The sequence below is a fragment of the Sturnira hondurensis genome, unplaced genomic scaffold (genome assembly GCF_014824575.4).
Source record: "Sturnira hondurensis isolate 20B ecotype Veracruz unplaced genomic scaffold, ASM1482457v3 Scaffold0024822, whole genome shotgun sequence".
Taxonomy (NCBI): Eukaryota; Metazoa; Chordata; class Mammalia; order Chiroptera; family Phyllostomidae; genus Sturnira; species Sturnira hondurensis.
The window spans coordinates 7009306-7131201 of NW_028097453.1; the positions used below are offsets into that span (position 1 = coordinate 7009306).

General features: G+C 46.8%; 2 protein-coding genes across 3 annotated transcripts; both read left to right on the plus strand.

Annotated features, from left to right (window-relative positions):
- Window positions 1–72518: 72518 nt before the first annotated feature.
- On the plus strand, window positions 72519–94163 carry HAO2 (hydroxyacid oxidase 2). Of its 2 annotated transcripts, none has more exons than XM_037038829.1 (8): window positions 72519–72664; window positions 80364–80502; window positions 82213–82364; window positions 83997–84280; window positions 85432–85641; window positions 87238–87396; window positions 87720–87789; window positions 88640–88817. In XM_037038829.1, the coding sequence occupies exons 2-8, from the start codon at window positions 80372–80374 to the stop codon at window positions 88657–88659; spliced, it is 1026 nt and encodes a 341-aa protein (XP_036894724.1). In that variant the 5' UTR covers window positions 72519–72664; window positions 80364–80371; the 3' UTR covers window positions 88660–88817. The 2 variants fall into 2 exon arrangements, with proteins under 2 accessions (XP_036894724.1, XP_036894723.1); XM_037038828.1 differs by lacking the exon at window positions 88640–88817 and adding an exon at window positions 94056–94163 and having other exon boundaries at window positions 72520–72664.
- Window positions 94164–113955: 19792 nt separating this feature from the next.
- Window positions 113956–120770, plus strand: HSD3B2 (hydroxy-delta-5-steroid dehydrogenase, 3 beta- and steroid delta-isomerase 2). The gene is made up of 3 exons (XM_037038833.1): window positions 113956–114100; window positions 117449–117613; window positions 119827–120770. The coding sequence occupies exons 1-3, from the start codon at window positions 113956–113958 to the stop codon at window positions 120636–120638; spliced, it is 1122 nt and encodes a 373-aa protein (XP_036894728.1). The 3' UTR covers window positions 120639–120770.
- The last annotated feature ends 1126 nt before the right edge of the window (window positions 120771–121896 follow it).

Sequence of the window (121896 nt, forward strand, 5' to 3'; positions counted from 1 at the left end):
GATGATGTTAAAGAAAGATGGATATTTCACAGTTAGTTAATTTTGTGGTCTTGCAGCTAATAGAGACTTGATGAGAAAACTACAGATTGCTAGTCTATACGAGAATTTACACAGCAGAATTTCTTAGCTAAATACAACTTTTTACTCCCTAGTTTCACACTGATTTTTGGATATCTCTCGCTCACTTTCTCTCTTTCTCTCTCTTGCTTTCTCATCTTTTCACTTAACCATTACGCCTCCCTTTTCTTTCTCGTCTTTCCGTAAAGCTGTATATCTCTACAGAGTGTAACGTAAGACAAGGCTTTCCGACACCAGTGTAGAAGGGGAGCCCATGCCCTGCTCAAAGTGCCAGCAGGTGGCATTCTTTCAGGGGGACCCTTCAGTCCTCGCCCTGATTGAAGCTGATCAAACCAACCATCCATATCCAACAGAGGTCTGTGCCTTTGGAACTTCTAGTCAGAATGATCTAGACACCATGTGAGCAACCCGGCTGACTTTTCTTCCATTTCCAAAGAAGAGTCAGGTAGAGTGACCAGCTTGAAATCAGCCAGAAGTCTCATCTCCAGTTGTAGGGACACCTGGGTGGTTAGAAATTTCTCAGCCACGCATGACCCTTCATCTACGCATACTGCAAAATAAGACAGGATTTAAGTAGCTCCAGATTCCATAGTGTCCACGAGAGGGTACCCAAGGCGAGTGGCTGAGAAGGGGAAAAATCGGCACACACGTTACTTTGAGATACATCACCCTAAGAGTGGAGAGAACATTAGGGGATCCCTCTTCCCTTCTCGCTCCCGCCTCCACCCTCCCTCCTTCTCTCCTTTTCTCTCTCCGATATAATCGATCTCGAAGGCATCAACCCTGCAGAGACCACCCAGCTCTGCCCTGGTATTTAAAACAGGTACCTCTCCAGTTTGTCAGTGCAGGTTTTCAGTGGTGTCTCACCACCAGACCAAATAAAAACCCAGGTGGATGCAGTTCCCAAGATGTCATAACTCTAATAAAAACATATGTTAAAAACATATAGCTTGACTTCTTGCGAAGTAGGCTTCCATTGTGAAGTAGGCTAGATCCTCATGGATCAAGCTGAGCCAGAATCCAGTGGCATTTGATCTATATGTAATCTATAGGATTAAAATTTTATTTTATTTTTGTAGATAGCTTGGGGTTTTTTGTAGCTAGCTTTTTGTAGATAGCCACTTATTCAGAAACAGTGATGTTTGACTTGAGAATCTCACATTTTTCTGCAAGTACCAGGAATGCTTTCTGAGGTGTATCTAGTTCTTAACCTCGCGTGGTCATGGTGTGGAAAGAACAGTTGCTCCTTCGAAGGAGTGGCATCGATCGCTGGAAGATATTTCTTCAATATCTTCTCAACCTGTGAGACACCTTCCTTCCCCAGAAAACCACGAGGTCTGCTTGTTTCTTACGAAATCAGAGAGCTCTCACACACTGGCAGGAGCTTTGGGCTCCACACCTTCTTTCAGTTACTAACTTACTATTAGTTTTCAATAAGTGAATAAATCAAGTAGCATTTACACTACATTATTCATTTTAATAACTATAATTGCCTCCTATAGACCTGTGTTGCTGTGACTAATGACAAGTGAGCTGCAGATTTGGACATTAGTTCCAGAAATCTGGGTCATATCCAGCTAAATGTACTTAGACTAGGAGCCTCCTGGGTAGAGGACCAAAACCCAAAGAGAATTGTTAACAGTTTATTATTAAATAGAAAAACATTTCATTATTGGAGTTAGCAATCATCAATCAATAAACCAATTGCAGAGTACCGGCCCAGAACAACTACTTCCTTTTTCCTGTTATCCATTTATATCTTATGTGCTTATGTTCTAACACTAACAATAATTCCTTCTACTGTGGGAAAGCAAAGCCCCACATAGCATGTTAGATACACCTGGCTCAAAATTTCCTAAATTCTTTTTTTTATTTCATTTATTTTGTTTTTAGAGAGAGGGCATGGAAGGGAGAAAGAGAGGGAGAGAAACATCGATGTGAGAGAGAAACATCAATCTACTGCCTCTCACACACGCCCCAACAGAGAAGCAAACCCTCAACCCCAGCATGTCCCCTGACAGGGAATCCAACCTGAGACCTTTTACCTCAAGGAAAGACACCCAGCCAATGGAACCTCACTGCTCAGGCCTACCTGTTCTAAATCCTTTATTCTAATACCAGACTTATAACTAATGGATACCACTTTAGCTTAATGTATTTTGTAATAGCCCAGAAAACCATCCAGGTGGGAGTTACTGCCCTCATCCTCATCACCATCATTATCCTCAAAAGGCCATTTGAAGCTTTTGAAGCCTGGGCTGTATTTGCTCCATCTGGCCGCTGAAGGCAATGTTGATCATAATTAACAGACCTAATTAAGTACATTTAAGGCCTCAGGCTGCCAGTAGAGAAATATATTTTTATTCGCATAACAATGATTTGTTGAGTGTGTGCTTTGTGCCCAGCAATGTTGAAATGTAGTTTTAAATAAGACAGGCATAGTCCCTGCCTTCGAGGCACTCACATTCTAGTAGGAAGGCAAGCAACCAAGTAAATAACATTATTTCATTAAGACCGCTGGAGGAATAGCTGTCTGTGCTTTCGTTTCACTTGAATCAGAATTCCCAAAGACTCTCATCTCTGAGCATTATGTTGCAGACATCAATCGGACCATGGCCGAACGTTTACTTTTCTTCAGGAACTCACCATTCATTCATTCATTCATCCATTCATTCATTCCTGGAATAGTAGTGTCTTAAGCACAGAGCCCTTAACTGAGCAAGGAGGGCAAGCGGGAAGAGAGCAGCTGGTGTCTTGCTGTTGTTCTTGATGATGAGTAACGGGCAAATCAGGTATTTCAACAAATCACTTGCTTTCTCCAGGATTCAGTTGCCCGGTTGATAAACCTGACTCCTTTGTAAAGTGAGGCAGCAATACACGATATGATGCCTGGGATCACTACCACCACATTTCTCCACGTGTAAAGCAGGAAGGAAGGAATGAGGCGGGAAACTCCGGCCTGACCACGGGGGGCCCAAGGGTGAAGACTGTACTCCCGACAGACCCCCAGAGTGACCACCGGGAGGTGAGAACTGTGATTCTAACAGAGCCCACCTTGTAAACTTGGGCAGGTTGATGAACGATTGGTCTCGATTTGCTCTAAAGTGAGGAGAAATGGAAGTTACTAGAATCTTTCATATGATTTTTAGCAACACAAACTTCTCCTTTGTAAATTTAACACAAAATCAATAAAAGAGAAAACGTGGTAGGGACACAATGTTAAGGGGTTTGTAGGAAGATGGAGATAAGAGGGTGGGTTAGGGAAGTGGAGTTGCTGGCTCAGCCTGTCTTACTTCACCCTCTGTAGTGACTCCCAAAATATCTCTTTGGAACCCCTTGGGCGACCCACAGTTTGAGAAGCCCTAAGTCCCTTCCTTGCTAATACCACGTGGGTTAATATAGCCATGGGGCCAGACCTCCTAACCGTGACAAGTAGAATGGCACCATCACTGACTCAAGCCAGCCAGCTCCCAGTCAACAGAGCAAGACTGGAGAGAAGTATCGGGTCAAGGAGCTTGGAAACCTGTGCAAGAGACTGGAGTCTCCCCTCCAGCCACTCACTCCAGCCCCAAACTGCACCCGCCGTGTGGAAAACATCAAGTCCCACCACTAGGTGGAGCCAAGATCTTAGCCGAAGGACCAGCGTTGAGGTCCCTGGAAGCCTTTGCTCATTGCAGGAGAACTGAGTTCCTTATGAGGTTAAAAAAGACGGCATGGGGGACATGATATTAGTCTCTGCCCACAGAGATGGCTTGAACTGAATTGAGAAGTCACTTCTCCATCCTTTGTGAATTTAAAAGCAAAGGCTTAAGGATTTAAGCTACCGATTGGTCTCCATCACCACCTCTGGAGTTTGGGGAGGTCCCATTCAGAGGCTGCTTCAATAGGAACAAGTAATGTTCCACAGGAAGAATATATGAAGATGTCGCAACCTGGGATGTCATCAAAGCCAACCCTCTCAAAGTGGCCTTCTTCCCTTGGTTTGGACACCGAGTGCCAGGGAATGCCAGAACACTCGAGGGAAGCATCCTGTTTCCTTTCTGCCACTGTGATGTGCCAGGAAATTCTTTCCTTATATTGGACCAAAATGTGCTCCCTTATGGCTTCCATTTTTTTATTCTGAGTCTGGTCTCTACTGTTTCAGGGGATAAGCTAAATTATCTTCACGACAGTCCTTCAAGTGTTTGGAAAGAGCTACCCTGTTTCCTGGGTATCTCTGGCTTTCCGGACCCAAACCTCTTCTTTATTGCTTGATCCCTGAGACCCACTAGTCTTTCCACTGTGACACTCAGATGACCTTTCTAGCAACCGACTGATGTGACTAGTGGAATTTTGGTCTTAGGTGACAGCTGTAGCAGAAGTGAACACAGCCTTGCCCTAGCGGGATGGGTAAGTTGAGGCGACCGAATGGAAGAGGCGTGGTAAAGGCAGAAAGTGTGGGAGAGGGCGCCGGGAAGGGTGGGCCAGGCCAGGCTGGGAGAGGTCACGTCTTCCGCCTTGTCATCCATCTGTCAGCTGCCCATCTTTGACTCATTCTACCTACAAATACCACCTGAGGGGTGGGCACTGTACTCAGCCTTGAGAAGAATATAGTCCTTGCCCTTAAACACTGTGCATTNCTCCCTTATGGCTTCCATTTTTTTATTCTGATTCTAGTCTCTACTGTTTCAGGGGATAAGCTAAATTATCTTCACGACAGTCCTTCAAGTGTTTGGAAAGAGCTACCCTGTTTCTTGGGCGTCTCTGGCTTTCCGGACCCAAACCTCTTCTTTATTGCTTGATCCCTGAGCCCCACTAGTCTTTCCGCTGCGACACTTGGATCACCTTTCTAGCAACCGACTGATGTGACTAGTGGAATTTTGGTCTTAGGTGACAGCTGTAGCGGAAGTGAACACAGCCTTGCCCTAGCGGGATGAGTAAGTTGAGGCGACCGGAATGGAAGAGGCGTGGTAAAGGCAGAAAGTGTGGGAGAGGGCGCCGGGAAGGGTGGGCCAGGCCAGGCTGGGAGAGGTCACGTCTTCCGCCTTGTCATCCATCTGTCAGCTGCCCATCTTTGACTCATTCTACCTACAAATATCACCTGAGGGGTGGGCACTGTACTCAGCCTTGGGAAGAATATAGTCCTTGCCCTTAAACACTGTGCATTCTGGTGGGGAAAAGACAGCCATTAATCAATAAAATCATATAATATAAGTGGCAGCAAGTGTACGAAGGGGACTAGCCAGGCGGGAGAAGGAACAGTCAGAGAAGGCTTCCCTGGAGGGAGGACCAGCTCAATTGATACCTGAAGGTAAAGAAGTTGATGACTAGACAAAGAGAACGTGGGTGGAGGAGAGCGTTGCCAACAGGGGGAACAGCATGTACGAAGGTCCCGAGGCTCCTGGAGGACAGAGGTGAGGGTAAAGTGATGAGAAATAAAGCTTGGGGGGCAAGATTAGGGGGCCTTAAAGGCCAAACTAGCAGTTTAATCTTCATCCCATGCTCAGCTAGAAGCCTTTGAAGAAGTGTTACCACGAGGTTTTTGCAGTAAGAGACTGAGCTAGACCCGCGTTTAGGAAGGCATTGTGGCAGCAGGTGCAGGAGGCTGGATGAGGGCCATGCTTGGCACACGCTTGGCACACCGAGAGCCTGGGGGTGCGAGAGAAGACACAACTAGTTGTGAGATGGTGGGGGTGGAAACCACGACCGTGTTGGCGATGACCTCACAGTCCAGGATGTACCAGAGAGGAAGCCAAGCAGCTATTCTGTCTCATTGTACAACCAAAGCTCTGCAGGGGAAGGGATTTAAACGGCTTGGTCAAGGTCACACGGCTAGTTGGTAGCAGAGGGAGGCTGGGAAGTAGGATCCAAATTAAACAACAGTCTTTTAGTCATCCCGCTTTTTTTCCTGGAAAAGATCACTTGGGGCATATCAGGAATGGGCCATATCTAATGATGTGCTTCTCAGACAAGGTAACGCAGGGGCTGAAGCTCAACTATTCACCGAAACACTTGCTTCTTCAATAGGAACCAGGGTTTTCATGACGGTAAACCTTTCGTGGGAGACCTCTGCATTTGATTTGATTTCATTTCATTTCATTTCATTTCATTTTATTTCCACAAAGAAGAGAAACATTGAAACATAAAAGAGAGAGAAGCATGGATGTGAGAGAGAAACAGCGATCAGTTGCTCCCCTCAGGTGCCCTGAGTGGGGATGGAACCCAACACCAGGTGTGCGCTCTGACAGGGGGGTCAAACCCACAAGGTTCTGGTGCTTGGGGACGACACTCCAACCAACTGGGCAACTGGCCATGGCAGAGACCTCTGGATGTTAGGGTCGCTGTCCATTAACTTGCTTTGTCATTCTCTCTCTGTGCTGCTATGATTATAAAAATAGACGTTGGGTGTACAAGGGGTTTGGTCCAACATTTAGTGGGTGTTTTCAGCCATGTGCCACAGCTCAGCAGGGAAGCGCACACCCTTCAGAGATGAGTGGCTGCGATGTGCTGAGGCGTGGATTCTGTTTCTGCTAGACGTGAACTGCTTTTACAGCAATATTACCTCTGAGGATTCTTGGATATATGAGCTTCAATGAGCATGTTTTTGGCTTCAATAGGGTAAAATCATAGTTTGAGTCTCTCTTTCTTTTTAATATTTTATTTATTTTTAGAGAGAGGAAGAAAGAGGGGGAGAGAAACATCAATGTGTGGTTGCCTCTCATGCACCTTCTGCTGGGGACCTGGCTTACAACCCAGTGCCCTGACTGGGAATTGAACCAGTGATTCTTTGGTTCACAGGCCAGCACTCAATCCGCTGAGCTACCCCAGCCAGAGCTGGATCCTCTTTTTGATGGATGCTGCTGTGCTAAACTCTGGAGCCAAGAGTCTAGGACTCTAAGAAATGCATGGGCCCCTGTGTTTCTGCCCTTGATCTGCACGGTCCAACCTCCCACTCGGTCCTTTGCACTCTCCTCCACCACCCCTGCACCCCCACCCCCAACACCCCCACCCCATTGCCTCAGCCAGGGTCCCCTACTCTATGCTCTGCCCCCTCAGCCCTGACCTGATCCTGCCACCTCTGTCCAACCCCAGCAAAGTGTGCCAGGCCAGTTCCTGTGTCTTCAGAGGGTCGAGCATCAGCTCTCCATTGCTGCCACTTCACAGACAACGCAACCCTGAGTTGGGCCAACACCAGTCAGCATGACAAACCGAAAGATGACTTGCCTCTTCCGGCTGCCCTGTCTCACTGGGGAGGCCCTAGGCCCTCTTTTCTCATTCCTCAAACTGCCCCCTTCACCGAAAACCTGAGGAACAGAACGGAAGATTAACAATGGTGGAAAGTTTTTCATTCACCCTCTTGAATGATAAACAGGTCCATGGCCTACTTTGGCAGGCACAGGATAACAGTTGAGTGTGATTTCATCCTGGATTTGGGGCTGGCATTCTATCCCAGAGAACACCACACTCTAAGGCAGTGCTGACTGGCCTAGACGGGGGGTGAAAAGCCACAAGGCAGTTTGGGACAGCTTGGAGATTAATGTCTCTGGCAGGAGGGACAGACACACAGACCACAGGGGCCAGCTCATGGCGAGAATGTGCGCCCACACTAAGATGTTCAGACTGTACCCTCTGGTCACCAGGAGCTAAAATAGCTTTATAGTGACAAGGTCTGAAGTGCATGTTAAAAATGGTGCTTTGGGGCAGGACGCCACGGCTTAAGTTACTGCCTTTCCCGGGAGAGATTCATACTCTACTAACAGTCCAGACTCTAGCTAAATAAATGAAAATCTAACATTAGAATTCAGGCATCACAGTACAGGCAGGGGAGGGACTTGGGGAAGATGGAATGAGTCCTTCATCTGTGGAAGCCACACCAGGAGAATCACTCGAAGCTCCACCTCTCCATTCCCTACGCCCTGCCGGCCAGGCTGCCCCTTTTCCGGAGCTGGAAGAGCATTAACACCAGAAAGAAAAAAACGACGTCCCTGAGCCCCCGCCCCCAGCTCCCTCCTCCTTTTGTTAAAACGTTCCGTAGAAAGCAAGGACCGAGAGGATCAAAGCATCCACTTCCTTCCCTTTGATGTGTGGTCAGAGACAGGCTCTGATGTCAGAGGCCTGTTGCATTTCATTAGACCCCGATATGAAGCTTCCCAGAGGTCAGGGCGACCACACCGCTTTAACCTGGCTTCCACCGGGTTCCCTTTGCTGGGGGTGTCAGCGATCGCCAGCTCCCTTCAGACCCGTTAGGAAGTTACGCAGGTGAAGAAATGGGAGTGTAACTATCCTTTCTCGCTTCCTACTGCTCTGCATTACGGAGCCTCTCTTCAAACTTGCGTTTTGGCCCAAACAGCCCTGATTCTGCATTGTGCATTCATACGTCTTCCTCATGTCAAATTCTGGAGCTTTAGGCAGGTATGGAAAGGGGCAAGGTTTGGTACGAAGCACATCGTTTTTAGCTGAGGGCGCCCTCTCTTTCTCTAAAACATCGCCTGCAAGCTCCGCTGATTGCAAGCTCTGGGCTTCCCTTTGGCCGCGTTAGGGGACCTCTGGGCGATGGCCCTGGATTTGCTAGTGGTATTGGAAGAACCACAGTGCAAACTCCAATTAGCCCCCCTCCGGAGGAAACACATAACCATACATTTTCTCCCATTTACAAGACAAATGGTTTAAGCTGCACACGCAGCACTTATGCCCCAAAGGAACGGGTTTCTTGGCAGTTTTTGATTGCAGGCTGTGTACAGAAGTTGCTGTGGAAAAGTGCTTTTAGTGGAAAACTGAAACTTCCATGAGTCAGGTCAGCTCACTTTCCAGTCCAAGTCCAGGGTTCTGGCAAATCCCTGGATGTAGCACCCCCAACCCTCCTCCCTCTCCCCGCCCTCTGGCTTCCTCTCTACCCCAGCCCCCACCCCTGCCTCATGATTGAACTCATCTTGTCTGCAAAATGGGGAAGTAGTCCTTCATAGCGTCCAGTGGGTGTTGGACCCTGCCCCCAGATACTTTCTTAGGACATCTTTTTTTTCAAAACGAGAGTTGTTCTGCCCTGGCTGGGTGGCTCAGTTGGTTGGAGCACTCATCCCCCATACACCAAAAAGTTGCAGGTTTGATGCCCACTCAGGGCACATGCCTGGGTTTCAGGTTCCATCCCCAGTGGAGGGGCATATGGGCGGCAACCGATCGATGTTTCTCTCTCCCATTGATGTTTCTCCCTCCCTCCTTCTCCCTTCCCCCCCTCTCTAAAATCAATAAACATGTATTTGGGTGAGGATTAAACGTAACAATTTTTTAAAAAGAGAGTTGTCCTTCAGAAGGGAAAAGAAAGCAAGAACCCTGGTGGATTTCCTTTCAATTACTGCATGCTTTCATAATTCTTTTTCTTTTCCATGACTTGAGAATGATCCTCTTTTCAGTGCTCAGAGCTCCTTAGTCTTCCCCCAGAGCTGCGTGGGGTGGGACCTCGTTGTCTCTGAGAGTCTCAGGGCTGCGCCTGGGCCTTCCTCTCTAAGCTGCTCTGGCTCCTTGTTCCACTCAAGTCCTGTCCCTGTTTGTGGAGAGCAAGGCGGAGGCACCTGCACCATCGTGGGCCCCGCAGCCTTTCCTCGAAGGGCTTTTCTCCCTGCCTGTCCGTGGGAGAGAAAAGTGCAGGGAAAAACCAAATGTGGGGAATGGACTGCATCCTTTTCCCCGACGCTCATTGATGTCCGGGAGATAGGCAACCTGCGCGTATCTCCTGGCTCTGCCTTTCACGGCCTGGTGACTTGGCAGCCCCCTAACCGTTCTCAGCCCAGTGTCCTCCTTTATAAAACCTACTCAGAGCACTGTGTGGGGATTACGCGAACCAAGACAGCCTTCACCTCCCTTTGAAAAGAATCTCTTTCCTCTTCCTCTTTCTCCCTGTCCTCTCCATTCTAGCCACCACCAGCTGGTCATGGCCTACCCTCCTTGGGCTTCGGTCTGGGCCTTTCTCTGTGGCTAGAATGCCCTTTCCCTACCCCCTTGCTGTCCTGTCCTGTCCTGTCCTGCCCTGCCCTGTTTTTCTGTCCTGTCCTATCCTTACAGCTCTAGGAAGGCTTCTCTGAGAGTGGCTAACTCCGTCCTCTGTGACTTTCCAGTATTTCAGATATACATTCTGATGTGATAAGTACTGCAAGATCACCAGCCTGCTTCGACTAGACTTAAGAGCTCCTCCAGGCAGGGATCCGTCTTTTGTGTCTTTCTTCCTTTATACAGCACTTCTGCTAATAATAATAGTTTCCTTTAATTTCCTTTCTGCTCACTCACAAATGTCCATTGAGCACCTGTACTAGTCCGCAAAGCCCGTTTACAATGTTTACCATATGTCTATATCCATACATTCCGAAAGGTCTAATAGTTGCAGTTTCGAAAAACACGGGATGCTCGTGCCCATCTGCCCTCTGGGCTAGTTCCTGGGCCTTCATAGATTGGCAAGTGCCTTGATTCTTAGCCATCAAAACTGAGCAGGATCCATAAGGATAAAAAAGAAAACTCTCCCTCAAAGTCATTATAATGAAAATTAAGAGCATCAGTAACAGCTTCTAAGGAGAAAGGAAGACTGACTACAAAAGAACAAGAATCTAATTGGTATCAGACTTCTCAACACTGAAAACAAGAAACCGAAGAGGTAATTAACATCTTCCCAACGTGGCAGGAAGGAAAGAACTTTGAACCTGAAATCCTATCATCTGCCGTGACCTGAGGAGGGTGCATGAATTGAACAGTCTGATCATCGCATTTCTATTTCTCGGGGTTGAATGAGAGAGAACATGGACAGTGGACGCCTGAGTCGGGATTGCAGTTGAAGATACCAGGAAGAGAGAGAAGTCTTGTTCCCCCAGACACTCTGTTCCCAGGATGATGTACGTGCTCTCCACTCCCTGTCCCCCCTGAGCCAGCTGTGTCACCCACCAGGGTTGTGATGGTGGCAGCCAATCCCGCCCTTGATGGGCTACGTAGTCCCTCCAATCACTGACTTCCCTACTCGCTCCCTCCTTCCTGGTGGCTGGAGCAGGGATGGCGTCCCACATCCTGCACACCAGTGAGGGAGTGGCCAGGAAACATTTCTACTCACACTCACCAAGTCCTGGAGAAGCCATAAAGTTGGCCCGAAGGAACCTGGAGTGGCCAGGTTCCAGGTGTATTATGGGAGCTCCATTTCTGATTCCTCGTTCTTGGCTGTGCTCTGGTGGTCAGATGTAACAACAATAGAAATGAGGGCGGTGGTGGAGGGAGAGCTGGTCCTGGAGGCTCTAAGAATCGGCTTCCTTTCAGCTGAAGCGTAGAGTGTTCCTGTCGCGCCCAGCACTTTTTCAGTGATGAGTAATACATCTCTTCGTTTCAGATCATTGAAGTTGGTCCTTTTACTTTTGGCAAAACATAAAGAAGAAAACTGAACCCCCGCAGTCTGGAGAGTAGGGCACACATTAAACACAAACACCAAACCCAGGCGTTAGCAAACCATTAACCGGAGAGAGGCTTCGACCAGCTAGACAGAGTGCTGCGTCTCAGTGGTTAGGCACTGGGCCAGGTGCTGGGGAGCAAGACAGGCCTCGTCACCACAGTCGCAGTGCTAGGTAATTTCTGAAGACGGCTGCCACCATTTCCCCCCCTTCCCCCAAGTGCGTACCATTCCTTTATTGGTGCGTGCTTATTTCGCCTCCCCTTGAATTCATGACTCTTTTGACCAAGTGATATCCTGGGGCTTTTGAGCCAAGAATTTTAAGACTCGCTATTTCTACCTTCTTCCTCTTAGTAGCTGGCATCTATGCTGTGAGGAGTCCAAGTCCCATGGAGAGGCTGTGTGGAGGCACTCCAGCCAACTCCCAGCTGAGCTTCCAGCTGGGAGCCCGACCCAACCAGAGCTACGCATGGGTAAGCAGGCACACCAGCCTGGTCCAGACCCCAGGCGACTAAAACAACAGTAGACACTATTTACTCAGGAGAAACACCCAGGCAAGGCCAGTCCTCCTACAGAATCATAAGAAATTCCTTCCTTTAAGGCACCAAGTTTTGGGTGGTGTGTTATACTAGAGTAGGTAACTGAAACACAAAGCTCAGACAAGACAGGTATTCAGTAGGAGGTGATGGTAAAATGTGATGCGTGTGCAGGGTCCTATAGGGGTACAGAGCGTACCCCCAAGTGGAGAGCTCAGGATAAGTTAGAGTTAACTGAGAAGCTGGTACGAGTGCCTGAGGGAAAGGCATGTGCGAAGCCAAGAAAGAAAGCATGCAGGGCACGTCTAAGAAACATGAGTTTACTGCAACCTACTCTTGGCATGTGAGGAGTAAGACGAGAAGAGAGCAGCGGTATTTAAATTTTAGAAATAATTATAAATGCAATGGGGGGACTTTGAAGGATAGTAAGGCTGAAAAGTAATGTAAAATGATTTGTGATATTTCACCTTGACTGCTGTGTAATGTGTGTGAGTTCTAAAAAAATACATCCATTATTATTATTATTATTATTATTATTATTACTGGTGACTTGATGGGAGCACAGAGAATGTTTTGGGGTGTGAAGCCCCCATTGCACCCTTGGCTCTTTGGGGGCACATGGCACTTCTGCTCTTTGCCATAGCAGCTTTGGTCCCCAGGCTTGGCTTCCTCCAAGTTAGCTGATGGGTGGGACGGAGACGGATGGTTTCCATATGAGCCGCCTTTACAAGGCTCTTGGCGTGGGCTGGTACATCTCCATCTCCAGTGTTGAAAATTGTTGATCGGTCTATCGCAACTACCCACCAGAGACGCCTGCTGTCTTTCAGGAAATTCCATGCTCCCGGGGCCAAGCCCATTGTTTGAATGCCCCTGAACATCTCCCAAGGAGCTTGCCCTAAGCCCAGCCAGAGAGAAGAAAACAGATACAGACCCAAAGAGACTGGAAAATTTGGGCAGGAAGCTATAAAATGAGATGCAGCTTGGAAAAATACAGATTGTTACATCTGGGAGAGAAAATAATATATCATTAGCAATCCCTGCACCACCCCTCCCCCAGCAAATATACATTCAGGCACTACAGCAGAGGCAAATTACTGTCAGGCCAACAAGGTTTAAGCTTCAGTCCTTCAGTTGCCCAGGCCCGTTCCAAGTCTTTGGGAGAGGCTAGCAATGTGTTCTCCATACATTTTTGTAAATTTGTGAAGATAAGCTATTTTTGCATCTTTTCTTCATTAGGACCCCCCAGATTGTATAAGCTTCGTGCTACACAAAACTTGGATCTGCCCCTGGGCGGGCCGAAAATTGTCACCATCGTTTGGTGACAAGGTTGGTGGCCACTCTGCTATGGAAGAATCTCTCCTGCTAGCTCAGGAGACTTTGTGAGAACACATATGTAGTGAGTTAGGCTCAAACCCTTCCAGGGCACATCTCTGGGTAAGGCTGTGGCTGAATACTGAGTCAGGTGTGTGCAGGCATCGTGTGACTCAATGACTTCAGCAAAGTCATGAAATTCAGGAATTTGTTCTAACTCCACCAGCCTTTCTGACAGGGAGCCTCTCACGGAGTGTTCCTGTGTCCCTTTCACCAAGTCCTGCCTTTGTTAGCAGAGCCGGTGGGCTCTGCTCACACCAAAGTGGATAGTATGATAATCAACCACAGGCAGCTTAGGATGGAGGTGGCTGTGTTCATGTCACTGGGAACCAAAGCCTTAAAGAGCCATATTCCACTAGTAGAATTAATTTCAGGAAGGGCTAGTATGGACCCATAGGATTCCTGAGAAGCACCTCAAAGCCATGGTGAGTGTGATGGTTAAGCCGTCCCTTTGTGAGGGGTGACTCCCAGAGTCTGGGAGACACCACACTCCCAGGAAGGAAGCTTGGAATGGCTTTTTGAAATTTCATACATAGTTTTGATTATTTTCCACGCCAAAAAATGTTCTCAGTTATTTCCTATTGAGGAAAATTGCCCTTATGGGAGGATGCAGACGATTATCCTGTGGTGTCTGGCCCCACCCTGCCATCGGTCACCTGCCCCTGTGGGTCCGTGTACCCTGGTGGGAGAAGTACACTTTCGGTCATTCAGCATGAGGCTTGCAGGAGCGGCTCTGGCTCAAAAGAAAACTATCTCACAGCCCGGGACAAGAAGGGTCCTCCAGGACCTGGAAGGATTTCATGCTTCTTATTTCAAATTGCAGTCTGTCAGGGCTGGGCTCCTTAGCCAGTCCCCTACCAGACAGTTGGCAGAACCAGCACCCCGACATGGACAGGCTGGCTTTGCTCAAGGCGCCATGGAAACATGGGGAACAGTGTTTGTTGGCAGTGGAGGCCCGCCTGGCCTGGCTGAGCTTGGACTTGCTCTTTCAGAGCCCTGGGAGGGGTGCCTTAGCCAGGGAAGCGTTGCTCATCGCCAAAGCCTGGAATCTGCACCCTTCACAGCAATCACAGACCAGGCCTCCTGTCTGGCTCTGGACGTTCTTCTTCTCCGTGTACCTTTACCTGAAGTTTGATGGCACCATACTTACCAAACAGTAGTAACTTCCAATTAACAGAGGTGGCCCCTGGACTCCTCCCACTGAGCAAAAAGGTGACATGAGTGGGATTGGTCTTTGACCCTTTCTTGCTTATTTCCATCCCCCTCCACTTGTTATGTCCTTTGTCCCTGCCCATGGGGTTCCTTCTCCTCCAGGACACAGGGCTCTGGCGATTCAGACTTTGGGTCAGCTCTTCTACCCATGTGAGTGTACAGTGGGGGCCTGGGGCTTGGTGGCTCACCTCTCTTAGCAATAACCCAGATTTTAGCAAGATGCAAACCTAACACTGATGAATAACCTTTTCACGGTGAACTCTGCAGCATCTACAGAGGAATTTTGTCTTGTCTTGCAGTGGGCCTACCCGGCACCCCTCAAAGTATCGCTCTCCTTACGGAAAAGGCGAATCGCCCAGGACCGCCTCACTGGGCCTTAGGGCGGGGTGCGAGCCCAATCTTCCTGTGGCAAAGCTCGGGTGTCCACGCTGTCAGTGCTGCTCATGGAGCCTGGGCTGGTGTTTTGGGAGATGCAGATACCAATTTCCCAATCCCGGAGGAGACCCTCTGGGCCAAGCTATGCTCCTTCCAGGCGTAGTAACTGCTGTAATGTCGTCCCTGCCTAAAGCTTGTGAAGACCCCTGTGATTCTGCACAAGCTGCCTGCCCACTCCTCCCAGCTTCAGTGCTGGGTGAGGAGATCCCCAGCTAGACTGGCCTCTGGGACCTTGGTGACCAGTGCACTTGATCTCTTAGGAAGCCAGCCTCAGCGAGGGAGGTGCATGGAGTCCTAAGAAGCAGGACCCGGCCTCCTCTGAGACATTAGCTGGTCAGACATCTCGTAGGTCTGTTCCTTGACTTATAACTAGCCACCCAGAATCCGAGGCCACATTGTTCTCTGACTTCTCTCCACTTTTGCTCTAATGCTGCTCTTGTCCTCTCTACCCACACGCATGCTCCCAGCATCCTGTCCTTCCTCCCATCTGAGTCACATCTCAGACCTCCTGCTTTGCTCCCCAGGTGCTCCTTTCAGGAACAGTTCAACCAGGGGATGCGAACCCGGCCTTTGCGTGGCGTTCCATGCAGCCCTGCCCAGGAGTAGGCCAACCCCATCGGGTCTCCCTAACCAGGGCAGCAGTGGAAAGCCGGCCTCACGCAGTGGCTCCTACCTGGCCAAGGTCACTGGAGCAGATTGGAGGCGAGGAGAATTCCAGTAATTTTGGATGACTCCAAATTATGGGGGAAATGCCAGCTGTGACTTAAGATCAGATAAACAACAATGTCAAGGGAGAAAAGAAGGAGGGTGACTCTGAGTGTATTCACCTATTTCTATTCTTGTCATTTCTAACTTTGGCTAAATGAATGTGATCTGCGGCCCCCTTATTCTCATTGGTGAGTATGAGAAGCCAAGAATAGAACGGTTAATTTCCAAGTAAGCTTGGCTCTGAGGGCAGAGAGCCTCAGCGTCAGGGCTAGCCATGCTCGCTGGAACAGCCTCTGGCTGGAAACAAAAAGCCTTCATCCCGGCTGTTTTGCCTCGCCTTGAACTCCAGCCTGTTTGCGTGGGTCTGACTTGGTTGGCATATGTGTGAAGGCATCTGTCTGTTTCTCCCATTCTCCTTTGGGCTGAAAGTGATTTATTCCAAAATCTGTTATGTATTTAGGCTATGTCATGCCCTGAATACTGGGTTTCAATGCTCTTCCGGTAACTTGTACAATTAATTACCCTTTATATTCAGGCTATTAGGGGGTGAGCTGGCATGAAGCGGACATATTGGGCAAGAATAATATGCAGATGGCAGTTAACGATCAAGTAGTTTGCAAAGCACTTTCACGTGGATTACCGCCCTTGGGCCTCACGGTAACCCCCTTGAGGTAGGTAGCAGAGCAAAAAGAAAAAAATCATTGCTCCCACTTTACAAATGATAAATAGGGGACTCAGAGAATAAGTGACACAGTTAGAACTTGAGATTCCAAACTCCTCTCAAGAATTCATAAGCTGAAAAATATGCGACTTTAGCCCTTGGGGTTCTTTAGTTACTTGGCTTGAAATTCTCTGTCATTTGCCTACATTGACTTACTTAACATCTTTATCGAGGTGTAATTGACATACAGCAAACTGCACAGATTTAAAGTGCACAGCTTGATAAGTTTTGACATGTGTATATAACCACGACATCAGCACCGTAATTAAGATAATGAGCATATTCATCACCCCTGCTCCGAGAGTTTCCTTGGGCTTCTTTGCAGTCCCTCCCTCTCACTCCTCCCTTCCATCCCCAGGCAAACACGGATCTGCTTTCTGTCACAGTGTATTAGCTGGCATGCCTCAGAATTTACGTACATGAAATCGTACGGTGTATATTGGCTTCTCTCATTCAGCGTAATATTCATTCATGTCCTCACATGTATCAATAATTCGTTTCTTTTTTGTGGAATGATTTTCCATTCTATATTCCAATACCATCATGTGTGTATCCATCCGCCTGTGGATGAATATCTGGGTAGTTTTTAGTTTCGGGCTGTTACAAATAAAGCTCCTATGAACATCTATGTACATCTCCTTCTATGGACAAACGTCTGCATTTCCCCTGGGTTCATACGTAGGAGCGAAATGTTTGCATCATATACTGGGTATGTGTTTAACATTTTATGAAACTCCCAACAGTTTTTTGAAAGAACTCAGACCATATTACACCCACCAGTTCCTCCTGCCTTCCTTGTCAATACAAGGTACGAGCTGTCTTTTTATTTCAGCCAATCTGGTAGGTGTGTAGTAATATCTCACTGTAACTCTAATTTACATTTTCTTAATGACCAACAGTGTTGAGTGTTTTTTCACATGCTTATTTGCCATCTGTGTATATTTTTTGGCAAAGTGTTAACATCTTTTGCCCATTTTCTAATCATCTTGTTTATTTTCTTATTGGTGAGTTTTGAGTGTTCTTTCTAAATACTGGATACAATTCATTATGAAATATAAAAAAAATTTTAGTGAGTCCAATTTATCAATTTGTTCTTTTGGTATGGTATCTAAGAAATCTTTACCTAACCCGAATTAACAAAAGTTTTCTCCGAATGTCTCTTCTAGAAATTTTATAGTTTTAGGATTTACATTTATGTCTGTGATCCATTTTGATTTAATTTGTATATGGCAAGAGGTATGACTCAAAGTTCACTTTTTCTGCATATGGATATCCAATGGATCTACTATGTAGAAGATCATTTTTCACCACTGTCTCCCATTACATCTTTGTTGAAATCAGTTAACCATATGTGTGTACTTCTGTTGCCAGACTATTCTATTCCATCAATCCAATTGTTTGTCTTTATGCCAATACCGCATTGTCTCGACTACTGTGATGGTTAGTTTTACGTGCCAATTTGGCTAGGCTGCACTACCCAGTTATATAACCAAACCGCAGTATAGGTGTCACAGTGCAGTATTTTTGTAGATTTCGCATGTGTGCGTGTGCACGTGAAGGTATTTTGTAGATGGGTTAACATCTATAATCAGTTGACCTTAAGTAAAGGACATTACCCTCAGTCACGTGGGTAGGTCTCCTCCAATCATTTGAAAGACCCAAACAACAAAAACGGAGGTCTTCTGGAGAAGAAATTCTGCCTTAAGACGGCAACATTAACTCCTGCATGGGTTGCCAGCCTGCCCTGTACATTTCGTGCTTGCCAGCCCCCACCATCATGCGAGCCGCCCTCCCTCCACCATCAGCTCAGCCCTTGTCTCTGTGGTTTCCATCACAGCCAGCGCTTCTCTGTTCTCTGTCTGACAGCTCCAGGCTTAAATTACCTGTATAACTTGCAGCTGTATAACTTGTATTCCTTGTAGAAAGAAAGGTTATTTTCCCAGTAGTTTCAGTAAAATTCAAAAACTAAATCCCATACATGAGTCTCATTAGACTAAGTCGAGTTAGGTGTCCACACCAGGGCCGAACGCTGTGTTGTAGGATGCACTGGCTCGCTAGACCTGGCCAGCGGGAGCGCCCTCGGAGGCGAGAAATGCAAAGCGGAGGGGCGTGGAAGGCTCACGTCCTCCTCCACGCCCCCTCTCGGTGGCCAGTGTTTGCAACCTCAGCACTGGTTGCGGTCTTTTTCCATTTGCTATTAAGACTCTTCTGTTGACTTCTGTTTTCTACTTTTTTTTTTTTAATGTTTAAACTGCGTCTTTCCCCTGAAGAGCCAGCATCACACAGGCTGGCTCCACCACATTGTCTTGTCCCGGATTGTTAGCCAGTTCTCCGCAGAGTTCAAGTTTATTGCTGTCACCACTGGAGTCTGCAACAGCTTTCAATTTGGCTCCTTTGTGAATCTCATTAATATGCAGTTATCACCTCTCTCCAGATCATTAACAGACATTAACTGGAACCAAACCTGATAATGAAGTCTGAAGGTTCTGTGGCGGTTACTCTTTCAAAGGAATCAAAGGCGCTGGACAGAGGACCAACTTGGATAGGAAAATAGAAATGGCCTCCTCTCCTAAGACACGAAGTTTTCATCAAAAGGAGATTTTGGAAGGAAAGCAAAAGAGCCACAGTGTAAGAACAAGGAGATAGAAAAATACAACCTGGCTTCCGTGTCTGTAAATTTAGGGTAAACTTCACAGACACGAGGTTTGGAAGTCCAAGGGTTCATGCTACTGTCTATTTATTTATATTCTTTTTATTGAAGTATAATATTCAATAAATACATTATATTACCTTCAAGTATACAATAGTGACATTTATATATCTTATGATGTGATCACCACGCTAAGTCTAGTAATCATCTGTCACTGTGCAAAATTGTCACAATATTACCGTTTAAATGAGAGAAGTAGTTGACAAGAGAATTTAGTTGCAGGCTGTTCTCCTTCATGTTCTGAAATACTCACTTTTTGGTCATAGAGGTGTCTCAAATTGCTTTTTTTCTAGGTTGGTGCTTCAGTTTTAGCCTGAGTATCACTCAGAGTGTGATCTCCTCACCAGTGCCAAAAAATATAATCTTCACTGTCCACCCACAGTTGTGTTTGTTTTATGAGCTGGAGCTTGATCTTGACGGTTGTTCACAACCTTCAAACCCGTTGATTCATGCCCTTCACCATCTCTCACCCAGACGGCAACAGCAGCTCCCTGCGCATCACCTTGCTTTTCTCACAAACCAATGAACTGAAGTGCACAGAGCAGCAAGGTAGCTCGGCAGACGTTGTCACCAGCGCACCGCTTTGCGTGTATGGAGGTAAGGAAGTAAAAATCCACCGAACAAACTGAGATCATAACTCTTTCTACGTAGTGTGGCCACGTGCCTAGTTCTGTCCAATGAGTTGTGGGGGGAGCCATGCGAATTACCTCTAGGCTGGAGCATTTAACGGCCACCACGAGACCCTTCTGTGTTGGAAGTGTGGTGACAGAGACCCCACCAGCCTGGGTTCCAGTGGAGTTACGATGAGCAGAGCTTTCCTGCTGATCTGTATCAAAATACCGCGAGAGTAACCAATAAGCCTTTGTTGTTTTGAAGCGCTGAAATTCTAGGGTTGCTGTTTCCCAGAACATAGCCTGAACTTTTCTGACTGATAAACAGATGCTGGAGCTGGAAGAAGGGTGCTATTATAACAACAAGAAAAGCCACCCCAATGTGACCCCCCAAATAGGTGACATGGGCATACAGGCCTAGTGGTAGGTGGTAAGGAAACTGATATTGGACAATCCATGTTATTTAATGGGAAAATATTTGGTGAAACTGTCACCTTTCATCATTTTAGAGGCATATCATGCACCTACGGGTCAATAATTTACAGACCTATGAGAAGAGGCTGGAAAACAGAATTCTGTGGGGCGCACTCAGTTCAGTCGGCTCTATTTGGCAAAGTATGAAAAGAAAGAGATGCTCTCAGGAAAGACCTGGCTTCTTAATCCCGTCACCTTTTCCGCCAGCCTCCCAGCCCCCCTCCCATCTGGCACCCATCAGTTTCTGTATCTGTGAGTCTGGGAAGGCGGAGAGAGAGTTGAAGAAGTACAAATTGGCCGTTACAAAATAGTCACGGGGGTGTAGAGGGAAGATAGTCAACAATATTGTAATAACTATGTATGGTGCCAGGTGGGTACTGCACTAACCGGGGGGTCACTCTGTAAGGTACATTCATGTCTACCCACTATGCTATATGCCTGAATCTAATACAAAGTAATATTGAATGTCAACTCTGATTAAAAAAGAAAAAAAGTAGAAAGAAAAGAATTGGCTTGCTCACAAGCAAAAATGAAAGAGAATAGAGGATTAAAAAATTCAGGGGCTAGTGGGTTTGCAAGGCCAACTGCTTCCCAATTCTTACCTGAGCAGGTGAGAGTGAGAATGGCTGCCTCGGGAGGGATGGGATGGGGGATGGGGGTGGGGGGGAGGGACAAGAAGCAGGGAGAAATGGATAAGATTTGGAAAAGGCAATAACGCAAGTGAACTGCTCAACATTTCCATTTAGTCTTAGACAGAAATTATGAAAAAAACTATAAAGTTGAAATTTGGGATAAAAATTTTAGCCATTATACAATAGTCAAGAATACATTTAGATATTATAAGAATTTTGATACTTCACAGTTTCCTTGAAAATCTTTGATTCTTTGTTTCATTAATGTTATGTGTTTTAATAAAGTTTATTTTCCATCAGTGTAAAATAACTATAAATCTTGAAAGGAGATGGGTCTTACAGCTGTAGTGTCCAAGTCCAGATCTTGGTGAATTTTAATGAGACATGTTATTACTTTACTGGCCTCTGGTGGCCATACAGTTTAATTGCAGGAATATATATGGCAAGGAAAACAGAATGTGTTGATTTGTGTTAAAGCCTTAGGAATAGTTGCAGGTGGTTTTTAATTCCTTTATCACTCTATTTATTACTTTATTTTTGTCTTGTATATATAACCTATATACCCAAGATACCCAGCATATTTCTGTACGAAAAAGTGAGAGAAACCACTGAGCCTGCCAGGGACCTGTAGCTAGGATTTCAGAGCTTCCCAAACTCAGGTAGTACAAAATACGTGAGAATTCCCATTCATTCACTTATCCAATATTTACTGAGGTCTCCCTGTGTGCCAGACATGACATCAGGTACTGGGAATTCTGAGATGGAGACTTGTCCTTGAGAACCTTTCAGTCTTACAGGGAATAAAAAAATATGTTCAATGCAAGAGGATAGAGGTAATTATGGGTTACGCTGGAGCATCCCAGGTGCACCAACCCTAATCTTGCAGGCACTGTTAATTTAATCGCTTTCAGCTGAGCGTAAAGCTCTTTGGAACAGCCCATGCATATGTTATACAGGGACCCACATGAAACTTCCTCTTTCCTCTCATTTTTGGTGCACTCAGTATAGGGCTTAAAATAAATAAGCCATGCAAAAAAGCTCAGGCAAGTGCCTGGAGTTCAGGACGCGCTTGAAATGTTAGCTAATGCCATTCTTCCATTTGGGTTCTCACTCGCCTGTGTGCCAGGCACTGTGCCAAGCTCTGGAGATACTAAACTGGAGAGACAGCCCCTGATTTTAAGGAGTTTGTGAGACCAGTGGAGGACATAGAGAAGCCAACAAATCATTTCAATGTACTATGCTCATGACTAGGTTAGCAGATTACAACTAGGAGAGGGAGAACTGTGTTAATCTGGGGGACCCACATACAGCCAGCCTTTGAGCTGAACTGTCGAACATAAACTAGGTTTGGTCAAGGTATCAAGAAGAAGGGCATGCTGTGTAGAGGGCACATGTGAGCAAAAACAGGAGCTGTAAGATCACATGACCTATTCAAGGAACTACAAGTAATTCAGGATTCCTCATGTGTAACGTTCAAGGAGCGAGAAGATGGGACCAGAGTAGCTAGGTTACAAGATCCATATCAGCAAAGGCCTTGCAGGACATACCCAGGAAACTGGAGTTGATTTGGTAGATCAGCAGTGATTCACGCTGAGGGCCCGAGGGCTTCGTGGGTAAGAGGTGTTTTGCTCGGTTTGCACAGTTTTAGAAAGCAACATCTGTAGACAGGTCACAGTGCTGACAGCAGACTGTACCACCAACAGGCCTGGATGCGAGTTGGTGCTGCCTGTAGGTCTCTGTGTTGCAAGCCCAGTTCTACCCGGTGGGTGATAGAAACCCACTGGAGAGTTTGTTTCTGTTTGTTCGTTTTGAGAGAAACATCGATTTGTTGTTCCACTTTCTATATACGCATTCATTTGTTGATTCTTGTGTGTGTCCTTACCAGGAACCTGCATCCTTGGCCTCTGAGGATGACACTCTAGCCAGCTGATCTACCCGGCCAGGGTGCCGCCGGACAGTTTTGAGCAGGGGAAGAGCATGATTATATCTGTGTCTCCGTGGTGGTAACATGGTGTGTGAGATTAGAGAAGTAAGAATTGGTGACAGAGCCCTGGCTGGTGTAGCTCGGTGGATTGAGCACGGGCCTGCGAACCAGAGGATCGCGGTTCGATTCCCAGTCAGGGCACATGCCTGGGTTGCGGGCCAGTTCCCAGTGGGGGACTCACGAGAGGCAACCGTACATTGATACTTCTCTCCTTCTCTCCTTCCCTTCCCCTCTAAAGATAAATAAATAAAATCTAAAAAAAAAAGAATTGGTGACAGAGACAAAAGACTTTTAAACTAGTCCAGATGTGAGAGCCTGGGTGGGGGAACAGTAGAAGGACGTACATAAGATTGATTTAAGGATGAGAAGAGCTGCCAGGACCTGGTAAGCGGTTGTTTATGGGTCTTTGTTAGTTGGATTTTGGAGGTGTGGTGATGGGCAGAGGACAAGAGAGAGGGGTCAGAATGACGCCCAGGTTTTTAGCCTGGGCAGTGCAGTAGGTGGTAGATGGAGCCACCATTCCCTGGTAGAGTCCAACGGGACCCGAAGCCAGATTAGGGCGCAAGATGCTGTGTTAGGTTTGCATGGTAGAGTCTGAGGACTGTGATAGACGTTCAGGCAAGGGTGGTGGTTGGGAGGGGTCACAGGCGGTAACTAATTATGGAGTTGAAATTGGAATTGGAAAGGTTTTCAGGCACCAAGTCCGTATTTCCAACAACTCACCTCTGAGGAGGGGCCCACAAGCCTGCAGTCAGGATAAGAATGCACTAGCTGTCCCATGGCTGATCCAAGGAGTTATAAAAAAATAGTGATAATAGTCATAGCAGTAATACAACAGTCGTCTTTTAATATAATTCTAACTATGTGTGAGGGCCTGGATTGTTTCATTCATTGCTCATAATAGGCGTGCTTCTTGTCCCCATTTCACAGATGGGAAAACTGAGGTTTAGAGAAGTTAAATAGCTGGCCTGGCCACATCGTAGCCAGGGCTGGAGGCAGAACTCAGCTGCCTGCAGTTCCACACTGCTTACCACTCCATCGTTCTGACAGCTTAAGCAGGCAATGTAACATGAGGGATACCAGGGAGGCTGACTCCTTTCGCTGCAATATCCTTCCCTTCCCCCAGTCGGCACGTGTGTCTGAAATTTTAGTTTTAGGAATGTATTTCTTAGCATCTAGATGGTTTAGGAGGGAAACTTTCTCAAACCCCACTCTTAGGTCTGAACACCACCATGAATTGAAGACCTTGTCTGCATTTACAGAGGATCTCTGCCTGATCGCACTTTAGAATTACTGGTAGAGAGAGGCGGGGGCACGGGCCAGGGGTGGGACAAACTGCCAATGTGCTAATTGGTCTGGGGCCTTGGAAGGAGTTGATGACCGCTTTTTCTGTTGTAGGGAGGTAACCATAGTCCCCTGGAGACAAAAGCCAGAGCCTCTCTCCTTCCAGGAGAAGCTACTAAACAAGGTGAAGTTCAAGACATGGCCAGAAGGTGGCTCCACCCTCAGTCTCTCCCTTCACTCTTTCTGGGAGCCCTAAGGATCCAGGAGACACAGGGTGAAGCCCTGTGGGGAATGGGATTCAGGAGATCTGTGAGGCAGGAGATTAGGTTAAGCGGAATTTATATTTTCATAGCTTTTGAGGGAGAGGAAACAGGTACCACTTGCTGGAAAAGCTATGTGGAGGGAGGATGCTTCATCCCCAGAGAGCTAAATGGAACCAGATTGGGTCCTCCCCACGCCACTCAGGGGAGATGCCTTCCAAGGGAGTGAAATGTTTTATTGAAGAAACTCTAAGGAGGGAGGAACGAAGAGTGGGGCTGCCTGACAGGTCGGCAGATGGAAGCAGCCTCATGGTGCATGTGGCCCAAAGCTGGCAGCCAGTCCTTCGCAGGCACAGCAGGAGTCCGCGGGGCCGAGATGCCTTTCAGCCTTTCATCTGTCTCCCTGCAGTTTGGGATTGACGGAGCCCGAGCCCAGATCTGCACAGCGACCCCGTGAGAAGCAGAAAAGGGGCCCACAGTCAGTCTACTCAGCTGAGAGCAAAGGGGAGGGAGCCCTTGGGGCCTGCACTCTGGGGCCTTCTCTCCAGTTTTGCCAGTTCTGTGCAGTGAGGATAAGAGAGACCTCTTTTTTCTAAGTGGTCATAAAGATGAAGGAAAATTACGTCTCAGAATTGCCTGGCGTGTAACAGGTACTCAACAAATGTCTCTTCCATGTTCCACTTTCTCAGAATTGCCAAGTGCACTACAGCTGTGTGGTCAAAATATCATCAGCTACTCACTTTTAGGTCAGTTTTCTCAAGCGAAAAAATAAAAAGGAAATAATGACACCCTTTCCTCCTGGGGCAATAGGAAACCACAAGTGTGAGTTCCTAATTCAGTCCAAGGAATCTTATTAGTTAGCAGCACCTGCACGCTGGACAAGCTTCCCCAGTTCTGACACTGCCACTGCACAAGGGTATGGGTGAACCGTGAGGGACCATCTCTCTGTGCGTGACAGTTTACCCAGCTTACGGTCTGTTTTGATGACCACGGTCTGTACTTCCCCAGGTCTCCTCCTCTGCAATTAAAGAGTCATCCACTGAAAATTTATTAAGCATTTTAAATATTATTAGAAGGTAAAGATGGACTCCGTAACTGATTGCCACTGTTACTTTTGGAATCGGTTTAGGGGCTGGGACCTCCAGAGCATAGCCCTTTTCCACACAGCTCTAGAGTCTCCATGTTTTCTACAAGGAAAACATTCACTGCACAAAAGCACCTCTGTTGAAATGGTCTCCAGGCCCCTCTCCATCGCCAAATGTAGTCCTTTATCCTACCACTGTTCTGGCTACATTTGCCATCCTGGACCTCTTTGTAGACCCGTGGGCTCCCTTGGCTTGAGTGATGCTATTGGCTCCTGCTTTTATCTCGTTTAATGTCACATCTCGGTCTACTCTTCTTCCCCTGCCACTTTCAGAAGGCTTTATCCTTGACTGCTTTCTTGTCACTGGGTTCTATCTTCATTGATCCCATCCTTCTTCTCCTGGATTCACCCAGCTCCCTCATCCTTATGTGGCTGAGACAAAGGCACTCCCACCAATGACATTGGCTCCTTGGCATTTGCTAGCCCCTGCACCTGGGTGACAACTGCAGCAGTGAAGTGTGAGCAGATACGATGTACAAGGTCTGTCCCAAAGGTGTCCAGCCACGTAATACAAAAAACAGAGACAAGTATGGAAGAAGATACAAGAAACATTGTACATAGGACAACACCACCTCGGTTCTTTTCAAAGTAGGCACCTTGGGACCTCACACAGTTCTCCCAATTGCCATCAGCTGCCCTGTCGTATTTTCCTGAATTTTATCTATGGTCTGAAATCTCTTGCCTTTCAAAGGTGGTTTTAGATTTGGGAAAAGCCAGAATTCACGGGGTGTCAAATCTGGGCTGTAGAGGGGCTGAGTCACCTGGGTGATTGGATGTGTCACCAAAAAACTGCACAAGACATGATGCATGAGCAGGCGTGCTGTTGTGGGGAAGCTGCCAATCACCAGTTGCCTGTGGCTGCAGCCCTCTGAATCATCTGAATAGTTTCTGCAGAAAAATGTTCAAACTTCATGCAGAATTTGATGTAGATTCACTGTCCTACTCACTCAGTCATTTTGAATGTGACAGCCACACAGTACACATTCTCACCCAGCGGTGTCTACTGCTCCCACTGACAAGTACAGTGAAGTCGTCATTGTTTACACATTCGCATTCCAGTTCACTCTCCTTGGCTGCCAGGTTACACTGATGTCACACAAACTATTCTTGTTATAGTAACAACGGCTGGATTTGCCCAGACAGACCTCCTATGTCACTGACAGCGGGTGGGTAAAAGACCCACGTGGGATTCTTTAGCTTCTCTCCCCTCTTGCCAGAGGACTCAGGAGAACTCATATTCCAGATGCTGTAGTCACAAGATGAGGCAACCTTGTCAACTTAGGTCCCTGGATGACAGAGTGGAGCAGAGTCACTGAACAAAACATATTTGACTTGAGAAATACACTTTTGTGTTTGTCTTAAGCTGATAAAATTTATAGCTTGTTTGTTATTGCTACATAACCTGTCCCACCCTGACTTCCAAATCCAACACCTAGCCTAAGGTCAACATGCAGTAATTGATGAATTCTTTCTTTTTTTTTAAGATTTTATTTATTTATTTATTTTTAGAGGGGAAGGAGAGAGGGAGAGAAACATCAATGTATGGTTGCCTTTTGTGCGTCCCCTGCTGGGAGTTAGCCTGCAATGAACCGGCCTGCAACCCAGGCATGTGCCCTGACTGGGAATCGAACCGCGATCGCCTGGTTCGAAGGCCCGCACTCAATCCACTGAGCTATGCCAGCCAGGGCTGATGAATTATTTATTTAAAATATCAAATGGATAGCTGTAGAGTTTCACGCCCCCCCCCCCCCCGAAAACGGCTGCTGGACAAATCATTTTCTCAGAATTGCTCCTGTTCCGAACCTTCAGCAGCAGTTCAATCCCTCCAGTGATAACATCAAGAAATGTAGGTACCAACCGAGACACCTCCCAGTGCTGGCCTCGCCACCGCAATCCGATCTTAAATGCTTCCAAAGTACTTCCTAGGTACCTGCCCCGGCCCTTCAGCCACTGTATTGTGACTCCCTACCTAGGGAGCTCATAATCTCTGGTTTGGAGCAATGACCACTCCTCCTACCTCCCGCCCCGCGCTCTAGCCACCAAATGCACCCTCACTGCTCTAGTCTGAGTGAATACCTAAATTATAAATCTAAGCTGCCTTAAACCACTGTGGCTCTCTGTCACTTACAAAACAAAGCCTGAGCTTCTCGGCTCATCCCAGAGATTTCCTGACATGCGAGACCTGCACCCTCCCTGCACTTCCAGCCTCCTCTGCTCCCTCTCCCACGGGGCCTTTGGCATGGTAATCCTACCTGCTTACTCGTGGCTCCGCCCACAGGAGTGGTTTTGTGCCCCTTCTCCAGCTCTGCTGGACCCCATGAATTCTCAAAGACTCACCCAGATATCATTTGTGCTGGAAGGCCTTCCCAGCCCTCTCTTCACCCTCCTTAATATGCCCTCGGTGCTGGCATACATATACATATATATATATATATATATATATATATATATACATACATACACACACACAGGCACACATATGTATGTATGCATTTATACATGGATGTATAAATAAATCCTCACCCAAGAATATGTTTCTATTGATGTAACAGAGAAACTTTGATTGGTCGCCTCCCATACGTGCCCTGACCAGTGGATTAAACCAGAAACCTGGGTATGTGTCCTGACCAGAAATCAAACCTGCGACCTTTTGGTGTTTGCGATGATGCTCCGACCACCTGAGCCAGGGCACGGANTCACCCTCCTTAATATGCCCTCGGTGCTGGCATACATATACATATATATATATATATATATATATATACACACATACATACACACACACAGGCACACATATGTATGTATGCATTTATACATAGATGTATAAATAAATCCTCACCCGAGAATATGTTTCTATTGATGTAACAGAGAAACTTTGATTGGTTGCCTCCCACACGTGCCCTGACCAGTGGATTAAACCAGAAACCTGGGTATGTGTCCTGACCAGAAATCAAACCTGCGACCTTTTGGTGTTTGCGATGATGCTCCGACCACCTGAGCCAGGGCACGGATTTATCTTTTTATCACAGCAGTAGGGGCTCCACAGAGGTTCGCAGAGGTGAAGATGGACAAACTCTGCCTTAGGGCAAGGAGAGACCCGAAAGCTTTATCTGACTCCCTCGGAATGTGTCTCCTTCGGGAATTACTTGGTTCTCTCCGTCCAGTTGCCTTCCCCAGGCCTCAGAATGGTAGACCTGAGGAGCGCCTGGTGTACAGGGGTGCCCGGTGGTGGCCTTCCTCCTTTCCTCTTCTTTCCCCTCCTCCTCCTCTCCCTCCCTTGTTCCTTCAGGCTCTCTGGGCTCAGAAGGACTGTTCAATCCCAAACTCCACCACTTATGAGCTGTGTGACCCTAGAAAAGCTTCTTAACTTCTCTGAGCCGATTTTTCTCATTTGGAAAATGGGGACAGTCACATTCCCCATAAAGGTGATGTTCTCATTGGATTGTTTTAAGGAGTACATTTATGTACCTGCAAAATACTTAGAACAATGCCTGATACAAGAAACATTCAAAAAATGTTGGCTAATAGGGCGGAGATGGGAGGGGGTGGGGAGCACTGGTGGGGGGGCAGGGCTGGGAATACAAGAAAGAAAACTGTACTTGAACAAAAGTTAAATAAAAAAAAGAACGACAAGATTTACGACATAATGAACAAAAGATTAAATGTTCCCTACTTTAAGAAAAAAAAAATGTTGGCTAATGTTAGCAAAAAATTGGCTAATGTTAGTATTGACTTTCTTTGACTTACTCAATGAATAACTAAATAATAATCAATATTTAATAGACATTCCTAGCCCTGCGATCTAAGTTAAGCCGACTGGTATTTTGGGTTGGGGCCCAACCCCATCCACTTGCCCAAACCCCTCTGTCTAGGATGCTGCAACCGACATTCCGTACTGAGAGTCAGTCATTTGACTTAAGACTTTTCCCCCTTAAAGCACAAATACCATATAAAGTCTTATCAATCATTTATAATGCCCTCATTGAAGTAGCCCCAGACAACCCCAGCTGGAAATAATAATAACCCATATTTGTATGGCACTGTAAATTCACAAAGCATTCTCACATACTCTTGTTCTTTTGATCCCCAGAACAGGGCTGTGGGGTAGGAGGAGAGGCCTGATTAGGACTGTTACCATTTTAGAGAGGAGATCACTGAGACTCGCTGAGTTCGGGGACCCAGGTTCCCACAGCTGACCCTTGCTCACGTGACCTCTGAAGTTCTCGAGCTGCAATGCAGGACTTAGACACCTAGGTGCCTAACACCGAGTTGTGGAAACTGGCAACCTATCCTGTTATTAATGAGTTTAGAGACTTGGGGAACGTTGGAGTGAGATGGGACTTTAGTCTGTTCAAGATCGCAGGACCGGAATCAGATCTAGTGAGTTCATACCCAGCTCTGTCCCTGCTGATCAATCCTGAGAAAGGCATTTACTTTCCATGTGCTTTAATTATTCAACGTTTAAAACAGGGCTGATAGTAGTCATTCAGCAGGGTTTGGGGAGAGGGGGATGAAATGAAGGCATTCATTGACGGCACGCACTTAACAAATGCTAGCCACCAACAGTAACATGTTCAAGTCGTAGGTGGTAAGATTACTTATAAGTGGATTGCCCTTTGAAGATATAGAAGACTAGGAGGTCACCTGGAGCCACCCCCTCATTTTATAGGCAAGGACTCGGAGACCCTGTGAACCGCGGTGACGTGCATATCTTGGAAAAGCAGAGACTGGAACCAAGACCTCTGCATCCCTAACGGGGACCTTCACTATCTGCTGTGGGCTGCATCCTCTACTGGGTCGGCAGGATGACTTCTCAGTCATTCAACAGATACTACAAATATTTATGATCTATTTGGATTGGCAAGCGTTAAGTAATGGTAGCATTTAAATAAGAATGTAATTGGTAGAACAATTTGTATGAGGCCATTGGTGGACTGCATGAAGCATGTGGGAAAAAAAGGGTCCATTAATTAAGTAATTTAAGGCCCTGGCTGGCATAGCTCAGTGGATTGAGCGTGGGCCTGCGAACCACACAATCGCGGTTCGATTCCCAGTCAGGACACATGCCTGGGTTGCAGGCCAGTTCCCAGCAGGGGACTCATGAGAAGCAACCATACATTGATACTTCTCTCCTTCCCTTCCCTTCTTATCTAAAGATAAATAAATAAAATCTTTAAAAAATTAAGTAATTTAATGATTAACACGCATTTTATTGAGTGACTAATTGTGTCAGGCACTTTACTAGGCTTCAGAAACACGTGGGCTCTACTCCTAAGGACCTCACAATTTAGATAGGATGATATATGCATAAATAAATCATTTCAACACACTGTTTTTAAAAAAATGCCCCAGAAAGGTATTGACGAAGACTGTGAAAGCATAGATGGCTGTAAGGAGATTATTTCTAGGTTGGCCTTGGGATGCTCCTGTCCAGTGACATTGAAACTGGGTTCTGAAGGCCAAATAGGAGCTTGCTCATATGCGGTAGAGGAAGCCACATCCAGAGAGAAACAGGAAAAGGCTTTGCAAAGGCCTAGACAGAGAGCATGAGTCGTTGTGTAGGGTCGGGGAAGACTGCTGTGTGGCTGGGGTTGAGGTTCGAGCCCAGTTGTATCAGGCAGGGATGGGAGAGGCAGGGAGGGCCAGATCCTAGGCATCTCGACTCCTCAGTCTTGGAGTCTGGACCTTTAATGTGGAGGAAACGAGAACCTGTCACAAACGCTGAGTGGACAAATGACCAGGGAAGACTGGATCTTCTTCTTTATTCCTTTGGAATTTTCCAGTGTTTCTACAATCAACGTGGATTACTATGGTCATCAGAGGAAGCCTGTTTTTTCCAAAGAAAGCAGCATCACCCTGGTTTCAGTATGGGTGGTGGACACTCAAAATCAGGCCTGGAAACAGGAGACCTAGTGAGGAGGTTGCTGCCGCGCCTCAGATGAACTCGTTGAGGAAATGGACCCAGAAGGGAGATGGGGGAAGTGAAGGTATCTGAGAGAACGTGGAAGGGAGAGACTGGAGGGAGTTAGACGAGTGGATGGATGTTCTGTGGAGGGAGAGGAAGGGGTCCAGCATAACTAACTTCCAGAAGGTGCTGGTTTGAGACTTCAGACGAGCCTCCTATTGTGGTTTCTACAAGAATGTCCCTAGGACGAAGACTTCTGTGTCCTGGAGTCCCCTCCCCTGTCTTGGGCAGCCCTTTCCCTCTCTGTCTGTCAATGCTGATGAACTTGAAGGCTTGTGCGGGGCACTGGAATAAAATGGATCCTGCTTACAACTGTCAGGTAACAGACAGGATACCCCATTAAATCTGAACTTCCTATAAACTAGTAATTTTTTAAAGTATAAGTATGGTCCTATGCAATGTTTGGGACACACACACACACACATATATAATATATTATATATATATAATCATTTTTATAGGAAATTCAAATTTAACTGGGCACACTGTATTTTGATTTGGTAAGTCTGGCAGCTCTACTTCTGGTGTGTGCATACAGTACACAGCAGGAACAGAGAGCTGGAGGGAAGTATTGGAATATACAAAAGATCAAAGCAACCTTAAGGAGTCTTCATTCTCACAGAGGAGGGAAGGAAGGCACAGATACCGAAAACGGAGAGTCCCCATGAGCGAGACAATAGACAGGCCTCCGGAAGGTCACGGTTCCTCTTGTGCTCATTCCATCACTTAAAGCAACCATCTGATGATCTGCTTCCGATGTAACCTGCTCTCAGATAGAGGGTGTGCTGATCTGGGGACAAGCCCTTCTGACCCATGGGAACAGGAAGTAGGAGACATTGTTTACACGTGGGTTTTGTGTTCAGACACCGGCATTCAAATTTTAGCTCCCTGGCCTTGGTCACATCTCTTACCCTCTTCATCTATTTTCTTCATACATAAAATGAAAAGAATTTAACCTGCCTCGGAGAATTCCTTTAGGATTAAATGGATGTATATACAATGCCTAAAGCCTATTAACAAGGTACTATTATTATTACTATTATTATTCCTGAGAAAATATTAATGGTACCTTACCTTCAGAAACCACCTTTAGTGTTTCCATGTCTGCTTTTGAAAATTATATCCTCACAATAGCTTTGTGATATAAATAGCGCAGGACAAGTTTGTGCCCATAATACAGATTTTTAAAAAACCATTAACAAGCCTTGCCAAAGTCCCAGCAGGTGATTTGTTCGCACCTAAACCAGAGCTCCTAAACTGACATGATATTGGGACTGGGGGGGACATGGCCCAGCAGGTCTCCACTCTGCATTTGGAAACACAACGGCGTTTCTGACCATCTCATTGCCTGGAGGTTCTGCTGGCCGCTAATGTCCAGGGACCCAGGTGCACAACACTGTCTGATGGGACAGTCCCAGCCCCTGTTTCAACAGCTCCCCATTGAAAAGCACGGGCGGTCCTCTACCCACATTTTGCAATTAATGGCCCAGAGAGGTCACATGACAGGCTCTTTCAAAAACTGTTGAGTGCAGTATTAAAAAGGGAAGTGGCGCCCAACAGGGGACTTTTTCTTTTCTCTCCTCCACATGGTCCATGTGGTACCTGAACAGATAGGCGTGGCCACGGGATGAAAAGGCTGCTGGTGGGACCCAGAGAAGTTCCTGTAACCCCTGAAGGCTCAGGTTCTCAATGGGAGGCCTAGGGTCTCCCATCCAGTACCCTGGGTGCCCCCCACGTAGATGGGAGAGTACCTACAAGCCCTGCCATGCCTCTGAAGGAAGGTACTCAGCAGAAGCACCCAGACTTCCCCGGCCCGTGGCTCTGGGATCCTCGTGGTAAATGCCAGTATGCGAAGTGATCCGCTGCACCATTGGCTCTGGGTGCACAGCTTACAGCTTAAAGTGGCCTGAAAGTGCGTCTAGCCCCAAGCCAACATTTTACGGAAAAGGAAAATGATGAAAATGCAGCTATGGTCCTGTGCTAAGCACTTTGCACATTCCCTCACCTAACTGTGAGGAAGGGGCTTGCAGGCCGGTTTACCCATGAGGAAAGAGCACAGACCATCAGTAAATCTGCTGAAGCACAAAAGATGGCAGAGACGGGATTGGAATCAAAGTCCATCGGGTCCCACAGCGAGCGGGCCCTCTGCCCAGGGGAACTGGCATCCGAGTCCCGGGTCGTGTTTCAAAGCGTCTTTCTGCCAAGCCACACTCCGCCAGGCGGCCAGACCTGCATGGCAAGACAGGGCAGTGCGGCGTGGAGGCCCCAGCGCCCCCCGCGTGCTGCCGGGAGGTCGCCCAGAACGTCGAAAGCTTTCGCTCCCCCCAGGGCAGCGGCCGTGGGGACCTGATGGGAACATTAAACCCCCCAGGCTGGAGGCCTGGCCTCCCCACCCCCAATCCGGAGCCACCGGACTTCAAAGCGAGAGGAAGCGCGTGCGGAAGGGAGGGGGTGCAGATCCCCGCGCCCCTCCGAGCTGCGAACAACGGCGGGGCCCCCCGCCCGCTCCCGCCAGGTGTCCGCGGGCAGCGCGGCCAGATCCGCCCCGGGCTCGCCGCGCCCGCGCCCGCGCCCGGCGCCCCACCCTGCTCGCTGCTGGCGGCTTTCATGTGGATCAAGGCCGGGAAGATGACAAGCCTCCTGACTGATAGATACACGGAGACTTCGCTGGTGATTTATTGGCTTTCTGCACCTGACGAGAACCACTAGGCCTATCTGGGGAGGGAAATATATGGGCTTTCCTGACTCCAAGTGGCAGCCGCGGGGCGAGCATGTGAGCTCAATCAAGCTGGGCAGGGAAAGCGGAGCTGTGCACCGGCCGGTGTTTTGTAAGCGGCCCCAGGTCATAAAAGTGTCAGCACACGATATATTTCTTGTGGGGGATCCTCTCTGGGCTCCGGCCAGCGCCTTCTCTCCCGTGGCTGGCAGCCTGAGCGGGTGAGGGCGTCCCCGGCCGCCAACCCTGAGGTCACGATTCCTCCGCACTGCTCCCCAGCGCGACGCTGGGAAGCGGGCTGGAGGCAGCCTCAGAGGGCTCTGGCCCCTGTACCAGTCTGGAGTCTCTCACGATCACATGTGGCCCTGGGGACAAGACACGGCTGGACTCGGCTCAGAGCCGGAGTCAGGCCTGCCTGGGAATTCTGGACCTGTTATTCAGCAGATGCCGCGTTTTAAGCAAGTTCCCTAACTCCCCTACGTAGCTCCGGGGTCTGTAAAATGGGAATAATAATACACACTGAATGTGGTGGGACAATGGTTTATTTAGGAGATGAAGTTCCAACCCAGCTCTGAAGGCTGACATTACTAGGGAGCAGCTAGAAAAGGGGCGGAAAGGGACAATGTGGCTGTTGTCCAATTGCTCAGGTGCCCAGTGTGCCAGTGTTGTATTAGGATACGTAACAGGGCTTCTGTTAAGGCAAAAGTAAGAATTTTACCTTCTCTTATGTGTGGAAATACAGACCCAGATCATCGAAGGGTTCAGAGTTTCTGGTGGGAAAAAATAAGTAATCTGAAGGTTTTTCTTGCTTATGTGAACTTGGGGGCCTGCTATGTTCTGACCTTGAGAGACGAGAGAACGTTTTACTAGGCAAGGTTGCAAGTCTTTAAACCCTCTGGCACGCAAAGCCAGTCCCTGACCAGGAGCTGGATTGGTTTGGAAAAGAAGCACAAAACCTGGGAAAGAAAATGCCGAGGCTGCCAGGCCCTGCTTCCCAAGGTGGGAAAACAGGAACACCAGAGAAGGTGGACTGGGGTGCCCCTGACCAAGGCCCAGAGACAATGAGGCCACAGAAATAAAATCAACTTAATGAAGAAGAAGGCCTGGCTCATAGCCCCATCTGAACACAATAGCCAAGAGCATTAGAGAAGAAGCAGAGGAAGTCCAGTGTTGACGCGGCCTGGTGGGGCTGATGCTGGAAGCTTTTCCAGAACCACCTGCTCGACACAGCAGTTGCATTTGGGGGTAGGAGGTGCAAGCATGCAGATGTGAACCCTAAATCTCCACAAGCAGGGCAGGCACCTGTGGGGCAATATCACCAAGGACCTTCCACCAGCCCAACCCAAGTTAGCTCCTAAGTTGGACAGAATCCAAGTTCAAAAGCTCCATCAAGGGCAGCAAGGTCAACAACAGCACTAGTGATCGGGCTCCTCGCGTGAGTCTTTAAACTGTAAGTCCTGCCCTGGCTGGTGTAGCTCAGTGGATTGAGCATGGGCCTGCGAACCAGGCGATCGCGGTTCGATTCCCAGTCAGGGCACATGCCTGGGTTGCAGGCCAGTTCCCAGCAAGGGATGCATGAGAAGCAACCATACATTGATATTTCTCTTCCTCTCTCCTTCCCTTCCCCTCTAAAGATAAATAAATAAAATATTTATAAAAAACTTTAAACTGTAAGTCCTCAGCATTCTCAGACAATTCAGGGTGAGGTTGGGGGCAAAGGTGAGGGCCCTGAGCTTCCTGTTCACAGGCTGGGTGGGGCGGGTCCTAGAAAAGAAGAGATTAAACTGCATTTGGACCCCAAGTTGGTGGAAAAGGTTTTATGATATTGACGAATTCCAGGGTTTCTGTCACTAGTTGCTCTACCTTCAGTTAAAGTACAAGCGTAATACTAGGCCCACAACACCCAAGAAATAGATATGTTGGTTATTCCTTCCTGGAACTCCATTCTGCCATGATGTTTGGGAATAACTCTGAGTACTGTTTGCAACCATTTTTTAAATGTCTAAATTGACGATGCACCTTTACCCTCATCACTCATCTTCTTTCTTTTTCATCTCTTGCCTTGGTCTTGGAGGAAGCACATTATGGGTAGATGTTCCACAGGGTGACTTCATACAGGTGTTCAGTGAATAAAGGAGTGGTTAATGCAGGTCAAACCAGAACAATAAAAGCTGTAATACAAAGTGGGCATCCACAAGATGAGACTGTAGGCCTCCCTACACCACACAGTTCCACTGTGGAACAGTTCCACAGTTCCACACAGTTCTGCTGTCCCTCCCCACACCTGACCTCACTAAATGTCCACCCACAAGCAGGCCAGCACCAGCCACCAGCGCATCTCTGGTGCATATCAGAAAAGGGGGACCTTTCCCAGAGGACCCAGTACGTTGCTGGGGCAGGTGGCTTAGTGATCAGAACACAGGCTGAATCTCACCCTCAGTGGTCCCCTCTGCTTGGGTCTTTGTACAGGGCCCACCTGCACAACCATAAGGGAAACCCAGCCCTTAAGCTGTGCTCCTCCTTTCCCTTCCAGGCTCGCTGGGCACAGCTGGGGTCCTGACCCTGGGGTTCCCTGCTCCACCACCTCTAATCTGTGTGACTCAGGGCCCATCAGTTCAACTTTCTGAGTTACTTTCCCCTTTTGTAAAATGGGGATGGGGTTGCTTCCCTCTTTTGTGAGGGGAATGTAACGTCCACTGAGCAGTAGTCTGGGTAGTCTGGGCCTGCCCCCTGGGTTTCCGGTGACAGCCCCACTCTACGACCAGTCTAAACCTTTGAGCTGCAGAGGGCTTTGACAACTGGACAACAGAGAGTCGGGCCTCGCCGACAGTCGGCCTTTGCCGCAGGCTCCCCACAGAGCCCCACTGTCACCCCAGATCCTCCTGCCACAGGCTTCGTCGCAGCCCCGCTTCTCGGCGGGGGCCCAGGCTAGTGGCCCCCGCTGAGAACTCCCAAAGCCGAGCCAGAGGCTTGTTCCTCCCCAGTACGCCACCCTGCACACAGGCTTGTGGCCAAGCAGCTGCCCAGTAAAGTCTGTTATGCTGGGCCAGGCGGAACCGGAGCCGGGGCCATTGTCCATGTGCCTTCGCTCCCATGCAGTTCCCTCTGTCATTTTGAACATTTTCCCAGAGGATTTCCGTGGTGTCTCTTCTTTTACTTCCATGAGTTACATAAACACAGCCATCCCTCCTGGACCTTGGTGTGTTCAGTCTAAGAAGACAGTGACCCAGAGAAGGTGCCAAGATGCACTCAGTTCTGGTAAATTATCCAATACCCTCAAACTCTCACTTAGCATCCCAGTAAGAATGGGAAAAGCATCTGGGGCCCAGAGGGGACAGGGAATATCTTCGTGTGTGGTCTGAGGACACAGGCATCTAGGAGGACATCCTGGGAGAATCTTCATGAGCTCGTTTGGGAGCAGGGTCCCAGGATCCCATCGTGAGGTTGTTGAGTAGAATATTTAAGATGGGAACTTCCCACAGTGCCTTGGGTTAGCCAGACTGCGGGTGATGTGCAAGCAAGTTAACATTTAGGAGCTTCATTCTTCATCTGTTCACCTGCCCAAAAGTCTGGAAAGTACCACAAAAAATACATGTGTGTTTACCTGTAAAATACAAATGATAATAGAACTATTTACGTAAAGCATCATTTCCTCCCCAAGGACTCTGTGGGACTATCACAATATCCAAAATGTTTTGACTGTGCGTGCTTTACAAACCTCTATCTGAGAGAGAGAGGGGGACTTCTAAATTCTAAAAGAAACACCTGGAAGTTCCCTGATTTGGGTGTGTCCCATGGGCCTTCTGGAGTCAACCCAGCCTTGCTTTCCACTGTGCCCTTTGCTTTGGGTCCGTAAGGAAGAGGGTCACAGTTCTGAATTCAGGTCAGGCCTTAAGAGGTCCAAGCCTGCAGTCTTTTCCTGGTTTCTACATTCCATTGTTGGACTAAAGATTTCAAGGACATATCGTTCTTTGTTTCCTGTGACGGCCAGTTGATATTTTAGACATTTTCCATCAGGGGGCAGAAATCACAAAGATTAAAAATATTAGAGACAAAACAAAGAACATTCTAATGAGGAGGCCAGTCTGCGATTTGGGTCTGGGAGAAGAAATCAGGAAATCCAAGTATGCTTCCTATTTAACCATTGATTTTCTACATGGAAAAGGCAAATCTTTTATACCAGGACAAACTTTTTCTGTAAAGGGCCAGATTGCAGATATTTTAGGATGTGTGGGCCATGCATTCTCTGTCTCAACTACTCAACTCTGGTGGCGCAGCATAAAAGCAGTCACAGACAATACTGAAAGGATGTGTGGCTTTGTTTAAATAAAACTATTTAACAAAATCGGCACTAGGCCACATTGGGCCCAAGGGCTACAGTTTGAGGACCCTGCACCTGTGCCTCAGTCTAAAAGTGGACACGCTAAACGTTTTTCTTAGAGCCGAGGCTAACTGCAGCTGAATATCCACCCAAGTCCCTGTCCAACCCCAAGGTCAAGTCTTAGGAGAGGCCTGGGCGTAGGGGGACAAGGAATGAGACCAAGTTAGGCCAAACCCCCATGATTGGACCTGGGGGTAGATGGGACCTGTGTAACCTGCCTCTCGTACAAGACCTGGCACACACTGGCATTCTATTTGCCAAATAAATAATGATTTCATTCATTGGTTGATGTCTCGGAATGTGAGTTTGCTGTTTAGTTGTCCCAGAGTATGCTAGGTCTTGAGGTCAGTCAGCAGCTTCGACATTGTAACCCATGATAGGCCTTCTTTGCCAAAGTCAGGAGGAGGAGTGATTATCTGAAGCATTTATTTGATCAATGCAAATAGCAAACACAAAGTGCTTTGGAGACCAACGTGCCCTAAACACACACTGAATTCTCTGACTTCCCTGCAGTGATTCTGAAACTGGAAGAGTTGGTGTTCGGGCTGCCTGTCACTACCAGAACCAATAAGTAGAGACAAAGACTGACCTTGGTGGGTGCTTTATTCAGACGCCAGAGATCTGAGAAGATGGTTGGTTGTGTATCCTGAAAATTGTCTTAACATCTCGTCTCAAGGTGACCTTTTATAAAGAGTTGCAGTCCAGGGACGATTTCCCATGGTACCTCGGTACTCGTCATTAATTTGTTCCAGAACTCATGACCAGTACTGAAGCCAACAAGTACTGAGCAATGAAGCATTTTCTCCTGCCAGGCAGCATAATTTATACAAGTTCTAGCAAGTGTGAAGAGCCCCTAGGAAGCGCTGAGTGCTGAAACATGCTTTTCTTGTCAAAATGCAACGAGTACAGAATTTGACGCATTCTGAAGCTGAGTACCGAGGTATGACTGTTCTTTACAGTTGATCAATTCTTTTTTAAAATTTTATTTATTTAGATTTAGAGGGGAAGAGAAGGAGAGAAGTATCAACGTATGGTTGCCTCTCATGAGTCCCCTACTGGGAACCGGCCAGCAACCCAGGCATGTGCCCCAACTGGGAATTGAACTTCGATCGTGTGGTTCCCAGGCCTGCGCTCAATCCACTGAGCTACTCCAGCCAGGGCACAGTTGATCAATTCTTTATCTGCATCACCTGCATTCCTGGAACACAGTGGTTCAGACGCCATCTCCATCCCTTGCAGACCCCGTGGGGCACAAAGGTTGAATTGCTCGTCAATCTCTTGGTATCTTGTGGTCATCATGCATTCCAGTTCTTGGAATACCAGCCTTCCACAGGCATAAATCACTTAAGCCAATCAATCCTTTCTGTCACCAGCCCTTTCCCACTCCCTGGGGCCAGTGGTGACTCTATGATGCTGATGGTTGCTAAGTTGGATGGGGGGTCAGCCAGGGGTGGATGGAGCATCTTGTTGCCAGCACTGGTCAGTCCTATCACAACTGTCCTCTTAGTACCTGGGCCAGGGTTTGGAACTGAGCAGAAAAGGCCACTGGACCAAAGGAAGAGGCACCGTGCTATCTTCCCTGAGCCCTCCGTCACCTTTGTCCAAAAAGGAAGTCTAGTTTGAAGGCTGGTGGGGCAGCCGGATTTCCGGCCCTGCCCCATATTTCCAGCATTACTTGCTGCCTTGACTTGTCCTCTGTGACTTGACAGGTTCTACACACAGGGCATGTTGTATACATTAAGACGTGCTTCCTGCGTTAAGAGATTTTCCCAGATTCAAGATATTTTCCTGGTGAGAACTGAAGACTGAATTGAGGTATTCAGATTGACCTCAAGGTCTACAGGTCTAGAGTAGGTTTGGAATGTTTTCTTCCATTTAAAAGTTCATCCTTTTCTTAAGAGCAGCAGCATTTATTATAATGAGGGCTCAACCTGGCTCTCCAAGGAGAGCTTGGTGTCCCTGCAGTGAATGACTATTGTCTCTTTGGTCAGCTCTGACCGAAGCCTGCCTTTCTCCTTCCATGTGGGGAGAGGCTGTGGGCCATAGCTCACGGCTCACCTGGAATGCCTCCGGTTGCCGAAGGGCCAGAGACTCTGAGACAACCTGATGGATCATCTCATAAACAGAGCCCGCAGGAAGGAAAAGAAAATTATGCCAGCAGAATGCACTTATGAGAAATAGATCTGTGCGGTGCAGGGAGAAATGCTTTGATATTAAAATTTTTTGTAACTTAAAAAGGCATGAAAAATGATACCGACCACTAACTAATCAACATTCCTTTGCGAATGCAGCTTCAGTTCCTAACCAAAAACACATCCCTGCTATTGTCTTGTCTGGATCCAGATGCAAACATGATTAATTAAGTTTTGGGCGAGGAGTGGGAGGGGGATGGTCAGGATGGATGGCCTACCAAGGATCATTTTTATACAAAGGCCTGGGGAGAATCACTAAGGCTGGGTTTCTGACCCCATGTGGCTGGGCTTGCCTTCCATGCACTGACAGCAGCCACAAGGGTGAGTTGTGTGGATTGCCCCCAGACCTGCCCCCTTAGAGCTGGAGAGGCTCTAAGGAGAGGTTCTGCCGGCAGTGAGGAGAGGCTGCTGGAACAGACCACTGCCAATGTCCAGCACAGGACGGCAGAGCAGCAAAAATACATGAGATGTCCACTTCCTCCACTACTACCAAGTAGTCTGGGAATGTAAGCAACCTGCCTCAGTTTCTGCATTTGCAAAACAATGGGGTGGATTAAATGCTCTTGTAAGTCTCTTCTATTTCTCGCTTTTTATTTTGAGGTCCTTCACTCATAGCAGGTGTTTATAAATCGATCACCAAGGGTAGCAGCAATTGTCACCTTTGGGCAAAGCAGCCTGCAGCAGGTGGGGTGTGCTGGGTGGGCACCTGTGGTGCAGGTGGCTGCAGAGATTGGAGCTGCATCTCGGAGGCCAGCCGACTCACTTTCTGATCACTGCTCCGCCGCACGGAGCTTAGTGCCATGGAGTGAGACCCCTGACTGCTCGGCAGCGCAGTGTGCCATTAGAAAACAGACACGCCAGGCCCCACTTACCCTGGGGTGTCACGGAGCCGATGGTGGCAGCTGGCCAGAGAGTCCAGTGACACGGCGCAGCGTCGTGCCTTCTGCTGCAGTCTGCGCCCTGGGGGAGCTCTACGTTGAGCGGTGTAACTGAGCGGCTAAAGGGGCAGGATCCAGAGCGAGACTGTCTGTATTCAGACAACCCCCCCCCAGCATCCTAACCATTAGGCAAGTTACAGACGTCCTTAGGGCCTCACTGACCTCATCTATAAAATGGGACTAATAATCAGAGAACATACCACACAGGATTGTTGTGAATATTGAGTGAAAATATATAAAAGTGCTTATAATCATACCTGGCACATTTGACAAGGGCTAAATAAGTCCTAGTACTACATTTCGGGGCCCCTCCCCAGCTTTGGGCACCCACCAAATGTCCCTTGGGCACACATCAATGGGGTCTTCCCTCCAGGGAGCGTAAGTGGAGCTGCCCCAACCTTAGTTGCACAGAGCAGACACGTTCTTCTTTCATTCAACAGGTATCACTGAGTACCCACAATGCACTATGCCTTTAGCTAAGCTTTGCAGAAACTGTTACATGCAGCTTCCAATTGGCTGAACTCCGAACTCCCCAGAAGAGCACACAGTAGGTGCTTTCCCCACATGATGAGCAGGAACAGGCTTGTATGCAAGTGAGAGTTTTACAAGGCGTGGTAGAGCCCAGGGCGGTGCTGGTGTCCGGTATAACACCAAAACCTCCCAGCAAACCCTTGTGCGGAGGTTTGAGCAGAGCCTGGGATCTAAGGTTTGGTGAGCTATTTTACCGGGGCTTTTATTGCCGCCTTCCAAAACCAGCTGATTCCACTTATTTACCCCCTCTTGATGTGAGCTGGGAATGGCCACCTTTTAAGATTACTAGCCACACCTTCTCAACCATCAGAACAACAGATTGTCCAGTTCAAGTTCTACAAGTCTTCTCAATCACAGAGGACAGAGGATGGCTCTTCCGTGTGTGCAGTTCCATCCCTGTGAACATCTATGAAACACGCGGTATTCTCTTACCTAGCTGGCAGATCATTTCAAAGCATCACCATCTGTGAACCATCTTCCCGTTTTCAAGAGGGAGTCAGGAGATCGCTTGCTCAGGCATCCAGAACTGCGCAGGGAGTGGGTGGTGGGGCTGAGAATGAGTTGCTTCCTGCTCCACCACCCACTGTGCCCAGGGATGCCCTTTCCAGACAACACCAGGAGCATGAGCACAGGAAATGGAGCAGCTGGACTACAGTCCCCTGCACCGCGCCCAGGACATGAAAAGGAGGGCCCTGCTCCTGCGGCATGCTCCTTGGAGGACCAACATGACGGTGGCTCCAGAGGTGAAATGTCGGCCCCAAACTGTGTTTGAACCAGCCGGTGTGTCCCATGCTCTAGTGGACCTTTCAGGAAGCCTGGGGCGGTCATGCTACCTTGGCCGCTATCAGGACCCTCCTATCCTCGTTCTTGAGCCGCCTCTACTACCCACCTCATTTCATTTCAGGTTTCTTCCCCTCCCTAAGATTCGGTTGTTATTTGTGCCATGGTTTCCCCTGCTTTCTGTTCTCAAAGCCTCGGGTTTGCACACTTACACACACACTCGGGAATCTGAGGAATCTGTGTCTCTATTTCCCTTCTGCGTGACCAGGCCCCTGTTCTGAGCGACTCATCCAGGTGCCCAGAACTGGGTCCTGGGGCATGGACAGGGCAGGAGAGGGGCGCCCAAGCTCTGGAGTGCAGAGTCCTGGTAGGAAGGCACCTCCCTTTTCAACTCCAGTGACATTTTGTAAGAGCTGGTCCAAGACTGCAAGCCAAGCTCTCATTTATCTCCCTACTCAAAGTCCTCTAGTCCTTGAGCGTCCCTGAGCTCCCCGGTGCTCCCCAGGGAGCAGCTGTGTTCTCACCTTGCCCAGGTCCGTGTCTGCACAGGCTCGCAGCCTCCATGCGTGGGAGAGCCCAGCTCTTGCTCACCGACTGCACTGTAAGAGGGTCCAGACGCTTGACTCCTCTGGGGCTCCATTCTGAGATGCTTAGCTTCTCTGGGATTCCATTTTCTCTGGGGTAAATTCATGGTCCCTTCCATATGTGGGCGTAGCGGGAATCCAGCAATGTGCGGAGTATTTCCTCCCACCAGCTTCAAGGCTCACAGCGACCCTGTGCGGCAGGCACATTCCCTACATCACAGACAGGAAAATGGGGGGAGGGTTTGTAAAACCCCAGTCACACAGCGACTAAGTGATGGAATGAATGACAACTGAACCACGAGAATGAAAACCCAACTACATCTGACCTAGGATTTGCATATCCGTCAAAAATGAGAATTACCGTGATGCTGTTTTCAAAGAACTGATGATTTACTAGAGATGATGAGAGAGGAACTGGTTGAGTTTTTCAAAAATGGAAGAAAAATACCTCTTTACCAGATGCATATTTGAAAACTGGCAGAAGCGTGTCCACATTCTTTTTAGAAATAACTGTATTGGTTGAAGGTGGATTCAAAAGGGTATAAAGGCGTGGTAAGTATTTGATGGATTTTTAGCTCCATGGATGGAATGAAAATGTTCACAGATGTTGATAAATGTTTGCTTGCCTGTCCAACGTAAGAGGGAAAAAAGCCCTAGAGACAGACTTTTTCCTGGGCAAACCAGAAGGAAACAACCATGGAGAGACAGAGGGTTTACAAGCCTACAAGAGAATACCACAGGCTGGGGGCCTTCAACAACAGCGGGGTCCTTTACCACAGCTCTGGAGGCTGGAATCTGAGATCAGGGTTCCAGCACCGTCAGGTTCTGGTGGGGTCTCTCTTCCTGGCTCAGAGGTGACTGGCTTCTCATTGTGTCCTCACATGCCTGGGACAGAGAGAGACAGCGAGACAGAGATATCTTGAGTACTCTCTGACTTCTTTTCTTATAAGGACACCAACTCATGTCCTCATCTAACCCTATTATCTCCCAAAGACCCCCCCTCCAAACACCATCCCATGAGGGTTAAGGGTGCAGCATATGAATTGCAGGAGGATCCAAGTCCACCACAGGTATATAAAGTCATTTTGTCGAATACCAGATCACAGCTAAGCTTCTCTAAGGGTCCGCTGCTGTTATCGGGACCCCATTTTTACAGCTTTAAACCCCAGAAATTCACAGGACCATTCTCCTTGTAAATTGCCTATGGATGTTGGCCTCATTACCAGCTTTCCTTTCAGCATCGATGATCACTTAAGTAATCTTATCAGAGCGTCTGGAAGGACAGTTAACTATTCTCTTCCCACTTTATTTGCGTGGCCTTCAATAGTAAGATAATTTAGTTGGGTAGGGGATTTGGGAAAACTCCAGCTGAGATTTTAATGGGCTTGACAGACACTAAACCACCTTCAGAAATATTACCTGACCATTTGTGTAGCAACCTCAAAACTTGCGATTGTGATCCTCGTTCTAAATCTGAAATGAGAAAACCTTGGCTCAAAGGCATTCGGTCCTCTCAAGATCACCCAGCACCGAAGAGGTGGCGTCTGGACTCCACCCGGGGCCACCTCATGTCAAAGCAAGTGGCTTTCTCTTTAAATCACAGATGCCTTTTGGGAACAAATGAAGTGCCTCCACTTCAGGATGACGGGATGCCTTGCTCCTTTACTGGAACAAACACCCACCGGGAGCATCGGCAGGGACAGCAGTGGCACGTCCCCCCACATGTATCTTCCCACACATCACTCATTGGTACCCTCAGTAGCTTCCTGTAATCCAAACGCTGCAGAAACAGGGAGCAAGAACACCCAATTTCTTGGCTTCAGAAGGAATTATCTAGATGTAAGACAGAGAACATATGAAAGAAGCTGTGCACAGGCAGCACCCAGTTGTTCCTGCCTCCTCTGCACCTGTATCCTCCTCTGCTTCCAAGCCGATAGACAAAGCCGTCTAAGCCGTGCAGAGAGGAGAGTTGAAGAATAAGAGACGCAGATGCTGCGAAGCAGTTGTGCGTTGCTCCAAAGTGTCTCCTCCGCATGGGCAAATCACAGGCACGGGCGTGTCTGGTAGGAGCACACAAAGGAACCTTTTTAAACTGGGGGTTCTGAAATTGGAGGGGGCCTGGGTTCTGCTACCTGCATGAAGTCCAGAGAGGCAGCCGGGCTGACCCATTGTTGCATTCCATCAGCAGGAGAGACATGATGACAACATAATCGAGACAGAGGTTACCCTGAGTTTTCTGGGTCCAAAAGGGGTGTGGGTGGTCATCCGGAAATACCCAAGGCCCCTGAGTGAGACAAAAGGAATCTGGGGCCTTGGGACCAGCGCAGGGAAACCCCACAGCTGAAGCATGCAGCCCGGGAACAGGACAGCCGGAGTTCTGGGGGGACGCTGCCGCATCATCCCCACGGATTGACTGCCGGCGTGTGGGACGGCATCTTGGATGGACGCAGGGCAGCGTGCTTCTGAAGCAGCAGGGCGTCTGGGCACCGAGGCAAACCAAGGCTGGGAAGTAGGCGCTCAGCCTCCACCCACCCCAGCCCAGGCTGCAATACCGCCTTGGCACCTGGGACAGCAGCCAGACTGGGTGGACAGCCCTGTCCCTGCTGGAACGAGACCAGGGATACCGAAGAAGAGGAAGCAGGAAATCGTGACTGGGACTCGGTTACAACCCACAATGGCTAGGAAATCACTGAATTTAACTGGGTTTACCCATAAAAAGTTACATAAACTCTTCTGTATCTGTTTGAATGGGGACTCAAGATAGAAAGTAAGGCTAAAAGCAGGAAAACAAAGAAGGGTACTTTTTTGCCCACCTGAGTCTGTTTTGTGAAATGAATACTTGTCGTTTATGGTCATCAAATGTCAAAACTATATCAAGGACTTTACACTTAATATCTCTTTGAATCACAACCACTTTATGATACAGGTATTACTTTCCCCACCATATAAGACCAGAGAGATCAAGTCACCTACCCAAGGTCACCCTGCTAATCACCAGTAAAGCCAGGATTTGCATCTGTATCTGTGTAACTCTAAAACATACATTTGGGGTTGCAGAGAAGAATTAATCCCGGATAACACTTGTACCTTTGAGTTATAAACCATGTCACTCTATTGCTGCCTGTCTAACAATAAGTATCATTAAAACAATGGGACTAAATTAGCTCATGTGTTTTACAACACATTACCCCAGTGTCCACATCCTCCCGCACAGCAGAACACTGATGTTCACGGACCACGGGATTTCTGCCCACCACATCTTTACAAGTGTCCGTAGAGAACCAGGCTTCAAGGGCCACAGAGCTGTCCTTCCAGTTAACAGGGGTGAGCAGGCGGTGCAGGCGGGGGTGGACTCCTGCCCTGGGGAGCAAGTAGGGGTATGAACTATCAAGATGTAGGCCCCTTAACAGGTCCGAGAGATGTGCTGTTCTGTCTGAGCTCACCGAATGTTTGCTTACGAACTACCCTGTGTGACTTCAGACGCCGGACAGGGTGGACACAGGAGAGGTACGCTGGAAGACCCCAGGGACTGGGGGAAGGGTGGGCAGTGCAGGCAGAAGAGCACCTTTTGCTCTTCAACCTCTGCTCTCCCCTAAATGCATGGGCAGCCAGCACCACTGGTTTCCAGACTGCTCTTGGCCTTGTAGGAAGAAAGGACTCTTCGTCTTCATCTGAACAAGGGGCGGGAAACAAAATCGCGGCCATGGTTGAATGAAGCCTCAGGGGTTATATCTGCACTATATACTGAACGGTTGAAAGTAGAGGAGAAAGGATTTTTCCAAAACTGACTTGATAAGAGGGAGGAAACAGAATGATACTTCTAATCCCTCTCATCCATAACACTGGCCATTTTCCAAATAGGAATCAAGACCTTCCTCAAGATTTGTAACTACAGGCCTGGAGAACATGGCATGCTTGTGCACTGTTGGTGGGGATGAAGATTGGTGCCACCACTGTGGAAGGCAATATGGAGTTACCCCCCAAGATTAAAAATAGAACTGCCTTATGACCCAGCGATTCCACTACTAGGAATATATATATTAAAAAAACGAACCAGAAAGAATATATGCCTCCCTACATTCACTGAAGCATTATTGACAATAGCCAAGATGTGGAAGCAGCCCGAGTGCCCATCAGTGCATGAGTGGATAAAAAAGCTGTGCCAGGTGGCTCAGTGGCTTGGAGCGTTGTCCTGTACACCAAACGCCTGCAGGTTTGACCCCTCATTGGGGCATATAACCAATCAATCAATGGCAGGCGACCAATCAACGTTTCTCTCTCTCCACCCCACCCCTCAGCTTCCTCTCTCCCTCTAAGAAATCAATAAGGCATGTCCTCAGGTGAGGATTTAAAAAAAAAAAGAAACTGGTACATTTACACATGGAATACTACTTGGCTGTAAAAAAAAGAGAGAGAGAGAGAGAGAGAGAAAGGAATCATGCTCCAGCTGCTGTGGCTCAGGGGACTGAGAACTGGCCTGAGAACCAAGGGGTCGCCAGTTTGATTCCCAGTCAGGGCACATGCCTGTGTTGCTGGCCAGGTCCCTGCCCCCCGCCCCCAGGTGGAGGGAACCACACATTGATGTTTCTCTCCCTCTTTTTCTCCCTCCTTCTCCTCTGCCTAAAAATAAATAAATAAAGATCTTTAAAAAATCATTTTAAAAAAAGGGAATCTTACATTTTTCAACAGCATGGATGGACCTGCAAAGTATTATGCTAAGTGAAATAAGCCAGTCAGAGAAAGACAAATACCATATAATTTCATTCTTGTGTGGAATCTAATGAGCAAAATAAACTAACAAAATAGAAACAGACTCAGAGACACAGAAAACATACTGACAGCTGTCAGAGGGGACAGAGGGGAGGGGGAAGAAGGTAAAGGGATAAAGCAAAAAAAACCCCACAAAACTCATAGACACAGGCAATGGTATGGTGATTACCTGAGGGAAAAGGCATTTGGGGGATATATTGTGATGAAAAATAAATAAATAAATAAATAAGATGTGTAATTCTACATTTCGAGAAATTAGAAAGAAAGTACAAAAGGAGAATGAAGGGAAGAAGAGAACGGCAGAGATGGATGAAGATCTATTTGTGCCTGGCTGGCGTAGCTCAGTGGATTGAGCGCGGGCCTGCAAACCAGCTGATCGCGGTTCGATTCCCAGTCAGGGCACATGCCTGGGTTGCAGGCCGGTTCCCAGCAGGGGACCCATGAGAGACAACCATACATTGATGTTTCTCTCCCTCTCTCCTTCCCTTCCCCTCTAAAGATAAATAAATGAAATCTTAAAAAATACCTATTTGTGAGTGATTTCCATGTATACATGAAATTATTTGGGTCACCAACTCAGAGCACAGGTGTGACTGTATCTCTGTTATTTTTCCCAAAGCTCCTGCATGTTGTGTTATCGGAGAATCCAGAATCTCATTCTTTAATCCCCCCAGACTCTCAGATTGTCCAAGAGCTCACACAGCTCCAGGGAAGTTTATAATTATGTTCTGGAGAGAGATCTGAGCACCCCCCCCCCCCCAATCNTTCATTCTTATGTGGAATCTAATGAGCAAAATAAACTAACAAAATAGAAACAGACTCAGAGACACAGAAAACATACTGACAGCTGTCAGAGGGGACAGAGGGGAGGGGGAAGAAGGTAAAGGGATAAAGCAAAAAAACCCCCCACAAAACTCATAGACACAGGCAATGGTATGGTGATTACCTAAGGGAAAAGGCATTTGGGGGATATATTGTGATGAAAAATAAATAAATAAATAAATAAATAAGATGTGTAATTCTACATTTCGAGAAATTAGAAAGTACAAAAGGAGAATGAAGGGAAGAAGAGAATGGCAGAGATGGATGAAGATCTATTTGTGCCTGGCTGGTGTAGCTCAGTGGATTGAGCACGGGCCTGCAAACCAGCTGATCGCGGTTCAATTCCCAGTCAGGGCACATGCCTGGGTTGCAGGCCAGTTCCCAGCAGGGGACCCATGAGAGACAACCATACATTGATGTTTCTCTCCCTCTCTCCTTCCCTTCCCCTCTAAAGATAAATCAATGAAATCTTAAAAAATACCTATTTGTGAGTGATTTCCATGTATACATGAAATTATCTGGGTCACCAACTCAGAGCACAGGTGTGACTGTATCTCTGTTATTTTTCCCAAAGCTCATGCATGTTGTGTTATCAGAGAATCCAGAATCTCATTCTTTAATCCCCCCAGACCCTCAGATTGTCCAAGAGCTCACACAGCTCCAGGGAAGTTAATAATTATGTTCTGGAGAGAGATCTGAGCACCCCTCCCCACAATCACTATTGGCCCTTCCTGCTGTGGCAGCTACTCCTGAATTCTAGTGTCGTGACGGTCTTATCCAGGCCACTAGATCTCTTTACAAAAATTAAAACCCTTTGGAGCCCACATTGCCTTGTCCAGCCATCATTTCCCAAGACTCAAATGTTGGTGCCTGGATGCCTGTGTCGGAAGGAACTCCCAGCATAAACCTCACCGCACTGTGCCCAAACCTAGGCCCCCTCACTCTGACAGATTACCTCATTGGTTGTAAGTCTTCACCATTCCCTATATCCATGTCCTTTGTCATGCGTATTTTTGTTTCCCCACTCAAGGGGCATGGTATATTTTCCTGCTCCTTAAATTTGAGCTTGTGAATTACCTTGGCCAATAGAGGAGGGAGGGACAGTGTGTCAATTCAAAGACGAGACCTTGAGAAACCTCACACATTTTTACTTGTGGAGCTGAGTTGAGCCACCCCAGCCAAGGCCAGCCTAGATTACCCCCAACAGGCCCATATACACTTGAACAAGCCTATTGGACATCAGCAGAACCATGCATCTGAGCCCAGCATAGACCATTAACCCCTGGTCAACTAGCCCAGGCAGACTCCTGGGCCGAAGAGTGTTGACTTGTTTTGCCATGGACATTTTGTGGTTGATTGTTACGCAGCATTAGTGTGGCGATTGTTCATTGACCCACAGCTCTGTGTTGCGCTCAGGCTAATCTTGATTGCCCCTTTCCTCAAGATAATTTCATTTTCAGGGACTTCATAGATCTTTCCTATTCTTGACCTTGATTAGGGCTAACCTGGTTCACCTCCAGTGGACCAGCATAACTTTGATCCTTGCAAAGCAAGATTGAGAGCTCAGGCCCAGTTTTCTCAGAGGCCCCTGGGATCCTTTTGCAAACAATTTATAACTCATTGCCAGAGCTCCCCTTCCCAAGGAGATAGGCAGTTTTACGAAGGCTAAAACCCAAAAGGTCCATTACTTCCTCTCTCAGAAAACTATAAACTGATCGGCCAACTCTTCTGTAAATAATGATTCCTCAGAATCTGCCTTCGCAGAGCCTTCAAAGCCCCTCGGCTGGAACGAAGTCTCCGACAGAACACTGCATTATGTAAACGTAAGTCTTGGAGTGACGCATATAATTATAGGGCAATGCTTGTATGAACTAGTTTTACATTCAGGGAAATCAAAACAATTAAAGATTATATATCTCCCCAACTTTGAGAGCCTAAGGAAAGACAGAGCCAGGATTAGAGCTAAAATTTTCAAGTTCTCCATTCAAGTTTCTTGACATTTAAACCATGTTGGGGTGTTGGAGGGAGCCCAATATATAGCACCCATTTTCCCCACCCATGTTCTGTACAAATTGACATATAAAGCAAAGGATTGATAACTGGCAACAAAAATATCTTTTTTTTTCTAACAGAGGCCAGGTGAGAGGATGTGTCTGGCTATTAGCCAAGCAGACCTGCCCCATGAGGAAAAAGGTCCCTTCCCTAGAGCAGCAGACCAGAACGTTTCCTCTCCGTGAGCAACTCACTTCCGAGAGAAAGAGGGTCGAGCTAAGCTGAGCATGCCCAGAGGTATCAGTCACTTAAGACATGGAAAAGTATGAGAAATGCAGGGGAAAAAGCCAGAAGTTGCACTATATGAGCTCCCTTTCACAAATGGAAACAGTCCTGGCTGGGTAGCTCAGTTGATAGGAGCGTCATCCTGTACACCAAAAGGCTGCAGGTTCGATCCCTGGTAAGGCCTTATACAGAAGGCAATAACTCAATGTTTCTCTCCGTCTCTCTCCCTCTCTTTATCTTCCTCTCTTTCTCACTCTCTAAAATCAATACACATGTCCTTGGGTGAGGATTTTTAAAAAATGGAAACACCATGAGTTGGGTAAAAATGTTCCAGTGATGCACCAGATTTATTTAATATCAAAGTTAGGCTTAATTAAAAGCTCGGCTCTCACCCAGCCCGTTTCCATAAAGCCAGATAGATACATGTTCTCTCTCTCTGTTAACAAACATAATCATAATTTTTTAAACCTTAAACAAACTCTGAGATGCTATGAGGCGGACTGAGGTGGAGTGGATACTGAGCCATTCTGAAATCCCATTGCCATCAGCCTGCCTCCGGATCGAGTCGGCCTGGCTAACCCTGGTACAGGAAGACCTCTCTCTGCCTTTCATCGAATTGTTAGTTAATAATAGTCTGTTTTAATTCTAATAAAGTTGTCATTTCCCATCCTATCTCCACCTTCAGATGCACTAATGTTCTTTTAGGTGCAAACTGGTTCATCTTCTTCTCGAAAAACCTCGCATTAGAAGAATCTGGGTTTTAAATGGGCTGCCCTCTTAGCAGAGTGGCCACATACCACCTAGTCCAGCCGCTCAGTGGCTCCTTGTGGCCAAGGCGAAATGTACAATGAACGTTTAAAGAATAAGAATTGAAAGATGGATTCCCCAAACTGTGGCAGCGAAGATTACCGACTGCCAGAGCCTTTTATAAAGTAGGTGGAGAGCAGGCATGGTTCTCATCATATCCTGTCTCCACCATCTTGATTCATCTGCAGCGAAAAAGGAGGGGGTATGGTGTGGAAATGCGTGTGCGTGCGGGTGTGTGTGTTTCAAATTGCATTTTTGGCTACATCTCCAGTGAGATGATTAAAGAAGTTGAGCTCTCTGCAACCGGCCCCGCCGTGAGTTTGACTATGCTTCGCTTTCCCAATATGGTTCTCATTTGCTTTCAACCTCACTCATTTCTTATTATTTTTGTCTCTCAGAGAAAAAGGCAGCAAGAAAAATCAACCTTGGGCTTCGTTAATTAGGCCTGCATTCTTGCTGGTATATTTCAGGAAGACAATCGATTCCTTTTGGCCTGCTTTCTGGAGAACCTTGTAATGTGGTTCCATTCATTCATCAGGGCTCTGGCTTTGGGGTCTGTCCCCGTGTGGTGGTCCGTACATTCATTTTCATACGGTATTGTGGACATTGTATCAGCTTAGAAAGCTAATTCTTCTCTCTGCTGAGCTCCAGCAAACAAGCAGTAGGATACTCTTCTAAATCTTCATTGGAAAGAAGCCAGAAGCAAGGATTTTTATGTGACTGTGATTTTCATAATTAAGAAAAAGTAAAAAGGTAAGCACAAGATTTCTGTCTCTCCCCTCACCCCCCATCCAAATACCAAGCATTCTAGTTCTGATTCTCTGTTTACTTGGTGTGTGAGGTCCTGACCCATCTGAAGTTCAGTCTCATCTTTTATGATAAACAAAAATAAAGGCAGGGAACTTTGGGGTTATTTTCCAGAAGGAAACCAGAGAGAGTCAGGAAGAAAAGCCAGATGTCCGCCTTCTCAAACCCCCTTTCCTGTTCACCTTTCCGCCTTCTGGAAAGGAGATAGATGTGCTTCAGTCATGTTCTCTAAGCGTCTTTCGTCATTTCCGCCAAAGTAAACCTTGCAGGCTGGCTTCTAGAGGCAATACGGGATCCTTACAGAAAGTTCTACGTCTCTTCACTCAGCAGACTCTCTTCTGCTGCAGGCAGTGATGTGAGCGCTGTCGGATTCAGAGCCCCCGGTGCATGCGTAAGGAGCACGCATACCCAGGAAGAGCAGCACAGATGTGCAGCCCAAAAGGGAGAAGCGGAAGGGGGTCAGGAGGAGAGGAAATTGAACACACCCCCTTGTGATGCTGATCTCACTGTCCTCGGTTGAGCTGACTCTTTCTTCACATATCATCACAGTTCTAATCCACGTCTCCAGCACTGGGGCCAGATGAGGCACAGTCAGCATGAACGGCCACATGGAAACGAAAGCTGGGGGGAGTAGAAGAGGAAGTAGAGACAATGATCGTGGACGTGTCTTTGGGAAAAATCTTTGTAAACAAAGTTAAGGAAGATTTTTAGTATTTCAAAGGTTGGATTCTCAGTTATCTAATCATTTGTTTTTTAAAATTTTATTGATTGATTTTAGAAAGTGAGAGAGAGAGAGAAACATCCATTTGTTGTTCCACTTATTTACACATTCATTGGTTGATTCTTGAATGTGCCCAGACCGGGGATCAAACCCGCAACCTTGGCATATCAGGATGGTGCTCTACCCAACTGAGCTACCCAGCCGGGGCCTTGCCCAATCATTTTGATGCTACAGAATCATTGCCTACTTCTGGTCCTGTAGGCTTTCAGTTTCCTGTAACAACAATAGCTCTTCAACTGAGCGCCAGCCATTCGTAAACTCATATTCACATTTTTAAATTCATTTAATCTTAATAACCCTTTAAGGAAAACTGTACTTGAACAAGAATTAAATTTTTTTTAAAAAGACCCTTCAAGGTAACTGCTCTTATGAAAGCCATTCCGCAGATGAGGAAACCAAGGCACAGCAAGGCTCAGTAATCTGACGGAGACAATTCAGCCGGGAAGAGGGGAAGGTGTTGTGGACCACTCTGTCTGCTTCTAGGAATCGAAACTCGACCCCCTGTAGCTAAGGGCAAGTGACGACCTTTGGAATGCCAGCCGCAGAAGACAAAGCTTGTCTCTGGTAGCAAACAGCTGCCTCAGTTTCTTCTCCCTGCCCCCAAAGCTTGGTGGGAAATCAATGATGGGTAAGACCCCTCACAGAAGAGGGCAACTTAAGCCAGACTCGATCACGTGGGTGGCCATCAGAGGATTCGGCGGGGGGGGGGGGGGGGGGGCGGGGGGGCCTGCAACAAAAAGGGAGCTATGGACTCTCGCCCCCCCCCTTTGACAAAGCCGAGTCCCCATGTTCTCTGGGAGAAGTGCTTCCTGGCTCTAATCCCCTTAAGCCTGAATACCTATGATGGGGAAGGTGGTGCAGCCCCGGGCTGGAAAGGGCAGGTGTCAGGGTAAATCAGGCATAAGAAAGAATATGTAAAAACCCTGTGACACCTGCTTTGTTTAGAATGCTCTCATTTAAATGATAAGGGTCCAAGCAAGAAAAACTTTGGCTTCTCCAAGTTTTATGGCTCTGTTAGCTATTTGACCCTAACTGAGAATAAGCCCTCATACTTCTTTGAATGCTATCTATTGTTTGAGCCTTACCTGTATTCTTGTGTAAGCAAACCCATAAAAGCCCCTTGAGGAAGGGGCTCTTGGCCCTTCCCCTTTGAGGGATCAGCCGCCTCTCCTCCCCAAGCAGATCACATCATGTCTCAGTCATGTTTACTCTCATCCGTGGCACACGGGGGGACTTGCGAGGGAAGCTCCCCACAGGGAGGCACAATTCAAATGCAGCTAGACTGGCTTTTGAGCCCAAGCTCCCCCGTCCATGTTCCTGTTAGTGCGTCCTGGTTCGGTGGTAGCACCAGTTTTTGGAACTATGGGACTCTTTCCTCCAGGGTCCAAGTTGGGCATGGGGGCCAGCTTCTCTAAACACATGGCCACATGGAAGAGACTGGACACCTGAAAAAATCAGGGCTCTATTAGCAAGGGAAAATTTGAAGAGGGAGTCAAAGGATGACCTTGGTGTATGCCACCTATAGTGTCTGATAAAATAATGTGATAGCAATGCTTACTGAATTTCAACTTAACTTGGCCTGAATAACATCATCAGTCTAGGAACAGAGCTTTGAGGGAATAGAAGCCAGCTTAAATCGGCTTTGATGAGAAGACAGAAGAAAACATTTAGGAAAGGTTGGGAGCACGAGGCAGCAAAGAACCAACACAGTGTGAAGTTCAACCGGAGAGGAACAGGCAGCCAGCAATAAAGGCCTTCCACGTACCAGGTGCTGTGAGATTATCTGCACACACAATCCTATTGAATTCTCATTAAAGTGCTTCTGAAATACAAACAGTCGTTCTTCTATTACAGATGCAGACACTCAATCCACTGAGCTACACCTGCCAGGGCTTGCTCAACTAAACCTGACTTTTTTTTAATCTGATTTTTCTGAGGTGACTCTTGTGCCACGTCTTATGGTTTGTTCTATTAACTTGTTCATAAAGTCTTTTCTTCTTCCTGGAATTGCTTCTGTTCTCTGTTTTCTCCTCTTTTGAGTCAGGGTCTGGTTGTGGAGCCTTCTCTCACTTTTTCTTCCACAAAGTTTTGGCTCCTGGTAGCAGTGAAGAGGAGAGCTTCCCAGGACCATTCCCACCCTAGCTGACTTGCTGAAGCTTGCTGTGTATTGACAAAGATCAGTTAATTTCCCAGGTCTCTTGAGATTGCAATCCTAACCCCAATTTCCTCTGCCTCTGCCATTGGACATAAGTTCAGTAGAAACATCTGAGTAGAAAGGGCCTGAACTAGACGTAAGTTCAGTAGAAACACTGGCCTAGCAGAGAGGGGCTTCCCTGGCCTGCTTCTCTCGCTGAGCCTCAGGCCAGAGACACAAACGAGCACGTGGAGCTTAGAAATGGTTTGTTTGCCTCACCAAGAGACTTCACACAGAGGTGGGGCTCACAGCCTCAAACCATAACAAAATCTTGTGGGACTAAAGCTTTGTCCCCATACATTCCTTAGGGACTTGGACCCTGGGGAAGGTTACAGCCATTGTCAGCAGCCAACAGAACCCTCTCTCTGCTACTCCTGAGCCATGTAACCCTTGGCAAGTTACCCAACTTCTTTGAACCTTGATGTCTGATTGAACCAAGAGGTTGCTGGTTCAATTCCAGGTCAGGGCGTATGCTTGGTTTGGGGGCCGGGTCCCCAGTTGGGGGCGTGTGAGAGGCAACCACATGCTGATGTTTCTCTCCCTCTCTTTCTCTCACCCTTCCCCTCTCTCTGAAAAGAAATAAATAAAATCTTGAAAAAAAAAGAAAGAAAAGTCAGCTTTAGTTGATTGAGCAAGGTGCTGTGGGACCATGGGCTAGGAGAAAGTAGAGATGGAACGAGCCCATCACCAAGTGGAGACCGGAGGTGCCAGTGCAGACTGGAGGGCGAGTCACATGTGTGGCTCAGGCTCCTGAGACTGGAGTTCCAGTGGCCACCGAGGTTGCCTGGTTCTGGTGGGGAGGATCTACAAACTGCGTATGACCACTCAGGTCTGACCTCTTGCCCCCCAGCCTCACTAGCCACCAGGCCCCAGGACAGGCAGATGACATCCCAAAAAAGAAGCAGCTGCTCAAAAAGCAGAGATGGAAAAACTACTCATTAATTTTTTGTTACAGTGAAAATGGCCTTAATGTGACTACCTGCATCCATGAGTCTTCAGAAGTCATAGATGGAAAATACAGAAGTCAAAGTAAGGAGCTCTCCCAGCCTAGAGAGCAAAAAAGCTTGACAAACGCATCCTTGATCTCCTTGTACCAGAGAGCTTTGAGAGCGGGGAGAGAGTGGGCGTGCCTCCCACTGTTTGCCCCAGTGGGATATAGGAAGAGCTGCAGCCAAGAATTTGCCCTCTCCTCTGGTCACTTTACCCACAGTGCCGCCACGTCTGGCACAATGCCCTGGCCATCCAGGATCGCCCTGGGATTGCTGCCAGACTGGGATGCATGAGGGCCTCAGTGGGCAGTGAGAGGGACCCTCTTCGCATCAGCCACCAGGCCAACCTCTGGGAAGGAGTGAGGTGACAGCCTAGGTGCCACGGGGAAACCAATTCAGTCTTCTCCTCACTAACTCGGGACAAGAGAATTGGCCAGCACAATTTGGAACGATATACAAATCTTTTCCTGAAAACATGATGTACTTAAGAGTGAGGACAGTTTTCACCAGAATTCTGGGTGGAGGCAGGGACAGAGAGGGAGAGAGAAAAGCTAAGGAGTAACAAACTGGCCTGGCAGGACCTCTCCCCTGGAGAAATGATGCAACCAGACAGGGGCAACAAACAGCAGTTCACAGGCTCATGGTGTTAGGAGGAGGGTCAATTGGGAAGAGTATTATAGCCCAAAAAGTCCAAGGAGCACTAGGAAGACTTGGGGTGTGTGTGTGGTGGTGGTGGTGGGGAATTAAGTGAGTACTATTGACCAGATGTAAAATTGTTGGTAAACTTACCCATCCTGAAAATGCTAAGCATGGTTGGATTTCTGATGGAAATGCAGACCTCTCATGGAGTTCTTGGAAGGGAATCATGAGGGTCCAGAAAAGAAAACAAGAACACAGGGACAAAAAGCAAGGAAATTCTATGGAGGGATCAAGCTTCCTCAGTCCTGGAATTGAGGTGTGAGTCAAGTTTTACTTAAATCTCCAAAGGGCATGGAGGCCCAAGTGAGGTATGCATTATTTGCATAGACAGGTACCTGGTAGGACTATTGAAAGGATCCAATCAGCTCATTCACTCATTCCTTAATAACACTTTACATTTACCAACTGCTCACTTTATNAGGAGTAACAAACTGGCCTGGCAGGACCTCTCCCCTGGAGAAATGATGCGACCAGAGAGGGGCAACAAACAGCAGTTCACAGGCTCATGGTGTTAGGAGGAGGGTCAATTGGGATGAGTATTATAGCCCAAAAAGTCCAGGGAGCCCTAGGAAGACTTGGGGGGTGTGTGTGGTGGTGGTGGTGGGGAATTAAGTGAGTACTATTGACCAGATGTACAATTATCAGTAAACTTACCCATCCTGAAAATGCTAAGCATGGTTGGATTTCTGATGGAAATGCAGACCTCTCATGGCGTTCTTGGAAGGGAATCATGAGGGTCCAGAAAAGAAAACAAGAACACAGGGACAAAAAGCAAGGAAATTCTATGGAGGGATCAAGCTTCCTCAGTCCTGGAATTGAGGTGTGAGTCAAGTTTTACTTAAATCTCCAAAGGGCATGGAGGCCCAAGTGAGGTATGCATTATTTGCATAGACAGGTACCTGGTAGGACTATTGAAAGGATCCAATCAGCTCATTCACTCATTCCTTAATAACACTTTACATTTACCAACTGCTCACTTTATATGCCTTCCCCCAGCAGCCTGATGAGGTGATGCTGTCATTTTCCCCAGCTGACAGACACTGCAGAGAAGTCAAAGGATTTACCCAATGTCACCCAGTATCTAGCCTGCTTTTAACCTACAGTCCTACTTCATTTTTAGCTACTAGGCCTCTACACTCTGACTCCGAGCCAGTCTTGGTACAGATGCAACAATGAGCAACAGGATGTGCCCTAAGGCACCTGCAGTCAAGTGGAGGCGAGATGTAGGAAGTTTTTGCAACACAAAGCCTTTTACCAACACTAGGGATTATCTCTTAAAAACAGGATATGGCATCACCATGGCGATTGCCAGAGATGATATGCAAAATATTTGATAACCAGTATGGTATGAGACCTCAAGATCAGAACCAAAGCCAAATCTTTAGGAGTGTCTAGGCTCAGCATCAGCCCATCACTGTCACTGTCCCAGCCAGCCACCAACAAATGCTTCTCCTTAGGCCCTGAGGGGCTGGCTTCTCCTGTGGGAACCAGTCTCTCCTAGACACAACCTGTGTATGGTGGTGGCAGAGGGGTAGGGAGTGATAGGTTGAGAAGGATCAGGGAGATTTTAAGGGGACAGGAAGACTTAGGGACAGGGAAACAACCCATTTCCTGCAAAAAGGAAATGCATGAAAACCAACAGACTGAAAACAAATTAGCCAAAAATCAGTTTCGTCAAATCATTAATCTGTTAAATGACCAGTTTGCCCAACTAGCAATCACCAAATTCTTGTTTCTGGAAACCACTCCAAGAGTTTATAGCTATTTGTGTTGCTTGCGGTAGTTTCAACAGACTTCATGGAATTTTCCTGAGTCCGGTTTCTGGAGGCTTTGCCACTGCCAGAGCCACAAGGGATCATGGGAAACTTCTGCCAATGAAAGAGCTTTGTACACACGCACCTGATGAAAGAGTGGTCCCCACTTTCTGCTATGTTTTAGTGCACAGCTTCCAGAGAGCTGCCCATGGAGAACAAGGGGTGGCCACGTAGCCAGCTAGCGTCGTGCATGGAGGGACAGAGGTGGCAGCCCTTCCATGCCAATCAGCCATGGGGCTAGAGAGGGAAGAGTCCTAAATGTCAAGTTAGAGAGTTTCAAATTCCCAGGACACACCGAGGAGTCACCGAGCACTAGAGTGACAAGAGTATAGCTGACACCTGCAACAGTGCATGGAACACAAAAGACACCTAATACGCAGCTGCTGAATGAAGAGCCCACCTTAGACACTCCATGTTCCTCTGCCTCAGTTTGAGCAACAAGGCTGTTAGCAATCTCCTCTTAAAGCAAAAGCAATTATGCTGATAATGGTTCTGCATTGGTTATATTAAACATAAGGGCCATTGCTGCATCTTTCTCAGAGTATGAAACTGTCAAATGTTGTCATATGATTAATCACCATCATTATTATTTGGTAAATAGCACGCTGCAGATCGGATCATTGTAGGTGCTGGTCCAATAACTGAGAGACTGAGAGCTCAAAACCAGCCTCTGCTACTAACATTGAAAACCTCACGGAGATACCTTCAGTCAAGATGGTGGCGTGGGTAAACATGGCTTGCCTCCTCACATAAACACATAAAAATTATAACTATAGAACAACCACCATTCAGACCATCAGGAATTGGGCTGAATGAAAGTCCTACAACTACATAATTAAAGAAGAAACCACACCGAGACTGGTAGGAGGGGCAGAGATATGTGATGGTCTGATCCCACACCCACGCGTGGCAGATAAAAATCAGGAGGGATATCTGAGGGGGAGTGATTCCAGCCCCACACCAGGCCCCCCCAGCTCAGGGCTCCAGTGCCGGGAAGAGAAGTCCTCGTAACTTCTGGATATAAAACCAGTGGGGATTGACGTTGTGGAAGACAGAAACTTTTGAAGTTCCAGGCAGTTCCTCCTAAAGGGCCTGTGGCACACATTTATTTGGATTCAATCCCTCTGAGCTCCAGCATGGAACAGCAGATTGAAAGGCATCAGAGACCTATGGGGAGGAACTGAAGCGTCTGGCACCAGGGCAAGAGCTGGGGGACAGCTTTCTCTCAGACAGAAATACTAGCCAATGCTATTGTTCCTTTTCTGAGCCCTACCCCACAGACCTAGCAGGCAGGCACCATATCTGAGACTCCATCAACCTGGCTCACACTGTTTTTCCCACCCTGGTGATTCCCTGAGGCTCTGCCTCACCGAACTTTCCAGCCCACCCAAGTTGTTTCCGGTAGCTTTTCCATACAAGTGGCATGTCTTGGCCCACTCTTCAGATTTTCTTAAATTCTCTCAAACAAGCAGCATGTGGCTGCAGCAAGCCCAGTACCTCTCACTAATTGCCATAGGCCTGGTATTAGCAGCAGCTTGCTACTTGCTGCTTCACAACTTGACCTCGCCTGGGTACCTCTGAGCCCAGCAGGAGCAGCAGCCATCTGCTGATCGCTTTGAGCTCATGTTGTGTGACCCCAAAGAGAACATAGGCAGTGGCTGACCTTGGATGTGCCAGCAGCAACCAAAGCTCAACTAAAAGAGGAAGGTGTACGCAGCCCACACAATGGGTGGACCTTGAGTATCCAGTTTGGATAATAGTGGGGAAGCTGAGTCACTGGACTCTACCGGACACCTACTACATTATGTCACTCTACCAAGCCTAGGAAACATAGTAGTTCTACCTAATACATAAAAACAAACACAGAAAGGCTGCCAAAGCGAGGAGACAAAAAAAGAAAAAAAAAAAAAAAAAAACATGGCCCAAATGAAAGAACAGAACAAAATTCCAGAAATAGAACTAAACAAAATGTAGACAAGCAATCTACTAGATGCAGAGTTCAAAACACTGGTTATAAGGATGCTCAATGAACTCGGTGAGGACCTCAGCAGCATTAAAAAATTTGTGTTGCCAATCAGAAACAAAGGATACGCCAATTGAAACAAAGAACAATTTACAAAGAGTCAACAGTACAGTAGATGAAGCTGAGAATCAAATCAGTGATTTGTAATATAAAGAAGCAAAAAAACAACCAATCAGAACAGCAAGAGTAAAAAGGATAAAAAAAAAATGAAGATAATGTAAGGAGCCTCTGGGATAGCTTCAAGTATATCAATATTTGCACCACAGGCATGCCAGAAAGAGGAGAGAGAAGAAGAGATGGGAAACCTATTTGAAAAAATGATGGAAAACTTCCCTTATGTGATGAAAAATAGACATACAAGTCCAGGAAGTTCAGAGAGTCCCAAACGAGATGAACCCAAAGAGGCCCACACCAAGACACGTCATAATTAAAATGCCAAAAGTTAAAGTCAAAGAGAAAATCTTAAAGGCATCAAGAGAAAAGCAGTTAGTTGACTACAAGGGAGTTTCCATAAGACCGTCAGCTGACTTCTCAAAAGAAACTTTGCAGGTCAGAAGGGATTGGCAAGAAATATTCAAGTAATGAAATCAAGAACCTACAACCAAGATTACTCTACCCAGCAACTCTATCATTTAGAACTGAAGGACAGATAAAGAGCTTCCCAGACAAGAAAAAGCTAAAGGAGTTTATCATGACCAAACCAGTATTATATGATATGTTAAAGGATCTTCTTTAAGAAGAAAATAAAAAAATATGAACAATAACATGACTATAAATAGGTACCTATCAACAATTGATTCTAATTAAAAAAATAAAATAAACAAACAAGCTGAACAGAAACAGAATCATAGATACAGAGAACATTTTGATGGGAGAGGGGCTGGGAGATAGATGAAAAAGGTGAGGAGATAAAGAAGTACAAATTAATAGTTACAGAATAGTCATGGGGATAGAGTAGACAAAGAACATATATGCATGACCCAAGGACGGGAACAATGGTTTGGGAATGGCCCAAGGGAATCCCCAAACCATGGTGGGGTGGGAGGCCTGGGTAGGCAGTCAAAAGGGGGAAAAGTGGGACAACTATAATAGCATAAACAATAATATATAATTAAAAATAAATAAATAAAAATAAAACATAGGGGGAAATTATTTAGTATTAAAAGTTAACATATTTAAAGGGTTATAGAAAGCAATGTCTATCAAACCTCAATTTTATTTTCTTCTTTCCCAATCATATGCCTACTGGATTATTATAAACAAGAGTGTATGTTTATAATAATGTCCAGAAGGTGGTGAATGTTAGCGCCAGGCACAAAGTGCTAAGATCTTGGTGTAAAACTGAGGTCTACCTCTTCCCACCTGCCTGAGCTCGAGTAAGCTTCTTATACTTTCTCGGTCTCGGCTTCTTCAGCTGTAGAACCCATAACACCGACCACAAAATGTTGTTCTGGAGCTCAGATGGTACATTCATGTGGCATTTGAATGAGGCATCCTCATGGGACCACACTGATGGATTCCCTCCCAGAGTACTCCGTCTATCACTTGGAATAGGCATGGTCCATCTCCCTTGTTTATTCTCTTAATAAAACTTATTAAAATAAGTATACTCAAAAGGAAATTACATGAGAGAAGTATTAAACCAGCTGATTTCAGTGCTTTCCAAAAATTCCTTTTGTGTCCAAATATTGGTCTTCTGTAGGCCCTCCTCCACACTCCTGGGCGGGAGGCGCGGACTCCTTTATGGAAGCCACAGGTTCCACCGCTGTCTGCCCCTGCAGGCCTGGCTCTCACTTACCCCCATTGCACCTACAGTCCCACCAGGCTGCCAGCCTCCTTCTTCCTCTCCCGGACTGACTGCCACCCGCTCCTTTGGCTTGCCCCTCTGCTGATATCTATGGTCCTAATGGAAAGGAAGGGCTTGCTAACCTCAATTGTCTTCCTTTGCTCACTCTCCTTTTGTTCCTACTCAGTCACTTGTCTCTTGACTTCTGTCTTTGGGTAGAAAAGAAACTTCTTCTAACCTGTGTCTTAGAAAATCCTTGCCGGGGTCAGGTGGCTCATCTTACTCTCTTCAGGGAAAACCCCTTCTCCACACCGTCCACCTGTTGGAATGGCCCCAATAATGACAGCTATAGTTTCACATCCACTTCAACCACCTCTGCAGTTTAAATATATTTAAATTACATGCAAACCACACACATTACCATATAGGTCCGTTACATATGCTTTACATATAGTACATAAATATAAACGTATACACTGTAGCTCAGGTCTTGACATTTTGGAGGCCTTTGATTAATCTTTTGGTCTTGTATTTTATATCTGCTCAATACAGGAGTCACTAGTTACATATGGCTATTTATTAACAAATGTAAATTTTAATAAATGAATATCAAGTAAAATTTAAAATTCAGTTCCTCAGGCGCACTATCCACATTTCAAACGCTCAGCTGCCGCAGCAGCCAGTGGCCGCCGCGTCCGATGGGAACATCACCAGAGTTCTACGGCTGGAGCTCCTCCGCCTCCGTTAGTGGCGTCTCTCCGCCCCTCTCCACTCCATCACCAGAGCCCTGGAAACGCAGAGGGAACAAGTCCCAGAACAACATGGGTCTGAGCACAGACAGAGCCTTAACCTGGGCTCTGGAAAGGGGCAGAATGGAGCGTACTGTTCTCCAGGAGTTCGAAGGAACCATAGGTTCCCCGTTTGCTGTCTTCGAGCTCCAGCCCCCAGCTTTCGTGCAGGTGCTCTTGAGACTCTGAGTGAAGGCAGCGATGACACGTTTAATGAAAGGGAAGTATTTATGGTCACTCTCCAGCAGGTGTAGTGTGGGGGCGGGGACGTTGAGTTGGGTGGGTTGGCAAGGGTCTCAGCCCAGGAGCTGGGATCCCATCCGCGGTGACGTTAGATATCACCGGATGCATTTCTGTGTGCCTAACCTTGACCTTGTTATTGTTCTGAAACAAGACTGGTAGGGAACCAAGCCGTCAGGATGCTATCGGCAGCCCTCCAACTCCAGGAGGGCTACGGAGGGCTCGGAGCTGAGCAACTTTCCTGCGGCTGTTTTTGGAAAAGCCCGGAGAGGCACGGCACGGCATTCCAGTCTCCTGGGATGCTGCTGGCACCTAGCGGCAAGATGGGGAAGCGGCTGGAGTGCAAACTTCTCACGAAGAGAGAGCGCCGGAAGGAGACCTTCCTGTGTACCGCAGGGGTCGCATTGGACAGCCCCTGCGCTGACGAGAGTGGCTTCGGCAAAAACAGAAGCCGTAGGAATGGAAGGATGTGGCTCCCATTCACCCACACAGCGCTCACAACACTGGCTTTCAACACCCTCGGAGCCAATGCCCTCTTTTTACCGTATTTATCTAGTTCTTGCCCCCTTTACCCTCCTAAAGTAAAAAAGTCATAGATAATAAAACTTACGTATGCCCATTATTATAAAAATCAATACAATGAATGACCTAGCTGCAATATAAAGGTGAAAACATAGCAGTATGTAATTTTTTAAAAGTTTATTTTAATAGAACATCCATATACCTGATTTCACTTTCTTTTTTTTAAAAGATTTTATTTATTTATCTTTAGAGGGGAAGGGAAGGAGCGAAGGAGAGAAATATCAATGTATGGTTGCTTCTCATGAGTCCCCTGCTGGGAACTGGCCTGCAACCCAGGCATGTGCCTGACTGGGAATCAAACTGCGATCGTGTGGTTTGTAGGCCCAAGCTCAATCCACTGAGCTACACCAGCCAGGGCTAGCAGTGTGTAATTTTTAAAGTGTGTTTAATACGTACATATTCATCCACAAACAAGCTACAGCTTGCACCCACATAAAATAGTTGAGTATAAATGTAAGAGAATAAGAATGTCAGAAGCCACTCTATATAAGAAGTGCAGGAAGATAAAAGAACAGAAATACAGGCAGATACTAGAATAAACCTTTGTATTCAGATTAAAAAAAAAAACAGAACCACCTGACGGTTTGTACATGATCAAAGGAAATAGCCGTGATAGGAGAGGAAAAGGGACGTTTTCTACATGTCAGTCAGTGGAGAATGGAAAGCAACTGCTGGAGGTAGACACAGTGGAGATGAGAAATTTAGCAAAAGCGGGAACTTGGGACGTGTTTAAAGGAAATGCAGGTGCTCTGAGAATCCATGAAAACATGGAGTGAGGGACAAGACTTGCCCACTGTACCTGAGGTGAGGACTAGAGCCAGTCTGTCTGCTGCTTAATTGTTGGGAACCGCTCTGCTTGGTTTCAGGAGTTGTAACTACCTCCCATGATTAAGGCTGAGTGAGCAACCTCCGGAATTGTCTCTGCTTCATCCCCTGCCCCCAATGCATGGTCGGTTAGTCAGAGACAGGTACAACCCCTCAGAGCAGGGGCAACCTAAGCCACACACAATCACTTGGGAGGCCATCGTGGAAGGACTCGGGGGGCTGCACCAAAGAGGGAGTGATGGACCCTCACACCCCGGCTATTCTGACATAGCCCGAGTCCCCATTTCCGTCAGGGAGAAGGGTTTCCTGGCTCTAATCCATTTAAGCCTAAAAACCCATGATGGGGAAGGGGTGCAGCCCTGTGCTGGAAAGGGCAGGTTCTCCGGGTGATTAGGCCTAAGAAAGAACATGTAAAATCCTGTGAAACCTGCTTTATTTAGAATGTTCTCATTTAAATGATAAGGGTCCAAGCATGAAGTTTCTTCCTCAAAGTTTTATGGCTCATTGGCTATCTGACCCTGACTGAGAATAAGCCCTCATAGTTCTTTGAATGATATGTATTGTTTGATCCTTACCTATATTCTTGTGCAAACAAACCCAATAAAAGCCCCGTAAGGAAAAGGCTCTTGGCCCATCTCCTCTGAGAGATTGGCTACCTCTTCTCCCCAAGCTGATCACATCTTGGTAGTTTTACTTTCATCCGGGCGGATGGGGGGGGGACATTTTGTGGGCAAAGTTGCCCCCACACTTAATATTGAGGAGAGGGGCATATTCATATGACTGGAGCACCAGGGACCCCTGGGAGGCTGAAATTGGGGTTCCATGTCACAGCCCAGGTGCTGCTGCAGTCACTGCCTGAGCTCCGTCAACGGGACACGGTACCTAGTTCAACAAAGGCTGGTTGTCCACAGTAGATCTGCCACTCATTGAGAAGAACTGCCGTCAAAGAAGTCGCCTGGTTGGTACTGAGGCTCTCCTCTACCCAGCACCCTCTGTGACAGGTGTTTGCATGTGTTACCTACTTCTCCTAACAACCTTGTACAGTGTTCATCTATCATCTCCACTTTACGGGGATGGAAACTCAGATTTGGAATAAATAAGCAGCACAGAGGAGCTCTAGGCAGGCTGTGGAGGGCCTTGACTCCGATGCAGCTGCCTTTCATTTGAGTCTCACACCCCTTCTAGCAGGAGGGTGGGTAGGAACAGGAATTACTGTTCCCACTGTGGTTCTGAGTGACCTGAAGCCAGAAAAGGGAAGTATAACGCTGCGCAGTGTCATTATCCTGCCTACAAAGTCCGTACCTTCTATAGCATTTACATCACATCTTGTGATACTTATTTTACATCTTATTGTAGGGATCTCAGAAATCAGAGGCAATCTTAAGCAAATTAAAATTACAATAAACTCTCCTGGCAGGATATGAGCGTGGTAATTGACTGACTGTTTCATAATGGAGACCAGAAATGTAAATGTCACTTAGGGAATTTAGTTAAGGTCTGTGCTCAGTGTGGAAACAATTAGCTAACAGACAGAAAATAAATTCTCTGATTACTCAGGGATGGAATAGTGACTTGTTGCAAAGCCACTCCTGGATGTGAGGGTGATCTGGCTGGAACATCTGTCACCCAGTTGGTTGTTGGGGTTGGTCCTGCGTGGTGGGTCAAGCTGTACCACCTTCCTCCCTCTTCCCACCTTGAGCATCTTCCTCATTTTGCTGGATCTAAGGTCCCAATGAGTAGAAAACTCATTAACTGCTAAGGGTACTTAAGTGGGAAGCATCTTGGGGACAAAACCCTTGGAAATCTGTTTGTAAGGACCAATATTACAGTTCTTTGAAATGTTCTTTCTAAGTAGTGACCATGAACTAGGAGAAGAAAATGTAAGTGAAGTGAAAAAACTGAAACTTTCAGACTCTGAGGGTTGGGACTTAACATGGTACAACTACTTTGGAGAATTTTTTCTTTCAAAGTTAAAACCACACTGACTCTGTTACTCAGCTGTTTTACTCCTGGGCACCTACCAAGGGAAAGGAAAACATATTCACAGAAAGAACTGCAGAAGAATGTACATAGCTGTTTTATTTATAATCGCTCCCCAAACTGGAAACAAATCAAATGCCCACCACTAACCATGTGTTTATAGTAATACAATAAAACAATACTAAGCGGCGGTTTGTGACAGTATAGATTCATCTCAAAAGCACTTTGTTGAAAATATAACGTTCTAGAACAGGAAATACTAACCTATGGTAATCGAATCAGAACAGTGAGCACAGCTTCGGTGGGGAAGGTATTGACTGAGAAACAACACAAATTTTCTTTTGGGGGCGGTCTCCCCATTCGTCCCTGTGACTATTGCCCCTACCGGGGCTCAGCCACAGCTGCGGGCTCCCTGCCCACGAACTCAGCGACTGCAGAAAAGATGCAAACTGCCCCTGGTTCGACTTCGCCCCATCCTCGACTGCTTTGCCTTTTAATTTCAACAACACACAGTGAATATTCACCTGCTCTGAGGGGCCAGCTGGGTTTTTAACCATGCAGGCTTGAGCACACACCTCAGAGTTCAAAGCTCATTGGACTTCAAGAATCAAGCAAGACGGATGACCCTGCAGCCCCGGAGGGCCCAGGATGGTCAAGAGTGTCCTCCCTTGGGGGTGGTTGGGGCAATGTTTCCTGCCTGTGGAACCACATGTGTTCCCTAAGAAGCTGGGCCACAGCTGCTCTGACAGGACTGACCCGTCATTTCTCTGCACTCAAATTAAGAAGGCACCCTGTTTAACAGGCAGCCCATGCCCCCCTGAATAAGACCAACACCTGCTTTGAAGCCCAATCTGTGACACCCACCCAGTCCGCTGGGACCCCCCTGCGGAGCCCGGTATCAGCTCGAAGGCTGGGCCCAGAATGAACCCATTCCGACAGTGCAAGATCCCATCTACCTGTGCCCCACTGTGCCCTACTGAGGTTCATTCCCTTAGGCCAAGCAATGAAGGCTGACACTGCAGTGTGTCACTGTGGAAGACAGGGTGTTCCTTAGCTCAGTGAAGGGGTCAGACTCAAAAGGTAGCCAGGGTAGGAATGAATTCAAACTTGAGAAGCTAATATGGGAACTTCCTGGGTTCTTCCACCAGCACCTTGTACATAGTAACTCATTTGCTACCCATTCGCGTGTGGGAGGTGTTACGAGGAAACGGAGGCACAGAGAAATTGAGGAGCCTGTGGACGTCAGTGAGGGGCTGCAGGCTGGAGCTCAGCCGATGATGTCCCCGTGTCTGTGTTCTTCGTGCCATGAGTACTGTCTCCTGGAAGGGAGGGATCCGGTCCAGGATTGGAACGTGGCTGGGGGAGTCTGGCTCAGGAGACCGCAAACAGCCAGGTGACTGGAGAACTGGCACTACAGGCCGACTGCGCAGGGGTGAAAAATGTCCAAAGGTCTTTCCAGATCCCAGGATAAGACCAATTCGAAAGCATGTCTGAGGTAACAGTGTCATCTAGTGGCAGAATAGCAGGTAGCAATTAGCCTCCATGCAAAGATGGAATGAACCTCGAGAAGGGAAAGTATCACAAGTCATGGGGAAGTTGTGCATTTTCCCTCCACGTACAGATTCTAAACCACAGGCACGTCCCACCGGCATGTCCTTGAAGCCGCCCTCCGTTTCTACACGCCACTGAGTGAATGGCGGCTGCAGGTAAGTTCTAATTCCAGTTCCACTCATTACTGCCGAACAGTAGGGCAAGTTCGTCCACCTCATTTTCTCTTCTGAAAAATGGGGGAAACGGTACCTGCCCCTACGGGTGTGGTGAGGATCAAGCAAAATAACTCACGCGACATGCCAGACGTATTACAAGCATTTTACACGTGTTAGTTGCTGCAATCTGAGGAGCTGTGGTGCCGGAGCCCAGCGGGGAGACCTGGACACATTAGCCATTAACTGGCGACCTTCAGTGAACGCACAGGACTGTTCTTGGGGAATTCTTTTTTTTTTTTTACATGCCGTCTTAGGTGCGCTTTTCTCAGGCTTCTGCCTACATTGCTGAGACATTTCTCCGCTCAGAAATATCAGTGGTTCCAAAAGACCCTGGATATCCAAAGCAGTTTCGAGAAGGAACAGAGGTGGAAGTATTACGCTGCCTGATATCAAAGTATGCTGAAAGGCAATAGTGATGGAAACCAAACAGCGTGGCCTAAGAACAGATTCGCTGATCAAAGGAACAGAATAGAGAGCCCAGCAATAAACGCATGCCTGTATGGTCAATTCATCTAAAAAGGCAAGATTATACAATGGGGTAAAGATAGTCTATTCAATAAATGATGTTGGGAGCCCTGGCTGGTGTAGCTCAGTGGATTGAGCGTGGGCCTGCGACTCAGACGATCGCGGTTCGATTCCCAGTCAGGGCACATGCCTGGGTTGCAGGCCAGTTCCCTGCAGGCCAGTTCCCAGCAGGGGACGCACAAAAGGCAACCACACATTGTTGTTTCTCTCCCTCTCTCCTTCTCTTCCCCTCTAAAGATAAATAAATAAAATCTTAAAAAAAAATAAAAAATAAATAAATGATGTTGGGAAAACAGGACAGTCACACACAAAACTATGAAACTGAGCCATTTTCTTACACCATAATACACAAAATAAACTCCAAATGGATTACACACTTAAAGGTGAGACCTGAACTGTAAATGTGCTGGAAGAAAACATAGGCAGTAAACGCCACGACATTTCTCTTAGGGTTATATTTTTTTTGGATATGTCTCCCCAGGCAAGGGAAGTAAAAGAAAAAACAAATCGGACTGCATCACATGTAAAAGTTTTTGCAAAGCAAACAAAATGAAAAGGCAGCTGACTGAATGGGAGAAGAAATGCACCAATAATACACCTGATAAGGGGTTAATAGCTACAACATGTAAGGCATTCATACAATGTGACACCAAAAGAATCTAAAAAGTAAACAGACCTGAGTCGTCATTTCTCCAAAGAGGACATGCAGACGACCAGCAGATGCACGTATAAATGGTCACCATCACTCTTCGTCAGAGATGCAAATTAAAGCCACAGTACCACCTCACACCTGTCAGAATGGCTGTCATCAATAAATCAAGAATGTGGAGGAAAGAGAACCCTCATGCACTGTGGGTGGGAATGCAGACTGGTGCAGACTCTGGAAAACAGTACAGAGTTTCCTGCAAAAAGGAATAATAAAACTACCATATGACCCAGCAATTCCAATGCTGGGTATTTATCCAGAGAAATCTAAAACACTAACTTAAAAAGATACATGCACCCTCATTTTCACGGAAGCATTATTGACAATAACAAAGATATGGAAGCAACTTAAGTGTCCATCAGTAGGTGAGTGGATAAAGAAGAAATGGCACGTATATACAATGGCTATTCAGCCATAAAAAAAAAAAAATCACATTTGCGACAACATGAACTGACCTGGGGAGTGTTATGCTAAATGAACTGACCACTTATGCTATAAGTGAATTGACCTGGGGAGTGTTATGCTAAATGCAATGTCAGACAGAGAAAGATAAACACCATTCAAGTTCACTTATACATGGGATTTAAAAAACAAAATCAACAAGCAGAAACAAACCTGTAGTTACAGAGAAAAATTGATGGTTGCCAGATGGGAGGGGCACTGAGGGTGGGTGAAAATGTAAAGGGATTATTATGAAGTACAAACTGCCAGTTATAAAAATAACCATGGGGATAGAAAGTACAGCATAAGGAATACAGGCAATCATATTGTAATAATCAATGTCAGATACTAGACTTATCGGGGTGCTCACTTTGTAAGTTATACAAATGTCTAATGGCTATATTGTGCATCTGAAACTAATATGATGTCCATTTTAATTATAAAATAAATGAATAATATATTTAAAAAGTGATTTTTCACCAGAAGCCCCAGACATCTTGTAACACATTCCCCTCAAGTTGTCCAATGGTCCTTGGCTCCCCATCCCCTCAGCTTCCTCAGTGAGGCCTTCATTTTATAACACTTCAAGTGATAAAAAATAATTTGAACATTAAAAAAAAAAGCCCTGGCTGGTGTGGCTACTGGATTGAATGCCAGCCTACAAACCAAAGGGTCACTGGTTCGATTCCCAGTCAGGGCACATGCCTGGGCTGTGGGCCAGGTCCCCAGTAGGGGGCGTGTGAGAGGCAACCACACATTGATGTTTCTCTCTCCCTTCCCTTCCCCTCTGTCTAAAACTAAAAATTTAAATTTAAAAAATTTAATTTAAGAAAAAATAATAAGTGGCTGTTCAACCTAACACATGTCATCTCTGTCAGTCCAGGAAGGCTCCACAGAGCATGCCCCTCAGCCCGTCCCAGGGGTCCCCTCTGCCCCCAGTCACCGGCTCCCAGGAGGTGACTGCCCCTCCACTCGACCCTTCTGCACCCCCCCGACAGTCTGTCCTTGACAACACAGGGGCTTTTTAATTCTCTGCCTGAGATCACCCACTTCCCCTCCAATCATCTTGAATGAATTGGGAAAATACAGGTTTGGAAGCGAATAAGCAACTATTTTATTTTGAAGTTTTATTTTGTTATGAACTTCAGTTAAATTTGAGGTAACTTTACAAAGCACAAAGAAGTTCATTTCCAAATTAACCTTGCTCGGGCCTAGTTGCTCATTTACTTCTAAAGCTGAATAGTGTTCCCAGTAAAAGATTAACTTTCAGCCTTGAACCTCTCCTGTACCCGTGAGGCCATGGTCAGTGACTTATTCTTCCTACCACAGCCAGCCTCGAGCCAGGCTTTGAGTGGCTGCCTCGAGACACCACTTTTGTGAGTCCTGGAAGACGCTGAAATCAGGTTTGTGGTTGGGTGTCTTCTGTGGGCTTAGAACTGGGGAAGGAGATATGGCAGGTGGGGCGAGAACCAGGCCAGACCCTGTGTGAGGCGCCGTGGCTGCTAACTGAGAATTGACAAGGTGGCACAGAGGAGTCATGTTGACAGGACAGGACCCACCAAGGGAGGCTTCACTTCAAAGCTCTTCCAGACAGAGGAGGTCGTTTACTTCAGTCAAGTCTTAGAACCACCTGGTAGAATAGTGACCCTTAGGAACAAGGGTCAAAATATGTTCACTCAAAAGGGTGCTGGAAAATCCGGAAGATAAAGTTCCTGCCCTCAGGGGTATACTTTATACATGGACCTGTGCGTCCTGGTCATGGGCAGAGGAGCACAGTGATGTGCCTGCTCCTTCTAAAAGGCAAAGGAGACAACAAACTCACAACTATCAAGAACTGAACCTAAAAAACAAAAACCAAGCAAACAACTAGAACAGGAACAGAATCACAGAAATGGAGATCACATGGAGGGGTGTCAGTGGGGAGGGGGGACAATGTAGGGAAAAAGGTACAGGGAATAAGAAGCTTAATTGGTAGGCGTAAAATAGACAGGGGAGGTTAAGAATAATACAGGAAATGGAAAAGCCAAAGAACTTGTATGTACACTCCATGGACATGAACTACGGTGTGGGGGGTGCTGCTGGGAGGAGGGGGCGGGGCCCAGGTGGACTAAAGGGAAGAAAAAAAATTGGGACAACTGTAACAGCATAATCAATAAAATATACTTTTTAAAAGGGCAAAGGAGTTAATGTTTCATAAACAATTGAGCAGGGGTACCTTCCCTGGGGGAATGAACTTGTGTGGAACTAGGTACCAACGCAGAGTGACTCGGGACTGTGATCAGGCCAGGTTGAATCCACAGATGGAGCTCTGGAGAACTACCCCAGACAGTCACCAAGTCATGGTGGTGTTGGTGTTGTCAACAGAATGTTCAAACTTATAGAGAATTTTTTAATAAAAAGTTTTATTTGAGCCCAACAGAGGATACACCTGGACACAAGATCTCAATAGACTGAGAAGAAAATGCTTCTCAGAAGTTTATAGCTTTTTAATGCATTTGGGATTAAGGAGGACAATGGGTGCAAGATTACATGAAGGAGGGAGACAGCACAGTGGGAATGAGGTTATAGACCAGGTAGCAACACTATCTGCTTACTCCTGAGAAGGGCGTTTCAAAGGTGTGCTAACCTAAATGCTCAGGAACAGTGGACAGGGCTTGCTGAGGGCCAAGGTAAACCTTTTACTAAAGAAGTTACGTGCCTTGGGCATGACTACCCTCCATGACCTCCCAAGTTAGGAATTTATGATCACATCACCCTGTGAGGTTACTTTTTGTAGAATCTCTTTTTCATCCACATTATAAAGATCAGACAAATGGATTGATAAAACTAACAGAGAGCCTAGAAATAGGACCAGAGGAAAAATAACCTTTGGGGATCTACCTCCTAAAGAGAAACAAAACTAACAAAGTCTTTACTCTTTTTTAAAAAAAAGATTTTATTATTTATTTTTAGGGAGAAGGGAAGGAGAGAAAGATCAATGTGTGGTTGCCTCTCACACGCCCCCTACTGGGGACCTGGCACGCAGCCCAGGCATGTGCCCTCAACGCACTGAGCTACACTAGCCAGGGCCAAAGTCTTTACTCTTAATCACTAAGCTATTCTGCATTTCCCAAGATCCTTTGACTTTTCCTAAGCTCTCTATGAGATATCCTCATTTTATAGGTAGGTGAGGCTTGGAGCTTGTCTAGACTATCATCTGTGGGGTACCATTTAAGAGACGATGGAAATGTCCCCAGATTCCCGCAAGAGTCCCCGCAGAGAGGGATTCCTGTGATGGTCTAGATCATAGCAACTAACAGAGAATGTGCTGTTGAAATCTGTCCTCTCCTTTAACTGTAAGTTTCTTGCGAGCAGACACTGATATCATGTAAGTTTTTTCTTTCGTAATCCAATGTCCATATACACCGGGAGCTATGTCTCCTGGAGGACATGGCCATCTCACCGCTGTAGCAGAAGGAAGGCGGCAGGGTCACCTATCCACTCCAACTGGCCCAGAATTAACTCGTGGCTTCCATTCCTAGCCAGAGACAAGAACTAATCGTATAATCCTGCTTATCCGTAATCGACAGGGAAATATCAGGAAGCCCAAGATAAGCCCTAAGTGGCTCGCCTTCCTGGACGATAGTGTGTACTCAGTAAACCTTGTTGGGTAAACTCCTGAGGCAATCTGACACAGGGTTAAAATTATACTAGCCCAGAATTGTTCAAATTACTTGAAGCACTCAAACTACTCCAAGTTATGAAGCTTACCCGAGTCCTTCTTCTTGCCTCCATGGACCCCCTCAGCTACTAATGCCTTAGGGACTCGGAAATACGATCTGAAGTAGCTGCCATAGAGGGAGTGTCAGGACAAAGGCAAAGACAGACAGCTCCGCCCCACAGCTGCCTTTCTCCACCCCACCTGCTCCGCCCTTCCCCCCCCACCCCCGCCCCCTGCTGCCTCCGTGGGTGCCACTGCTGGAGAGAGCTACCCCCGAGGGACCCAGAGTCAGTAGTGGAAGAATGGGGCCCAGAGTACGTTCTGAACCTTTGTGTTGTTGCTGACAGGCACCCTCCACCCTTCGTGAGCAAATGGGGAGGCTGGGACGGTGATATCCACGCAGGACACCTTTCCCAAAGGACTAGGTGTTGAGGGAATGGGCCGAGCTCACTTTATGCAGTCCTTCCAACCCTACGGTACAGAGACCTACATCTCCTAAGGTACCACTGGTACTCCATACCGGCTCAAATAGCTCCAAAACAAGTCAGAAGGGTTTCCGGTCAGGCTTTGCCATTCTCGTCATGTGAGTTTGGATTATTCACTCGGGTTCTCTGCATTTCAATTTTTTCATCTGTAAAATAGGTCTCAGGTACATCTACTTTTTGAGTGCCCTTTATTGACTGGGTTATTGTGATCACCAAAGGGAACACTAGATGGAAGAGCGCTTTGTAGACTGATTTAAATGTGTCATTGTTTATGACCAGCTAAATAATGAAACCTTCCAATTCTCTCCTTGAGTCATAGTTTTGCTAAGGGAAGGGAGCAAAGCTGTACATTTTAAATGCCAACTCTCCCTCTAACCCACACTTGGCTGCACACGTTTGTCCTTCTCATGATGCTTAAGAGTCAGGCCATGGGAGTCAGAGCATGTACTTGACATATGAAGGTGGGCAATGTATGCAGTGTGGAGCAGAATATGATAACCCTTGATAACCTACCTGCTTGTAGGTTATCAAGGGTTGCAAAATGAATGCAGGTGAAACAATTTACACAGCACTTGCAATTTTATCGTCATTATTATCATTAAGGAGCTATCCTGCTGTCTCTAGGGGTCTTTGTGTGATCAAGTTATTCCACTGCCCAGTAGAACAAGGAAACCCCCAACTTTTCAAAACACCACGGGAGCACATGGTCCATGTCTCCCAGCATGCCCTGCGCAGCCTCTACACCCCATAGAAAGCACACAATTCGCAATATGACTGTGTCCCAAAACTCCACTCAGAAGCCTTATGTTTAGAATTCAGTACACATTTTCCCATGGAAAGAATGCTTTTAAAAGAATGGTTGGATTCCTGGGTGACTGAAATGGCCAGAATTTTTTAAAGATCCCAACATGAATCACATGAGTCATATGAAATGTTCAAAGGAAAATAACAGGTGACGGGGGGAGGAGGGGAAAAATTGGAACAACTGTAATAGCACAAACAATGCTATTTGTATAGCTATTTTAAAATATGTTAAAAAGAAGAAACTTTGCTTTTGAGAAAATGCAAAAAATACAATGAAAAACTAGTTTAAAAAAAACTCATTATCTATCTAAGTGCATTAGATCAAATAGCAATATTGCGAAAGCAAAGTCTGCCTTGAGATTCCTTCCAGCCCCAGTCCATGTCCTTGCCCCTTTCCTTGGTCGGGAAAAACAATTTGAACCTCAGCTTGTAAGCACCAGATAACACTGAATGTCCTTGCTCTTTACTTTTAGACTCCTTATCATTACTGTTATGCTACTTGTACCTCATCAATTGCTTGCCGTGACGCCAATGGCCTAAACAGATTGCATGAGCTTAAGTGAGCTAAAATTCTTAGTTCACAAGAGACTTTTATCCTTTCCTCTCTTCCCTCTTCCTCTTGGGCAGCTGGAGTAGAGAAGAGAGAAAGGAGATCAAATACGAGCAACACATTAGAAAACTTGGACCCTCCCTTTAACATCTGGTAGCTTTAAGTCTTGCATGGATCAAACTGAAATATGTAAAATCATCTGGAGCTAAGTCTCCCTCCCAAGCTTAGGAAAAACTTTGAATAACACGGTTGTCACGCTCTTCAACTCTCAGCCTCGTCTTGGACCTCTGAAAAAAATAATGGACTCAATACTCCACTAAGCTTCACACAGACCATGAAGAGAAGTGTGCACCGCACACTTGATTGTATTTTCACCCTAGGAAATTCTCTTAAATTTGACATCAGTAATTTATGTGAACCAACTATTTGTCTGTGCACCATGAAATTGAAATTGGAGAACATCTATCTTTAGAGGCTACCAGAAGACACAGTTCTGGGCTTTCCTCTGTGATAATTGACTGCCTCTTTCTCTTCAAATGCTGGGGGGGGGGGGGTGGAGAGAGAGAGAAAGTTGCCACTGCTTTCTGTCTACTTCCCAGAGAAGCGTATAGAAGAGGAAGCAGTAGATAGAAGTGTCCTAAAATGGTGTTTGTTATATATAAGGATGCTAGGTTATTTCATTTTCAAGTGGCTTTCCGATCATGTAATTCACACTATTCCAGGCAAGTAATTCTGAGTGAGTCTGATCCATTTTTCTTGGATTAAACACAAGCGTTGTTGAGTTTCTGTGCGAGGAATCCGCAGGAGGGCATTTCTGTGGGGACTGGTCGAGACACTGGGAGGTGTGTCAACGTAAAAAATGCCCAGACCTGTAGAGAATGTTTGTAAGAGTTTCTCTAAGCCAAACTGATTATGTGTGTCAGGGAGCAGGATTTCAAATGCTCCAGAGAAGAACAGTTTTGCTGTTTCTTTTATGCATTTGAAAGTAAGGAGGGGGCCCAATCGCATGAAGATGAGAGGAAGCAACGTGGGGATTGCATAACAGGAGAGTTCACACTTGTGGTTGCTCACCTCTTAGAAGAGGTGATCTGAAAGGGAGGTCCATGCATTAAAAGGAGGGGTTTTATTACTAGTTATTGGGGCGACACTGGTTTCCAGGATCAGGTTTGGAAGGGGGAATTTTAGTGGTGTGTTAACTTAGATGCGCATTGAAAATGGACAGGATTAGCTTAAGGCAAAGATGAACCTTTTGCTAAAGAAGTTATATGACTCGGATATGACTATCCACCATGACCTTTCCAGCTAGGAATTTATGATCGCATCACCCTGTGAGATTCCTTTCTATAGAAACACTTTTTTCATTCACAGTTGAAACCTGTTGGAGAATTCTCATCCAAAAAGGCAGAAAGAGATGACAGACAGGGGAATGTTAAATTGGAGTAATGAGCGTTTATGAACAGCCACTCGGTGCTACACACTGTCCTAACGCTCAGGGGTACAAGGTGTGATGGGGGCCCCAGGTTCAGTGACTCACTAGGAAGACAGCATGTCTTTGAGGCTACGAGCTATTACAATGAAAGCATGTACAGCAAAATTAGCAAAGGGAAAAGGCTCACAGGGCACAGTCTGAAGGAAACCAGTCTGAAGTCCACGAGTTTCTCCCTGTGCAATTACACAGGATGCACTTCATTCCTGCAGCAATGAGTGGCGACATCACCTGCGCAACTTCCATCTACCAGGGAAGTTCATTTCAGAGCCTCGGTGCCCACGGTGGTTTGGGTGTGGAGTTGGTCATACAGACACCCTCTGTCTTGACCCATACCAAAATTCTAGACTCTCCGAGGGAACACAGATGTTCAGCATAAACCACATTGTTTGTACAATGAGTGAACACACAGCAAGCCAGTCTTATCAGGAAATGGTAAGCACCTTCCTGATATCCAAGTTCCCCGGCTCCAGCCCAAGGCCAACCTTGCAAGCAGGCTGTTTGTGCAATAGCTTGTCCAGCCTGCTGTGTTAACTCTTTTTTGCACACAGAGATTGAGATGTGATTGCAATGCAGTTGGACAAACTCAATGATTAATTCATTCATTCAACTAAAGTTACTGAGCCCTTAAAGCATTGGGTAGGAACGAGATAAATTAAACAGGGTTGTTGTACTTTGTCAAACTCAACCCAGCACCTCAACAGCTCCCTGCCCACCCACTGATGAGGTGAGCTGCCTAGAAAAGACTCCATAGCTGTGCTCCAAATTCCACTCCTCACCTCCGTCTGGAACCCACTGCACTTCCCAGGGGCTCTGTTCTCTGCCTGACATAATTTCTTTCTGCTTAGCTCCCGAGGTGTTTGGAATCCTTCTCTCTTTGATTTGACTAGATTCTGACCCAGCCCCTGATGCTCTCAGATCAGCTCTGCCCCATCCCTACCCACCACCGGAACTCCCATGTTTCATCTGGCCTCTGTGGCTCCTCACCCAGTAGAGGAGCTACCCCATTTGTGTTTGAAGCCCTGGTTCCCAGAGTTTATCTTCACCCCTCAGTGATGCCAAAGTCACATAATTTCTACTCCGAGCCTTTGGCTCATTGGAACCCTGTTGCCAACTGCTGGGGAGATGCCCAGAGAGGAACCACAGGCCCATCAGCCCTTCCTAATGGAGCCCTCTCACGCAGGAGCTCTGCACACCATGACTCACTGCCACCGGAGCCGTTAGCTTCTCTGTGGCTACTGTTCCCATGGCCCTCTTCCCTTCCAGAAGGATTCACCCCCAAGCCCTGCCCTCCTTCCTCCTTCAAAAGGACCAGCTCCAGGTTTTCAGGGTTCAGAGTGGGATGGAAAAAAGTGGAGGTAATACGTTGTTTATTTGGTCTCAAAATTAGCAACATGTTCAACGACCCAGTCCAGGAGTTGAAAAAGTCAACTTCCCCCCTGATATCAACCACAGCTCCAAGCAGTTCCGACATCAGTCCCTAGACACTCCCAGATACTAGTATCGATTCATCCCAATTTTCCTGGCCTGCTGGGTCTCTTCCCCAAATGGCACAGAGGTATGAAACGGCCCTCTGACCCATTCAGAGTGACTCAAATAACCAGGAAAAACCACCGAGAAATGAAACCGGTGAGACAGGAGCCAGGTCCTGGGAAGCTATGAAGGCCATGTCATGAACACCGGAAAGGGGCGATCAGACTCACATTTCAGAAAAGTCCTGGGCAGCTGGAGGCAGACGAGATGTAGCGTGAACCCAGAGGCTAAGAGACAAAGATAAGAGATTTTTTGAAATAACCTCATAAGTTGTGGCAGGGCCTCAACTGGATCTGAAGCAGTGGGCTTAGAGATGAAGGGACAGACACGAAGAATACTCGAAGACGGAATAATCAGGCGTTGGGGGCGGGGGTGGAGGAGTGTGGTGTGTGGGGCTCCCTGCAGGCCGGCTGGCGTGGGCTTGTTGACAGCACTTCCACTGAGATAAGAATGCAGGGGTTAACAATGGATCCCAACAGCTTCCTGCTGCAAACCCCTTCACGCTGTCCTCTCCCTCTGAGGTGTTTCTGGTTTTCTTTCGAAGGTCCAGAAATGTCCATGGTGTGTTTGACAGACTTTGAGGCTTGTGCACAGAAGTGTCTGTCCAAGTCAACTTGGGATTACCTTGAAGGAACAGCCGGGGAAGGCCTCACCAAGGATGACAACATCGCAGCATTCAAAAGGTGTGGCCTTCTGTCTCCTTCCTGTTGTTAAAGTCCAGTGCGCTGGTTCAGAGCTCCTCGGCAGGGCCCAGTCCTGGTTTCTGCCAGCAAAGAACACAGAGAACTCAGATATAATAGCGGTTTCTGTGTTGCTGTTTGGGGTTTGGGGCCATTTGGGGGGTGCAGATAGCTGGGGAGAGGATGGTTGGAGAGAATTTATCTTAGCGCCTCCACAAAATTGGCACCAGGGAGTCACCCTCTCCCCATGCAGTTCAGCAACTCGGCCTCCTGGGAAGATAAGATAAGAACCTAAAGGTCACCGGTCACCTGGGCAGGGTGGAGAGCCCACTGCATGGACCTGAATTTCTTGAGTTCTTAAGCTTCTGGCTTGGAAGAGAGATGTTTGAAAGGAGAGAGAACTCTGGGTGGGAGGAAACATGGAGACCCAAGGAGGCTTAGGGAGGAAGGAGAACTGATTCCGGGCAGAAGGGCCGGACTAGAGCAGGAGGGGATGGAGCACAGACCAGCAACATCAGCAGCCAGCAGCCCCACAGGCTGGGCGGGCCCACCGCCATTTTTTTGGATGGTGAACAAGCCAAGGGTGATGTGTTGTTTTGTTTTGTTTTTCTCATAAAACAGTTGAAAAAGCCCAAAAGGAGAACAGCAACTTGTAACACACAAAAATTACATGAAATTCAAATTTCAGTGTCTATAAGAAAAGCCTTATTAGAACATAGCTATGTTCCATTTATGGCCACTTTTACAGCAGAGCTGAGTAATTGTGACAAGGACAGCATAGTTCACAGAGCCCTAAACGCTGGCAGCTGGGCCCTTTGTAGAAAGTTTGCTGATGCCCGTGGTAGAAGGGCCCAGAACACACTGGAAAACTGGGTGCGAGGTGAACCCTAGGTCTGAGTCTTCATACTTGTTAACTCTATACTTCACACTTCAGTTGCTTCACTTCACTGTGTCTTCGCAGTACTATTAGGAAGTGGGGATTATCCCCCCCCCCCATTCCAGGGAGAAAGTAACTGAGCCTGTGTGACTGATGTTACACCATCAGAGTTTCCTGAAACATCTTCCTAAGTTTGTGTACAGGAATAATAATATTTGGTGAAAGACAAGCATGTTTAGACCCTGAGGTTTAGAATCTGTCAGCTTTAACACGTTTTATATACTTGCCATCAGAAAATGTTCCTACCTTCCCCTAAAGCAGTACTTCAGACAAGCCTTTAAATGAACTGGCCTCTAGCAAGGAGAATACCATGATCACCCCCTGGGCTTTGTGCTCTTTCCGTGACCTTTTCTTATCTTAGAGATTTGTTCTAACCTGAGAAGGAAGAGCCTGGAACTCTTAGCTTCTTATTCCTTCTTTTTCTAGTCCTTGTTCCGATGAATCAGAGGAGCACCCAAGTGCTGAGAGCCTGGTCTGGGTGGCAGGGTTTAGAGACAGACCTCTGAGGGAGTGAGGCAGGGGCAGGTGGGGACCGCAAGGGCACTGGGAGTGCAGAGGAGGCGGGTTCCAGTGGAACAGGGGTAGGAAGGGGCTTCCTGGAGGAGGGGAGCGTCCAGTTGGTCTATGCCGCCAGCCAAGGGAGGGCCGCCAGAGGTTTCTGGGGACCCAGTCTGGTCCCAACCTGTACCAGGAATCGGGAGGTCCCAGCACCAGGCCGCGTCTCCACGCTGGAGAGTAATCCCACCAATAGAAAACCTCTTTGTTGTCTAGCACAGGATCCGCCTCCGTCCCCGGTACCTGAAAGATGTGTCGCAGGTGGACACCCGGACCACAATCCAAGGGGAGGAGATCAGTGCCCCGATTTGCATCGCACCTACAGGTTTCCACTGCCTTGCTTGGCCCGATGGGGAGATGAGCACAGCCAGAGGTGAGAGCCCGCCGCATCTGAGGCCCCCTTTTCAGGGCGGTGCAGAGCGCAGCAGGTGTCCTTCCGCGGGGGCAGCTCCAGGGTTTCTCCAAGGGTCCTGGGAACAGCGAATGATTGGAATTAAGGAGGATGGGAAAGGATGGGAAAGGAATGTTTAACACTGTGTTTGCATAACATTTCACCGAAAATTGAGCAAATACCCATTTCCCACGATAAAGAATGGTTAGGGTGGAAGAGAGACTACTGATGAATAGGTGGATGCAGAACCCAACCCCTATGCCATCTGGCAGAAGGTGCTGGCCTCTCTGACTCACACTGTCTGTGGGGAAAGGGATGCTCCGTGAGGCCTGGGGGCAGGGCTCTCACCGACCCCTCCTGGGGCTGAATGGCGAGTCTCTGAATTTAGGATGAGAGGAGAGGCATGGCTTTAAGTGCTAACACTTGGCCCCGGCAGGTGTTTTGTACAAATGTTCCACCTTCCTGTTGTTTGATTCACCTTGTCATCTTATCGGACAGTTTCTTATTGGGTTATGCCTCCTTCTTAGTTGCCCTCATTCTCTGCCCCACCCCCGTCCCACCAAAAACAATGAGAAGGAAAGGGAAGGGGTGAAGCCAGGCTGAAGATATTCTTGTGACTCCTTTGTAATCCTCACTCTAGGCCTAATCTGTTTTCTGCGAGTGTCCTTGGGGCCTTTTCCTTCGAGTACGGGCCATGGGAAGCAGTGAATTCAGGGATTCTAGAGCTGAAAGTGACATTCATCTGGGTTAGGTAGGAACCAAGTCTGGCTAGGTTGAAATATGAACATCCTGTATGAATACGCCTATTCAGCTGCATCTTCACAGTTGAATGTGTTGCGTTGTTTCAGACGTGGGGCTAATGAATGGGATATCTCCTGTTGACATTAGGAGTCAAAACTATTCATTTTTGATTAGGTTCAAATGCTCCGCCCATGGGTTGTAGAATGGTAGTGACATTAACCTGCTGGAGAATCCAGCTGACAATGCATAAAGTAGGACATGAGAAACATGCAAGGCAGCAGCAGCGTCAAGGTCATTGTCACCATCATCGACATCCCTGCCACTAGCATTTGCGTAGCATATCACTGCATAATATTAAAAATGCTTCCAGATCCAGCATCTTACTTAATCGCCCAACAACCCTGTAAGAGGTATTACTATTACTTCTCCCAGTTTGCAAATGAGGAAAATGAGATTCAAGACCGCACAGCTTAGAAGTGGTAGAAAACCTTCTAACTTCAGACCTCATGCTGTTTCCACTACAAACCTCAGCTTTTGCCGCCTTTAACATCCTTTTGCTTCAATAATAAGTTCACTAGAAGCCCGTTGCCCTTTCTGACAACTGCAATGTGTCCAACACAGGTTGGGGCACTACATGGCCTTTCTAGCTGGAAATACTTTTATATGGAGTACAGGGTTTAGAAGGCAGGTTACAGAGGGAGACCCACACACCTTTAGGCCTCCCAAACGCTTCTGTCCTCCGCCTCACAGAGAAGCACAAGGGAATCGAGCTTTATCTTCACTGCCAGTTGGCCAGAGGCAACGCAGACTCCTTTGCACCCTAGTCTAGAACACGCCTGCCCTCCGACCTGAGTCGTGTCACTTGCTTTGCAGCTGCCCAAGCGGCTGGCATCTGCTACATCACCAGCACATATGCCAGCTGCACCCTCGAAGACATCGTTGCTGCTGCCCCCAGAGGCTTCCAGTGGTTCCAACTCTACGTGCAGACAGATCGGCAGCTAAACAAACAGCTGATCCAGAAGGTAGAATCGTTGGGTTTCAGAGCTCTAGTGATCACTGTGGACGTGCCCAAACTTGGCAACAGGAGACAAGACATTCGAAACCAACTGAACTTGAAGACGAATTTACTGTTAAAGGATCTTCGATCACTTACAGAGGTAGGAAAGCTACCGGGTCCAATGGGCAGGCATCGCAGAAGGCGAATTTCCTTCTCCGGTTCCACCCTTTGTTCTTTCCACAAGAGTCCACTGAGCACCTGCACTGTGCCAGACACTGGGGATGCAGTCATTCGAAAATCAGATCTGGTTCCTGCTTCCCAGAGCTTCCAACAAACTGAGTATAAGACAAAATGTTCCCACTCCAGGAGCTGTCCGATCTGTCACCAGAAGTGTTCTGGCCAGGCCTGAGTGCTGAGAAATGAGAAAGCTATAGAAAGGATTTTGCATGTATGAGAGAGTAAGCTAAACACGTTCTTCCAACGTTTTCTACTTTATGGCACACTTAGAAAATGATTATTTTGGATGGCACACTTAGATAAACCGACCCTCTGATGGGGAAGCTCTGGAGCACCAGGGCACTGACACATTTGTTTGGAATCTCTGAACTAGATGACTGCAAAGGGCGCTTCACCCATTAAAATCCTACAGTCGGATGGGATGGAGTGCCCCAGAGAGAGACAGTCACGGTGAAGCGGCCATTCCTACAGTAGAGATAGTGATACCAGACTTTTCGGTCGATGGGCAGCTGTGATATTCAGCCAAGAGATACTTGACAGTTGGACTTATTAAGTTATATACAACTTGACCTTGAGGTTTTCAGGAACCTTTATCTCAGATTCCAGAAATGAATGGATGCTTGGCATCCATGGTGAGTCAAGGGTCAATATTGCAGAGTATCTGATTTAGGATTAGTGAAGTATTGCTTAGTTCTTACTGCCCTATGCATATCTCAACTCTAACACATTACATTGGCCCATAAATGATAAATGCTTTGGCCTACCCACTTCACTTCCTAAACTCTGTGTTCTCTCAACATACGGCCTGTGTCTTAGCTGTCTTTGTATCCCCAGATTCTGGCATAAAGATTGAACAGGGACACAATTAATGGTTAATAAATAAGCAAATGAAGAAATTATCTTTGTTAAGAAAAGGAGCTAGAAGTAGGGTCAATTTTTGTAGCTCCTTTTCTCAAGCTTATAAATGTTTCTTTTCACTCATCATTCTCTGGCTCCCTAAATGTGCCTCATCTTTGGAACGGATCAAGTGGTCTCTAGGAGTTCAGGACTAAGGTTCTTTTTTATTCCCCACAGAGAAATCCAACACCTCATCTGCACATGTTTCCCATCGACTCAGCCTTCTGCTGGGATGATCTCTCCTGGGTCCAAAGCATAACTCAGTTGCCCATCATCCTTAAAGGGATCTTGACAAGGGAGGATGCAGAGCTCGCCTTGGAACACAAAGTCCACGGCATCATCGTTTCCAACCATGGCGGGAGGCAGCTTGATGACGTTCCTGCTTCTGTGAGTGGGATGACCCCAGAGAGGGTGTGTCTGTGAGTGGTGTATGTGTGTGCGTTTGTGAGTGGGGTGTGTGTGTGTGTGTGTGTGTGTCTATAGCGAGGTACTCTGGACAGTTTGGTGCACACTGCCCTCTCTCTTACCACATATGTTGGTATATGCATATAAATTTTAAGAACGTTTAATCATTAATAATAGCCTAGCGTGTACCAGGCTATTATTACATTTAGCATCTCTAAAGCTTACAGCAGTCCTGCAAGATGGGTATTATTATCCCCACATTACAGATGGGGATCCTGGAGTTCACTGATGTTAAGTAACTTTTCCAATTAACACAGTTAGTAAGTAATTAAGGTGGGACTGATATTAGAGGTGTTTCAAAAGCACCAGGTGTCCTGCCTTCTGGAAGAAGTGTTCAGCTGGAAGGTCACCTGTCTGCATGGGTGGTCACCTCGTATTTTCTCATATGTCACAACCCAGGAAGGAACAGTGTATCACTGAAGCTAATAAACAACCGTCTTTCACAACACAACTTTAATATGCCCAGTGAATCCTTTGGTAAAAATGTATAACACTGTTATTTTTCCCGTAATGTGAATTTATGTCTGTTAGAGGTAAGAGCTTGAGGAAAGGAAATAAAGAGAGAGGCAGGGAAAAGATCTTTAAATGGAAATTAATTGTTGATTTATTTTCATGAAGATACGTATTGTCAACATATACATTTTCATGAACTTTATTTTCAGGACTCTTCTATTGTTGCTCGACTAATTTTAAGAAAGGAAAGTGGATTTTTTCCTATTGAGTTTTTTTGGTTTTTATCATATATGTAAAACACGGGCACTGTAGTTAAATTATAAAATATATAAAAGCAAAACATAAGATAAAAATTAGTCCTACTTTTATCACTATTATTAATGTTAATATTTTGGGAGTTGTGTTTACCAACTTCATAATACGAACTTAACATCTTAGGTTTGAAAAATGATGCATAATATTTTGTAATTTTTTCCCTTTTCCTTACAAATATACTAAGGGCATTATATTATTTCAATTATATGTGCTCCTCTTAATTTTAATGATGTGTAGTATGAACAGACAATTTATTATTGTTAAATTTACTTTTCAGTTACAGTTAACATACAATATTATGTTAGTTTCAGGTGTACGGCATAGTGATAAGACCTTTATGCGCCTTACGAAGTGATCACCCGATTAAGTCTAGTAACTGTCTGACACTGTGCACAGTTATTCCGGTATTATTGACTGTCTTCCCTGTGCCGTACTCCTCATCCCTGTGACTGCTTTTGTAACTGGCCATCTGTACCTCTTAATCACAAAAGGACGATTTATATAATGCACTTCCTAATACTGAACACCTGGATCGCTTCTAAGCTTCTGCTGTCATAAACAACACGTCTCAGTGACCATCCTTCAAGCTCTAGCACTTTCTCAATTACTTCAGCAAAACAAATGCCAGGAAATACAAAAGCCACCAGCTTGGACTTCCTGGGCCTCCCCGACGTGGAGGGGGCACCCCTGTCCCACGATGCCCTAAAAGTCAAAATGGAAACCCTCAGGCTGCAATGTCCCTCCTTTCAGATCGACGCCTTGACAGAGGTGGTGGCAGCTGTGAAAGGGAAGCTGGAAGTGTACCTGGACGGCGGGGTCCGAACCGGCAACGACGTGCTCAAGGCCCTGGCCCTTGGGGCGAAGTGCGTTTTCCTGGGGAGGCCAGTCCTCTGGGGTCTTGCTTGCAAGGTGAGACCAAAATGAAAACCAGCCGGGAGAAAGCACGTTTCTCATTCATTTGCATGCTTTTCACTTCTCTGTGGTTTGGCCCCGGAGATTAACCATTTTTCGAGGCGCCACAGGGTCCTGAAGGAGGGCCACACCCGGCCGCATCGCCATGCTTCTCAGCAGCTGCTGCAAATTTTCAGGAGCTCTCAGCCCTCCTTTTCCTCCTGGCGTTTCCTTGTCCCCGATCTAATTCTGACTTTGCAGATACTGCCATCCCAGCCACATCTCTGGCACGCTTAGAATTTATACTCGGCTCTGGGTCACAATGTTCCTTTCTCCCTCAGGGTGAACATGGTGTCAAGGAAGTTCTGAACATTTTAAAAGATGAGTTCCACACGTCCATGGCCCTTACAGGTGCGTGTGTCCCACTCTTTTCCTGATTTGGAACTGAGAGCCGGAGGTCTCCGGCACAGGAGTGGTGGCCCCTCCTTCTAGCCATCTCTCCCCAGCCCAGGGGTGACAGCAGAGATGGCCGGAAAGAACCGTCCCCAACAAAGATTCATCTGTGATACTTCTTAATCTGAAAGGACGGTTTATAGAACACACGTCCTGTTGTTGAACATCTGGATGGCTTCTAAGCTTCCAATGTTGTGAACAACACATCAGTGACCATCCTTAAAGCTGTAGCACTTTCTCGATGGCTTCTGCAAGACACATTCCGGGACATCAAAAGCCGCCTGCTTGGCCTTCCTGGGCCTCGCCCACGTGGAGGGGGCCCCCCTGCCCCACAATTAAGATGTACAAAAGCAAATGCAATTTCACACTCTGGGACAGAGGGTCCATGTTGCACTGGGCTGTTTCAAGGACCTCAGGCTCATTGAATGTATCATTTTAAAGTGATATTCATGGACCATGACAAGTCGAGAAATTATGTCAAAGAGGAAGCATGGAGGGGCTGGGGAGGGAGATACAGACAGGAGGAGAGAAGGGGAGAAGGAGGATCACTGTCCTACGTAACCACAGACAGACAGCAAGACAGACATGAGGAGCTCAGAGTTACATGGATTTCGGTCAAAAATGAAATGATTGTAAACTGGTGCTCATAAAAACGTCTAAGTTTTTAGCAAAGCCCAGAATCCCAATGATCCCATAAAATAGTGGTTCTTTACTAATGATATTAGCTTTCCTCTTAATTGGCATTTAGTTTTGAGATTCCAGTTTATATTTTTCTAATTCTAAGTGGCTCAATTCTAAATGACCTAAAGTCACCAAGCTCCACCATGAGGGAGAGGAGGACACCAGCATGAACAGACAGCATACTGGTGTCTTCTGGCCCTGGGCTGGGGGGAGGGGGCGGGTGTCTTCATCTGCGTGTCTGTGCATTCCCAGAGGTTGAAATGACTTGTCCTGTTCTCCAGATATTTTCTCCATTCTTGTAAAATTAGGCCTAAATCTTTTTTTAAAATATATTTTATTGATTATGCCATTACAGTTGTCCCATTCCCCCCTTCACTCCCCTCCACCCTGCACACCCCTCCCCCACCATCCTCCCCTTTAGTTTATGTCCATATGTCACAAGTTCTTTAGATTCTGTATTTCCCATAGTATTCCTGCCCTCCCCCCTGTCTATTTTCTACCTACCGTCTATGCTACTTATTCTCTGTACCTTCTCCCCCCTTCTCCTCCTCCCACGCCCCTGTTGCTAACCCTCCATGTGATCTCCATTTCTATGGTTTGGCTCCCGATCTAGCTGTCCTCTTAGTTTGCTTTTGTTTTAGGTGTGGTTTGTAATAACTGTGAGTTTGCTGTCCTTTCACTGTTCCTATTTTTTATCTTCTTTTTCTTAGGTAAGTCCCCCTTAACATTTCATATAATAAGGGCTTGGTGATGATGAACTCCTTGCATTTGACCTTATCTGAGAAGCACTTTATCTGCCCTTCCATTCTAAATGAAAGCTTTGCTAGATAGAGCAGTCTGGGATGTAGGTCTTTGGATTTCATGACTTGGAATACTTCTTTCCAGCCCCTTCTTGCCTGTAAGGTCTCATTTTAAAGTGAGATTTTTGAGAAATCAGCTGACAGTCTGATGGGAACTCCTTTGTAGGTGACTGTTCCCTTATCTCTTGCTGCTTCTAGAATTCTCTCCATTTAAATCTTGGCTAATGTAGTTATGATGTGCCTTGGCGTGTTCCTTCTTGGATCCAACTTCTTTGGGACTCTCTGAGCTTCCTGGATTTCCTGGAAGTCTATTGCCTTTGCCAGACTGGGGAAGTTCTCCTTTATTATTTGTTCAAAATAAGTTTTCCACTCATGGCTTTTCCTCTTCCCCTTCTGGTACCCCTATAATTTGGATGTTGGAACATTTAAAGATGTCCTGGAGGTTCCTAAGCCTCTCCTCATTTTTTGAATTCTTCTTTCTTCCTTCTTTTCTGATTGGTTGTTTCTTTCTTTCTTTTAGCCCACTCTCTTGATTTGAGCCCCAGTTTCCATCACTATTGGTTTCCTGTGCATTTCCCTTCATTTCAATTAGTTTAGCCTTCGTGTGTTCCTCTAATTTGTGACTAAAATCAACCAATTCTGTGAGCATCCTGATCACCAGTATTTTGAACTGTGCATCTGAAAGGTTGGCTATTTCTTGGTCACTTAGAATTATAGGCTCTGGGGCTTTGAGCTGTTCTTGAGTCATGATGTTTGGTCTGTTTGCACCTGTTATGTATGAGGGGCGGAGCCTTAGGTGTTCACCAGGGCGGGGCAACCCAGGTTGCTGGGTTGTGCTGCTGTATGTGGGGGCGGGGTCAGAGAGGGAAAAAATGGTGTTTTGCTCCGCTCTCTCTCAGATTTCTGTCCCCTCTGTCGCTTCCCAGAAGCACATTGGGCCCCTCTGGTGCTGGTTCCCGGGTGTGTGGGCTCATGTACTCTCCAGAACCCTGTGGGTCTCTCCAACGAACTCTCTGTGAGCCTGGGAGCCTCTACCGGCACCTCAACCCCAAAAGTCTTTCCAGTTGGTGCTTTCAGGCCCTAATTCCCATCGCTAGGGCCCTAGCCTGAGCGGTCTGTCTCACTGCTCGCTCCTTAGCTTGGTTTATCTGCACACAAATGTGTGACCGCAGTCAGCCAGCCACCCTATGCCCTCACTGGGTCCACCCGTCGCCACCCCACCCCTAGGATCCACCAACCACCCCCGCCTCCACTCCTGGGTCCGTCGGACCAAGCGATCTTTCTGGCCCAACCCCGCTCTGCCGCTGACTCCGCCCCTCTTACCAGTCTGGCTTCGTTGTTGTTGGACTTTTATACAGTTCAATTTTCTGTGTTTTGGCTGTGTTTTTGTTAGTAAAACTTCGTTGTCTTTAAACTTAGTTGTGGGAGGGGTCAGTGCTTCCACCTACGCCTCTATCTTGGCCAGAAGTCCCACTGTCAGCAGGCCTAAATCTTTTTTAACAATAGCCTGATTGGGGAATTCACAGTAATAAAGCTTCATTATCCCCCCAAAAGTTAACATGTAATAACCCCTGAAGAGTAAATGGTGCCAGACACTCTATTTTCGAGATAGAGAGTGGAGGGTTTTTTTTTCATGCCTGAGATTTTGTACTCCTCTTCCTCCTAATTGCCCTACAATAGCAATGTATTGTTTTAAAGGTATTTTTGAAAAAGTAGTAATCACAGCCAAACGTGGGCAGAGAAGGCGGTTCAGGGAGGAAGAGAAAGGAGAGGAAACCCAGGAGAAAGGCCAGCACTGGGCATCCTTTGAGAGAGGCTGCCCCAGGGAAGACCCCCCCACCGGTCCCAGGAGAGGGGGGATCTCAGGATTGGGGGCCTGTGCTTTTGATGGAACTCAGCACAATACAAAATCACAGTGCGCGCCCCCAGATACTCTGCTGCTGCCCAGCCCTTCCCTGCACAATGTGGGCACCTGGGAGGTGATCGGTGAGCGTGGCTTCTCTCTCCTAACCACCCTGGAAATGCGCGCTGCTTCCCTTTTGTCCCCGTGACATCGCCGCCCTGGGAGGAGACCCCTTAACACTGTTGCTGGAAACGGAGTACGTTTCAAAGTAATGTTCTTCCAACCATGAGACCAATTTCTGAAGTGTTTGTATTCATAAAAAGGTTAAAGTTATGATTTGTCTTGAAAAACAAAAGCGTGCACATAGAAATCATGTCAACACACGGCCACACAGACCTCACTAAGTCGTGATCCCTTATCAACGGACGAACATGCGAAGCCGTAGAGAATTTTTGTAAACATGGATTTGAGATAAACAGAGGGTATGCCTGGACACAAGAGAGATGACTGGTTCCACAGAGGAAACTGGTTCCGCAGAGGGGACTGGTTCCAAGAAAGGTCGGGTTGGCAGTGTCAACGTAAGAAATGCTCAGACCTGTAGGGAATTATATTTGAACCACACTGAGGACAATTGCCGGGAAGCAAAAATCTCAACAGATTGAGAAAATGCTCCAGAAAATGGCAGTTTCCCCACTCGTTTTATACATCGGAATCCAAGGGGAAGAGGTCAGGGAGTTTCATGAGTCAAAGCAGGGGAATCTCTGGAATTAGATAGAAAGTAAAACGAAAGGACACGTACTTCTTTCATATTGGTGGGTACAGCATAGTTAGCAGTTTACATGATAGTTATAACTGGGGGGGGGGGTTGTGGCCGCTACCCTGGTGGATGGGTGTGCTTTGAGAGGTCCAGAAAAAGGAAATTACTTTGACATTCCAAAGGTATGTTATCAGGTATGTTATTGTAGATGCAAAAAAGACGCCAGACAGGCTCAGTTAAGGTAAAGACTGACCTGTGTTAGGGAACATTGCTGGCCTAGGACAGGACTACCTGCCGTAAGCTGCCTGCAGTAAGAAAGTTCTGATTTCTGGCCATCCTGTGTGGTTGCTTTGGTCTGTGAGTTTGAAAGGCCTGCCATGCACCCTCTCCTGAGCTTGTCAGGTTAGTATGTGGCCCGTTTGCACCCACAGCAGCTTCCTTTATGGATTTGGAATTGAGGAGGGAAGGTCCCAGGAAGATGGGAGAAATCAAGGCAAAGAATAATTTACAAAATAGTTCATAATACTCTGCTTTCTTGAGGGTGCTTGCTTCTGAACAGAGGCACTGGGGCATTTCAAAGGTGTGCTAAGCTCAATGCACAGGAACCAGGGACAGGGCTTGCTTAGGGCAAAAGTAAATCTTTTACTAAAGAAGTCATGTGGCTGGAGTGTGGTGACCCACCAAGACCTTCCTGGTTAGGAATTTATAATCAGATCACACTCTGTGAGGTTACTTTCCATAACCCACTTCCCTTTTTTGGGTCCACAGTTCAAATATGATTTTTCCTACGATACATAACCAAAGATTTGGGGAGGAGGCATCTCTGTGCTCCTTGAGTAAGTCAGCCTACTGTGGAGTCCCACTGCTCCCTCCCCTGGGGAAACCCACGGCTCTCAAGGTCACTGTCAGTATGGAGGAGAGCTGCCCGTGGTTCCGAATACTTGCTTCTGCTGGGTTAGTTCACTTTACTGGTTACTTGGGCCTGCTACTGTTTCTGTCCATTGCAATCATCCCAGGCATGAAACTCAACTCTGTCCTCTGTTTCCATTTTTGGGAAAAGGCCCTCTTATGAGTTGTATTTTTGTAATACATTTTGCTGAAGTTATGTTTGGGAGGTGACGGTGCATGTATCAGGAAGATAGAAAGAACTTCCAGGGAAGCATTATACGTCCTGTTGTTAAATCCCAGCAGCCTTCTCATCACCAGGGGTATTTCGCTGTCTCCTTGAGCCCACAGTCCTGCAGCCCACAGTCACCTCAGTTCCTCTTCCTCCCTCCTCGTTTCACTTCTTACCTGGAGTTACTCTTCAATCCCTGTGCCTAATCTCAGCCCTAGTCCTACATTTGCATTTTAATTGAGACCAGTTGCTGCTGAAGGAGGGGTTCATTTCCAGACCTTCTCCTTAGAAGGTAGCTGCTGTACGGAATACTTACCCCAGTCCCCTGCTGTCCCTGGGTCACTTCCTCCATGACAGATGCGCCCCACATCCCTGAGCCTTATCAAGGCTGAGATAAAGATCAAGGGTATCTACTGTTTATCTACACATAAATCACTTTAAAAATGCGGAAATGTTGTTTTTACATTTTTACCATGCCATTTTGACATGGCTGTCAAAGGAGACCAGAGCACAGGCCCCCAAAATAATTCCCAGCATAATTTGAATGACACAATTCATTCTGGATACACAGCATTTTCTCAGGGTGAGCCCCAGGCTGAGTCGGGGCTCCCTGTGACCAGATCGCCCCTACCCAGGCTGGGTGGGTCTCTGGTGCTTCGGAGAAAGGAGCTTTTTATTTCTTTTTTTAAAATGATGTTTTTTGCTTAATTACTTTATTACTTTATTTTTTTTTGTATTTTTTCCATTACCATTTAGTCCCCTTAGTTTTTTACCTTTTGCAACAATACGGAGAACGTTATGCTAAGTAAAATAAACCAGTCAGAGAAAGACAAATACCATATAATTTCACTTGTGGAATCTAATGAACAAACTGAACTAACAAGCGAAATAGAGACAGACTCACAGATGAAGAGCGCTGGACAGCCAGGTGGATTGGGGGGGCCGGGAAGCCAGTGGAGGGATTGAGCAAAAGGAAAAAGGACCCACGGGCGTAGAACAGAGCGTCTGACTGCCTTGTTCTTTCAGGCTGCCGGTCGGTTGCTGAGATCAATCAGAACCTGATCCAGTTCTCCAGGTTGTAAAGAGCAAGCTGACAACAGGACGGCCGAGGTGGCCCATGGGAGGGAGGTGGCCCACAGAAGAAAGGCACTATCAGAGTGCCGCGCGATGCTGTCCGGCCTACGCCCGACCCTTCCAGCGGCTCAGCCACTTCACCCCGTGCTTCAGGCCCCAAACCCTCACCTCCCTCAAATGCTCCCTGCTCCTGTCTGCCCCACTGCTTTCCATGTGCCGCTCTGGGGCCGGAATCCCCCTCGGAAGGAAGGAGGCGGGTCAATAATGACTGCAGAGCTAGTGGAGAACATTTTTACATATCCTCTGTATCTCCAGGGAACATCTATGGACATGTGCATTCTGGACGGAAGAGCTATACATACAAAATATCCCCTCACAGCCCTGGCTGGTGTGGCTCAGTGGATTGAGCACGGGCCTGTGAAACAAAGGGTTACCGGTTCGATTCCCAGTCAGGGCACATGCCTGTGTTTCGGGCCAGGTCCCCAGTAGGCGACCCATGAGAGGTGACCACACATTGATGTTTCTCTCCCACTCTTTCTCCTTCTCTTCCCCTCTCTCTAAAAATAAGTAAATAAAATATTTTTAAAACATATCCCCCGCCAAAAATCAGACTCCTGTCTGTAGGTAAAGGCCAAAAACATAGTTTCAAACACAGCCTTTGGAGGGACTAACAGGACTGCTACTGACCAGCTGGTGACTTGGGAACGTTTTTTCAATATCACTGTGGTTTTCTTGTCCTCGGTGATCAAAAATAGAGATGACATTACCAAACTCACTAGGGTGGGAGAAAGATTAAGTGAGATACTGTTTGTAAAATTCACAGTGCTTCACACCTAGGAGTTTAAGCTTCATTCCTCGTGTGAGGCAAATGCCTACTCATCTAGTTGAAGACCTTGTTCAAACGTTGCCTGTTCTTACTTTGGCTCCCTGCGAGATGCTCTCTACTGTGCTGTGCACATTCCAGTATCACAACCCCTATTGCGATGTGTCATATTTATTTATTTGCATGTCTCTCTCCACAAATACACTGTACATTATTTGTGGGATGGAAGGATGGATGGAGGGATGGAATAGACTGAAGATAAATAGATAAAAGAAGAAATGGGAACATGAATAGAGACCCCACCAGAGAACGAACCCCCCAGACCAGCAGGCAGCTAAAACAGACTTCCAGAGCAGGGTTCCCCGCAGAGTAAGACCTGACACTCAAAGACAACAGGAAAGTTAGGGAGAGAAATCAGTGTCCTAAGTGGGCAACCCAGAACTGGTTTCCCTGTTGCTCTTTGTTACATTCTGTTCTCTCTACAACAACCAGAGAGCTGTTTTGTTTTTTTCTTAAGTACAAGTCTCACCTGTTGAAAGCCTTTTTGTGGGTTCCCTTCCTGTTGGGTATAAATTCTCAGCCAGTCACCCGCTCTCCTGGGCACTGCATGAGCTGGTTCTTATGACCTATCTCTGCTTTGTTACTGTTCCCTTCGCTCACTAGGCCTTTCTATTCCTCCAACAAGCAAAACCCTTGCTCGCATCTGGACGTGCACATTTAGTGCTCCCTCTACATAAAATGTCCTTCCCCACGCTCTTCCCTTGGTTGGCTCTTTCTTGACATATCTCAGCGTAAATGGCACCTCCCCAAAGAGCTGAGATTTCCTTGATTGTCGCAATTAGGCTCCACTTCATTCATCACTCCACCCCGTTGCTTCCCCTCCTCCCACTCACTACAGTCTATAATTGTCCTTTGCTTTTTCATTTATTCATCTGCACAATCACAGGAACCTTAATCTGTCTTGCTCACTACTACCTTCCCAGGGTCTAAAATCAGGCCCAACACCATAGAAGGCTTTGTGTAAATATTTGTTAAATAAATGAATCCAAAAAGGACAAAGCTGGAGTAAACTGCATCGTCACATCTGAAGAACAACAGCCATTCCAGAAGGAAAACTGTGAGTTAGGACAGAGCCAAGCTGAATGGGTTATGACCTAAGCTGACGGATATGGGAAGTCTCCTCTCCTTCCTGGCTAGACACCTTTCTGCAGGAACCCATGGCCTAGTCCAGTTTCGTTGCTGCCCAGCTTGTACCACATAACCAAGGGCCCAGTCAAGGGAACATCTGAGCGCGTGATACACGCTGAAAGAGACAGCAATCTCGCAACAATCTCCCCGGTCATAAATCTTAACACCATAGGCACTTGCCTGACCGAAATGTATGGGGGCCTGTGCCACCTATGCATTCAGAAAGAGAAAATAAAGTATAGTAGCATTGGTCCTGCTTGCCTATCCTGGGGTGCTCTCAGAAGCCAGAATTCAAGAGGAATGAACACCCAGACTTCGAAATCCTCAGTCCCTTTGAGTCTTCTCAGAATAAAAGATCTTAAGAGGACAGGTCAGTAATGGCTGAACCAGCTGGTGGATTATATTTCCATATATCCTCTCTATCTCTATGAAATAACAATGGGAGTTTTACTGTGGACAGAAGCACTATCCATATAAATTATTCCCCAACAAAAATTATCCTCCCTAACTACCAAACAGGGCAGGAAAGGTTTTTTCCAGATGAAAGATGAGAGTAGGAAGGTAAAGCTGGTGTAGTTAAAATTCTACACTATAGTATCAGTGTATATTACATTCACTATATAGTATACAGTATGGGAGAGTAGTGGATACTTCACAGAATCACAATCTTTGAAAAGAGGCCCAGGAGGCTAAGTCAGATGTCATTGTTAATAGGTTGATTCCACAACAAAAAAAACGTCATTGACCATAATCCCTGTGTTACTAACTTCTGATCCAGTTAAAAGTTCAAACTGCCCCTGCATTATTGGGCTGATGGTAAGTTAGAGTCCCTTTCAAACAAAGGGACCTTTGTTTGAAAGTTTAGGGACATACAGAGTAAATGTCAGGTCTAGGGGCAACCGTCTGGCTGGTATAGCAGTCACAGTTGCATTGTGGGACAGGAAGCTTAAACGACCTAGGGGATATGGAGCTGGGGTGTAGCCTAGCTCGTGTACTGCTGAAGGGATCTTGGGAAATGATTTCACTTCAGTTCACAGAGCCAAGGCCAGAGACATGAAAGAACAGAGCAGCAAACGAAAGCCTAACATATTTGTGTTCATGACCTTGGAGGCTACAGCCCTGTAGATAATGATGTCTGCTCTGTATACTTCACTGACCTCCCTGAGAGGCGGCGGAAAGAGTTTTGAGACAACAGATTCAAGGACTCTGGAGACAAAGGACAATAGACGATTTTAGTCCTTCTGCAGTAAAGGAGAAAGGAGATATCTTTATTCAGTTGCACTGGACAGTTTACTACATAGATGGTAGGCTTTCTCGATAAAGCACTCAAGAGCTAAACCGATCGAAGCCTGAGAAATGTCGTTACCCAGGAGTCCCCAGAAACATGGGCTCTGACAGCAGGCAGGCTGTGGGCACACCCCTGAGGGAACTGTCCACTCCAGCCGCTTCCTGCAGACCGATTTCACTCTTCCCAAGCCCACTCCCACTCCCACTCCCACTCCTTGGACCCTGTCACCCATTCCGGTGCTGTATCACACACGGTAGCGTGCTTCCTGGAGCTTCTCTCTCTGGAATTTCACTGCTAGATCTCAGAATTTCGCTGCAGACCCCACTTGTCAAAGTCTCTTTCGATTGGTGTTACATCCATAACTTTGGTCTCATTATTCTCTTCACATCAGAAATGAGATGAGAATTTCTTGGCACCAAATTGTCCTTTGTGGGGCAAAGTATAAATAAGCAGCCTTGAAAGTAAGGTTTGAAACCAGAAAAGTCATTGGCAGAATAACATCCACCTTTTTACCCCCTCACAATCTTTTTAATCAGATTTTTTTCTTGCTCTTACTCTTGCTGGCTGGCGTACATGTTGTATTGTAAAATTCCCCAATTTCCTCTGTAATAACTGTACTTATAGGGACTTCTATAGGCGTAATGGCCAGGTGGTCTTTTCAGCCCTGAAAGCATCAGCTGGGCACTGGACTGAGTCATTCCAGATCGGTTTGGGGTAAGAGTGACCATGGTAACCGCACAGGGCAGACAGGCCATCCATCGGGTATGCAGATAATGAAGTTAGCCTACGTTCCCTGAGAATCCAGTATGAGCTCTCTGTGTACATATCTACCCTGGTGATAACTGTGCCTTTTCAGTTTTGGTTTTGGTTTTTGGTCGTGGACACTTGTGTGTGTGTTTTAAGTCACTTTTTGTTCTGGACTCAGATGGTTAGATCCAAGATGCCAAGGAAAATGAGAAAAGATATAAAAACAGTGCCAAAAGGCTGTTCTCAGAAGGGAATTCTTGGCCCTTAAAAATGTCCTCTATTAGTATGCATGGTAAAGAAGGCAAAGAAATCTTCTTCACTGGAAAGTTTTCAGCAACGGAACAGAATACTGGGTCTCTAAAAGATATGCATGTTTTTTTCCTAATGAGAGAATCAGCTTTGAAGTCCATCCAGGGTCCGGCTGCCTGGACTTATCATCTGGTGTCACTGTCCTCAAGGAATTTGGCAAGAGTAAAAACACCTTGGTCCTCCTCTGTTAAACAATAAGACCAATCTTTCTGGCCTGGCATTGCAAAAATTAAACAATGTGAGGGACTTCTGTTTTGCAATCCAGGATGTAAGGGGCCCAGATATCTCCGTTCTGTCCTAACCAGTAAAACTCTGAACAAACTGAAAAATCAACAACCCCTTTAGACCCCTTGGAAAAACGAGGTCACAGGGCAAACCACTGCCCCGCCCCCCCAGATTGGAGAGATAGGCAGAAACAGAGAATGACAACTCACCTGAGCAGAAACCTGTGAGCAGAAACCCCGGGTGAAAGCCACTATGGGGAAGGAGACCCAAGCCGTAACTGACCAACTCCTGCAGGCTCCTGGGGACCAGTCGGAGAGTTAAAATGGGGGTGGGGGGTGGGCAACCACAGGAGGCTCCCCATCGTGTTGTTTTACCTCCAGGACCTGTGCCAGGCTCTCACGGTGCCTGAGAAAAATCCCCCAGTGTTCCCAGCAGGGGAAGGGGAAAGTAACGATTCTGAAATAGCAGGAGCCTTCTGCTTCAGCAGACCCTAACCTACTGGGGTTTCATTGGCGCCTCACCTACCTGGGAGGTGGGAGAGACCCAACTCCAGCTCCCCGTAGCCACCTAAGAGGGGAGGGGGGAGACTGAAAAGCACTGGTCAAGTTCACCGTCCAGTGGCACAGCTTCACCAATTCACTAAAACACTGAGACCTAGTTGTAGGACCATGGAACACTTTTCCTGCCCCACACCTCCCCACCACATCACCACAGACCTATTTACCAGAGGCTTGTTTTTTTCAAAATCAAGTACATCATGTCTGGATTGAGACAAAAAATGACAAGGCATATTGAAAGGCAAAAGAACTGCAATTTGAAAAAACAGAACAAGCATCAGAACCAGACTCAGATATGGCAGGGATGTTGGAATTTTCAGACCAAGAATTTAAAACAAGATGATTAATAGACTAAGGGCTGTAATGGAAAAAGCAGACAACATGCAAGAACAGATGGGTTCTGTAAACAGAGACGTGAAAGTTCTAAGAGAGAATCAAAAAGGAGTTACTAGAGACCAAAACACGGTCAGAAATAAAAAGTGCCTTTTGGGGGCTCATTGGTAGGAGACTCGACTGGAATCAGCTGAGGACAAAATCTCTGAGCTTGAAGGTATGTCAACAGTAATCTCCAAAACTGACAAACAAAGAGTAAAACCTGTTGAAAAGAAAACAGAACAGACTACCCCAAAACTGTGCAATAACTACAAAAGGTGCATTATATGAGTAATGAGAGTAGAAAAAAGTAGAAGAGATAAAAGTAGAAGTAGTTAAAGCAATAACAAACTAAAAAATTTCACCTGGCTGGTGTAGCTCAGTGGATTGAGCGCGGGCCTGCGAACCAGACGATTGCAGTTCAATTCCTAGTCAGGGCACATGCCTGGGTTGCAGGCCAGTTCCCAGCAGGGGGCGCATGAGAGGCAACCGTACATTGATATTTCGCTCCTTCTCTCTCCTTCCCTTCCCCTCTAAAGATAAATAAATAAAATCTTTTAAAAAAATTCCCCAAATTAATGTCAAACACCAAGCCACATACCCAGCAAGATCAGCAAACACCAAGGCATATTATCTTCAAACGTTTAAAAAGTTAAAGATTAAAAGAATAACTCTTGAAAGAAGCCGGTGGGGGGGGGGGGAAACACATCATATATAGAGGAGCAAAGATAAGAATGACATCCATCTTCTCCTCAGAAACCACGCAAGCAAGAAGAGAGTGGAGCGAAATAGTTGAAGTGTTGAAAGAGAAAAAACCAACACAGAATTCTGTATCCTGTGAAATTCTCTTTTAAGAGTAAAGGGAAAATAAAGACTTTCTCAGACAAACAAGAATTGAGGGTTTTCTTTACTTCGTTTTTTGTATTCCCCGTGTAAGTGAAATCAGTACGGTATTTGCCTTTCTTTGCCTGACTCATTTCACTTAGCATGATACCTACTAGGTCCACCCATGTTGTCACAACTGGTAGGATTTCATTTTTAATGGCGGAGTAATATTCCTTTGCATAACAGACACAAACTCAAAGATATAGAGAACAAACTGGTGGATGCCCCATGGGAGCAGGTGAGGTAAAAAAGCAAAGGGATTAAGAAATACAAACTGCCAGACACAAGTTTAATATACAAATCTTGCTTTCCTCTATATCAGTGATGAACAAGTGGAATTAGGAATTAAAAACACAATACCAATTACCTTAGCACCCAAGAAAAAGAAATACTTAGGTATAAATCTAACAAACTGTATATAAGATCTCTGTAAGAAAAGCTACAAAACTCTGAATAAAGAACTCAGAGAGGAGCTAGATAAATGGCAAGTTATTCCACAATACAGGTAGGAAGATTCAAGATACCAGCATGCCCGTTCTTCCCAGCTTCATCTCTAGATTTGATGCATCCCTATCAAAATACCAGCAAGTTATTCTATGGATATTCACAATCTGATTCTGACGTTTATGTGGAGAGGCAAAAAGCCCAGAGTAACCCACATGATACTGAAGGAGAACAGAGTCATAGAACTGACACCAGCCAACTTCAAGACATGCTACGAAGCTCCAATGGATCAGTAAATCCATGGAATAGAATGGAGGGCCTAGATGGAGATCCATGCATAGTTGGCGGATCTTTGACAAAGAGGCAAAGGCAATACAATGGAAAAAAGAAAGCCTTTTCAACAAATAATGCAGCTGGATTTTCGCATCCCTATGCAAAAGATAAAAAAAGAATCTAGACATTACCTTACACCCCTCATGAAAATTAACTCTAAGTGGATGATAGACCTAAATGTAAAAGGCAAAACTAAAAACTCCCAGAACATACCATAGGAGAAAAATTAGGTGACCTTGAGTATGGCAATGACTTTTAGATATGACACCAAAGGCACCGTCCATGGAAGAAATAACTGATAAGGTAGACTTTATTAAAATTAAAAACCTCTGCCTTGAGAAATATACTATCAAGAGAATAAGTAAGAAGTCACAGACTAGAAGAACATATTTACAAAATATATATTCGATAAGGACTGTTATTTAAAATTTACAAAGAACTAAAAAGAAGTGAGCTGAATGTAAACTGGTAGTCACTATGGAAAATAGTATGGCCCATCCTCAAAAAGTTAAGAATAGAGATACCATATGACCCAGGAATATCTCATCTGAATATCCACCAGAAAACTGTGACAACATTTATTTGTGAAGGTATATGTATCCCTATGTTCACTGCAGCATTATTCACGGTGGCCAAACATGGAAACAACCTAAGTGTCCTCTGATGGGTGACTAGATAAAGAAGTTGTAGTGTGTGAGTGTGTGTGCAATGGAATACCACTCAGCCAAAGAAAAGATGAAATACTGTCATCTGCAACAGCATGGTGGATCTTGAGAATATCGTGGTAAGCAAATAAGTCAAATGGAAAAGAAAAACAAGAACCGTAAGATTTCAATCATATGTAGAATATAAAACAGAAAGCAACAAATGAATGAACAAAAAAAATACTCATGGACGCAGACAAGAGTATGGTTACCAGACAGGAAGTGGAAGGGAGGCAATGGAACAGGGTAAAGGAGGCCGAACACTGGTTATGGGAGACTTGACTGTGGGTATTGAGCACACAGTGCGATATACAGATGATGTATTGTAGAATTGTACACCTGAAGCTTATATAACCTTATGAACCAGTGTCACCCCAATAGATTTAATACATTTTTAAAATATAAAGAAACTGCCTATCTACTAGCAGTCACCTCCCATTTCCCTGTCCCCAGTCCCTGGCAATGATTTGTCTGCTGTGAGCATGACATGTAAATAGAAACCACCACCACAAAAGAAATGAGCTATCAAACCAGGAAAAGACCATCTTAAATGAGCGTTACTCAGTGACGAAGCAAGTCTGAAAGGTGCACACTGTGTGATTCCAGCAACGTGATGCATGGAGAAAGCAAAAATACGGACACAGTGAAAAGATCAGTGGTGCCAGGGGTTGGGGAAGGAAGGGATAATAACTATTCCACACATAGAACTGCTCAAGAAGAGACTGTAATAAAAGCAGGTGCATGTCATTATTCATTTGTCATAATTCAGAGGATGCACAACATGGAGTGGATTCTAATGTAAACCATGAACTTTGCATGATATCACAATATGCAAGTTCACGGATTTGAACAAATGTGCTGCATTTGGGGCAGGACGTTGATAACAGGGAAGCTTGGAACTCGGCACTTTCCTAAAACTGAACCTAAAACTGACCTAAAAATAAGTTCATTTTAAAAAGTAAATGAAATAATACATGTAAGTTCCTCATACAAGGACTTTGGAAGTCGCCACTCCATCCTAACCACAGGTAAAAAAAGCTGAACAGACAGAAAAATGAGCTCTCCCTGGTTCCATAAGAGAGGGGAGGAGGAAGGGCAACTCTCTGCCCCACAAGACTGGAAAGACAGGCAGGCAACAGCAGAGAGTCCATTGGTACGGGAAGCCTCCTCATGCCATCGTTTTTGTGGCCACAGCCCTCTTTTATTTCCTCTTATGTGTCCATGCAAAAGCACTAAGACATCTAGAGTCCTAGATTGTTTGCATCCTTCCATTCATTTATTCACTCATTCAGCAACATTAATTAAGTTCCTGCTATGTGTCAGATGTTGTTCTAATTCTTATGGGGATATAAAGATGTACAAGACACAAGCACACATTCAGTTAAACATTCAACAATTTTTGAACACTTACTATGTACCATGCACTGTACTAGGTGTTAAGGAGTCAACAATAAAGGCAGTGGCCCATTTTGAAGACAAAACAATAATAATAACAATAATAAATAAAACCAATACAACGGCCACAACCACAAAACCTGGACCCCACTGTCTTCAACATCTTTTTACTGAGGTCGTCCAGGCACACCTTCTTGAGTAGGCTTTTTTGCAGTCTCTCTCTTCCCATCTTCTCATCTGTTCCTCAATACACTCCAACTCGATTTTAAACTCAACTCTTCAAGGAAATAGTTCTAAGTTCCTTATGGATTCGATGTTGCCGAAACCAATGATCAAGACTTTCCTTCATTGCATTTGATGCCTCGGCAATATCCAACACAGTTGACCACACTTTCCTTCATTCTTCCTTTACCCTTACCTGAGGACATGCTTACTGAGGTTTAGAGAGAAGGGAAGGGAGGGAGGGAGAGAGGAAGAAAAACATCGATGTGGACAAGAAGTATCGATCAGTCACCCTGACTGGGGACCAAACCCATGACCTTCTGTTTTACCAGAGGACACTCCAACCAGCTGAGTCACACTGGCCGGGTGCACACTTTTCTTCTTGAAAAATTTGCTTCACTGACTCTCACAGTGCCATCCTCTCCTGATCTTCCTCCTGTCTCACACCTGCCTCCACTCAACATCTAATTATTGTGTTTGTCCTAGAATTTAGTCCTGAGCCATTTCCCTTTATTCATGAATATTTTCTCCTTGTGGTATTTCTATCTAATCCTGTGGCTTTAAAAATTACCATGTGCTCCCATCTCCCAAATTTAACCCACTGGGACTGTGGCATGAGGACCACAAGTGTCCTAAAACAGTCCAAGACTTTAAAAAGGTAGCCAAGAAGAGGGATCCCCCCTTCCCAGCATGAGGAACCCTGCCCAGAATAGCTCCCTGGGGGCCGCTAGGTCTCTCCCTCGAGGAGAAGAGAACACTCCCCACCAGCCCCGTGGACTCCAGGTGCAGGGTGTCTGACTGTCCGGTACAACTCTCAGAAACAGCTGGCGCTCCAGGTCCCGCCCGGCCGCCCCAGCACATGTGCTCCTCTGCAGATACAGCTGCTTTCCTGGGCGTTCGTGATGCAGGTAGAGGCTAGAGTCCCCCACTGAGATGCAGACCCACGTGGGGGGCCCAGGGATTTCCTGACCCCTTATGCATCCAAGTAGGGCAGAAAGAGGTGAAATTGTGCCTTTTATTCCTCAGCCTTTGTGCATTTTCCTAATATCTCACATTATTTAACCCACGTTGTAGCATATTGGGGAATTCTTCCCAAACTCTGCTGCCGACTGGTAGTAACTCAGAGGGGCCCCACCTTGCATGACACGCCCTGACCTTCCTTGAGCATGTGGACCATCCAGGTGACCCAGCACATTTGCTTAAAAGGCGATCCTTTCACCCACTGAATTTACTTGGCACCTTTGACAAAATTAATTGAGCATGTGAATTTAGACCATTGATTCACACCACATGCAAAATGGGTCATAGACCTAAATGTGCACCTCTTAGGTGAAAATCTTCATGGTCTTGATGAAAACACGAGTGGTAATAGCAAAGAATTGAAAAAGTGGCACTTCAAAATTAAAAAGACGTGTGCTTCAAAAGACATTATTAAGAGAATAGGAGGAGGAGGAGATGGGGAGGTAGGTGGGAACAGAGCCCAGTTCTCCCTGTGCCCAGCTGGAACACCCAGCTGATCTTCTGAGGAACAGAGTGAACAGCCAACGGCATCCCAGCTTATATAAAGTTTAGAGGCCAAAAACTGCAGAGGACATTGAAAAACAGACGGTGAAGAGATTGCACTAGCACGNGCAAAATGGGTCATAGACCTAAATGTGCACCTCTTAGGTGAAAATCTTCTTGGTCTTGATGAAAACACGAGTGGTAATAGCAAAGAATTGAAAAAATGGCACTTCAAAATTAAAAAGACGTGTGCTTCGAAAGACATTATTAAGAGAATAGGAGGAGGAGGAGATGGGGAGGTAGGTGGGAACAGAGCCCAGTTCTCCCTGTGCCCAGCTGGAACACCCAGCTGATCTTCTGAGGAACAGAGTGAACAGCCAACGGCATCCCAGCTTATATAAAGTTTAGAGGCCAAAAACTGCAGAGGACATTGAAAAACAGACGGTGAAGAGATTGCACTAGCACGGTAAGGTCCCTGGCACCTGCGTGAGGACCAAGGCTGCTGCGGCCCCAGCCCAGCGCCTGCCACAGGATATAAGGACAGTTAGGAGGGACCTGGATGCTGGAAGTCGCTGGGGAGAATAAGATGAAGCGGGAGACACAAAGAGGCGGTACACACCCGCTGGGACTGTGGACGCCCAGAGAAACTGAGGTGCCGGGCAACAGCTGGAGAAGGAGGAGTTGGGCCATGTCGGCCCCTGACTCAGTCTCCAGGCTGGTTGGAAAGTTGGGCTGCGTGAAAAGCCATGTGCTTGTTAAGAACATCGGGCAGCTGCTTTGTTAGGAACTGTCCTACAGCTGCTGGCTCGCCGGAAGGGCGATTTCAGCTGCGCGCGCCCAGAGACTGAGTGGCCGAGTAGAACCGCGCACCTGAGACTGACTCACACGGTGTGCAGCTGAGTGGCTGGCTTGAGCCTGGCAGCTCATGGAGGACCTGGGCGGGAGCTGGGAAACTGTGACTATTGCGGCCCAGACCTGCTCCCCATTCTCTCAAAACCACAGGAAGGGAGAAAAGCGAAGCCGAGTCCCCCTCTTCCTGTGGCATCCAGGAAGCCCAGCAGAACTCGCTGAACGGGTTTAAAGTCAGCAGGAGGCTTATTTTTTTTCTTTCCTCTATCTTTTTTTTCCTTTGTTTTTCTTCCCCGAAGTGAAACAATAAGACGTGAAGTTACAAAGGGTCCAGAGACAGATCCAAAGGAGGAGCCCAAGGTTAACCACAAAAACTGAGAAACTGAGACAAATGTCACTTTGCTGTCCCATACAGCTGGCATTTTATTGTTTATGTGTATTATATTATTTTTCATTATGTTTACCCCTTTCGTTTTATTAGTAGTTTTAATTTATTTTTTTAAAGATTTTATGTATTTATCTTTAGAGGGGAAGGGAAGGAGAGAGGGAGAGAAATATTAATGTATGATTACCTCTGGTATGTCCCCTGCCAGGAACTGGCCTGCAACCCAGGCATGTGCCCTGACTGGGAATCAAACTGCAATCCTTTGGTTTGCAAGCCCACGCTCAATCCACTGAGCTACACCAGCCAGGTTATTAGTATTTTTTAAAATTTCTCCTCCTGATGTTTGTGTTCCTCATTTTATTTCTCTGTTTAATTGCATCATTTGATTGGTTTTCCTCATTCATGCTTTATTGTATTTTAATTTTCCTTCTTTTACTTCACCCATGTTCCAATAACACACAACTCTTGATCAGGTACTTTCTATTCTGGTTATCCAAATTATGTATTTCTCATCACATTATTGTTGTTCTAGTACTATTGTAAATAACTATTGTTCTATACAGTTGTATATACTACACAGCAGCCCTCCCTGATCTCAGCCAACTTCACTTCAACCCTGAGAATTATTATTGTTGTGGTTAACTCTATTCTCTCTCACATTACGCCTAGTTTCTATCCTTTACTCTCACTATATTTCATCATCTAACCTTGCACAAGCGCCCCGTTTTCTGGATTCAGCTCAATATGATCCTCCCCTCTAATAAGAGTCTTATTTCTCTTTCACCTTTTATAAAAAGTGGCTAGTTGGGTGAAATATCATAGTTAATGCTATACTTATCCAAAGGATCTCCTATCTCTTCTCTACTTGCTGGTACTTTAAATCCCATAAAGTACTCTCCCATTTTGCCTACCCCCTACCACTGGTCACATACAAGAATAGGTGGGAGCTGTGAACATCAGTATACCCACTGGAGGAGAAAAGCCACCAACAAAGGAACCATCAAAAGGTACAAACCCAAGTACAACAAGAGAGCCCACACAAACAGAAGAAAGGGCAAACGTAGAGCATCCCAACAAGGAGATCAAAGAGTCTACACCACTGAACCCCACCGAATTCCTACCATAGCAGCTCACTCTGCAGAGACAACTAGCAAAGCAAAACATCAGAAAGTGCAGAAACAAACAAAAAGAGCCGCATAAAATGGGGAGACAAAAAAAAGAACATGCAACCAAAAGGAATGAAAAACTCCCCACTAAAAGAGCTAAATGAAATGGAGGTAAACAAAGTATTAGATATAGAATTCAAAATAATGGTTATAAAGATGTTCAAGAAACTCACAGACAACTATAAGGAACTGAGTAAGAACTACATCAGCATGAAAAAGGAAATAGAAAAACAAGGAAGAAATGAACAATAAAATCTTGGAAATAAGAAAACACACTAGAAGGAATTACAAGCAGGCTGGATGAAGCAGAGGATCAAATCAGTGAGCTGGAGGACAAGGTAGAAAAAAAAATACCCAGATAGAGAAAAAAAGGAAAAGAGACTCAGAAAGAATGTACAGGTGGTAAGAGAGCTGAGAGAAAACATGAAACATAGTAATATCCATGTAATAGGGATACCAGAAGGAAAAGAAGAGCAAGGGATAGGAAACCTGTTTGAAAAAGTAATGATGGAGCCCTGGCTGATGTAGTTCAGTGGATTGAGTGTGGGCCTGCAAACCAAAGGGTCACCAGTTCAACTCTCAGTCAGGGCATATGCCTGGGTCACAGGCCAGGTTCCCAGTAGTGGGCATGCTAGAGGCAACCACACATTGATATTTCTTTCCCTCTCTTTCTCCCTTTCTTGCCCTCTCTAAAAATAAATAAGTAAAATATTTTTTAAAAGTAATGATGGAAAACTTCCTTAATTTGATAAGAGAAAAAGTCATACAAATCCAGGAAATGCAGAGTCCCAATTAAGAGGAACCCAAAGAGGCCACTTCAAGACACATCATCATTACAATGGCAAAATTCCATGACAAAGAGAGAATCTTAAAGGCAGCATGGGAGAAACAGGAGGTAACATACAAGGGAGCCCCAATAAGGTTAGCAGCTGACTTCTCAATGGAAACGCTCCAAGCCAGAAGAGAATGGCAAGAAATATTCCAAGTAATGAGAACCAGAGGCCTGCAACCAACTTTATCCAGCTAAGATGGAAGGCCAAATAGCAGATCCCTTCATGGATCAGAAGAATTAACATCATCAAAATGTCCATACTACCCAAAGCAATTTACAGATTCAAAGCAATACCTATTAAAGTACTAATGGCATATTTCACAGACATAGAACAAACACATCAAGCATTTATATGAAACCATAAATAACCCAGAATAGCTGCTGCAATTTTGAGAAAGAAGAGCAAAGTGGAGGGATCACAATACCTGATACCAAACTATATTACAAGGCCACTGTAATCAAAACAGCCTGGTACTGGCATAAAAACAGACACATGGACCAATGGAACAGAATAGAGAGCCCAGAAATAAACTCAAGTCTCTATGGTCAATTAATATTTGACAAAGGGGGCAGCAGCATAAAATGGACCAAAAATAGCCTCTTCAACAAATGGTGCTGGGAGAGCTGGACAGCTCCATGCAAAAATATGAAACTTGATTGCCAACTTACACCATACAGAAAAATAAATTCAAGGTGAATGAAAGCTCAAATATAAGTCATGACACCATAAAAGTCCCAGAAGAGAACATAGGCAGGAAAGTCCAGATATCACTGAGCAATATTTTCACTGATATGTCCCCTAGAGCAAGGGACATAAAGGCAAGAATAAACAAATGGGATCTCATTAATATAAAAGGCTTCTACATGGCTAAAGAAAACAGCATTAAAATGAAAAGAGAACCAATCATATGGGAAACATATTTGCCAATGATACCTCAGACAAGGGTTTGATCTCCAAAAGCATTCAAATGACTCCATTCTAAGAAGACAAGCAACCCAATTAAAAAATGGGCAAAGAACTTGAACAGACACTTCTCCAGGGAGGACATACAGAGGGTCCAGAGACACATGAAAAGATGCTCAATATCGCTAGCTATCAGAGATATGCAAATTAAAACCACAATGAGATACCACTTTCCACCAGTCAGAATGGCTGTCATAAACAAAGCAACAAACAACAAGTGTTGGAGAGGTTGTAGAGAAAAGGGAACCCTAGTGTACTGTTGGTGGGATTGCAGACTGGTGCAGCCACTGTGGAAAACAGTATGGAATTTTCTAAGAAAACTAAAAATGGAATTGCCTTTTGACCCGGCAATTCCACTGCTAGGGTTATATCCTAAGAACCCTGAAACACCAATCCAAAAGAACCTATACACCCCAATTTTCATAGCAGCACAATTTACAATAGCTAAGTGCTGGGAGCAACCTAACTGTCCATCAGTAAATGAATGGATCAAAAAACTATGCTACATTTACACAATGGAATTCTATGCAACAGAAAGAAAGGAGCTCCTACCCTTTGCAACAGAATGGATGGAACTGAAGAGCATTATGCTAAGCCAAACAAGCCAGGCAGTAAAAGACAAATACCATATGATCTCCCCTTTAACTGAAACCTACAAAATGAACAAGCAACCAAAATATAACCAAAGACATTGAAATTGAGAACAGGCTGACGGTGACAGGAGAAAGGAGGGAGGAGGAGAGAGGGGAGGGGATAATAGGAGAAAAGGGTGAAGGGTTAATAGGAACAATTATAGAGAACTCACGGACAATAACAAGAGGGTGTGGAAACAGGGGAAGGAGGTGAGGAGGCTGGAGTCGTGGGAAGGGGTGGGTGGGGAGGGCAGAAAACTGTACTTGAACAACAATAGAAAAGAAAGAAAAAATAAGTCACAGATTGGGAAAATATTTTCAAATCATACATCTATTAAGAAACTTGTATTCAGGATATAAAGCACTCCTACAATTCAACAGCAAGAAGATAAATCACCTGACTTTTTAAATAGTCATGTTAATTATGTCTCCATAATGCTGCTTGGAAAGAAATTTTAAAGGTGATGTGTGGCCCTTATTTGCCTTGCCCTTTATTTTATTTCACACTTTCCAAAGAGTTTATTTTTAATTGTATTTTTCAGTTACACTTTACATTCAATATTATTTTGCATTAGGTTCAGGTGTACAGCATAGTGGTCAGACAATTGCATACTTTACAAAGCATCGCACTCAATGTTTTAAGTGCCCACCTGGCATCATACATAGTTATTATGGTGGTATTGACTCCGTTCCCCGTGCTGTTTCATGTCCCCATGACTGTTCTGTAACTACCAATTTGTACTTCTTAATCCTTTCTCCTTTTTCACCCAGTCCCCACCTCCTGTCCCCTCTGGCAACCATCAGTCCGATCTTTGTATCGATGAGTCTGTTTCCGTTTTTCTTGTTCATTTATTTTGCAGTAGAGTTTATATGTATTGGCTCCGCTCGGAGACCCTGAACTCTTGTTCTATTGGCTCTGTGTTTGCAGAGAATTCCTGGAGAGACGCTAATTGTCATCTACCAGACTCCAGCACTGCCAACAGGTGGGGGAATGATACCTCAGTCCTGAAGGGCACAGGGCATGTGAATGGTTCCCTTACAGGAAATTCTAGCAGGCAAAGGTGTGTGGCGCTCTTCAATGACCTCAGATAAGGTTCCACACGTCTCAGCCAGACCAAGGGCCTTTAGCAAGGGATGATCGCTTCAGAAAACAAGCTGTTAAAACTCAGGGACTACACTCAAAGTTTCCTAAGCAAGTACCGTATCTTTGGACCATAAGACACACCCAGGTTTTCGAGGAGGAAAATAGGAAAAAAAATTTGAAGCACAAANGTTTGCAGAGAATTCCCAGAGAGACGCTAATTGTCATCTACCAGACTCCAGCACTGCCAACAGGTGGGGGAATGATACCTCAGTCCTGAAGGGCACAGGGGATGTGAATGGTTCCCTTACAGGAAATTCTAGCAGGCAAAGGTGTGTGGCGCTCTTCAATGACCTCAAATAAGGTTCCACACATCTCAGCCAGACCAAAGGCCTTTAGCAAGGGATGATCGCTTCAGAAAACAAGCTGTTAAAACTCAGGGACTACACTCAAAGTTTCCTAAGCAAGTACCGTATCTTTGGACCATAAGACACACCCAGGTTTTCGAGGAGGAAAATAGGAAAAAAAATTTGAAGCACAAAATGTGGTAAAATATTTCATAACATACTATTGGACCAATGCAAATGTAAACAGAACTCAACAGCAGCATTAACAACCATTATTCCTCCTAAATTTGGTGGGAGGGCGAGGAGTACATTTTATAGTCTGAAAAATACGGTATGTCTGAGACATTGAGAGTCAGGTCCGAAGTGGGAAGAGGAGAATGTCCACACGCAGGGAGAGGGAAAGCCTGGAGTCGGGTGTCAGACCCAATCTCTGAGGAGCCCTGCTCCCAACAACTGAGGAAAACCTTTCCGATCGCCATGTGGCACCTTCATCGGGGTAGACGGTATGCTCGGCCACCAAACAAGCCTCAGACATCTGAGAATCAAACTCATGCACTCTGACCACAGGGGTCCTGAATTAGGAACCAATAACAATAAGACAGCTAAAGAAAAACTCAGTCTAGGCCCTGGCTGGTGTAGCTCAGTGGATTGAGTGCGGGCCTGCGAATCAGAGGATCGCGGTTCGATTCCCAGTCAGGGCACATGCCTGGGTTGCAGGCCGGTTCCCTGCAGGCCAACTCCCAGCAGGGGACGCACGAAAGGCAACCATACATTGATGTTTCTCTCCCTCTCTCCTTCCCTTCCCCTCTAAAGATTAAAATCTTAAATAAAGATTTAAAAAAAGAAAAACTCAGTCTTAAAAATGAAACAATGTACTCCTGAATAATTCACGAATTAAAGAGGAAATCACAGGTAAGTCAGAACACATTGTTCGATGAACGATGTTAAAAATCCAATACATCGACATCGTTGGCCACAGCTAGCACACATTGTTCGATGAACGATGTTAAAAATCCAATACATCGACATCGTTGGCCACAGCTAGCACAGTCCTTGGAGAGAACTTTACAGCTTTGAATGCTGGGAGTCGAAACGAGTAAAGGGATTGAGTTCGTCCTTGACGATTTGACTACAGGAACCCTGGGGAAAAAGAGCAAATTGAACCCAAAGTAAATAAAAGGAGGCAAATCATTAAAAGAAACTGATGAAAGAGAAAATGGACAGACCGTACAGAAATAAATACAAAGGTCAATTTGTCTGTACCTCACGCACAAAACTTCATTTCAGGGGGATTCTACCTATACCAGAACCACAAAGACTTCAGGACAAAAAATTGGGAGAGTAGTTACGGGACTAAAAATCAGAACAACCAGAACGCAGTTGCTTCTGGGCTAAAGCGGGGCCTGGGGGTGGGATCTGACAGCAAAGGGGGGCAGGAAAGAGCCTTCTGGGGGGCAGGAAGTGCTCTCCGTCCCATTTTGTGTGGCGGTTACACGGGTGCGCAGACTTGTGCGGGCGCATTGGACGAACGTGGAAGACCTGGACGTCTGAAGGCATGTAAACTACATCCAAGTTGGAGCGGAGGCTGGGCAGCGCCCTGATGAGCTTGTGGGCATGGAGTCTGAGCCACTCTGAGGCACGGGCTTCAGAGCACCCACAGCATTTTCAGTTAGGAACCTGCTCGGGGTGGTTTTGCAACCCAAATGGGAGTCGAATGCAAATTATCATGAAAGAGCCATGTGACCCACAACTAGACTCCGAATCCCATGATACAGGCCAGAGACGCAGGCGGTTATCACCAGATAGCTCCCCCTGAGCTCTCCAGGGGCGGGGGGGGGGGGGGATCAAAACTGACTTTCTGGATATGTTGGGCGGGAAAGAAAGTCACCTCCCATAGAACATGGTGACGGGAGCTGCCACCATCACACATTTCTTGACTTTGCAAGGTGGCAGCATTTCAAACCGCACTCTGAGAGGGGACACAGTGGACTAAAGCGGCTCCCCACCACCGCCCCCCACCCAGGTGCATTCGCCTCACAAAGTGAAAAACCCCCGTTGTGCGGGAACGTCTCCTTGACGAGCTTAAATTCACAGACTGTGGATCCCCAACAGCCGGCGCCGCCGCCTCCGGCTGTCCTGTTGTGGGTGGAACCAAGGCTCTTCATCATGCTGTGGCCTTGAAGATTGCTTTCTCTTCCTGGGCTTCGGAGGAGAGATATAAGCTGCAGTTCCCTACACCGTGGGAGGAGGGATCCTGGGATTGAGCAATGAATATGCAGTAGAGTCCAAGGTGAAGAGGCTGAGCCAGAGGGTTCAGCACATAAAGCACCAGCTGTGCCTTGGGGTGACATGGACAGCGGCACAGGCTCCTTCAGCTGGCTTTCAGCCACCTCCCAGGTTAGAGCTTTTGCAATTTTCTCTCCAGGGCTCCTGGGTGTGAGGGGTGGGTTTTGCAAACATGGAGTAGAGGGAACAGAACAGATTTTGGCGAACCTGTCACCGCCTGGCCTCAGGTTTTGGCCCTCTCTGGGGTGGCCCTTTGTGCCAACCTATTTCCCTATGTTTTCTGGTTAGAGTATTTCTTGGTCCCCAGGTGTGGCCATGGCTGGGTGGAGCTGCCTTGTGACTGGCGCTGGAGGCTTTCTGGGACAGAGGATCATCCAGTTGTTGGTGGAGGAGAAAGGGCTGCAGGAAGTCCGAGCACTGGACAGAGTTTTCAGACCTGGGCTGCGGGAGGAATTTTCTAGTAAGTGGACTCAAGTCATGGGTGTGGAGCTCGGTCCTAAACCCCGTGTAAGGATGGGGAGGGGTGCTTCTCCAGTGAATTAAAACACGCGGTAGCCAATCAAAGCTAACCCCTGGTGCAAAAGTCATCAGAAAGGAAATTGCAGATGGTGCAGTAGTAGAGATGCTGGGCTGGGCTGGGCTGGCCGTGTCAGGAGACTGAACTCTGACCCGGACCCAGAACAAGGGAGGCCTCTGGGCCCCTTTCCTTCTCATCCACAAAACCACATATTGGCTCCCTCCCATGTCGACAACTCCTCAATGCTCTGAAACTTTTGACCTGGCAATTACTGCCAAACGTCTACAAAGGGCAGGTGTGCACCAGGAACCTGGAGACGCCACCAGGGGGTCCCTGCTCCTCTTCGTCGCCCCGGCCTTTTGGTGGCTTCACTCAGCATCTCCAGTGCAGGTGAAATAAACCGAAGTGAAGGTGAGGCTGAGCGTGTGGGTGTGTGACAGTGAGCCAGAGAGTGAGAAGTAGAGAGTGGGAGAGAATAAGGGGGAGGGTGTGACGAGAAGAAAGGGGGTGGAGAGCAGAGAGGTGGCCCAAGAGCACTGGGCGGGAGCCGGGGACACAGTGCAGGCTGCAGGAGTGCGACACGCCTCTGCGGACTCCCTGCTCGCCTGTCTTTGGCCAGATTCTCTGCTCCTCACCACCAGGAGGGCAGGGGCCAGAGATGCTGCTGTTGGCATCCCCCTGCTTCCCCACCCCACCCCGATTGCTGCCCCTGATGCAAGTGCAAAACCTGGACTTACTGTGCACTTTCCAACCCGTTTGACCCTCTGAATCCTGCAAATAATCCTGTGAGGAAAGTAGGAAAGGGGGGCACCGCATCTGGACAATGACGAAATCAAGGTCACAAGGATAAAGCTTTGTCGGAGACCTCTGGTTACTGAGTGCCGGAGCTCAGACTGGCGCCTCATTGCAGGGGCCCAGGTCATGTGGCTTCAGGGCTGACTCTTGGCCTAGTGAGTTCCCTCTCTGTGTCCCCAAACCCATTCCCTGGCCCTGGCCCCTGGCCCTACAGACTGGGTGTCTACAGGCTGCCCAGGAGACCCGGTCCCCCAGCAGAACCCCCACCTGCTCTCCTGGACTGTGCCCAGCACCCTGCTCCTCCTTCCTCTTCTCTGACCTCTTCAAAGGTCCTGTTTCCTCCACCTTCCGCTTCAACCATGTCTCCCTCCGAGAAACCGATCCACAATAATAAACATCAGGTGTTTGTAATCATTGCCACTCAGCAACGTTCGCAATCTGAGGGACCCCCCAAAGGGAATCAGCTAGAGCACAGGCAACAAACACGAGGCCTGCCGCCAGAATCTAGCCCTCCACCTCGTTGTATCCGGCCAGCACCTCGTTTCTACCCAGTGGCAGTGCCAAGCTCTCAAGCGAGTTGACTGTTGAAAAGCCATTACATTTATACAGTCCTAACATTACACTCGGTCCTTTGAAGGCAGCTGTGAGGCTGCTATGACCCCCGGTGAAAAGGAGTTTGCCACCCTGCCCTGCACTTACTCTGTGCTTTCCACCTTCTACTCAATTTTTACGGCTTTCTGATTTCCCTTCCCAGCCATTTCCTGAGATAGGTCTTCTGATTTCCACTTTCCAGGTGAGGAAACTGAGGCTCAGGAAGTGAAGGAGCAGGTCTAAGTCACACTTGCAGTGACAATTCGGTCTGCCCCCTGCCTTCCAGCCTCGCTCACCTTCCCTGCCACCCAGGGCAGGCCTGGCACACTTCTGGGGCCGAGTAAGAAGCCCATTTCGCTCAAATTGGTGTGTGGGGGGGGGCCAGAGAACAGTAAGAGAGGAATTCAGAGGGAAAAATTCAGGGCTGGAGGATTTCTTTCCTGGGTTACAACTGGGAACAACCATCTGTTCTCCTGAAGTCTGCTGAGTCTGCTCTGCCCCCTGGAAGACCCCAGAGTGGAGGGAAGACAGGGGAGAAGCTGCTAGAAGTCGGCCTGAGAGTGGCATTTTCCCTGATATGTCCCCTACCTCTGCCCTTCCTTCCTCTGCCTCCCCAGCTCTCCATCGCTGCTGACCTCAGCAGACTGGCTCAAAAGACTCAATGTGTCTCCCAGGGGGTGGAGATGGGGCTGGGGGAGAGCGGAGGTGGTAGGGGGGAAGTCTGAAGCCAAGTGCGCTCCTACCTACCCCACTAGCCTGCAGAGATGCAGAGAAACCGGGCCAGGGCGCTGGGGAAGCCTCAGTGGTGAAACCTTGGCTCCCGGCACCAGCGAGACTGAACACGCAGTTGCTTCTGCGGTGTGGGCTGGGTGGGAGGGAGGCTCAGGGAAAAGCTCCCAGGCAAACCGATGGTTAAAAGCACAGACAATGCTGCCTGGGTTCAAGGTTAGCTTTGCCATTTTCCAGCTGTAGGACCTTGAACAAGTTAACTTCTGCTACGCTCTGAATGTTTGTGTCCAATGTGATGGTGTTAGGAGGTGGGGCCTTGGGAGGTGCTTGGGTCAGGAGGGCAGAACGCTTGTAAATGGGACTAGTGTTTCTACAAAAGGGACCCCAGAAACATCCCTCACCCTTCCATCACGGGAGGGCACAGCCAGACGGCACCAGCTATGTGTCAGAAAGAGAGCTCTCACCAGAACGCTGCCATGCTGGTGCCTTGAATTTGGACTTCCAGGCTCCAGAACCACGGTAAATAGATTGCTAATGTTTTCACGCTCCCCAGCTGTGGGATTTTGTCGCAGCTGCCTGAACAGACTCAGACCGCCCTTCTGTGCCTGTGTCTGTCCTCATCTTTACAGAAGGAGGGACGCTATCACTCATCCCATAGGGTTAAGAGGAGCACATGAGTGAACATGCCAAACACTTAGCACAGTGCCCGGCGCAGAGTAACACGTAAGGGCCCTCCCTCTATTCCATCTTTGTAGGGGCCACCTGACATCACACTGGGGAACTGTTACTTTAGCACAGGGGTGTCAAACTCATTTTCACAGGGGCCATATCAGCCACAATTGCCTTCAAACAGCCGAATGTAATTTCAACTCCTTAAAGTTAGAGAATAGTTACATTTCTACAGTCCTAAAATTACATTTGGCCCTTTGAAGGCAGCTGAAAGGGTGATGCGACCCCTGGTGAAAATGAGTTTGACACCCCTGTTTTATACCCTCCACTCCAATTCACTGTGGCCAGGGCACACTTCCTACACCATTTGTTCCTTCCATGGAATGTGCCTCCCCCCTCCCTCCCCGAAACCTGCCTGTCCTTGCGAAGATCTGGGTAAAACGCCACCTTTATCAGGAAACTCCCAGATCCAGAAAGCCCTCCAGTGACTGACGGGTGTCCACACAGAGCTCCAGAGCAAGGTCAAGCTGACCTTGCTGGAAGGAGACATTCAGGATGAACAGTTCATAAAGAGAGCCTGCCAGGGCACCTCAGCAGTCATTCACGCCGCCTCTATCATTGACGTCCTGAACGTCATTCCACGAGAGATCATGATGAATGTCAATCTGAAAGGTACAGTATCCTGGGGAGAAGGCGGAGGGCGTGGGCAAGTGAGGTGGGAAACGGCACAAGGGGGGGAGGAGCAGCCCCATCGCCGAGCGCCTGCTGAGCTCTGCACTTTGACTGTGCACTCGCCACGGGGATCAGGTTCTTAGAAGAGAACACGAAGGCTGAGAGAGGCCAAGCAACTTGCATGGCCCTTCGGTCAGAGAGGGAGGGCTGTGGGACCCAAAGGCCACCAAAGCTCTTTCTACTGCTGCCCCCATCAAATGTGGACTAGACTCCAACCTCAAACTCTTGATACTCAGCCACCTCCCCTGGGCAGGAACCAGGCCTCACAAATGCGTCCTTTGTCATCATTTTAGCCCTTCTATGTGGCTTTACTGTGGTGGTCACACAGAAAGGCCAAGAAAGAAGCCAGCTACGAGTGATGGGCCGCAGCTCTGGGCGGGTCTCCTCCCAACAGGGCTTCCTGAACAGGAACAGTGGTACCCAGACCACTGACTTCCTGTAACATTTTCTTAACAGTAGTGGCATCCCATTATCCAAAATACCGTCTCTTCATCTCACTACCAGGTCTACTCTTAGACCAGTTCCTCAACCAGGTGTGCCGAGTACACCTTAGGTCCTCCAACCTTAAGTGCTTGGTGGCTCTTTCAGAATTGTGGCTCTCCAATCCACTTTAAATCTACATGCATTCGCTCAAGGATTTAGCTCAAGTCCCTTATTAGCTTGTCAGTCCCTGACCTTGTCAGCTCAGTCCCTTATTAGCTTGTCAGAGGATGTCATAACATCCTCTGACCCCAGAGGCCAGTCTCTCTAGGACCATAGCACCCTGCCGCCTAACCCTTCTGTCCATTATGCCCTGCACTCCAAAATTTGTCTACTCAGAGATCTCTTTTCTAAGCAGTTTATTGCTTTGGGTCTCCAGCCCAAAGCAGCACAATCTCAAAAAAGACCCCTTTGAGTTTCTACTTAGCCACACCCCTAACCACCCCCACCCCGAGGAGGGTGTTGAGAGGAACCAGTTTCTCGAGTTTGGTCTCTCTCTCGAAATTCCTGCTCTTCACGCTCCCAGCAAAAGGAGGCTTGAGATCCCCTGAGAACTGTTAGGAGGCATCAGTTGACTAAACACAACATCACTCCCAGGTTTAGAAAATACTTCACGATGATCGTCATTTCCATCTCTGCAGGTAAATGAGCTCCAAACATTCTCTGCCTCTAGATTTATTTTTTTTTAAAGTGAGGCTGTCTCTCCCCAAAACCAAATTGCATAATGACCTTAAAATGGATTTTTAATGCAAAAAACTTAAAATGATGGTTTGTGCCAGAAATCCCTTGTAGGGAAGGTGGTGATCACTTCCACGAGCAAAGGTTTTCTACCCAGTTAAAGGAATTCTACCACATGCTCTCGTTATAAGAACTGCCGCCAGGGGGCGGACTCGTTCCGATTCTTCACCAGGCTCTACCGGCAAGGCTAGGGCAGAATTCTGCAATAGGAAGTAGAGGCAGGGTTTATCACCCTCACTTTCCAAACCTGGGTAACTGGAGTCACAGGCAGAATTAGGTGTGGCCTTTGTAGAGAACACGCAAACGGAAACAGAATCTGGATCGCCACCTTCTCCCCAGAACCCACCACTTTGATCAGTGACTCTCAAAGAGGGGTCCTTGTGACTATATTTCTATTGGTCCTTAAGTAGAACAATGCAGAAAGTTCAAGATATGCGTACATGTAAGAGTGTGTGTTACCTATAAACAATTGTGTGTGTGTGTTTGAGGTGAGTCCTTCAACTGTTCTCTTTTGCCTAACGACTAGGACTACCCATATTTTGAGAGTACAGCCTCCTAATTTTTAAAAAATTTAAAGCAGCCTGTCACTGATGAGGCAACAGAGATTTTAAAAATGACCATTTTTAAACCTCTATAGTCAGGAAAATATAAAGGGGCAGCCCTATGTCCTTTTCCAGAATTAGAAGTATACACACAGGCCCGTGGAATCCAAAAACCTAGAAATGTTTGCGCTCCAGAACTCCATATCCGTCTCTTTATTTTTGCATTTTTCCATGGTGTTAGCACAGTCAGCTCTCAGCCAGAGACAAGGAAAAGCTCGCTTGCGGTCTGCACGGACGCCCTCCCGTGGGGGTGGGGCGGGGGACGTGGTCTGCAGCCCTGGGTCCTTCGGGTTACCCTCTGACACTGACAGCTCGCTCGCTCACTGTGGGCAGGTACCCAGATCCTGCTGGAGGCCTGTGCCCAGGCCAGTGTGCCGATCTTCATTTATACCAGCACCATCGAGGTGGCTGGGCCCAACTCCTACCGGGAGGTGATCCAAAATGCCTGTGAGGAAGACCACCTTGAAACGACGTGGTCAGCTGCGTACCCATACAGCAAAAAGCTTGCCGAGAGGGCTGTGCTGGCAGCGAATGGGTGGGCTCTTAAAGATGGCGGCACCCTGTACACGTGTGCCTTAAGGCCCACGTATATCTACGGGGAAGGAAGCCCCTTTCTGCGTGGCTTTGTTGACCAGGCCCTGAAGAACAATGGCATCCTGCCACACAACAGCAAGCTCTCCATTGCCAACCCTGTCTATGTTGGCAACGTGGCCTGGGCCCACATTCTGGCTCTGAGGGCCCTGCGGGACCCTGAGAAAGCCCCGAACATCCAAGGACAGTTCTACTACATCTCAGATGACACGCCTCACCAAAGCTACGATCACCTCAATTACAATTTGACCAAAGAGTGGGGCTTCTGCCTTGATTCCAGAATGAGCCTTCCTATATGGCTGACGTATTGGCTGGGCTTCCTGCTGGAAATGGTGAGCTTCCTGCTCAGTCCCTTTTACAGGTATCGGCCTCCCTTCAACCGCCACTTAGTGACCATGTCAAATAGCGTGTTCACCTTCTCCTACAAGAAAGCTCAGCGAGATCTGGGGTACGAGCCACTGTTCAGCTGGGAGAAAGCCAAGCAGAAAACCACGGCGTGGGTCGGATCCCTGGTGGGGCAGCGCAAGGCAGGCCTGGGAACAAAGACTCACTGAGCCGGGTGACGAGGGCGTGGATGTGGGTATTCGACAAGGGCGTGACTGCCACGCTCTCCCCCTCGGGCTTCATACAGAAAGGAACGTGGGCCCGGGTCCTGCCGCGTTCTTTTTACAAGATGGCAATCTCGCTGTCTTCCTCCTACCACTCGTCGCTGGCCCAACCAGAAGCTTGCTGCCCAACCCACCCTCCGGAAGGCACGCAAGGAGATTCGCTGCAGCTGATTTGCTGATCCCAAAGTCTCAGCGGCTGGTTCTGAGCGATTTGGGCCTCTTCTAATTCAGGCTTTTGCCCACTGGTTCCATTTCCTTTGTTAATCGCAAAATTTTCTTACAATTCTGATTCCTTTACATAGCTCAATGAAAAGAATAATAAATGTTTTCATGCCTAATCTGAAGGAAGTCGTGGTTTATGTGAATGCATGTCTTCCTCCTTTCTCCTTTATCTCTAGTTATCACCATCCCCTATTGGAAAAGCTGCATGAAACTGGGGTGGGCAGAAGGTTCTGGAAGGGGGAACTAAGATCCACTAAGCACCTACTATGTTTCATGCCTGAAACATGTGACCGACACATCTCACCACCTTTAACCCTCACCAGAGTCCGATGCGGTGGGAACTCTCGTTCCATCAGTAGACAGACAGGTCCGAGGTCGTACTAACTGGTAAGTGACCAAGCCATTGAACCTGGATAGACTTACTTGAAAGCCCTTATTTTGCCACTGAATCCTGCAGCCTGAACTGCCCAAAATTTACAGCAACATAAGGGGCGGTTGGGCTTGTCAGCAACACAGCAGAGCCCCTGGAACACTGGCCACTGATCCTTGGGAGGGCCTGGCTCCCCTGGGTCACCTACTTCTTGCCCAGTCTTGTGCAAGACTCCCTAGAACCCGAGAGCACCCGAAGGGCACCTGGGGGCATGTGCAAGCCCCTGTCAGGTGGCCTGGGCAGGAGAGGGAGAAGCAGAGACATAGCCAGCCCCTACCCCATGCCCATCTGCTCAAAGGTCTCCAGGACACACCTGGATATATATGTGTTGGCCACTCCAGCAATTCATAAGCCCTTCTGCCAGCCTTCAAATCACACAATGAATCACTCCAAGGGTTCCCGGGACGTAAAGGGACAGGTATGAATTCCCTGGAAACTGATCTCCTGTCAGCCCTTGGTCTTCTACCCAACGGCTCCAGATTCAACTCCTCCCCCCATTTCTCCCCTACGTTGCATCCTCTCTTCACCCTTCTTTCTCCTTGGCTTCTTTCC

Coding starts and splice junctions, on each gene's coding strand:
- HSD3B2 (XM_037038833.1), top strand. CDS start 113,956: ATGGCTGGGTGGAGCTGCCTTGTGACTGGCGCTGGAGGCTTTCTGGGA. Junction 114,101..117,448: donor GCTGCGGGAGGAATTTTCTA/GTAAGTGGACTC, acceptor GTGTCCACACAG/AGCTCCAGAGCAAGGTCAAG. Junction 117,614..119,826: donor GATGAATGTCAATCTGAAAG/GTACAGTATCCT, acceptor CACTGTGGGCAG/GTACCCAGATCCTGCTGGAG.
- HAO2 (XM_037038828.1), top strand. CDS start 80,372: ATGTCCATGGTGTGTTTGACAGACTTTGAGGCTTGTGCACAGAAGTGT. Junction 84,281..85,431: donor ATCTTCGATCACTTACAGAG/GTAGGAAAGCTA, acceptor TATTCCCCACAG/AGAAATCCAACACCTCATCT. Junction 87,790..94,055: donor CACGTCCATGGCCCTTACAG/GTGCGTGTGTCC, acceptor TTGTTCTTTCAG/GCTGCCGGTCGGTTGCTGAG.